The 119,392-nt window shown below is 46.3% G+C and overlaps 3 protein-coding genes across 5 annotated transcripts in view; 1 reads left to right on the forward strand and 2 right to left on the reverse strand.

Annotated features, from left to right (window-relative positions):
- The window catches only part of ddx59 (DEAD (Asp-Glu-Ala-Asp) box polypeptide 59), a 20,830-nt gene extending 10,375 nt beyond the window's left edge, over positions 1 to 10,455 (reverse strand). The window contains exon 1 of the mRNA XM_078532124.1: positions 9,778 to 10,455. Within this exon, the coding sequence (XP_078388250.1) occupies positions 9,778 to 10,449 (672 nt within the window). The 5' untranslated portion in view covers positions 10,450 to 10,455. The remainder of the gene's footprint in view (positions 1 to 9,777) is intronic.
- An 11,877-nt stretch (positions 10,456 to 22,332) lies between these two features.
- fam234b (family with sequence similarity 234 member B) lies at positions 22,333 to 84,156 on the forward strand. 3 transcript variants are annotated; one of them, XM_078532120.1, is made up of 13 exons: positions 22,333 to 23,467; positions 26,831 to 27,241; positions 37,610 to 37,726; positions 39,560 to 39,748; positions 42,600 to 42,730; positions 44,846 to 45,005; positions 49,005 to 49,146; positions 59,011 to 59,157; positions 59,478 to 59,559; positions 64,525 to 64,695; positions 74,137 to 74,254; positions 78,343 to 78,563; positions 82,093 to 84,156. In XM_078532120.1, exons 1-12 carry the CDS (start codon positions 23,359 to 23,361, stop codon positions 78,558 to 78,560), a joined length of 1,995 nt encoding a protein of 664 aa, XP_078388246.1. In that variant the 5' UTR covers positions 22,333 to 23,358; the 3' UTR covers positions 78,561 to 78,563; positions 82,093 to 84,156. The 3 variants fall into 3 exon arrangements, with proteins under 3 accessions (XP_078388246.1, XP_078388247.1, XP_078388248.1); XM_078532121.1 differs by lacking the exon at positions 64,525 to 64,695; XM_078532122.1 differs by lacking the exon at positions 39,560 to 39,748.
- Positions 84,157 to 88,395: 4,239 nt separating this feature from the next.
- LOC144669487 (germ cell-specific gene 1-like protein) lies at positions 88,396 to 108,579 on the reverse strand. The gene is made up of 5 exons (XM_078531957.1): positions 108,288 to 108,579; positions 91,812 to 91,859; positions 90,699 to 90,851; positions 88,904 to 89,015; positions 88,396 to 88,801 (listed from the first exon to the last, which is right to left on the reverse strand). The coding sequence occupies exons 1-5, from the start codon at positions 108,571 to 108,573 to the stop codon at positions 88,522 to 88,524; spliced, it is 879 nt and encodes a 292-aa protein (XP_078388083.1). The 5' UTR covers positions 108,574 to 108,579; the 3' UTR covers positions 88,396 to 88,521.
- Positions 108,580 to 119,392: the final 10,813 nt, after the last annotated feature.

Raw genomic sequence — 119,392 nt, forward strand, 5'->3', positions numbered from 1 at the left:
GAAATTATTCCCATTGGCAGAAGAGTCAAAACCAGAGGGGACAGATATAAAGCGATTAGCAAAACAAACAAAAGAAAAACTTTTTTTTTAAAACGCAAAGCGTGGCTACGATCTGGAATGCACTACCTGAAAGGATAGCGGAGGCAGAATCGATCATGGCTCTCAAAATGAATTGCAGAAGCACCTGAAGGAAAATAAATGCAGGCCTATAGAGAAAGGGATGGGGAGTGTGACTTTTTAAAAATTAGTTCATGGGATGTAGGCATCTCTGGCGAGGTCAGCATTTATTGCCCATCCCTAATTGCCCTTAAGGTGATGTTGTGCTGCCTTCTTGAATTGCTGCAGTCCATGTGGTGTAGGTACACCCACAGTGTTGTTAGGGAGGGAGTTCCAGGATTTTGCCCCGGCGACATAGTTCCAAGTCAGGATGGTGAGTGACTTTGAGGGGAACTTGCAGGTGGTGGTGTTCCCATGCATCTGCTGCCCTTGTCCTTTTAGGTGGTAGTAGTCATGGGTTGGAAGGCGCTGTCGAAAGAGCCTTTTGAGTTGCAGTCGTGAATTTTGTAGATGGTACACACGGCTGCCGCTGTGCATTGGTGGTCAAGGGAGTGAACTTTTTTTTTTAAGGTAGTGGATGGGGTGTCAATTAAGCGGAACCCATCTTTGTCCTGGTTTTCCTAGATGGTGTCGAGCTTCTTGAACGTTGTTGAAGCTGCACTCATCTAGGCAAGTGGAGTGTAGTCTATCCTGACTTGTGCCTTGTAGATGGTGGACAGGCTTTGGGGAGTCAGAAGGTGAGTTACGCTCCACAGAATTTCCATCCTCTGACCTGGTTTTGTAGCCACAGTATTTATATGGCTGGTCCAGTTCAGTTTCTGGTCAATGGTAACCCCCAGGATATTGATTTTGGGGATTCAGCAATGTTAATGCCATTGAATGTCAAGGGGAGATGCTTAGATTCTCTCTTTTTGGAGATGGTCATTGCCTGGCACTTGTGTGGCGTGAATGTTACTTGCCACTTGTCAGCCCAAGTCTGAATATTGTCCAGGTCTTGCTGCATATGGACACGGACTGCTTCAGTATCTGGGAAGTCATGGATGCACAATTTTCAGCACCAATCATCAGCAAACATCCCGACTTCTGACCTTATAATGGAAGGAAGGTCATTGATGAAGCAGCTGAAGATGGTTGGGCCCAGGACACCACCCTGAGGAACTCCTGCAGTGATGTCCTGGAACTGAGATGATTGACCTCCAACAACCACAACCATCTTCCTTTGTGCTTGTTCTGACTCCGACCAATGGAGAGTAATCTCCACCCCCCAACCAACCCCCCCTCACCCCCAACCCCCCACCACCCACCCACATTCCCATTGACTCCAGCTTTGCTAGGGCTCCTTGGTGCCACACTCAGTCAAATGCTGCCTTAATATCAAGGGCAGTCACTCTCACCTCACCTCTGGAGTTCAGCTCTTTTGTCCATGTTTGGACCAAGGCTGTAATGAGGTCAGGAGCTGAGTGGTCCTGGTGGAACCCAAACTGAGTGTCAGTGAGCAGGTTATTGCTGAGTAAGTGCCACTTGATAGCACTGTCACCAACACTTCCCATCACTTTGCTGATGGTTGAGAGTAGACTGAATGGGTGGGGGGGGGGGGGGGGGGAAATTGGCTGGGTTGGATTTGTCTTGCTTTTTGTGGACAGGACTTCCTGGGCAATTTTCTACATTGCCGGTTAGATGCCAGTGTTGTAGCTGTACTGGAACAGCTTGGCTAGGGCCAAGGCTAGTTCTGGAGCACAAGTCTACTATTGCCGGAATGTTGTCAGGGTCCATAGCCTTTGCAGTATCCAGTACCTTCAACCATTTCTTGATATTGTGTGGAGTGAACTGAATTGGCTGAACTTAGGTACCTGTGATGCTGGGGAACTTAGGAGGAGGCAGAGATGGATCATATACTCGGCAATTCTGGTTGAAGATGGCTCCAAATGCTTCAGCCTTGTCTTTTGCACTGATGTGCTGTGTTGCCCCATCATTGCGGATGGGGATATTTGCGGAACTTCCTCCTCCAGTTAGCTGTTTAATTGTCCACCTCTGTTGTGGCAGGACTGCAGAGCTTAGATCTGACCCGTTAGTTGTGGGATCACTTACGTCTGTCTATCGATGCTGTTTCTGCTGTTTGGCATGCAAGTAGCCCTGTGTTGTAGCTTCACCAGGTTGATCCCTTATTTTTAGGTATGCATGGTGCTGCTCCTGGCATGCCCTCCTGCACTCTTCGTTGAACCAGTGTTGATCCCCTGTCTTGATGGTAATGGTAGTGTGGGGGATATGCCAGGCCATGAGGTTACAGATTGTGGTTGTATTACAATCCTGCTGCTGATGATGGCCCACAGCACCTCATGGTTGCCCAGTTTTGACTTGCTAGATCTGTTTGAAATCTATCCCATTTAGCACAGTGGTAGTGCCACACATGATGGAGGGTATCTTTGTCTCCACGGGAACTGTACGGTGGGTCACTCCAACAATACTGTAATGGACAGATGCATCTGTAGATTAGTAAGGACCAGGTCAAGTAGGTTTTTCCTGCTTGTTGGTTCCCCTACTACCTGCCGAAAACCCAGTCTAGTAGCTACTAGAGGACTCCTTTAGGATTTGGCTAGCTCATTCAGTAGTGGTGCTACCACACCACTCTTGGTGGTGCACATTAAAGTATTGAAGTCCCCTGCCCAGAGTACATTCTGTGCTTTTGCCACCCTCAGTGCTCCCCCCAAGTGGTGTTCAACATGGAGTAGTACTGATTCATCAGCTGAGGGGGGACAGTAGTTGGTAACCAGCAGGAGGTTTCCTTTCTCAGTTTTGGCCTGATGCCAAGAGACTTAATGGGGTCCAGAGTCAATGTTGAATACTCCATAAGACCATAACACGTAGGAGCAGAAGTAGGCCATTCGGCCCATCGAGTCAGCACTGCCATTCAATGAGACCACGGATGATCTGATAATCCTCAACTCTACTTTCCTGCCTTTTCCCCATAACCCTTAATTCCCTTACTGATTAAAAATCTGTCTATCTCATCCTTGAATATACTTAACAACCCAGCCTCTACAGCCCTCTGTGGTAAGGAATTCCAAAAATTGACTACTTTCTGAGAGAAGAAATTCCTCTTCATCACTGTTTTAAATGGACATCCCCTTACTCTGGGATTATGCCCTTTGGTCCTAGACTCTCCCACAAGGGAAAACAACCTCTCAGCATCTACCCTGTCAAGCCCCCTAAGAATCTTATATGTTTCAATAAGGTCGTCTCTCCTTCTAAATTCCAATGAGTACAGGCCCAACCTACTCAGCCTCTCCTCATAAAATCCCTCCATACCCGGGATCAACCTAGTGAACCTTCTCTGGACTGCCTCCAATGCCAGTATATCTTTTCCTTAGATAAGGGGACCAAAATTATTCACAGTATTCTAGATGTGGTTTAACTAGCACCTTGTATAGTTTTAGCAAGACTTCCCTATTTTTATACTCCATTCCCTTTGAAATAAAGGCCAACATTCCACTTGCCTTCCCTATTACCTGTTGAACTTGTATGCTAGCTTTTTGGGATTCATGCACAAGGACTCCCAAATCCCTCTGTACTGCAGCCTTCTGCAGTCTTTCTCCACTTAAATAATATACAGTTCCTCTATTCTTCCTGCCAAATTGCATAACCTCACATTTTCCCAAATTATGTTCCATCTGCCAAGTTTTTGCCCACTCACTTAACCTGTCTATATCCCTCTGTAGACTCATCGTATTATCCTCACCATTTGCTTGCCCACCTATTTGTGTGTCACCCGCAAACTTGGCGATAGTACATTCACGTCCCTCATCTAAGTCATTAATATATATTGTAGGGTTGGCAGACAGGAAACAAAGTGTAGGAATAAACAGGTCTTTTTCCGAATGGCAGGCAGTGACTAGTGGGGTACCGCAGAGATCGGTGCTGGGACCCCAGTTATTCACAATATATATTAATGATTTAGATGAGGGAACTAAATGTAATATCTCCAAATTTGCAGATGACACAAAGCTGGGTGGGAAGGTGAGCTGTGAGGAGGATGCAGAGATACTTCAGTGTGATTTTGACAAGCTGAGTGAATGGGCAAATGCATGGCTGATGCAGTATAATGTGGATAAATGTGAGGTTATCCACTTTGGTAGCAAAAACAGGAAGGCAGGTTATTATCTGACTGGCTATACATTGAGAGAGGGGAATGTGCAACGAGACTTGGATGTCCTCATACACCAGTCACTGAAGGTAAGCATGCAGGTGCAGCAGGCGGTAAAGAAGGCAAATGGTAAGTTGACCTTCATAGCAAGAGGATTCGAGTACAAGAACAGGGATGTCTTGCTGCATTTATACAGGGCCTTGGTGAGACCACACCTGGAATATTGTGTGCAGTTTCGGTATCCTTATCTGAGGAAGGATGTTCTTGCTATAGAGGGAGTGCAGCAAAGGTTTACCAGACTGATTCCTGGGATGGCGGGACTGACATATGAGGAGAGATTGAGTTGGTTAGAATTATATTCGCTGGAGTTCAGAAGAAAGAGGGAGATCTCATAGAAACCTATAAAATTCTAAACAGGACTAGACAAGGTAGATGCAGAAAGGATGTTCCCGATGGTGGGGGAGTCCAAAACCAGGGATCACAGTCTGAGGATACGGGGTAGACCATTTAAGACTGAGATGAGGAGAAATTTCTTCACCCAGAGAGTGGTGAGCCTGTGGAATTCGTTACCACAGAAAGTAGTGGAAGCCAAAACATAGTATGTTTTCAAGAAGGAGTTAGATATAGCTCTTGGGGTGAAAGGGATCAAAGGATGTGGGGAGAAAGCGGGAGCAGGCTATTGAATTGGATGATTAGCCATGATCATAATGAATGATGGAGCAGGGTCGAAGGGCCGAATGGCCTACTCCTGCTCCTATTTTCTATGATCTCTGTGGCTCTCCACTAGTTATAGGTTGCAATCCCGAAAATGACCCCCTTATCCCAACTCTCTGTCTTCTAGTAGTTAGTCAATCCTCTATCCATGCTAATATACTATCCCCAGTACCTTGGACTCATCTTATTAAGTAGTCTTATGTGCGGTACCTTATTGAACGCCATTTGGAAATCCAAATATATTACGTCTGCTAGTTCCCCTTTATCTATACTGCTTGTTACCTCCTCAAAGAATTCTATTAAATTTGTCAGGCATGATTTCCCCTTCATGAAGCTATGCTGACTCTGCTTGATTAGATTATGTATTTCTAAATGCTCTGCTATTACATCCTTTATAATAGACTTTAACATTTTCCCGATGACAGATGTTAAGCTATGTGACTATAGTTAACTGTTTTTTGTCTCCCTCCCTTTTTGAATAAGGGTGTTACATTGTTCTCCAATCCTCTGGGACTTCTCCAGAATCTAAGGATTCTTGGAAGATTACTACCAGTGCATCCACTATCTCTGTAGCTACTTCCTTTAATATCCCAAGATGCAACCCATCAACCTTTATCCCCATTAGTTTCCCTATTACATTTTCTCTAGTGATAGTTATTGTATTTATTTCCTCCCCCCACACTTTTGCCCCTAGATTATTTAGTATTTTTGGAATGCTATTAGTATCTTCTACAGTGAAGACTGAAGCAAAGTATTTATTCAACTCCTCTGCCATTTCCTGGTTCCCCATTATTATTTCCCCAGCTTCATTCTTGAAAGAGCCTATGTTCACTTTGGCATTTCTCTTCCTTTTTATATATTTAAAGATGCTCTTGCTGTCTGTTTTTATATTACTTGCTCATTTATCCTCAGTTTATTTTCTCCCTCTTATTTTTTGGTCATCTTTTGTTGGTTTTTAAAACTTTCAAAATCCTTTGGCTTACTACTAATCTTTGCCACATTGTATATTTTTTCTTTCAATTTGATACTATCCTTAACTTCCTTGGTTAACCATGGTTGGTTTATTCCCTTCCTTGAATCCTTCTTCCTCACTGGGATATATCTTTGCTGAGAGTCATGAACTATTTTCTTAAACGTCTACCATTGTTCATCAACTGTCTTTTCTGCTAAACTGCTTCCCCAGTCCACTCCAGCAAACTCTGTCCTCATTCCTTTGTAATTACCCTTATTTAAGTTTAGCACAGTTGTTTGCAACCCAAGTTTCTCACTCTCAAACCAAATGCTACATTCTACCATATAATGGTCACTGTTTCCTACTTTACTCTGAGATCATTTATTAAACAAAGAACAAAGAAAAATACAGCACAGGGACAGGCCCTTCGGCCCTCCAAGCCTGCGCCGATCACATTGCCTGTCAAACTAAAACATTTTGCACTTCTGGGGTCCGTATCCCTCTATTCCCATCCTATTTATGTATTTGTCAAGTTTCCTCTTAAACACCACTATTGTACCTGCTTTCACCGCCTCCTCTGACAACGAATTCCAGACACTCACTGCCCTCTGCATAAAAAACTTGCCCCACACATCTCCTCTAAAGTTTTCTCTTCTCACCTTAAACCTGTCTCATTACACATTACCAGATCCAAAATAGCCTGACCTCTGGTTGGATTCAGAACATATTGTTCTAAATACACTATGAATTCTTGCTTGTGTCTACCTCTGCCAATTTGATTTTCCCAATCTACATGAAGATTAAAGTCACCCATGGTTAATGTACTGCATTTTTTACATGCCCTCATTATCTCCTGATTTATTCTCTGTCCTACAGTATAGCTACTGTCAGGGGGCCTATAGACTACTCACACCAGTGTCTTCTTCCCCTTGTTATTTGTTACCTCCACCCATATGGATTCTACATCTTCTGATCCAAGATCCTTTCTTGCTATCATACTTATTCCATCTCGTACTAACAAAGCTACCCCACCACCCTTTGCTTCCTGCCCGTCCCTTTGAAAAGTCACATACCCCTGAATATTTAGTTCCCAGCTTTGATCTCCTTGTAACCACATCTCCATAGTAGCTAAAAGATCATACCCGTTTACCTCTATTTATGCCGTTAGTTCAGTTATTTTGTTCTGAATACCATGTGCATTTACTCCCAGGGCAACTCCACCCCGATTGTAAACCACTGTGCCGCCACCTCTGGTGGGCTGGTGATAGTGGAGTCTGGGACATTGTCTGCAGGCTATGATTCCGTGAGTATGACTATACCAGGCTGTTGCTTGATTAGTCTGTAGGACAGCTCTCCAAATTTTGGCACCCAGATGTCAGTAAGGAGGACTTTGCAGGGTCGACAGAGCTGGGTGTGCCATTGTCATTTCTGGTGACTAGGTTGATACTGGATGGTCTGTCTGGTTTTGTTCCTTTTAGACTTCATAGCGGCTCGATTTAACTGGGTGGCATGCTAGGCTATTTCAGAGGGCACTTAAGAGTCAACCACATTGCTGTGGGTCTGGAGTCACATGCAGGCCAGACCAGGTTAGGATGGCAGATTTCCTTACTAATGAGGGACATTAGTGAACCAGATGGGTTTTTACAACAATTGACAATGCTTTCATGGTCACCATTAAACTAGCTTTTAATCAAATTATTGATCGAATTTAAATTCCACCAGCTGCCATAGTGGGATTTGAACTCGTGCTTGGGCCTCTGAATAACGAGTCCAGTGGCATTACCAGTACTCAACTGCCTCTTGTAGGATCTTCTACGTACTGGCTTAAAAAGCTCTTCTGGATGCATTTTAATAATTCTGCTCCCTCTAAACCTATCACACTATGACTAACCCAGTTAATATTGGGGAAGTTGAAATTCCCCCACTATTACTACCCTATTATTTTTACACTTCTCTGAAATTTGCCTACATATCTGCTGTTCTATTTCTCTCTGACTGTTTGGGGGCCTATACTACACTCCCAGCAATGGGATTACTCCTGTATGCCTGTTGAACCACTTTCTCTACCTACCCTGTCCTTTTCAGTTCTACCCATATGGCTTCATTTGAGGAGCCTTCTAAGTTGTCATCCCTCCTTACTGCTGTAATTGATTCCTTGATCAATATTGCAATACCCCCTCCTCTTTTACCTCCTTCCCTGTCTCGCCTGAAGGCCATATATCCTGGAATATTGAGCTGCCAATCCTGCCCCTCTCTCAACCATGTCTCTGTGACAGCAATGACACCATACTTCCAGGTGTTAATTTGTGCCCTCAACTCATCTGCCTTAATCATCAGACTCCTTGCATTAAAATAAATACCATCCTACCTTGCCAAACTCCCTTATGCCTTAACTGGCCTATAACTTCTATGACTCACTTGCTCTCTCTTCTAATTTTGGCTGTACATCTCCCCCTGCTGAACCTCCTCTCAGGATCCCATCCCCCTGCCGAGTTAGTTTAAACCCTCCCCAACAGCACTAGCAAACCTCCCCGCAATGATGTTGGTCCCATTCTGGTTCAGGTGCAACCCATCCGCCTTGTACAGGTCCCACTGTCCCCAGAAACGGTCCCAATGTCCCAGAAATCTAAAGCCCTCCCTCCTGCATCATCTCTACAGCCATGCATTCATCTGGACTAACCTATTTCTATACTCACTGGCGCGTGGCACCAGAAGTAATCCTGAGATTACTACCTTTGAGGTCCTTTTTTAAATCTGCTTCCTAGCTCCCTAAATCCTGCTTGCAGGACCTCATCCCTCTTTCTAACAATGTCGTTGGTACCAATATGTAACACGGTCTCTGTCTGTTTGCCCTCCCCCTTTAGAATGCCCTGCAGCTGTTCAGTGACATCCTTGACCCTGGCACCAGGGAGGCAACATACCATCCTGGAGTCACGTCTACGGCCACAGAAACGCCTGTCTGTATCTCTTTTGTAATGCGGAGATCACATCGTGCTCCAAGTGTGGTCTAACCATGATTCTTTGCAAGTTTCATAGAATCATACATGAAACATAGAAAGAAGCTTTTCAGCCCATTGTCTTTGTGCTGGCTCTTTGAAAGCACTATGCTCACAGCCCTGCAATTTTTTTCCTTTATAAGTATTTATCCAATTCCTTTTGACAGTTACTATTGAGTTCACTTCTACTGCCCTTTCAGGCCAGTGTCCTAAATCACAACTGGCTCCATTAAAAACAAATCAGAATTTGGGCATCTCATTTATCAAGAAATGTGTACAAAATGTTTTAGCACTTCGTAGATGCTCTGCTTTTCTAATGTAGCGAGCACCTTTAGCCCCAGCCCTTCCCACCTTAAGCCCTGACCATTCCCCCTCCAGAACCACGACCCAACTCTTCCAGTTGGGCCCTTTTGCCTCCTCCCTTAGCACCACCCATTCCCTCCAGCCCTGCCACTTTGCCCCTTCCTCCAGCCCCGTCCCTTTGCCCCTTCCTCCAGCCCCGCCCCTTTGCCTTCCTCCAGCCCCGTCCCTTTGCCCCTTCCTCCAGCCCCAGACCTTCTCCCCCCTCCTCCAGTCGTGCCCCTCCTCCAGCCCCGCCCCTTCACCCCCCCCACCTCCAGCCCCGCCCCTTCACCCCCCCCACCTCCAGCCCCGCCCCTTCACCCCCCCACCTCCAGCCCCGCCCCTTCACCCCCCCACCTCCAGCCCCGCCCCTTCACCCCCCCCACCTCCAGCCCCGCCCTTTCACCCCCCACCTCCAGCCCCGCCCCTTCTCTCCCCTCCCCCCTCCTCCAGCCCCGCCCCTTCTCTCCCCTCCCCCCTCCTCCAGCCCCGCCCCTTCTCTCCCCTCCCCCCTCCTCCAGCTCCGCCCCTTCTCTCCCCCCCCCCCCCCCCCCCCCAACAGCCCGGGCCTTTACCTCCCGCAGCGCTGCCATGGTGATGGGGAGCAGGAAGGCGGCGGTTTTCCCTGAGCCGGTGTCGGCTGCCGCCAGGATGTCTTTCCCCGCCAGGCCCTGCGGCAGCATCTGCATCTGCACCGGGGTGGGGCTGAGGTAGCCCAGCCTCGCCAGGTTGGCGCCCAAGGTGTCGGGGAAGCCGCAGTGCTCGAACTCCACGACGGGCCGGACGGCGGGGCCCCGCACGGCGATGCCGAGCTGCTGCTGCAGGGCCTCCACCTGCCCGGCGCTCAGGCTGGAAACAAACGGATGCTGCAGGTAGTGGCCGGCCCGGACAGGCGGCTGCACGGGGGGCGGACTGTCCGAGACGCCCGGGGCCGGGGCCAGGGCCTGGGCCACCAGCCGCAGGTGCTCGGCCTTGCACTCCATGCTGCAGACGTCGGTGTCGGTCTGGTCGCAGATATACTCCCCATAGCGGCCGCACACCGAGCAGGCCGGCTCCCCCGGCTCCGGCCAACGCTGACCCTGGCTCAGCTGCTTCACCGGCTCCTCCAGCTCGGCCCCCTCCGGGCCTCCTTCAACCCCCCGCGGCTGCTCGGTGCCGCCGGCCCCGGGGTCGCCTTTACTCCTCTTGGCGGCCTGGCCCTCGCTTTCTTCGGCCCTCTTCACCTTCAGCGACCGGGGGACAAACATGTCTTTGTGGGTTGAGCCGGTGGGTCACCACATTCCGCCCCTGTGAAGCCTCTTGAATAAAAAAAAAACCCCCAAGGCCGCATCTGCAGAGAGAGAGAGAGAGAAACAGAGTTAATGTTTCGCTTCAATTCAGTGACCTTGCTCCAGAAAGGGCTCAATCGCCTGTCAACATCTCATGTTTTGTTAAAACTTCCAGATTTAATACTTTGGAAGTAAGAAAATAAAAAGTGGGTTGCAAGAAAAGGAAGACCTTTGGATAGTTTTGCCCAACTATCTCTCCTAGTCAGAGGGAACAAAACCCCAGCTACGAAGCCAGTTAGCTTCCATCTCCAAGGTTAAAAGCAAAAGGATGCTGGAAATCTGAAACAAAAACACCTGGGGGGAAAAACTCAACGGGTCTGACAGCATCTGCGGAGAGGAAAAAAACAAAAAAAAACTACTGCGGATGCTGGAAATCCAAAACGAAAACAGAATTAGCTGGAAAAACTCAGCAGGTCTGGCAGCGTCGGTGGAGAAGTCCTCACGACCCGAAAAGAGTCGACGTTTCAAGTCCTCACGACCCGAAAAGAGTCGACGTTTCAAGTCCTCACGACCCTTCAAGGGTCGTGAGGACTTGAAACGTCGACTCTTTTCGGGTCATGAGGACTCGAAACATCGACTCTTTTCTTCTCCACCGATGCTGCCAGACCTGCTGAGTTTTTCCAGGTAATTCTGTTTTTGTTCTGTGGAGAGGAATACAGTTAACGTTTCGAGTCCGAATGACTCTTCATCAGATTGAATTCTGGTGAAGAGTCATACAGACTCGAAAAGTTAACTGTGTTCCTCTCCGCAGATGCTGTCAGACCTGTTGAGTTTTTCCAGATATTTTTGTTTTAGCTTCTGTTTGGTTCAGTGGTAGCTCTCTTCCTCTGAGATAGAAGTATTTGAACTTGTGTCCCCAAAACATTAGTTAGGGCTTCTGGATTACCAATTCAGCAACATTACCTTGATTCTACCACCCCTGACCATGGGGTCAAAGTAAAGAGGGGGTGCAATAAGGTTGAAATTAGGGTTACAGTGCACGTATGCGAACGCACAAAGCTGGATGGCTGCAAATTCAGATGAACGCATGGGACTATAACATTGTGGCAATAATGAATACCTAACTCAAAAAAATTGCAGAGGGACTTTAATTATCTTAATATAGACTGGGATAGGAAGTGTAAAGGGCAAGAGCGGGAAGCGTTTTGAAGTGCGTTCTGGAGAATTTTCCTGATCTGTATCTTTCTGGCTCAGCTAGGAAGGTGGCGTTGCTGGATCTGGTTCTGGGAAATGAGATGGATCAAGTGACTCCATTGTCAGTAGGGGGTCATTTAGGGAAAGGTGATCATAATATCATAAAAGTTTAGGTTAGCAATGGAAAAGGACCAAGAGCAACCTAGAGTTAACATAATACTTATAGCATGACCAATGGGGTGAGAACAGATCTGGTCCAGGTAAATTGGAAACAAAGATTGACAGACAAAACTAATGGAACAATGGGCTGCATTTAAAGAGGGTTGTCTGTTTTGGTCAGCAGTGAGAGACGGAGGATGTGACCGTGTGAGTGAGGCAGGCAATGGACTAAGCAGCCAGTAGTGGAGGAGCCTCAGACTTTGCAATTGTCAAACGTAGGAACAGAAGGCAGCCATTCAGCCTGCTCCACCATTCAATACTATCATAGCTGATCGAACACTTCTATGCCTTTTACTTACACCATGCCCATAACCCTTTACGTTATTGTTAATCAGAAATCTGTCAATCTCTACTTTAAACATACTCAATGACTGAGCTTCCACGGCCCTCTGGGACAGAGAATTCCAAAGATTCACAACCCTGAGTAAAGAAATTTCTCCTCATCTCGGTCCTAAGTGGCTTTCCCCTTATTTTGAAATTGTGTCCCCTGGTTCTAGACTCCCCAACCAGGAGAAACATCTTACCTGTATCTACCCTGTCTATTCCTTTAAGTATTTTGTAGGTTTCAATGAGATCACCTCTCATTATTCAAAACTATAGAGAATACAGACCCAGTTTCCCCAATCTCTCCCCATAAGACAGTCCCGCCATCCCCTGAACAAGTCTGGGGAACCTTCGTTGCACTCCCTCTATGGCAATAATAACCTTTGAGGTAAGGGGACCAAAACTGCTCACAGTACTCCAGGCGCAGTCTAACCAAGCTTCTATACAATTGAAGACTTCATTACTCCTGTACTCAAATCCTTTTGCAATAAAGGCTAACATTCCATTAACCCTCCCAATTGCCTGCTGCACCTGCATGTTGGCTTTCAGTGACTTATGGACAAGGACACCCAGATCCCTTTGTACATCTACACTTTCCAATCTCTTATCATTTAGGAAATACTCCACACATCTGTTCTTTCTAACAAAGTGGATAACCTCACATTTTTCCACATATTCCACCTGCCATGTTCTCAGCCACTCACTAAGTCTGTCCAAATCCTCCTGTAGCAGCTTTACATCTTCCTCACAACACATTCCCGCCTGGCTTTGTATCATCCACAAACTTGGAAATATTACATTTGGTCCCCACATCCAAATCATTGATCTATATTGTGAACGGCTGGGGTCCAAGTACTGATCCTTGTGTTACCCCACTAGTCATAGCCTGACAACACGCGAATGACCCATTTATTCTTACTCTGGTTTCTCCCTGTTAGCTAATCCTTAATCCAGGCCAGTATATTGCCTCCTGTCCCATGTGCTTTTATTTTGCTAATCAATCTCCTGTGGGGCACTTTATCAAAAGCCTTCCGAAAATCCAAGTATACTACTTCCATCGACACTCTATCAATTTTGTTAGTAACATCCTCAAAAAACCCCAACAAGTCAAACATGATTTCCCATTTCCAAATCCATGCTGACTATGCCAAATCAGATCATAATTATCCAAGTATCCATTTATCACAGCCTTTATAATAGATTCTAACATTTTCCCTACTACTGATGTAAGGCTAACAGGTCTGTAGTTCCGTTTTCTCTCTCCCTCCCTTTTTAAATAGTGGGGTAACATTTGCTACCTTCCAATCTCCAGGAACCATTCCAGAATCTATAGAATTTTGGAAGATGATCACCAAGGCATCCACTATCTCTGTAGCAACCTCTTTCAACACACTGGGATGCAGAATATCAGGTCCTGGGGACTTATCAACTTTCAGTCCCGTTAATTTCTCCAATACCACTTTCTTATACTAATTTCCTTCAACTCCTCGTTCTCCCTAGTCCCTTGGATCTCTAAATCTGGGAGATTTCCTGTATCTTCCTCGGTGAAAACAGACACAAAAGTAATAATTTAGCTTCTCTGCCATTTCTCACTGAATTCTCCTGACTCTGCCTGTAATGGATCCACATTTGTTTTAGCCAAACAATTCCTTTTCACATACCTATAGCAGCTTTTACAGTCCGTTTTTATGTTTTTTGCTAGATTGCATTCACATTCGATTCTCCCTTTCTTCACCAGTTTCTTGGTCTTCCTTTGCTGTATTCTAAAAACCTCCCAATCCTCAGGTTTACTGCTACTTCTGGCAACTTCATAAGCCTTTGCTTTTAATCTTATACTATCCTTAACTTCCTTTGTCAGCCACGGTTGGCCGACTTTTTTGGGGTTTTTGCATATTGAAGGAATGTATAGGTGCTGTAAGCTATGTAAGAGTTCTTTGAAGACTATCCATTGCCTATGTACAGTCATACCTTTTAATGTATTTTCCCAATCCACCTCAGCCAGTTTGTCCCTTATGCCTTCAAAATTTCCTTTATTCAACTTTAAAACCCTTGCTTCAGAGTGAACTATCTCACTTTCAAACATAATGTAAAATGTTATATTGTGGTCACTTATCCATAAAGGTTCTTTTACAAGATTATCAATTAACCCTTTTTCATTACATAATACTACATCTAAAATAGCCTGTCCTAGTCAGCTCCTCAACATACTGCTCTAGAAAACCATCCTTAACATGCTCCAGAAACTTGTCTTCCACAGCGTTAGTGCTCAATTGGTTTACCCAGTCTGTATGAGATTGAAGTCACCCATGATTACTGAATTGCCCATGCTACATGCTTCTCTCATCTCCTGATTGTCATGCCCCATATTACCGCTATCACTGTTTGGTGGCCTATAAACAACTCAAACCAATGTTTCTTAGCTGTTTTTTGCTGTCCTTTGCTGTTTCTTAGCTCCACCCACACAGATTCCACATGTTGTTCTTCTGATCTGAGATCCTCCCTAACTAATGCACTGATCCCATCCCCTAATATCAGCGCAACTCCACCTCATTTCCTTTCTTGTCTGTCCTTCCTTAAAGTCAAATATCCTTGAATATTCAGTTCCCTGTCTTGGTCACCATGCAGCCATGTTTCCGTAATGGCAATTATATCATTCCCATTTACCTCTATTTGTGCTTTTTGATCATCTACCTTATTGTAAATGCTGCGTGCATTCAGGCAGAGTGCCCTTAACTTTGTCTTTTTGACATCATTCCACATTCAAAGCATACTCAACGCTCTGCTTTGTTCCTCCTGCCTTCTAGTCTCACTACTATTTCCTGTTATCAACGTTACTTTCTTCCCATTTGGGCCACCCCTTAGGTTCCCACCCCCCTGAAGGACAGACAAGAAGGTTTGAGGTGCTCACAACCTGTGTGGACAAAAGCAAGGTCTGCAAGGTGGATGAGCAGGGTGGCTATGGCACCATGGTACAGGAAACCATTCAAGCAGGGGGAGCAAACAGGAATGTAGTGCTATTAAGGGACAGTATAGTAAGGGGGATTGACACTGTTCTCTGCAGCAAAGAGCGAGAATCCAGAAGGCTGTGTTGCCTGCCCGGTGCCAGGGTTCAGGACACTCTGCTCAGGGCTGGAGAAGGACTTGCAGTGGGAGGGGGAGGATCCAGTTGTTGTAGTCCATGTACGTACCAACAACATAGGCAGGACAAGGAAGGAGGTTCTGCATAGGCAGTATGAGAAACTAGGTACCAAATTAAGAAGCAGAACCTCAAAAGTAATAATCTCTGGATTATTACCTGAGCCACCTGCAAACTGGCATAGGGCAAGTAAGATTAGAGAGATGAATGTGTGGCTCAAAGGTGTGGGAGAAGTGGGTTCTGGCTTGTGGGGCTCTGGCACCAGTAATGGGGAAAGTGGGGGCGATACTGTTGGGACAGTCTACACCTGAACCATGCTGGGACAAGTGTTCTTGTGAATCGCATAACTAGGGAAGTAGAGAGGGTTTTAAACTAAACAAGGGGAGGTGAGGGATTAAGCTTGGGTAGATGTGGCAAATCAAGAGGTAGATTCAAGACAGGAGACCATAATAGTAATATGGGAAATAAGGGCCATAGATTAGCAGCAAGAGGCAGAGAGATAAAACCTGAGAATACACCAGTAGTCAAGACTAAAAGTTACAAGGATAACAAAAAGATAGAATTAAAGACGCTGTATATGAATGCGCGTAGCATTCATAACAAGTAAATGAATTGATGGTGCGCATTGAAGTAAATAGATATGATCTGACAGCCATTAAAGGAGATATGGCTGCAGGATGACAAGGATTGGATCCTGAATATTGAGGGGTATATGACATTCACAAAGAATAGGAAGCTAGATAAAGGTGGAGGGGTAGCACTGTTGATCAAGGATGGCATTTGTCCAATAGTTAGAGATGACCTTGGTTCAGGAGATCAGGATGTAGAATCGATTTGAATAGTACAGGAAAGAAGTCACTAGTGGGAGTGGTCTACAGGCCCTCTAACAGTAACCACAATGTAGGACAAAATATACAAGAAGAAATATTGGGTGCTTGTGATAAAGAGACAGCAATAATCATGGGTGATTTTAATCCTCATATAAATTGGAATAATCAGTTTGGCAGTAGCAGGCTGGATGAAGTATTCATAGAATGCTTTTGAGATAGTTTCTTAGAGCAGCATGTTCTGGAACTAACCAGAGAGCAAGTTATATTAGATTTGGGATTGTGTAATGTGACAGGATTAATTAATGACCTCAGACTGAAGGCACCTCTAGGTAGCAGCAACCACAATATGATTGAATTTTACATCCAGTTTGAAAGGGAGAAGAGTTGGTCTAAGACTCATATTTTAAAGTTAAATAAAGGCAACTATGTGGGCATGAAAGCTGAGCTAGCTGAAGTGAACTGAGAGACTAGGCTGGAGGAAAGATCAATAGAGAAGCAGTGGCAGATATTTAAGGGGATATTTCAGATTACTCAGAATAAGTATATTCCTACTATAAAGAAAAATTCTAAAGGGAGGACCCACCATCCGTGGTTGACTAAAGAAGTTAAGGAAAGCATCAAACTTGAGGAAAAAGCATATGACTGCGTAAAGGTGAGTGGCAGGTCAGATGATTGATCAGAATATAAAGAACAGCAGAGAATAACTAAAAGGTTAATTAGGAGTAAGAAATTAGTTTATGAGAGGAAGCCAGCTAGAAATGTAAAAATGGATAACAAGAGTATCTACAGAAATTTAAACAGGAAAAGAGTAAACAAAGTGAGTGTTGATCCTCTAGAGAGTGACAATGGGAGTTAATAGTAGATAATAAGGAAATGGCTGAAGAAATGAACAAATATTTTGCTTCTGCCTTCACTTAAGAGGATACAAAAAACTTTCCAGTAATAGCTGTAAATCAGGAGGTGGAAGAGAGAAGGGGAACCTGGTGAAATTACAATCACCAGAGGGAAGTGGTACTGAGCAAACTGATGCTGTGGGCTGACAAGTCTCTGGGTCCTGATGGACTTCATCCTAGGGTCTCAAAAGAGGTGGCTGATGAGGTAGTAAATGAGTCTGTGTTAATTTTCCAAAATTCCTTAGATTATGGAAAAGTTCCTTCAAACTGGAAAGTAGCAAATATAACCACTCTATTCAAGAAGGGAGGGAGGCAGAAAACAGGAAACTATAGGCCAGTTAGCTTGACGTCTGTTTGAAGGTGTTAGAATTGATCATTAAGGAGGTTATAGCTGGGCACTTAGTAAAACTCAAGATAATTGGGAAGAGTCAGCATGGTTTTGAGAAAGGGAAAAAATGTTTAACGAATTTATTTAAGTTTTTTGAAGGAGTAACATGTGTCATGGATAAAGGAGAGTCCGTAGATGTGCTGTACTTGGATTTCCAGAAGGTGTTTGATAAGGTGCCAGATCAAAGGTTATTGCAGAAAATAAAAGCTCCTGGTGTAGGGGGTAACGTATTAGCACGGAGAGAAGATTGGCTGGCTGGCAGGAAACAGAGTATGCATAAATGGGTCTTCTTCTGATTGGCAGGGTGTGACAAGTGGAGTCTCACAGGGGTTTGTGCTGAGGCCTCAACTTTTTACAATTTATATCCATGACTTAGACGGCATGATAGCTAAATTGCAGATGGCACAAAGATAGGTGGGAAAGTATGTTTATGAAGGGAGCATAAGGAGGTTGCAGATGGATATAGATAGGTTGAGTGAGTGGACAAAAATACGGCAGATGGAATATAATATGGGAAAATGTGAAGTTGGTCACTTTGGCAAGAAGAATAAAAAAGCAGAGTATTACTTAAATGGAGAATGGCTGCAGAATTCCGAGCTGCCGAGGGATCTAGGTGTTCTAGCACAGGAGTCACAAATAGTATGCAGGTACAGCAAGTAATTAAGAAGCTAATGAAATGCTATCTTTTATTATGAGAAGAATTGAACATCAAAGTAAGGATGTTATGCTTCAGTTTACAGGGCATTGGTGAGACAACATCTCGGATAGTGTGTGCTATTTTGGTCTCCTTATTTAAGGAACATGTAATTGCGTTGGAGGTGGTTCAGAGGAGGTTTACTAGATTGATATCTGGAATGAGCAGGTTGTCTTATGAGGAAAGGTTAGGCAGGCTGGGCTTGTTTCCACTGGACTGTAGAAGAGGGAGGGTGACTTGATTGAAGTATATAAGATCCTGAACAGTATTGAAAAGGTGGATGTGGAAAGGATATTTCCTCTCGTGGGTGAGTCCGGAACTAGGGGGCACCGTTTTAAAATTAAGGGGTTGCCCTTTTAGGACAGAGATGAGGAGAAATTTTTTCTCTGAGGGTTTTGCGACTTTGGAACTCTCTGCCTCAGAAGACATTGAAGGTGGGGGTCATTGAATATTTTTAAGGCAGAGGTAGATAGATTCTTGTTAGGCAAGGGAATCAAAGGTTATCAGGGGTTGATGGGAATGCGGAATTCAAAATGCAAACATCAGCCATGATCTTAGTGAATGGCAAAGCAGGCTCGAGGGGCCGAATGGCCTACTTCTGCTCCTATTTCAGGAATAGTAAAGGTATATTACTATGCGGGGAAAGGTAGGGCAAACTTTGCATCTGTCTTCATCAAAGGAGATACAGAAAATCTCTTAGAAATGCCAGGTGGCCAAGGGGCTTGTGAAACTGAAGAACTAAAATAAATTAGTATTAGTAAAGGAGTAGTACTTGAAAATTTAACTGGATTGAAGGTTGATAAATCCCCTAGACCAGATGAGCTTCATCCTAGAGTGTTGAAAGAAGTGGCTGGAGAAATAGTGGATGCACTGATGGCTATCTTTCAAAATTCTATAGATTCTGGAAAGGTTCCAGCAGACTGGAAAGTAGCAAATGTAACCCCACTATTTAAGAAGGGAGGAAGAGGGAGAGTGGAGAACTACAGGCCTATTAGCTTGATGTCAGTAGTAGGGAGGGTCTATTATAAAGGATGTGATAACTGGATATTTAGAAAAGAATGGTAAAATTGGGCAGAGTTGACATGGATTTATGTAAGGGAAATCATGTTTAACAAACTTGGAGTTTTTTGAGGATATTTCTTATAGCAGTGATAAAAGAGAACCAGCGTATGTGGTGTATTTGGAGTTTCAGAAGGCTTTTGATGAGGTCCCACACAGGAGTGAATAAAATTAGAGTGCATGGGATTGGGGAAATACACTATTCTGGATTGAGAATTGGTTAACAGACAGAAAGCAAAGAGTCAGAATAAATGGATCATTCTCAGGATGGCAGGCTGTTATTAGTGGGGTACCGCAAGGATCAATGTCAGGTCCACAGCTGTTCACAATCTGTATAAATAATATGGATGTGGGGACCAATTGTAATATTTCCAAATTTGCTGATGACACCAAACTGGGTGGGAACGGATTGCAAGGAGGCTTCAAGAGGACTTGGACAGGCTAGAACATGGCAGATGGAATATAGTGTGAATAATTGTTAAGTTATTCACTTTGGCAGAAAAAACAGAAAGGCAGAATATTTCGTAAATGGTGAGAGGTTGGAAATTGGGATGTTCTTGAACATGCTGAATGATTGAGATTCCATAGCTCTCTGGGGTAGATAATTCCAAAGATTCAGCACCCTCTGAGTGAAGAAATTCCTTCTCATCCCAGTCTGGGTGTTTTTGTTCATGAGGCACTAAAAATGCAGATACAGCAAGCAATTAGGAAGGCAAATGGTATGTTGGCCTTCATTACAAGGAGAATTGAGTGCAGGAGTAAAGATGTCTTGTTGCAGTTGTATAGAACCTTGGTGAGACCTCACCTGGAGTATTGTGTACAGTTTTGGTCCCCTTATCTAAGGAGGGATATACTTGCCATTGAGGGAGTGCAACGGAGGTTCACCAGGTTAGGTGGGATGGCAGGATTGTCTTATGAGGAGAGATTGGGGTGACTGGGTCTGTATACCCTACAGTTTCAAAGAATGAGGGGTGACCTCATTGAAACTTTAAAAATTCTTACAGGATGTGGAATGGTTGATGTAGATATGACGTTTCGCCTGGCTGGTGAGTCGAAAACCAGGGGACATAATCTTAGATTGAGGGGTAGGCCAATTAAAACTGAGATGAGGAGAATTTCTTCACACAGAGGGTGGTGAATCTTTGGAAGCTCAATCATTGAGCATGTTCAAAACAGAAATTGATTGATTTCTGGAGATGAATGACTTCAAGGGATATGGAGATAGCATGGGAAAGCGGTGTTGAGGTAGATGATCAGCCATGATCTAATTGAATAGCAGAAGAGCCTCGATGGGCTGAATGGCCTACTCCTGTTCCTAAACAAAGCCTGAGCACCTTGGTTGATGAAAGAGAGTAAGATGAAGCAGGAAAAAAAGATATGTATGACAGACATTAGGTTGATAATACAAGTGAGAACCAGGCTGAATAAAAAAAGTTCAAAGGGGAAGTGAAAAATAAATGAAAGGCAAAGAGAGAGTATGATAGAGACTGGCAGCTAACATAACAGGGAAACCAAAGATCTTCTATAGGCATATAAGTAGCCGAAGAGCAGTAAGAGGAGGGGTGGGGCCAAATAGGGACCAAAAAAGGGAGACAGAGGACATGGCTGAGGAACTAAATGTCTATTTTGCATCTGTCTTTACCTAGGAAGAAGATGGTGCCGCAATCAGTGAAAAAGGAGGTAGTTGAGACACTGGTTGGACTGAAAATTGATAAAGGAGGTATTAGAGAGGCTAACCATACTTAAAGTTGATAAGTCACCAGGACTGGATGAAGTGCATCCGACAATATGGTGGGGGAGTGAAGTAAGAGAGACAATTGCAGAAGTACTAGCCATAGTCTTCCAAACTTCCTTATCTAGAGGCATGGTACCAGAGGACTAGAGAATTGTAAATAGTTGCTTGGTAGTACAGAATTTGAGTATTGTTGATAGAGAGACATGCTATTGAAGCTTTTCATCTTGCACTCATCAGGACAGATGCAAGATTGCCAAATTTCAATGGTGCAACAATTCACACTGCATGAGAAAAGGATGCTGATTGGTTGGCAATTCTAATTGATCAAGGTGTTATCATGGAGAACGCACAGAGAACTATTGTCCCCCACACTTTTGTTTAATTCGAAAGAGAACGATCCTGAGTATGCTAAGAATTACACTAACAACCGATTTAAGACTATCAGTCGGGCTCACAATGTGGCCCACTTTTGCCTGCTAGAAGCTACATATATTCATATGCAGGGACCTGTCCTCTGCAGGCAAAAAGAACATGCCCAGGCATCGTGCCTCTCCATTCATTCTCCATGGCAATGCCTTGACCAGAGTTGACCTGCCAACCCTTCAGCACCCTTTTCTCATGCAGTGTGAATTGTTGCTCCTTTGAAATTTTGCATTCTTGCATCTGTCATAATGAGTGCAAGATGAAAAGCTTTGTCAGAATCACAAATGTTGCATCATTGTTCAAAAAAAGGTACAAGGATAAGCCCAGTAACTACAGGTCAGGCAGTTTAACCTTGGTGGTGGGAAACTATAATCCAGAATAAAAGCTAACAATCACTTGTACAAGTATGTATTAATTGTTGTTATTTTGTTCAAGGCAAACCATGTGTAACTAATTTGATTGAGTATTTTGATGAGGCAACAGAGAGGGTTGATGAGGTGTACATTGACTTTCAAAAGGAGTTTTAATAAAGTGCCATCAAAGCATAAAAGGGGACAGTGGAAGCATGGACACAAAGTTGGCTGAGCGGCAGAAAAAAAAGAGTTGTGGTTTTTCAGACTGAATGAAAATAGAAAGTGGTGTACCCCAGGGGTCAGTATGAGGAACACTGCTTTGCTTGATATATATTAACGACCTTGACTTGGTGTGCAGGGCACAACTTCAAAATGTGCAGCTGACACAAAAGTTGGAAGTATTGTGAACTGTGAGGAGAATACTTACAGACTTCAAGAGGACATAGGCAGGCTGGTTGGGTGGGCGAACTCGTAACAAATGACACTTAATGCAGAAGTATGAAGCGATACATTTTGGTAGGAAGAACAAGGAGATGCAATATAAAATAACAGTGCAATTCTAAAAGGGATGCCAAAACAGAGACTTGGGGGTATGCCCACAAATCATTGAAGGACAGAGCGGGTAGAGAAAGTGGTTCAACAGGCATACAGGATCCTGAGGTTTATAAAGTATAGAGTACAAAAACATTATGGTAAGCTGTAACATACACTGGTTTAGCCTCATTGGAGTATTGTATCCAAACTCTTTAGGAAAGCTGTAAAGGCTTTAGAGAGGGTGCAGAAAAGACTTATTGGAATGGCTGCAGGGATGAGGAACTTCAGTTACATGGATAAATTGGGGCTGTTGTCTTTAGAGGATAAAAGGTTGTAAGTGTTAAAATCATGAAGGGCAAATGGAGAGAAACTATCCCCACTGGTCGAAGGGTCGAGAACTGCGCTAAGGGCGAGTGGCAAAAGAACACGACATGAAGAAAACCTTTTCCAAACAGCGAGTGGCAGAGGATCTGGACTGCAACTGCCTGACAGAGTAGTGGAGCCGGTATGGACAGGACGGGTGGTCACAGGTGGTAGAATGAGGATTAAACCCGAGTCACAGCGGCCGGCCCGTGGCAGACAAAGCGGGCGGCCTCAAAAACAGAGCAACACCGGCATCTCCCTATCCAGAAGTGTCTCGGTCTGTAGTGGAACCCTCACCCTCACCCTCCACCTCCAGTCCCCACCCCGCCCCGGTTATTCTCGTTTCCAAGTAAACACTCACGCATTTGCCGCCTCCGGGCGCCTTCCACAACTTGGGAAAACCCTGGGGGGGTTGGGGGGGAACGTGCGGCGCCTCGATCCGTTTCGCACGGCACCAATTGCGTGTGACACTCCGCCAGGCAAAGGAGTGCAACAGGAAATCAGTCCGGGGGGGGGGGGCGGTTGGGGAGAGTGCGGGAAACTATCGGCATCGCAAGAGAGCGACTGATAGAAATATCGGTCCGGAAGACATTCGATGCCACACATATCCAATGGAAAGTTTGCAAACGAGTACACACTCCGGGCGACAATCCCATTTTTAAAAACAAAACAAAACAAAAGCCGTATAAACAAAGAGGGACTCACGTGGCTGTTTGAGTTTGCTTTCAGACCATGTTGGAGCGATGCAGGCGCTGGGGCTTCGAGTTTATTCCGAGGGGATCGGCAACTGCGCATGCGGAGTGAGCAGACGCAAGATGGCGGCCGCTCTATCCAGGGCGCTGAAGCTACCCGGTAAGTGGTGTCTCTGTGTGTGCGCGCGGCCCCCGGGCCTGTCAGCTCAGTCAGAACACAACCACCCAGCCTTCATCATGTAAATAATAGCATAGCCTTTCTGATGAATCAATTACATTGTATGTTTACCCCTCCTCCCTCTCCCCCCTCTCCTCCCTCTTCCTCTCCCCCCTCTCCTCCCTCTCCCTCTCCCCCCTCTCCTCCCTCCCCCTCTCCTCCCTCTCCCTCTCCTCATCCATTCTCCCCCCGGCACGCAGATTTACGTTTACACTCATTTGACCTGCCCTTATTGTCACGTGCCCCTGTTATAAGTTCTCATATCCACGTTGATAATTGAAGCTATGTAAACCTGTCACGCTGTAATCATATCCACGTTGATAATTGAAGCTATGTAAACCTGTCACGCTGTAATGGCACCCTCCAGCCATTGGGCGGCGCTCCCAGTCTTAACTGAAGGTCAAAGCTAAAAGCAAAATACTGCGGATGCTGGAAACCTGAAACAAAAACAGAAAATTCTGGGGGGAAAGAAAACTCAGCAGGTCTGACAGCATCTGTGGAGAGATAACCCCTAGAAGGGTCATACGGACTCGAAACGTTAACTTTTGTTTTTTCCACAGATGCTGTCAGACCTGCTGAGTTTTTCCAGCATTTTCTGTTTTTGTTTCTTATCTGAAGGTCCCCGGTTCTGAAGGTGACTCACCCTCAGCAATATGGTCACAGCCATTAGGCTCAGACCTTTACACACAAAGGAAGACCAGCTTGCTGCTTTTGATCCCAGTTGGAAAGTGTGTGTTTCTGGCCCCTGATGGAAATGTTGATAGGAAAATTTATGTGAATGGAAAAGTTGATGTAATTGTAGGCAGCTGGGAAATAGTTTGAAAAATGTTATAGACAGGTGCAAGAATCAGAAGCCTGGAATACTGCATTGTGATGCAATGGACCCTACTCATTCAAGGTCATCCTTGAATTAAAGTGTTAGCATTTACTCATATTGGAACCTCATTCCTTTATTGGACCCTTCGTCATATGAGACAGAGCACTCTGCTGTCAGATGAGTGAAGATAAAAGATCAGTGCCTCTTATAGGGCCATATTTCCTTTTTAGTGTTTCCAAGGTTAGCCACTTGATTATTTTCTCCAGTTGTGATTTGGATGCCAGGCTTAGAAAGTCCCTACGTAACAGTTTAATGAGTCATGGAACATGCTGAGCCAGTTTTAACTCTTGATTTGTACTGCCTTCTGTTGGTTCCTCCATGATTCACCATGGAATTTCAAACCTGGCCTTAGCACCTCAGGACTAGGATTGGTTTCCACTCTTAATCACTGGCTCAGGGCCTCCTGCTGCAGGGCATGTGTGAGGCTGGAGATATCTGGTGAATATCTGATCAGCTTAGCTGAACCTATATGTCTCATCAAAGACCCAGAATAAAAAATGAGAAGTTTAGAATGAGATGTTTCTTCGTGATCAGGTTAGGATTAGAGTATTTGAACTGGTGTGAGAGGGTTTTGAGGGGGCTACTTCCAGTGGCGCAATGGGTGTAAGGGAGAAGAGAACTCCTCTGGTGGGCCATTGGGTGGATGTAAGGGAGAAGAGAGCTCCCTTAGTGGGCCAATGAATGGATGTGAGGGACGAGAGAGATTCCCCTAGTGGGCCAATGAATTGACGCACGGGAAAAGAGAACTACCCTAGTGGGCCAATGAATGGGTGCAAGGGAGAAGAGAGCTCCCTTAGTGGGCCAATGAATGGGTGTGAGGGAGGAGAGAGATTCCCCTAGTGGGCCAATGAATAGACGCAAGGGAAAAGAGAGCTACCCTAGTGGGCCAGTGAATGGGTGCGAGGGAGGAGAGAGCTTTCCGTAGTGGGCCAATGAATGGGTGCCAGGGAGGAGGGAGTTCCCCTAGCGGGCCAATGAATGGGTGTGAGGGACGAGGGAGTTCCCCTAGTGGGCCAATGAATGGGTGCAAGGGAGGAGAGAGCTTTCCGTAGTGGGCCAATGAATGGGTCCCAGGGAGGAGGGAGTTCCCCTAGCGGGCCAATGAATGGGTGTGAGGGACGAGGGAGTTCCCCTAGCGGGCCAATGAATGGGTGTGAGGGACGAGGGAGTTCCCCTAGTGGGCCAATGAGTGGATGTGAGGGAGGAGAGAGCTCCCTGTAGTGGGCCAATGAATGGGTGCGAGGGAAAAGAGCGCTCCCTGTAGTGGGCCAATGAGTGTGTGCAGAAGAAGAGAGCCCCTCCCCTATCGCCGAATGGGGAAAGGCAATGCCTTCTGTTTTAATAAGCCATAAATGCCAGAAGATTCCAGGTCTGATTCTGGGCCTGTGCTGTATTGACTGTTTGTCAGTGAACCAATAGGGAGTCATAGTTGACCAGAGCACTGAACAGGGCAAAATCAGCCATGGTTCCTGCTCCTGACCACTATTCAGTGTGAACAGAATGGGGAACAACTGTGATGCCCTCCATCGTCAAATACCAGGTAACACACTAGAACCCCCACATGAGGATGACCAATTGAATCATAGAACATTCACAGAGTTCCTTGGACAAGGTACTGGAGAGGTCGCCAGGACTGCTGGAAGTAACTAGTGAGAACTGGTGCCTTCAGGAGAGAAGGAATAAAAATAAAATAATTGGGACATGTTGGTTGACCAGATGTTGGAGGTGACACCGCAGTGTATCCCAACTGCGATGCTTAATATGACATTTATAAAGCAGCTTTAACATAGAAAACATCCCAGGGCGCTTCACAGAGGAAGAAAAAGAACCAATGCCAACCCTTTATGGGGATCAAACAAACACTTGGTTGAAGAGATGAATGTAAGTAAAAAACGAGTATGTAACAATACAATGAAGGTGGTGCTAAATGGCCACTTTACACACAACTCTTCAGCACACAGCAATCGAAGAGTTATAAAGGAACCAGTGATTTCCTCTACGTGTTTTGTACCTTTCCTGACGTTTGAATACTGCATGATATGATGAGGAACTGTATACGTGCAAATCTTTTTTTTTAATAGCTTTAAGGTAGATAATCAGATTTAAGGCGATTGGGAGAAGAACCAGAGGCAACATGTGGCTAGCTTTTTATACCACAAGTGATAAGGATGTGGAGTTCACTGCCTGCTTGGGTGGTGGATGCTGCCTGATAGGGTGGGTTCAATAGTAGCATTCAAAAGGGAACAAGATAAATACTTGGAAGAGAAAAAGCTGCAAAGATATGAAGAAAGAGTTGGGGAATGAGACTAACTGGATTCAAAAGAGGTGAGACAGACTCGAGGAAACTGAAAGAACAGAAAATCATGTTTTTAAAAGGTAAAGAGAGGACCGTTCACGAGCATTACTTTCAACAACTCTTTATTTTCCAGGGAAAAAGATTCACGATCTGGGAGAGTACGACCCACTCCGGCAGGCTGACAGTGATGACAGCGAAGATGATGGCAATCTCAGCTACCAGAAAAATGGCAACCTCCAGACTGAGGCCAGCATTGAGGCCACGCTTGACGGAGATGCAAACACTGCAGTCGAAATGCACGCGCTGAAAGTGAAGCAGCGGCGGCTGGATGAAACAGACTCCGCGGAAGTCCGAGCGACAGAGGTGTCCGATGAGTTTACCATTAAAGCCAGAACGTCGCTCGTCCCTTGCCTGCGGACAGCTGCCTTCCTCCTCACCCTTGCTTTTGTCATGGTCCTCGTTCTCGTCTGTGCTTTCTTCATCCCGTGTCCAAGGAGCCAGCCGCTGATGACCTCATGGAACCGAAGCCTAGGCCAAGCAGCTGGTGAGCGGCGCTGAGAGGGTGGAAACACAATCGCCAGTTAAGGCATAAGGGAGTTTGGCACGGTTGGATGGTATTTATTTTAATGCAAGGAGTCTGACGAATAAGGCAGATGAGTTGAGGGCACAAATTAACACCTGGAAGTTGATGTCATTGCTGACACAGAGACATGGTTGAGAGAGGGGCAGGATTAGCAGCTCAATATTCCAGGATATAGGGTCTTCAGGTGAGACAGGGAAGGAGGTAAAAGAAGAGGGGGTATCGCAATATTGATCAAGGAATCAATTACAGCAGTAAGGAGGGATGACATCTTAGAAGGCACCGCAAATGAAGCCATATGAGTAGAACTGAAAAACAAAAAGGGAGCAATCACATTACTGGGAGTGTACTATAGGCCCCCAAACAGTCAGAGAGAAATAGAAGAGCAGATATTTAGGCAAATTTCGGAGAAATGTAAAAATAGTAGGGTAGTAATAGTGTGGGATTTCAACTTCCCCAACATGAGCTGGGCTAATCATAGTGTGATAGGTTTAGAGGGAGCGGAATTCTTAAATGCATCCAGGAGAGCTTTTTAAGCCAGTACGTAGAAGAACCTACAAGAGAGGGCACGGCCCTGGGTTTAATTTTAGGGAATGAAGCCGGGCAAGTGGTAGAGGTATCAGCGGGGGAGCATTTTGCAGATAGTGATCATAACTCCGTTAGATTCAAGGTTGTTATGGAAAAGGACAAGGATGGGCCAAAAATCAGAGTTCTAAATTGGGGGAATGCTGACTTTAATAAGATCAGATATGATTTGGCCAGAGTGGACTGGGAGCAGCTACTTTTAGGTAAATCTGCGTCAGAGCAGTGGGACTCATTTAAGAAGGAAATAGAGAGAGTACAGGGCCAACATATTCCAGTAAAGACAAAGGGTGGGACCTACAAATCCAGGGAACCCTGGATGTCAAAGGATATTCAGGATTGGATACAGAGAAAAAGGGAGGCTTATGGCAGATACTGAGGGCTCAAAACGGTGGAAGCCCTGGAGGAGTATAGAATGTGTAGGGGGGAACGTAAAAAGGAAATTAGGAGAACAAAAATGAAAAAACATTGGCAGGTAAAATAAAGGAAAATCCAAAGTTATTTTACAAGTATATTAACAGTAAGAGGATAACTAGGTAAAGAGTTGGTCCTATTAAGGGCCATGGTGGTAATTTGTGTGTGGAGCTGGAAGACGTAGGTAGGGTTCTAAATGAATACTTTGTGTCGGCGTTCACAAGTGAGAGGGACAATGTGGGTATGGAAACCAGGCAGAAGGACTGTGATTTAATTAAAGAAATTAGCTTTAAGTGGTCTGGCATGCTTAAAAGTGGATAAACCTCCAGGCCCAGATGAAATGTATCCCAGGTTGTTGAGTGAGGCAAGGGAGGAGATAGCAGCGGCGCTGGCAATAATTTTCAATACCTCTCTGGCCACAGGAGAGGTGCTGGAGGACAGCCAATGTGGTACCGTTATTCAAGAAGGGAGGAAGAGATAAACCGGGGAACTACAGGCCAGTTAGTCTAACCTCAGTGGTGGGGAAACTATTGGAAGCAATTCTGAGGGACAGAATTAATCTACACTTGGAGAGGCAGGAATTAGTCAAGGAAAGTCAGCATAGTTTTGTTAAAAGGAGGTCATGTCTGACCAATTTGATTGAATTTTTTGAAGAAGTGACCAGGTGTGTAGATGAGGGCAATGCATTTGACGTAGGACTTCAGCAAGGCTTTTGATAAGGTCCCGCATGGGAGACTGATGACGAAGGTAAGAGCCCATGGGATCCAAGGCAAGTTGGCAAATTGGATCCAGAATCGGCTGAGTGGCAGGAAGCAGAGGGTGATGGTCGAGGGGTGTTTTTGTGACTGAATGCCTGTGTTCAGTGGGGTTCTACAGGGATCAGTGTTGGGTCCCTTGCTGTTTGTGGTATATGTAAACGATTTAGACTGGAATGTAGGAGGGTTGATCAGTAAATTTGCGGATGACACGTAAATTGATGGGGTGGTAAATAGTGAGGAGGATAGCCTTAGATTACAGGAGGATATAGACGGGCTGGTCAGATGGGCTGATCAGTGGCAAATGGAATTTAATCTGGATAAGTGTGAGGTGATGCACTTGGGCAGGACAAACAAGGCACGGGAATACACGATGAATGGTAGGACCCTGGGAAGTACCGAGGATCAGAGGGACCTTGGTGTGCATGTCCACTGGTCCCTTAAGGTAGCGGGACAGGTAGATAAGGTGGTTAAGAAGGCAAATGGGCTACTTGCCTTTATTAGCCGAGGCGTAGGATGTGAGAGCAGGGAGGTTATACTGGAACTGTATAAAACGCTGGTTAGCCCATAGCTAGAGTATTGAGTGCAGTTCTGGAATCCGCATTATAGGAAGGATGTGATTACAATAGAGAGAGTGCAGAGGAGATTTACCAGGATATTCCCTGGGCTGGAGCGTTTTAGTTATGAGGAGAGATTGGATAGACTGGGGTTATTTTCCCTGAAGCAGAGGAGATTGAGGGGCACATGATTGAGGTGTACAAAATTATGAGGGGCATAGATAGGGTAGACAGGAAGGGACTTTTCCCCTTGGTGGAGGGATCAATAACCAGGGAGCATAGATTTAAGGTAAGGGGCAGGAGGTTTAGAGGGAATGTGAGGAAGAATTTTTTCACCCAGAGGGTGATGGGAATCTGGAACTCACTGCCTGAAAGGGTGGTAGAGGCAGAAACCCTCATAACATTTAAGAAGTGTTTGGATGTGCACTTGCGATGCCATGGCATACAAGGCTATGGGCCTAGTGCTGGAAAATGGGATTAGAATAGTTAGGTACTTGTTTGACTGGCGCAGCCTTGATGGGCCGAAAGGCCTTTTTCTGTGATGTAGACCTCTATGACAATGGCAGCCATACTTTGTGCATTAGAGTGACGTGAGTAGGACACACTGTGCTTCAGAGTGGCGAGTAAGGGCTGGTGATCCCCCCTCAGCTGAATTGCTGACCTTTGCCATGCCATATTTGGGCAGTGCTGAGCAGAGGGCAGGCATGTCTGCACACTCAGGAAGCTGAGCATCTCCTGCTGCGCTTCAGCACCACAGACGGTCTGTATAGTGGGGATGGTGTGTGGCCAGAATGAAAAATGTGCTGAAATTTTGGATGAATAGCACTTCTTCGTACTTTGCTTGATGTTTCCTTCCTTCTCTTCCCACTCACGGAGCCAGTGTTTTAATGGGATGCATACCACCCCCTCATCACATCCGCCAATGCCACTCTATGGGGAGGATGGGCTGGGAGTAGAAGGCACTGCAATTTATCAGTCCTCCCTATAATGAACCGTCCAGGACTCAACATGTCCTGGTGAGAACAGCTACGATAAGAAAGGTAGTGTTTTACAAGATTTATCGTGCAGTGCAAAGCTCCCCACCTTACTGTGAGCTCTCCCTCTCGGCAAAGCAGATGGTCAAACCCTTCATCACACAGGCCCTCACAATTCCCTAACTTTCGTACACTCCCTTATTCAGACCAGGTCACTCAGGCTATGAATTGCAAATCAGACTTATCAAAGTTGGAAATAAAAGCAGCAGAAATGAAAAGCAATGGATTCCTTTGGATTACAGACCTTTTAACTCGCACCTTATTGGCTGCAAAAAATAATACAATGTGCAACACTTTGCTAATTGAAAAACAGCTTACATTTATATAGCACCTTTGCATCCCTGTGTTAATCATACAAAAATTGATATTGAGTCACGTAAGGAGATATTAGGACAAGAAAGGGTAGGTTTTAAGGAGCGTCTGAAAGAAGAAGAGAGAGAAAGGTGGCGAGGCTTAAGGAGGGAATTCTAGATCTTGAGGCCTAGGCAGCTGAAAGCATGGCCACCAATGTTGGAGCAAAAGAAATCAGGGCCGCACAAGAGACCAGAATTGGAGGAGCACAAATATCTTGCAGGGTTGCAGGACTGGAGGAGGTTACAGATATGGGGAGGGATGAGGCCCTTGAAGGGTTTGAAAACAAAGCTGAGAATTTTAAAGTTGACCAGCATCCACAACCCAAACTTGTATGTGTTGCTCATTCTGTCCTCGCAGAGTCTTGAGTATCCACAGAGAAGCGCAATTGCCGGCTGATGTCACACGTACCTGCCATCCCCATTGAAGTTCAAATTGGTATTTTGCACCCTTCTGTTAATCATTCACAAGATTTAAAACACAGGAGTGGCCTGTTTTCATGGAACTGTACTATTTGGTGTCTCAGCACTCATCAAATAGGTGCTACACACAGTAACGTTTATCGTCTAGTGGCAATATCCCTTTTGACTGAAATGAAAATTCAGAGAACAGGGTGGAATAAGGCAAAAAGGGAAGCTTATGCTAGATATATAAGAACAGAAGAAATGTGGGCAGGACTACACTATTCGGCCCTTTGCGCCTGCTCTGCTATTTAAAACGATCGTAGCTGACTTTCTGCCTCAACTCCACTTTTCCATGTTATCTCCATATCCCTTAATTCCCTTAGTATCCAAAAATCTTTTGGTCTCTATCTCAAATATGTTCTGAGCATCCACAGCAGACTAGGGTAGGGAATTTCCAAGAGCCCACAACCCTTTGTGTGAAGAAATTTCTCCTCATCTCCGCCATAAATCACCAAATCTTAACCTGAGACAGTGACCCCGAGTTCTAGATTCCCCAGCCAGGGGAAACATCCTTCCAGCATCTACGCTCAATCCCCTTAAAAATTTGTGTGTGTCAGTGAGATCGCCTCTCATTCTTCTAAATCCCAGCAAATGTCATCCCAGTATACTCAAAGTCTCACATTGGACGAACCACTAATCCCAGGAATGAGTTTGTTGCACTCCTTCCAAGGTTAGTATATCCTTACTTAGTTAAGGAGAGCAAAACTCTACACTTGATGCCGAGGACACAGTAATGCAGAAAGCCTAGAAGGTTATAGAGAGTGCAAGAGGTGTAACTTAAAAAGACATTAAGAAAGCCAAGAGAGGGCATGAAAAAATATTGGCCAGTAAAATCAAGCAAAACCCAAAAATGCTTTGTAAATACATTTTTTTAATTCATTTACGGGATGTGGACGTTGCTGGCTGGGCCAGCATTTATTGCCATCCCTAAATTCTCTTGAGAAGGTGGTGGAGAGCTGCTTTCTTGAACTACTGCAGTTCATATGGTGTAGGTACACCCGCAGTGCTGTTAGGGAGGGATTTCCAGGATTTTGACCCAGTGACAGTGAAGGAACGGCGATATATTTCCAAGTCAGGATGGTGTGTGGCTTGGAAAGGAACTTCTGGTGGTGGTGTTCCCATGTGTTTGCTGCCCTTGTCCTTCTAGATGGTAGTGGTTGTGGGTTTTGAAGGAGCTGCCTAAGGAGCCTTGGTGAGTTTTTGCAGTGCATCTTGTAGATGGCACACACTGTTGCCACTGTTCTTTGGTGGTGGAGGGAGTAAATGTTTGTGAAAGGGGTGCCAATCAAGCCTTGTAGGTAGTGGACAGGCTTTGGGAAGTCAGGAAGTGAGTTACTTGCTATAGGGTTCCTAGCCTTTGACCTGCTCTTGTAGCCACAGTATTTATATGGCTAGTCCAGTTCAGTTTCTGGTCAATGGTAATCCCCAGGATATCAATAGTAGGGGGTTCATCGATGGTAATGCCATTGAATGTCAAGGAGCAATGGTTAGATTCTCTCTTGAATGAGATGATCATTGCCTGGCACCTGTGTGGTGCGAATGTTACTTGCTAATTATCAGCCGAAGCCTGGATATTGTCCAGGTCTTGCTGCATTTGGACATGGACTGCTTCAGTACCTGAGGAGTCGCGAATGGTGCAGAACATTGTGCAATCATCAGCAAACATCCTCATTTCTGACCTTATGATGGAAGAAAGGTCATTGATGAAGCAGCTGAAGATGGTTGGGCTGAGGACACTACCCTGTGGAACTCCCGCAGTGATGTCCTGGAACTGAGATGATTGACCTCCAACAACCTACCTGTGCTCGGTATGACTAACCAGCGGAGAGTTTCCCCCCGATTCCCATTGACTCCAGTTTTGCCAGGGCTCCTTGATGCCACACATGGTCAAATGCTGCCTTGATGTCAAGGTCAGTCACTCTTACCTCACCTCTGGAGGTCAGCTCTTCTGTCCATGTTTGAACCAAGGAGCTTAGTGGCCCTGGCAGAACCCAAACTGAGTGTCAGTGAGCAGGTTATTGCTGAGCAAGTGCCGCCTGATAGCACTGTTGATGACCCCTTCCACCACTTTACTGAGCATAAAAAGCAATAGAATAACTAAGGATAAAAATAGGGCCTATTAGAATCCAAAATGGTAACCTGAAAGTAGAGATGAAAGACAAGAGCAAGTTTCAGAATGAATAATTTGCAACAGGTGGCAGGAGGGTCACATCACAGATATTATCGTTAAAGAGGTGTGTGAAAGAGGAGGTGTGTGAAAGAGGAGGTGTGTGAAAGAGGAGGTGTGTGAAAGAGGAGGTGTGTGAAAGAGGAGGTGTGTGAAAGAGGAGGTGTGTGAAAGAGGAGGTGTGTGAAATATTGGACAGAATAAACATAGCGAGGGAGGAAATAATAAGAGATTGAACATCTTAGTGCATAAATCACCAGGTCAGGATGAAATGTATCCCAGGCTGTGAAGGAAGCAAGGGAGAATGTAGCAGAGGCTCTGACCATCATTTCCCAATCCTCTCTGGTTACAAGAAAAGTGCTGGAAGACAGGAGGACTGTTAGCATTGGACCATTGTTTAAAAGGGGGAAAGGGATAGATCAAGTAATTACAGGCCAATCAACCTAACCTCGGGTGGGAAAATTATTGGGAAGAAAGTTCTGAGGGACAGTATTTATCTCATTTAGGATCAAGGATGGTCAGATGGCTTTGTTAAGGGACGGTCATGTCTGACTAAGTTGATTGAAATTTTTGAGAAGGGAACAAGGAGGGTTGTTGAGGATAGCACATTTAATATTGTTGACATGGATTTTAGCAAGGCTTTTGACAAGGTCCCACATGGCAGACTGATCAGAAAAATAAAACACCTGGGTTCTAAGAGAAAGTGGCAAGTTGAATCCAAAGCTGACTCAGTGGCTGGTAGCAAAGGGTAATGGTTGCTCGGCTTTTTTGACTGGAAAGCTGTTTCCAGTGGAGTTCCAGAGTACTGGGTTTCTTGCTTTTCGTGGTATATTATCAATGATCTAGACTTAAATGTAGGGGACGTGATTAAGGAGTTTGCGGATGTTAAAAAAATTGGCTGTGTGTTTGATCATGAGGAAGAAAGCTGTAGTGCAGTCTACAGTGCAGTGGATTAGTGAGGTGGGTGGAAAAATGGCAAATGTATTCAACCCAGTGAAGTGTGAGGTAATGCATTTGGGGAAGACAATCGAGGCAAGGGAATCCACAATAAATGGTAGGTTACCAAGAAGTGTATAGGAATAGAGGGACCTTGGAGTGCATGTCCACGAATCCCTGGGAGTAAAGGAACCAGTAAGGTGGTTAAGAAGGCATGCAGGATACTTTATTAGCCACGGTGTAGGATATAAAAGCAGGGAGCTTATGCCAGAACCGGATAAAACACTAGTTAGGCCATAGCTAGAGTACTGCATATTTGTGGTCACCAAATTGCTGGAAGGATGTGATCTCACTAGAAAAAAAAGGAGATTTAAGAGGGTGTTGCCAGGGCGGAGAATTTTAGCTGTGATGAAAGATTGGATAGGTTCAAGTGGTTTTCTTTGGAACAGAGGAGTTTGAGGAGAGATTTAATTGAGGTGTATAAAATTATGAGGGGCCTAGATAGGATTGGATAAGTAGGACCTATTTCCATTAGCAGAGAAGTCAGTAACCAGGGGACATAGATTTAAAATGATTGATGGAAGGATTAGACGGGGGTCGGTGGTGTTTGAGTATTTTTTTCAACCATTGGTTATTGGGCGTCGGAACTCACTCCCTAAAAGGATTGTAGAGGCAGAAACCCTCATTGCATTTGGACATGCACTTGAAGTGTCATAACCTGCGAGGTTATGGAACAAGAGCTGAAAAGTTGGATCAGGCTGAAAGCTCTTTTTGTGCCTTTACAGACACAATAGACCAAATGGCCTCCTCTGCATCTCAAGTTTCCATGTTTCTAAGCATACAGCAGGCTGTTGTATCAAGTAGTTTGGTGAGGGATAAGGGACTACTATTATCTGGAGAAACTAGAGAAGCTAGGATTGTTCTCCTTAAAGCAAATAAAGTTAAGGGGTGGGGTGTGCAAAATTCTGAGGGGTTTTGACAGAGTAAATAAGGAGATCTATTTCCACTGGCAGGATGGTTGGTAACCAGAGGACTCAGATTTAACATAATTGGGAAAAGAACCAGAAAGGAGATGAGATTTTGTTTTTTATATTTGCAAGTTGTTATGATCTGCAAAGGCGGTGGAAGTGGATTCAATAGTAACTTTTGAAAGGAATTGGATAAATATTTTTGCAAAGGGGAAATCTGCAGTTCTATGGTTCAAGCGCAGGGAAGTGGGTCTTTTCCAAAGAGCTGGCACAGGCAAGCTAGGCTGAATGGCCTCCTTCTGTGCCATGTGATTCTTTGGCTTCTGACTGACTTGTAAATAAACTACATTTGTATAATCAGGTTGCTTTGACTTCTGACTAAGTGTGAAATACCCTGGATCTTGCCTGGTGATTGCACTAGCTGAAGAAACCAACGTTTTAAATCATCGGCAAAACCCGTGAAGGAATATGAAATATAGAAAGTACTGATTTTCATTTTGATGACCCCATATTTTTAGAAATAACCATCATCATCAGACCACTGGAGTGTTGCCTCTTGCAATTTTCTGGCAGACCTCAGTTTAGATGGCTAGCGCCAGGCGAGGACTGACTCAATCTCCGTAAATAAAAATCAAAGAATATTGCCCGATCCCTGACACCATCTTTGCCTGTAACTGTGTTATTACTCCAACGGGGCTTGAAGGTATCGGAGGCAGTGTTTAAGGGTGTTCATGTTGAGAAGCAGCAGTGACAAATATGGGCATGTGGGGCAAGAAGTTGTGAAGACAGTGGAAGACCCTGAGTGCAAGTACACACAGGAGGAGGTTCATTGAAGTGTCCTTTAGTGATGGCAGAGAGGCAGGGGAGCAAAGGATTGGTAATGCTGGGGCTAAAATAGGTGCTGGACTATACAGAGAGCAAGAGAGCCATGAATGGGGGGCTGACCTTGGCAGCCCTGGTAAGGTTATTAAATTCCTTCCTTCATCACTGCCAGGTCCTGGATACACTGCTGCAGCATTGACCTGGCCTGCCATCTCTCTCCTAAGTGCCAGCCACCCATCAGAGGGGATGAGACCTTCCTTCCTATTGTTCATGTGTTCTGTGAGCACCTCAGTAGCACCATTAGAAAATCTGTGGTGTCTTGGACAAAGTTATTTTGTCAGCAGTTTCAATTGTCACTAACTAGCAGTGACATGGAGGAAGGAGTGGAGGACCTGCCCTTAGATAGATCATTACTATAGGTATTGAAAATTGCACCTCCTCTTAAAGAACCCTGGATGCCTTCAGTTAGCTACAGCCCTATCTGAATTCCCACCCTCCCAACCGATGAGCTCCTTATCGAGAGCACAGTTATCATTGGCAGTTTGCTGATTACATTTTAATTTTTTAAAAAATTATTCACACTGGACGGTCTGGGCCTCGCTGGTAGAGCTGGCGTTTATTATATGTCCCTGGTTGCACTGATAAGGTGATATTTTGAATTACTGCTGGAAAATGCACTAGGCCTTCTGCCAGCCTCATTGGGAGGGTGGGGTCAATGAGAGATGCACCAGAGAGGGAACAGAGTCACTGAGAGATTGGGAGAAACCAGAGAGGGACCAGTATCACCGAGAGATTGGAGCGACACCAGGATGGGAACAGGCTGGAGGTGAAGCTCGGGAGAAATACCAGGGATTAAAGGAATATAGGACGAAGACAAGCACATGGAGTCAGCCATGATCTCATGGAATGGTGGAATATGCTGCAGAGGCTAAATGGCCTACTTCTGTTCCTAGGGAGACAGCAAAGTCACTGAGAAACTTGGAAAACACCAGGGAGAGAGTCTTCCTTTTGAATTGTAAAGGACAGCTCTCCCTATCTCTCCCAGCAGCATCCAGAAGAGACTGTATCTGTAGCAGGTGACTGAGAGATGGTCACCATTACATAAGAACAAGGGATTTGTAGGAACAGGCAGTAAAACCCAAAAAGTTTAACTATTTTTAAATAAATCAACCCCAGCTGCATGGGCCAAGAGGCCTTTACTCACTCGACATTGTTTCCTGTGTTGCTGTGTGTCTCTGACAATCCTTCCTGTTCATTCAGGGCTTCTTTTTCTTTCCAACAGGTTTCGCTCCTGTGATGACCCTTTGGGATGTCAATGATGACCAAGTTTCTGATGTTATTGTTTCGTTCAGTTCCACTGGGAAAACCCGGGACCAGAGAGGAGGCCTCCGATCACAAGGTAATTTAGGGCTGGATGGAGTATTTGCTGCATGTCTGGCAGTAACTGGACAGGATTCCAGAACACTCACCTTCACTCGATCAATTAAACTTACTTCATCCTAGACATGGTAATCTAGTGAAGCAGATAATTCCACACCAGGCAGGGGCCCAAAGTCAACACAATCCTATATTTTAATCCATTGCTTTCCTAATGAGTCACTCTTGCTGGGTTGCGGGTGTGAATGCTCTGGTTTCGGCTTTCCACAAGGACTTTCCCTGACGTGTCTTCCAGTACCTCAGTGACTCTGTTCTCCCCCGGTGTGTCTCCCAGTGATCTCCTAATAGTTTGCTCACAAAAGCAATATAACTCCAACTAAATACTAGGAAGACTGAACCATTGTCTTTGGTCCATGCCACAAACTCTTGTTCCCTGACCACCATTTCCGTCCTAGGCAACTGCCTGAAGCTGAGCCAGACCATTCGTTCCCTTGGTTTTTGTGCTTGACCATAAGATCGCCTACTTCCACCTCTGTAACATTGCCCAACTACCCTTGCCTCAGCCCAGCTGCTTCTGAAACCCTCATCCATGCGTTTGTTACCTCTGGACTTGACTACTTCAGCGCTCTCCTGGACAACTTTCCACCTTCCAACCTGCATAATCTTGCGTTCATCCAAAACTCTGGTGCCCATATTCTAACTGGCACCAAGTCTCATTTACTCATTGCCTCTAGGCTTGCTGACCTACTTTGGGTCTGACAACACCTCAATTTTAAAATCCTCAGCTCTGTTTACAAATCTCTCCATTCCCTTTTCTATAATCTCCTGCAGCCCAACAAGCCTTCAAGGCCTCTGCGCTCTTCCAGCTCTGGCCTCTTGCACATTCCCAATTTTAATTGCTCACATTGGTGGCCGTGCCTTCAGCTGCCTAGGCCCTAAACTCTGGAACTCCCTCCTTAACTTTCACCTCTCTACCCCCTCTCTCCTCCTTTCCCCTTAAAGCCCATCTCTTTGACAAAGCCTTTGGTCACCTATCCTGGTATCTCCCTCTGTGGCTATTTTTATTGATAGTGTTCTTGTGAAGTATCTCGGACGTCTTGCTACTTTAAAGGCACTATATAAGTGCAAGTTGTTGTTGTAAAAGCACATGCTACTGGGTTTGGTTTGGTGATTGTGAGTCATTTATTCTGGCCCATTGACCAGTGAAATCACATCTTCTGTAAAGTGAATGGACCGAACTGGGATTAGTAAGACGACAATAAAGAGTTTAAATACTGCAGTCGAAGGCAGCTGAAGGGTCCTTCGTTGATCTTGTGAGAAGGCTGGGTAAATTAGCAAAACGTACACATTGAAATTTTTGAGCACTGCTGTCTAGGCCAGCATTTATTGCCCATCCCTAATTGCCCTTGACAAGTCGGTGCTGAGATCCCCCTGGAGCCACTAATTGAAACAGCCTTCCAGAGAAGCTCTGACAGAGGCCTGACAGCTGGCTGGTAACAGGAGCTGAACAGGGATCTGTAGTGTGCAGTGAGACACCTGGCCTGAGCCCCAGGGAGGAGCAGACAGCCATCCATTGCTCCTGCTGCACACTCGTACTCATTAAAGAAGCAGATGGTGGAGGGGAAATGGGAGTGTGGCCCACCTGTGCCTCTCCCTGTGGTGGCACAACCTATTAGCACTTGTTATGCAGGCTGGCAACTGATCAATGGAGAGGGACAGGCGGTGAGGGTTGGCAGGAGGAATGGGAAGCTTGCAGAACGGTGGACCCTGTAAATGACGGAGGGGCTGGTGGCTGAGGAAGCTGATGATGTAGTGGAATGTCAGATTCATTGACCTTCCTTTGCTCTTTCTGCAGCCACGTTGAAACTTCATGTGTCAGTTGCAGTGTTATCTGGGGTTGACGGCAGCGTTCTGTGGACATCCCCGGCTCCGGAGCGACTGAAGTTCATCCAGTGCGGCATTGGCTACGTGGATGGAGGGCAGGGTTCTGTCTGCCTATTGGTTGGAATCAATCATATGTTGAAGGCTGTTAACAGCAGCTCAGGTACGCAGACCCTCAGCAGTGACACCCTCAAGACCTGTGCTCGGAACCATGCGATATCTCGGTATCTTGACCAGTTTCCATCTTAATGAGGCTGACTGTGTAATTAACCGGCCCACAGCCCAAGGAGTGCCAGGACATAGAGTTCATCATCACAGTTTGCTATGTCTCTCTGTGACAGGACCCTGTGTTGCAACACACTCTCTCTGACAGACCCTTGTTTGCAGAGCACTCTGTCTCTGACAGGACCCTGTGTTACAGCACACTGTGACAGGACCCTGCATTACAGAGCACTGACTCTGTGACAGGATCCTGTGTTACAAAGCACTCTCTCTGTGACAGGACCCTGTGTTACAGAGCACTCTCTCTGTGACAGGACCCTGTGTTACAGAACACTCTCTCTGTGACAGGACCCTGTCTAACAGAGCACTCTCTCTGTGACAGGACCCTGTGTTACAGAGCACTCTCTCTGTGACAGGACCCTGTGTTACAGAGCACTCTCTCTGTGACAGGACCCTGTGTTACAGAGCACTCTGTCTGTGACAGGACCCTGTGTTACAGAGCACTCTCTCTGAGACAGGACCCTGTGTTACAGAGCACGCTCTCTGTGACAGGACCCTGTGTTACAGAGCACTCTCTCTGTGACAGGACCCTGTGTTACAGAGCACTCTCTCTGTGACAGGACCCTGTGTTACAGAGCACTCTCTCTGTGACAGGACCCTGTGTTACAGAGCACTCTCTCTGTGACAGGACCCTGTGTTACAGAGCACTCTGTCTGTGACAGGACCCTGTGTTACAGAGCACTCTCTCTGTGACAGGACCCTGTGTTACAGAGCACTCTCTCTGTGACAGGACCCTGTGTTACAGAGCACTCTGTCTGTGACAGGACCCTGTGTTACAGAGCACTCTCTCTGTGACAGGACCCTGTGTTACAGAGCACTCTCTCTGTGACAGGACCCTGTGTTACAGAGCACTCTCTCTGTGACAGGACCCTGTGTTACAGAGCACTCTCTCTGTGACAGGACCCTGTGTTACAGAGCACTCTCTCTGTGACAGGACCCTGTGTTACAGAGCACTCTCTGTGTGACAGGACCCTGTGTTACAGAGCACTCTCTGTGTGACAGGACCCTGTGTTACAGAGCACTCTCTCTGTGACAGGACCCTGTGTTACAGAGCACTCTCTGTGTGACAGGACCCTGTGTTACAGAGCACTCTCTGTGTGACAGGACCCTGTGTTACAGAGCACTCTCTCTGTGACAGGACCCTGTGTTACAGAGCACTCTCTCTGTGACAGGACCCTGCGTTACAGAGCACTCTGTGACAGAGCACTCTCTCTGTGACAGGACCCTGCGTTACAGAGCACTCTCTCTGTGACAGGACCCTGTGTTACAGAGCACTCTCTCTGTGACAGGACCCTGTGTTACAAAGCACTCTCTCTGTGACAGGACCCTGCGTTACAGAGCACTCTCTCTGTGACAGGACCCTGCGTTACAGAGCACTCTCTCTGTGACAGGGCCCTGCGTTACAGAGCACTCTGTCTGTGACAGCACCCTGTGTTACAGAGCACTCTCTCTGTGACAGGACCCTGTGTTACAGAGCACTCTGTCTGTGACAGGACCCTGTGTTACAGAGCACTCTCTGTGTGACAGGACCCTGTGTTACAGAGCACTCTCTCTGTGACAGGACCCTGTGTTACAGAGCACGCTCTCTGTGACAGGACCCTGTGTTACAGAGCACTCTCTCTGTGACAGAGCACTCTCTGTGTGACAGGACCCTGTGTTACAGAGCACTCTCTGTGTGACAGGACCCTGTGTTACAGAGCACTCTCTCTGTGACAGGACCCTGTGTTACAGAGCACTCTCTCTGTGACAGGACCCTGTGTTACAGAGCACTCTCTGTGTGACAGGACCCTGTGTTACAGAGCACTCTCTCTGTGACAGGACCCTGCGTTACAGAGCACTCTCTCTGTGACAGGACCCTGTGTTACAGAGCACTCTCTCTGTGACAGGACCCTGCGTTACAGAGCACTCTGTGACAGAGCACTCTCTCTGTGACAGGACCCTGCGTTACAGAGCACTCTCTCTGTGACAGGACCCTGTGTTACAGAGCACTCTCTCTGTGACAGGACCCTGTGTTACAAAGCACTCTCTCTGTGACAGGACCCTGCGTTACAGAGCACTCTCTCTGTGACAGGACCCTGCGTTACAGAGCACTCTCTCTGTGACAGGGCCCTGCGTTACAGAGCACTCTGTCTGTGACAGCACCCTGTGTTACAGAGCACTCTCTCTGTGACAGGACCCTGTGTTACAGAGCACTCTGTCTGTGACAGGACCCTGTGTTACAGAGCACTCTCTGTGTGACAGGACCCTGTGTTACAGAGCACTCTCTCTGTGACAGGACCCTGTGTTACAGAGCACGCTCTCTGTGACAGGACCCTGTGTTACAGAGCACTCTCTCTGTGACAGAGCACTCTCTGTGTGACAGGACCCTGTGTTACAGAGCACTCTCTGTGTGACAGGACCCTGTGTTACAGAGCATTCTCTCTGTGACAGGACCCTGTGTTACAGAGCACTCTCTCTGTGACAGGACCCTGTGTTACAGAGCACTCTCTCTGTGACAGGACCCTGTGTTACAGAGCACTCTCTCTGTGACAGGACCCTGTGTTACAGAGCACTCTCTGTGTGACAGGACCCTGTGTTACAGAGCACTCTCTGTGTGACAGGACCCTGTGTTACAGAGCACTCTCTCTGTGACAGGACCCTGTGTTACAGAGCACTCTCTCTGTGACAGGACCCTGTGTTACAGAGCACTCTCTTGGTGGTTCTTAACCGCATTCTTCGCTATTGTTTTTCAGGAAGTAGCCTGTGGGAAATGAAGAGTGTGTACCGATCCCATCAGACTCCAGCCGCCCCGGCAGTGCTGCTTCCTGACATAGACGGTGATGGATTTGCAGACATACTGCTCGGGAGCAGACCTACTGTACCGGTACGGACCAACTCAACCTTCGGTTGGCACAACTGCAGAGCTCCCAGTGAAATAGCCACAGGATGGCACCTTCCACAGTTAGGGTGGCAATCACCCCTCATGCCTAGTAAGTGCTGGCTTGGTTCAGTGGTACTGCTCTTGCCTCTGAGTCAGAAGATTGTGGGATCAATCCCCATCCCAGCATTCGGACACGTGGGGTAAATTTTTGTGAGACGATCCTCCTACTGGTTTGCCTTCACCTGGAAGTTAGAGCGAATAAAGTGAAAAGCCTCAGTGGAAATTCACCCCTGGAGTCTTTGCTGACAGTCACGTGCAGCACTGAAGGGGTGCTTGATTGTCAGAGATGCCATGTTTTGGGTGGGACATTAAACTTGAGTTCTGGTGCACATAAAAGATCCTATGGTGAAACAGAGCAGAGAGTTCTCCCACTATCTGAGCCAGCATCCCTCCCTCAAATCAACACAAAGAAAATAATGGATTAGCTGGGCAGTCAGTCACCTTGTTTGTTTGTGGGATCTTGCTGTGCATATATGAGCTGCTGCAAATCCCGCATCATAACAGTGACTGCATTTCAAAATAACCTATTAGATGTTAAACACTTCTGACCACTCTGAGGAGGTACAGTGATGCTGTATCAATACAGCTTCTTTAGCTTATGGCCGTCCTTGTTATTAACCCCAATGTCACTTTCTCGGGTTGTGAACCCACCCGTCAGCCCTTAGTTAGTCACTTACACTTGTGTTTGTTGCTAGGTTGCAGTGAGGATAAAAACAATCATGTTTTCCCATCATCTCTGGGCCTTTGTTGATTGGAGCTCTGTACTCACTGTGCCTGTTCAGAGGCACATAGGCCCTGCCCTCAGCCAGTGCCGAGTATCCATGCATATTGTTAGTGCCCCAGAGTAACCCTGCCCGTTGCTGATGGAACGATTACAACAGATACTGGTTAGTTTGGCAATGTGTAGGCCATGTGTATTGGGTAGTCGGATTGATCAAAGAACTCCTGTAATAAGCTAGCAAAAGGTGCAGTTCCTCCTACACGCACACACACACGTACACACACACACACATGGCTCCAATTTCCTGTTTGTGAGCAGCAATGTGTGTGTGAAGTGGTGCAGATCAGGTCTTTAAGGTACATCTCCCATTCAGAAGGCCCTTTGGAGCACCACTGCTCTGTGTTATACTCTTGATAGCCAGTTGGTGAAGGAAGTCTTTACACAGGATAGTTTTATTCACAGAGTGAAACGTTATAGGTGTACATCTCCTGACTGCCCTCAACAGTTGGCGTTGGTGTCTCTTTGTTTGTGCTAAAGTAACCATCCCATCAATGCCCTCCCCCTGTATGTACTTAATTGATACAATTAACACTTTGAACCCCACTGCTCTGAACCCCACTGCTCTGATGCCCTGGGAATGCTGTAGCTTCACTGAAGCAGCTAGAGGATCTTAAGGTGCTCACTGTTTTTAATCGATACTCTCCCTTCTCCACAGACACTGACAATGTTCTGGGGCCTTTCTCCACTCAACATTCTTAACATATAGACTTTGACAGGGAGCCTGTTGAGTCTGAGAATGTGGATATTGTTGTCAAGGCTAACATTTATTACCCATCCTTAGTTGCACTGAGAAGGTGGTTCGGCCTTCTTTGCAGCAGTTTGATACAAGTGATTGCCTTGTTGGATAGCTTCAGAGGGCAATTAAGATTAAATCACACCTCACATTTTAGCCCGCGTAAGGACAGAGGTTCCTCTCCTGAAGGACATTATTGAACCAGTTAGGTCTTTCTGACAATCCGACAGCTTCACAGTCACTTTTACTGATGCCAACTTTTTAATTTCCAAATATTTAAATCTAAATTCAAATCTCAGACAGGGATTTGAAGTCATGTTCTTTAGATTATTAATACAGATTATTGGATTACTAGTTCAGTAATGTAACATCTAGCCCATGCTCCTAGAAAAGAACTGGCAGATGCCTGGGAGCTGGGTAGCTGTATGCCCTCACCTGGGGAATGGGTGATGAGGAGTTCACTCACAGTGAGAGAAGAAATGCGATCACAAATTAATATCCAAGTCTTTCTGCGTATTGTTCTAACGAATTGTTTCTATTCCAGACCAGTCGGATTCGTGATGTCTCCTTTGTGTTTGTGTCAGGAGCAACTGGGGCCCTGATTGGTCAGTCGGTTTCTTACAATGTCACTGGTGAAGGCAAACTGATTGGCCCAAAGGCATATGTGTCCGGCGGAGGGGTGCTGTATGTTCTGTTTGGCTATGGTAAGCAGGAGAGAACAATTCTTGTCTTCCTTGGTTCTGGTTCCTCAGTTCCTTCGTGCCCCTTCTATCCTGGCCCGAGGTTTTGGTAACTGTTTGTGCTGTTGCACATCTTGAAATGGTGCCATTTAGAGAGATATCAGCTTGCGGCACCATCCCCCTCTCAGGCTGGAATTTAACCTGTTGCTGTGCGAATATAACATCTAGGTAATGCTGAGTCGTCTGATCTCAGGCAGGTTGGAAGCATCATGACAGTTGACCTTTGGCTCTTCATCAATCAATACAAGTGTAAAATGCTGAGACCATGCCCTCTCTCACACAAAGTGCTGTGTGCCCATCTCTGCCAAACTCCAATAGCCACCTGCACTCAACAGTGGGGAGGAACTTCAAGGCCCTTGATATCTCATTCAGCTCCCATAACAGCCTCACTTCACCATATGCCAACTCATGTCCTCCAGCCATATGTCTCTATTACTCATGCTGCCAATGGGCCACATGCTCAGGATTACAAGCCACAGCTGATGGCGGAACCAGTGAATTTTTGGTGGTGATGACGGAACCTTGAGGGTCAGTGTCTGCTTAGAGGCAGAGGATCCTTCGAGAAGAGGACTTGTGTTTCCTTTAAGCACACATGAGGAAGGTAACTGGAAACCACCTCATGAACTCTTTTCCCTAGTCATATTGCTCATTGAAATTGAAAATGGGAGGCTCCTGTGAGCAACTGAAGAGGGAAGTGTAGAACTGTGAGGTGTGGGGAATTGACCGAGGCCCTGACCTTGGGCAGATCAGATCACTACTTGTTTTTTTATTCTTTCATGAGATGTGGGCAGTGCTGGCAAGCATTTGTTGCCCATCCCCAATTGCCATTTCATGAGGGCAGTTAAGAGTCAACAGCATTGCTGAGAGCCTGGAGTCACATGTATGCCAGACAGGGTAAAGATCGCAGATTTCTCTCCCTAAAGGACATTAGTGTACTAGATGGGTTTTTACAACAATCAATGATTGTTTCATGGTCACCATTACTGAGACTAGCTTTCAATTCCAGATCTTATTAATTGAATTTAAATTCCACCAGCTGCTGTCGTGGCATTTGAATCCATGTCCCCAGGGCATTAGCCTGGGCCTGTTGGTTATCAGTCCACTGACATTTCCACTATGCCACCATCTCCCCTAAATCAATGTATGCATCTCCTCAGAAATCCAGATTTATCATGAAAGTTCATCTCACTTAATTGTAGAGATACTAGAGAAGGTGCTGAGAAGATTTACAAGAAAAATAGCAGAAATGTGAGAGTATACATATCTGGAAAGGATTAACAGGTCACTTTTCTTCTAGAAGGCTGAGAGTTGACTTAAAAGAGATCTTTAAAATTACGTAAGGCTTTTATAGAGTGGATACAAAGATGGGTGTTTTCTCTGGCAGGGAAGGGCATAACTAGAGGCTACTGTCCTAAGCCCAACCAGCTTCATCGATGACCTTCCTTCCATCATAAGGTCAGAACTGCGATGTTTGCTGAAGTTTGCAAAATGTTCAGCACCATTCGCAACTCCTCAGATATTGAAGCAGTCCATTTCCAAATGCAGCAGGACCTGGACAATATCCAGGCTTGGGCTGACAAGTGGCATGTAACATTTGTGCCACACAAGTGCCAGGCAATGACCATCTCCAACAAGGGAGAATCTGACCATTCCCCCTTAATATTCAATGGCATTACCATCACTGAATCCCCCACTATCAACATCTTGAGGGTTACCATTGACCAGAAACTGAACTGGACTAGCCATATAAATACTGTGGCTACAAGAGCAGGTCAGAGGCTAGGAATCCTGTGGCGAGTAACTCACCTGACTGCCCAAATTCTGTCCACTATCTACAAGGCACAAGTCAGGAATGTGATGGAATGCTCTCCACTTGCCTGGAGACTGCAGCTCCAGCAACACTCAGGAAGCTTGACACCATCCAGGACAAAGCAGCCCACTTGATTGGCACCACATCCACAAACATTCACTCCCTCCACCGCTGACAAACAGTGGCAGTAGTGTGTACCATCTATAAAATGCACTGCAGAAACTCACCAAGGCTCCTTAGACACCTTCCAAACCCACAATCACTACCATCTAGAAGGACAAGGGCAGCAGATACATGAGAACACCACTAACTGTAAGTTCCCCTCCAAGCCACACACCATCCTGACTTAGAACTGTATTGCCATTCCTTCATTATCGCTAGGTCAAAATTCTGGAACTCCTTCCCTAACAGCATGTGGGTGTACCTACACCACATGAACTGCAGTGGTTCAAGAAGGCAGCTCACCACCACCATCTCAAGGGCAACCAGGGATGGGCAATAAATGCTGGCTTAGTCAGTGATGGCCACATCCCGTAAATGAATAAAAATATATAAGATAGCCAATAGGGAATTCAGAAGAAACTTCTTTACCCAAAGGTTGGTGAGAATGTGGAGCTTGCTATCACCGGGAGTGGTTAAAGTGAATAGTATTGATGTATTTAAAGGGAAGCTTGACAAGTGTATGAGGGAGAAGGGAATAGACGGCTATGATGATAGATTTTGATGAGAAGAGACAGGGCTTGAGGGGAGCACAAACACCAGGATGGACTGGCTGGCCTGAATGGCCTGTTTTTATGCTGTATATCCTACGTAATCCTATGTATTGAGTCTGCATCAACCGTTCTGTCAGGCAGTGTAATCCAAATCCTAATCACTCACGTAAATGTACTTTCTTTTCTCATTTCACCTCTTGCCAATCATGTTGAACCTGTGCCCTCTGGCTAGCAACCTTTCAGCTATTGTAGGCAGTTTCCCTTTATTAACCCCATCTAAAAACTTCATGATTTAAATACTTTTATCCCTCTTCTGTGCTCTAAGGGGAACAACCCCAACTTCTCCAGACAAGCTACATGATTATATTCCCTCATCGCTAGAATCACTCTAGTAAACCTCTTTTACTCTTTTTAAAAAACATTAATGGAATATCCATGTGCTTCAAATACAGAGCGAGAAAGCTCCTTGCAGCGAACGTGTGATGACAACAACTTGCATTAATATATTGCTTTCAATGTGAATATTCATTAATAAGGCAACACTTATTCACCAGATAATAACTTTTAAATACTCATTGTTTATGAACTAAAAGAACTCCATTCAGCCAGAGAGGTTCACAGTAAAACAGACTGACCTTTGGTTACATGATAAGAGGGTGACTGTTATTCTGCAGTTGCTAGCACCATCTCTTGGAGAATATGAGGTGGCACAGGAAATAGTGGAAGAGTTACATTTCGTAAAGCGGTGCTGCGGGTTTGATTATACTGAGAAAGACTGTGGCTACTGAGCAATACAACACTGAGGCTGAGAACAATGGGAGCAAAGGAGGTAACTTGGGAAACAGTGACCAGGTGACACCAGGCTTGGGTTTGAAAGACGTGCCTGGTTTAGTTAGAAAGAAAGACAGAGAGTTAAGGAGCTGCACAGTTGTGAGGGGACACACTGCATTAATACACAGTGTGAATTTTAACCTAACCAGCAGTTATTTATCCAGGAAAAAAAATCTGTTCTTCTGTTCTTATCATTTAACCTGTAATTGTAAGTGTAGGGAGGCACCTCAAGAATGTTATATGCGGTATTGAAAGAAATTGAACTAGATTGCATTTTATATAATGTCAAATTTGAACTATTATGCATTTTTACAGACTTTATAAATAAAATATGTTTTTGGAGAGAAAGTAGTGATTTAACCAGAAGCCTGCCCCAATTCCCATAGCAAATGCACTTTTACTTTTGAATTCTGGTCCCAGTTTGTAACTAATGATCCCCTAAATGACGGCCCTGGATCAGGGATCAGCTTTATAAACCAGTGAACTCCAGCTGAAAAAAAGACACAATGGGAGCACAAAGAAAGATTCCTAGTTACCAGAACAAGGAGCATCTATTGTTTGTAAAGAATCCTCCTACCCTTCACTGATACAAAATCTTTCCTTTTAAAGGGAACATCCAGGCTGTGTCCGTGAGGGACATTTACAAGCAGGCGAATGGCAAAGGCAGCTTGCCTCCATCTCTACAAAGCCAGGACTCTTTATGGGAATGGAAGAGAAAAGGAAACCTGTCTGAATTGTTGGAGGTGTACAGGTGACCATCATACATACAACATGCAGACTGGGAGGGAGTGTTTTGGTGGGACTTCTGATGGACTTATTTCGAGACAACTGTTTCTGAGAGCAGCAATTACCCTTGGTCATTGGTGTAGTGGGAGTTGGAGGAGCCGACTGCAACTCACTGCAGCCGGCAAGTGGAACTCAGCCGTTCCCAGTTTCAGGGTATTTCAAACACCTGGTCAAAAATAAAGAATAAAAGATTGAGATGAGAAATCAGTGCCAGCAGTTGTTTTACTGTAGATCGACGAGAGTGATCCTTAATTAAATTACTGGTCATTGAGAATGATCCTTAATTAAATTACTGGTAAGCAAGAGTGATCATTAATTAAATCGCTGGTCAGTGAGAGTGATCATTAATTAAATTACTGGTAAGCGAGAGTGATCATTAATTAAATCGCTGGTCAGTGAGAGTGATCATTAATTAAATCGCTGGTCAGTGAGAGTGATCATTAATTAAATTACTGGTAAGCGAGAGTGATCATTAATTAAATCACTGGTCAGTGAGAGTGATCATTAATTAAATTACTGGTAAGCGAGAGTGATCATTAATTAAATCGCTGGTCAGTGAGAGTGATCATTAATTAAATTACTGGTAAGCGAGAGTGATCATTAATTAAATTACTGGTAAGCGAGAGTGATCATTAATTAAATCGCTGGTCAGTGAGAGTGATCATTAATTAAATCGCTGGTCAGTGAGAGTGATCATTAATTAAATTACTGGTAAGCGAGAGTGATCATTAATTAAATCGCTGGTCAGTGAGAGTGATCATTAATTAAATTACTGGTAAGCGAGAGTGATCATTAATTAAATCGCTGGTCAGTGAGAGTGATCATTAATTAAATCGCTGGTCAGTGAGAGTGATCCTTAATTAGCTTGCAGGTCAGCAATATTGGTCCTTAATTAAATCATTGGTCAGGAATGTGGCCCAAGGCAGGTTCAGAAGACCCTTTACGTCTGTGCCACTTAGACTCTCATTTAACTGGAATTTGATGACTGGTTAGGGAATACTCAGTCCTCATAACATATGAGCTCAGATACCTGACTGTGGATTCCTATAGTGCCTTCCATGACCTTGGGACATCCCAAGGTGCTTTACAGCCATCGAAGTACTTTTAGTAGTGTAGCCACTATGGTAGGAAATGTGGCAGCCAATTTGCATGCTGTCAGCTCTCAATGTGATAATGACCAGGTAGTTTTTTTTTTAGTTGGCAGAGGGATAAATGTTGGCTCCATGACTTCGGGGAGAACTCTCCTGCTCGACTTCAAAATATTGCAGTGAAATCTTTTACTTCCACCTGAAAGGGCAGTCAGGGCTTCGACTACAGAGAGAAAATTCACAATCGATCCTTTTTTCTACTTGTTGTTGGGATGTGTGATGGCTGGCTTGGCCAGCGTTTATGGCCCATCCCTAATTGAGGAGCTAGTGGTGAGCTGCCTTCTTGAACTGCTGCTGTTCTATGTAGGTACACCCACGATGCTGTTAGCGAAAGACTCCCAAGATTTTGACCCAACGACAGTCAGTGGACGGTGATATATTCCCAAGTCAGGGAGATGTGCAGCCTGGAGGGGAATTTGCAGGTGGCAGTGTTCCAATGCAGCTGCTGTCCTTGACCACCTAAGTGGTAGAGGTCACGGGTTGGAAATTGATGTCGAAGGACCCTTGCCAAGTTGCTGCACTGCATCTTGTAGATGGTACACACTGCTGCATTGGTGGTGGAGGGAGTGAATCTTAAGGTGGTGGATGGGGTGCTGACCAAATGGGCTGCTGTGTCCTGGAGGGTGTCGAGTTTCTTGAGTGTTGTTGGACCTGCACTCATCCAGGCAAGTGGGACGTATTCCATCACACTCCTGACTTGTGTGTTGTAGATGGTGGACTGGCTTTGGGGAGTCAGGAAGTGAGTTACTCGCTGCAGAATTTCCAGTTTGACCTGCCCTTGTAACTACAGTATTTATATAGCTGATCCAGCTAAGTTTTTGGTCAATGGTAACCCCCAGGATGTTGATAGTGGGGGAATTCAGCAACGTTAATGCCGTTGAATGTCAAGGGGAGATGGTTAGATCCTCTCTTGTTAGAAATCATCATTTCCTAGCACTTGTGTGGCACAAATATTAATTGCCACTTATCAGATCAAGCCAGAATATTATCCAGTTTTTGCAGCATGCGGGCACATGCTTCTTCAGTCTAAGGAGTCGCAAATGGTACTGAATGCTGCGCAATCAGCAAACATCTGACCTGATTGTGGAGGGAAGGTTATTGTTGAAGGAGGTAAAAATAGTTGGGCTATAGAGGAACTCATGCAGCGATGTCCTGAGGCTGAGATGATTGGCCTTCAACAACCACAACCAACTTCCTTTGTACTAGGTAGAGAGAAAACTCTCCAACCAGTGACTCCCATTGACTTCAATTTTGTTAGGTCTCCTTTATGTGACACTCAATCAGATCCTGCCCTGATGTCACACTCCCCCAACCTCTTGAGCTCAGCTCTTTTGTTCACATTTGGCCCAAGGCTATAATGTGGTCAAGAGCTAGGTGGTCCTAGTGGAACCCAAACTGAGCATCGGTGAGCATGAGTTGTTGCTGAGTAAGTGTCACTTGTAGCACTGTTGGTAATTTGCTGGATTGAATTTGTCCTCTTTATGTCAATAGGACATGCTTGGACAATTTTCCACATTGTCAGGTAGATGCCACTGCTGTGGCTGTACTGGAATAGCTTGGCTATGGGTCCGGCTAGTCCTAGAACACAAGACTTCAGTACTACTGCTGGAGTGTTGTAAAGGACCATAGCCTTTGCTGTATCCAGTGCTTTCAGCTGTTTCTTGATATCACGGTGTGAATCGAATTGGCTGATGACTGGCATCTGTGTTGATGGGGACCTCAGGAGGAGGCCAAGATGGATCATCCACGAGGCACTTCTGGCTGAAGATGGTTGCAGACACTTAAGCCTTGTTTTTGGGGCTGATGTGCTGGGCTCAAGGATGGGAACATTTTTGGAGCTGCTTCTTTCTATTACTTAATTGTCCATTGCCAATAATGACTGGATGTGGCAGCACTGCAGAATTTTAATCTGATCCGCTGGTTGGGGTTCTGCCTATATCAGTTGTCAGTGTGAAATAAAGTCTTTCTAAATGTGACTTGTTGACTGGTGAACTTGAGATGGATAACTTGGTTTCATGGTTCAATTGAATTGAGCATGAGGGTAGTATTTGCCTTTGTGCTTGGTCTCTGAGGGTTTACATGTGACGTTGACTTTTTTCCAGGAGACTGCACTTAGTCACGTAGTGAGAGCAAAGCCAAATCAAGCTCATCATCCTGCAATCCAAAATAGCAATGAAGTGACCTGTTTCTGCAATCAGTCATGTGTTTGAACAAGCTGCCCTGGCACCTCTTTCTCACATGACTGCATTGTGCTGTCAACAACAGATTTTTAAAGACGACTTTGAGAGCTAAGGACACAGGGTTCGTTTAGGTGACTGAGCAAATATAGCGACATCCTCTGAATCATTCATTCATGGGGTAATGTTAAGTGCAGTGCTGCTGAGGTGGATGGGGTGAACATCCAGGAGGTTTGTCTCTACCCGGTGTCTTGGCAGTTGATAGACTGCAGAGAGGGTTTATTTACTATATTGCATGTACAGACCGTGCTCGCCCTCCCGGGCGCAGACCACGCTCACCCTCCCGGGCGCAGACCGCCCCCGCCCTCCCGGGCGCAGACCATGCTCACTCTCCCGGGCACAGACCGCACTCGCCCTCCCGAACACAGACCGCCCTCGCCCTCCCGGGCGCATACTGCGTTCGCCCTCCCGAACACAGACCGCCCTCGCCCTCCCGGGCGCAGACCGCACTCGCCCTCCCGAACACAGACCGCCCTCGCCCTCCCGGGCGCAGACCGCCCCCGCCCTCCCGGGCACAGACCGCCCTCGCCCTCCCGGGCACAGACCGCCCTTGCCCTCCCGAACACAGACCGCGCTCGCCCTCCCGAACACAGACCGCCCTCGCCCTCCTGAGCACAGACCGCCCTCGCCCTCCCGAACACAGACCATGCTCACCCTCCCGAACACAGACCGCCCTCGCCCTCCTGGGCGCAGACCGCACTCGCCCTCCCGAACACAGACCGCCCTCGCCCTCCCGGGCGCAGACCGCCCCCGCCCTCCCGGGCGCAGACCGCCCTCGCCCTCCCGGGCACAGACCGCCCTCGCCCTCCCGAACACAGACCGCCCTCGCCCTCCCGAACACAGACCGCCCTCGCCCTCCCGAACACAGACCGCCCTCGCCCTCCCGAACACAGACCGCGCTCGCCCTCCCGAACACAGACCGCCCTCGCCCTCCCGAGCACAGACCGCCCTCGCCCTCCCGAACACAGGCCGCCCTCGCCCTCCCGAACACAGACCACGCTCACCCTCCCGAACACAGACCGCCCTCGCCCTCCCGAACACAGACCGCCCTCGCCCTCCCGAACACAGACCGCCCTCGCCCTCCCGAACACAGACCGCCCTCGCCCTCCCGAACACAGACCGCGCTCGCCCTCCCGAACACAGACCGCGCTTGCCCTCCCGAACACAGACCGCCCTCGCCCTCCCGAACACAGACCGCCCTCGCCCTCCCGGGCGCATACCGCGCTCGTCCTCCCGAACACAGACTGCCCTCGCCCTCCCGAGCACAGATCGCCCTCGCCATCCCAAACACAGACCACGCTTGCCCTCCCGAACACAGACTGCCCTCGCCCTCCTGGGCGTAGACCGCGCTCGCCCTCCTGAACACAGACCGCCCTTGCCCTCCCGAACACAGACCATGCTCACCCTCCCGAACACAGACCCCCCTCGCCCTCCCGGGCACAGACCGTGTCAGACATCGAGTTGCCCCAGGCCACTGACTGGGTTGAGTGCTTTCGGACAGGAATGTGGTTGATGATGGTGGCATGGAGTTTTTGTTGTTGTGGTGCAGCATTTTCAGGACCCTAATTCACATAAGTTATTTGTGATTCTGAATGTTGCTGCAATGAGATTCTATCCCAGCACAACCTCATCTATTAATATGTTGGAGACCACCCTTCTAACTGGAACTGTGCAAGCACCTCCAGCCTCTCGCTTTGGGGATTTAGTGAGCTGATTAGTGCACAAACACAGGCGCTGCGCGGCTGTATTCATAGGCTGAGGAATTGCTACAAGATAAACAACAGCCCATGAATTTGATCACCAGGCTGTTGGGAAGCTGCCTGATGGAACAAACAACCATCAGTACAGGGAGGGCACATGACAAGACGAGACAGGGTGGGCCATTGATACAATCCCTTTCACCTGCACTGAACAGCCCGGGCCCCGGTAACCTGCCTGTCCCTTCCATTAGCGCAGTGTGTCTATGTAGGGTGAGGAAAGAAAGACCTGGAAAGAAGAAAAATTAGCAAGGAAAATAGAGTAAAAGACAAGAACAACTGTACTTCTCCATTGCCGTGACTCTCGCTGAATACGTGTAATGCAGAACTGTGAGAGACAGGACAGCAGGTGGATTAGGTGTCAATCTACAGGCTCATGGGGAACCTCAGCCCATCACCGATTTCCTTTCAGACTCTCTGGAACACGTTACCCCCTCCTAGTGCACTGCTGTCCAGATAGAAATGTTAGCTCCCTGACTGCAGGCCCAAGAATATTTGGACAGAGTTAAAGAATATCTTTTAACAAAGAATCTAACACACACACAGAGCTCTACAGCCTCATGGAAAATCTGTTCCACTTGCAGTTTCAATGTTTGAGCATTCAGAATCTGTTCATTCACTCTAGGGACAGATAGAGTTTCATTGGCGCATTGCCTTGTTCTCCCGCCCCACCCAGCCCCCTTGTTCTGTACCCAGCTCAAGAAGAGCTGTTTTTCCACACTGCAATTTAACACAGCTCAGTGACAGACCTGTGACTGACCATGGCATAATCTCACAGTCCACTGAGCCCCGGGTTAAGCCCATTGCTCACTAAACCTTCCCCCTGCCCCCGAGGGACTTTCCCTGCATCCTGGGGCCTGGTGCACACTTAGGGGACCTGGAGGGTACTGACTGTGGTTAGCTTTGCGTGGCAATGAGACAGACATCCAAAGGCAAAGGCATTAGATAACATGGAGTGAGAGTGCCAGTGGTCACAGTGAGGTGGTCAGTGTGCAGCCAGGTAGAGAACAATGCCCCCTGGTGCTCCCTACCTGCACTGTGTCTAGAGGAACAGCAGTCAGTTCTTTAATGGAATGGATAGAATTTACTAAAACAAAATTTTAATTGTTATGTAAAAATCTCATAACGCTTCAGCTGTCAGAGTGAAACTGGAGATAGAGCTGGTGTCTCACTGAATGTTTCCATCGTTGCTTGCATATATTCTGTTCCCATAGTCCTATCTGCTACTGGTTTTGCTTGCACCCAGCCCCTCCCAACCCATCACGCACACCCAGCCCCCCCAACCCCCCATCCCCCAACCCCCATTCGCCGCTCACGGTCCCCCACTCCATCCACCACCGCCTGCAGTATCCCTTCAGCTGCCCCTGACTGCTGCCGTCCCTAGCCCTCCCTATCCAACACCACCCCCAGCACCCCGTCTGCCGCCGAACTCAGCCCCACCCCGTCTGCCGCCGATCTCAGCCCCACCCCCGTCTGCCGCTGATCTCAGCCCCACCCCCGTCTGCCGCCGATCTCAGCCCCACCTCCGTCTGCCGCCGATCTCAGCCCCACCCCCGTCTGCCGCCGATCTCAGCCCCACCCCCGTCTGCCACCGATCTCATGAGATCACAAAGGGGTCAAGGACAATGTTTTTTTGGCTACAGCTAAAGAACAAAAAAGGTGTGATTACACTGCTCGGGGTAGCCTATAGGCCGCCAACTAGTGAGAATAATGTAGATGAACAAATTTGCAAGGAAATTACAGAGATACAAAAATTATAGGGTCGTTATAATGGGGGACTTTAATTACCCAAATACAGACAGGGATAGTTGTTGTGTAAAGGGCAGCAAGCAGCAAGAATTCCTAGAGTGTGTTTAGGAAAGTTTTCTACAGCAATATGTTTCCAGTTCAATGAGAAAGGAGGCAAGACCTGGTTCTTGGGAATGATGGCCAAGTAGATCAAGTGTCAGTTAGGAAAATGTTTAGGGGACAACGGTCATTGTATCATAAGATTTAGGCTGACTATGGAAAATTACAGAGAATAATCCAGAGTAAAAATAATTAACCGGGGGAAAGCCAACTTCAATGTGTTAAGAATGGATCTGGGCCAGTTAAACTAGAGTCAAAGGTTGGCAGAAAAAACAGTAGCTGAACAATGGGCTACCTTCAAATAAGAGATAATTCAGGCACATTCAAGGTATATTCACCCACAAGGAAAAGTTAGGACAAACAAATCCAGCACTTCCTGGATGACAAAAAGATAGAACTTAAAATAAGGAAGAAAAAGTATGCTTATGACAGATCAAATAGAAAATACAATTGAGAACCAGGCTGGATATAGAAGGTTCAGAGGGAAGGTGAAATAGGAAATAAGAGAATCAAAGAGAGAGTATGAAAAGAGACTGGCAGCTAACATAAGAGGGAATCCCAAAGTCTTCTATCGGCATATAAATAATAAAAGGGTGGTTGAAGGAGGAGTAGGGCCGATTAGGGACCTAAATGGGGGCAGAGGGCATAGCTGAGATGTTAAATTAATACTTTGCACCTGTCTTTACCAAGGAAGAAGATGCTATCCAGACCATGGTGAAAGAGGAGGTAATTTGACACGGGTTTAAAATTGATAGGAAGAGGTATTGGATAGGCTGTCTGTACTTAAAGTTGATAAGGCACCAGGATTGGCTCAAAGACTGGTGTGGGAGAAATGGGTTTTGTTTCTTGGGACACTGACACCAGCACTGGGGAAAGTGCTTCACCTGAAAATATTGGTAGGATTGGACAGAATCAATATGGATTTATGAAAGGGAAATCATGTTTAGCAAACCTGTTGGAGTTTTTTGAGGATGTAACTAGCAGAATAGATAAAGGATAACCAGTGGATATGGAATATTTAGACTGTCAGAAAGCTTTTGATAAGACTCCACACAAGCGGTTAGTGAACAAAATTAAAGCACATGGGATTGGGGGGGGAATATACTGGCATGGATTGAGTAGTTGTTAACGGACAGAAAACAGAGAATAGGAATAAATGGGTCATTTTCAGTTTGGCAGGCTGTGACTAGTGGGTTACCACAAGAATCAGTGCTTGGACCCCAGCTATTCACAATCTATATCAATGATCTGGATGTGGGGATTAAATGTAACATTTCCAGGTTTGCAGATGACCCAAAACTAGGTGGAAGTGTGAATTGTGAGGAGGATGCAAAGAAGCTTCAAGGGGGTTTGGAGAGGCTAAGCGAGTGGGCAGAAAATGGAATTACAATGTGGAGAAATGTGAAGTTATCCACTTCGGTAGGAAAAACAGAAAAACTGAGTATTTCTTAAACTGTGAGAGGCTGGGAAGTGTTGAACGTCAAAAGGACTTGGGTATCCTTGTTCATGAGTCACTGTAAGCTAACTTGCAGGTACAGCAAGCAATTAAGAAGGCCAATGGTATGTTGGACTTTATTGCTCCTCTACACATAGGAGTAAAGATGTCTTACTGCAATTATATAGAGCCTTCGTGAGACCGCATCTGTAGTTTTGTGTGCAATTTTGGACTCCTTACCTAAGGAAAGATATACTTGCCATAGAAGGAGTGCAACAAAAGTTCACCAAACTGATTCCTGGAATGGAAGGATTAGTCCATGAGGAAGAATTAAATAGACTGAGCCTTTATTCTCTGGAGTTTAGAAGAATGAGAGGTGATCTCATTCAAAAATACAAAATTCTTACAGGGCTGAACAGGGTAGATGCAGGAAGGATGTTTCACCTGGCTTGGTGTTCTAGAACCAGGGGAAAGGTCTCAAAATAAAGGGCAGGCTATTTAGGACTGAGATGAGGAAGAATTTTTTCACTCAGAGGGTGGTGAACCTTTGGAATTCTCTGCTGCTGAAGGCTGTGGAAATTCAGTCGTTGAATAATTTCAAGACAGATCGATAGATTTCTACATATTAAAAATATCAAGGGATACGGGGATAGTACAGGAAAGTGGTGTTGAAGTAGAAGATTGGCCATGATCTCATTGAATGGCGGAGAAAGCTTGATGGGCTGAATGGCCTGCTTCTGCCCCTACTATGTGTTTTTATGTTCCTTCACGTCGCTGGGTCAAAGTCCTGGAACTCCCTTCCTAACAGCAATGTGGGTTTACCTACTCCACATGGACTGCAACAGTTCAAGAAGGTAGCGCACCATCACTTTCTCAACAGTAATTAGGGATGGACAATAACTGCTGGCCTGGCCAGTGACGCCCACAACCCGTGAAGGAATTGAAAAAAAAAATTTCTGTGATTGTGTGTGTAAGAATGTGGATTGCATATATAATGAGAGAGTGTGTGGATTGTACACAGTGTGAGAGAGTGATGATTGTATATGATGTGTGAGCGTGGAAATAATATACAGTGTGTGGATTGTACACAGTGCGGGAGATTGTGGGATCGTACACAGTGCATGATAGGACAGGGATCGTACACGGTGTGAGAGAGTGGTGATTGTATGCAATGTGTGAGCATGGAAATCATACACGGTGTGTGTGAATGAGGACTGTACGTGATGTGTGAGAGTGTGTGAATTGTACACAATGTGTGAGAATGTGTGAATTGTACACAATGCGTGAGAGCGTAGGGCTCATACATGGTGCATGAGAGCGTGGGGATCATACACACTGTATAAGACTAGGGCTTTTTTTTTATCAGTTAATTTTGATGTGAACAGATCCGTTTTGTCCCAGCAGTAATGGCTCTGCGAGGGATCTGCAGACTCTGGAAAGGCGTGGAGAGAGTGGCAGTGACCTTCTGATCACTACGAAGGATAAGCTGCAGGTCCTGAATGGGCAGCACCTTCTGCAACTGTGGTCTGCAAATAGAAGCAGTATTGAAAGGTGAGTTTGGGGCGATGAGCTTAATCAGTGAGGGTGACCAGGGGAGATTGTTTTGTGCAGGAAGCTTCGTTGCCATTACGATATTGGCTGTGAATAATCACATGGTACAATAATCTATGTATAATTAACACACTATTTGATTGCTAGTGTTCTAGCCCAGAATTACTCTGGATGTCTCTCTAATGTCCGTAGTGCCCTCCCTCTTGGGGGAGGGGGCTGTGTGGTGGCACTGGGCTTAGGGATGGATGATCTGTCCTGAGTCAGGGAACACCCACTTTATTCCCTTTGTGTAACAGTAACAGGAGTGGTTTTCCTTCCAGTGCTCCTGTGACCGGCTTCTTCAACGAAGACAACATCCTGGATTTCCTGATCCAGATCAATAGTGGGAGCAACACGAGGAAGGTGTGAGCTATGGATTTGTTTTGTTGGGGTTCCATTTATCTCTGGCGTGCCACGTACCATTCCCTGCCAAGTGGCCTGGCACTCTCCCATGCTTCTGTTCTTCCAGAATCATTGTCCTTGCAGGTTTATTTGCTAGTGCCCTGGGGAGAGTTTAACCTAACTTAACAGGGGTGTGGGAACTAGGAGGTAATGTTAAGAGAGGAGAGCTGAGGTGCACGTGCTTTGGGAGAGATGGATAGTACTAGAACAGGGGTCGCCAACTTTTTATTTAATGAGAGCTACTTCTGATTAATGAAAAATATCCCAAGCTATTAAAACATATATTGAAAATATGTGGATTGATAAGGTTACGTATTAAGCCAGGGATCTCCAACCCTGCTCCTGGAGAGCCCCAGCCCAGCAGGTTTTACAGGTCACGATTAAATCGCCAATTTAAGACTTGGATCAATTTCATTGTGAACAAGTAAGCAGATGATTTGTTAAATCACACCGTCTGTAAATGTTGTCTTGATCTTGGTCAAATAATGAGCAACTTCAAAAGATAACTCTGTTGCTGCATTAGCTTTCTTGGTTGGTTTCGTGAAAAAAAGATTGCTGTCTCTGCACTGCAGCTTTTAGTTCACTTACTTTTCGTCACAGCAGGTTGCTTCCTGATGGAAAATCCCTCTCAAAATGCTTGTGTACTGTTGCAAAATGCCTCTCGACGTTGCTCTTTTTCCCCACTGGAACTCTGACACCGCAGATTAAACAGGCACATTTGTCTTTAATGCTTGAAAACAAAACATTGCTCTCCCACTCGTGATGGAAATAGTCTTTTGCCTTTTTTTGGATGACCTGCCTCTGCATCCATGATGTCAACAAGGGTGGATTATTTCTCCTGCCACACGCTAGCTAGCAGGGTTGGGCTAGTACAGATGGTCCTCGACTTATGTCGATCCTCACTTAACGGCGGTCGGACTACACTTAAGGCATGACACTGACTCAGGCGCTGGTGTTGTTTACATAAGTTGGCAAACTTGTTAGCTTGCAGCAGAAAAATAATTCTTTGACTTGAATCCTGTAATACTATTGGTTATTTTTCCAAATCTTAATGCAAGCTACTCATTGGCAGACGGTGCACAACCTGTCGCTTGTGATCAGTGTGTTGGCAACCCCTGCACTAGAATCTGAAATGGTAAAGTACTGGGCAGGGTCAGAGTGCGAGTGAAGGTCTAAATTAGGTTGATTTGCAAGTATGTGAAAGTGTAGTTAGCTGCGTCAGAATATAACGTCATGGCGATAATGGAGATCTGGCTCAAAAATGGGTAGGACTGGGTACTAATTATTCCTTGGATAGGTGGATCAGGAAAGATAGGGAAGGAATGAAAGGTGGAAGAATAGCAGTTTTGATTAAGGAGAATATTACAGTTTTGAAGGGAGAGGATGTCCTAGAGGGGTCAAGGACACAATGTATTTGGTTCGAGCTGAGAAACAATTCTGTACACTACTGGGTGTATTCTATAGGCCACTAGTGGAAGAAATATAGACAAACAAATTTGCAAGGAAATTATTGAGGTGCAAAAGTTATACAGTAGTTATAATGGGGGACTTTAATTATCCTAATATAGACTGGGATAGAAATAGTGCAAAGGGCAGAGGGAAGAGTTTATGAAGTGTGTTCAGGAGAATTTTCTACATCAGTATATATCTGGGTCAAAGGGGAAGGAAGCATTGGGAATGAGTTGGGTCAAGTGAATCATGAATCGATTGAGGAACATGTAGGGGGACTGTGATCATCATATCATAAGGTTTAGGTTAGCTATGGAAAAGCACACAGAACAATCAAGGTTAAAGTAATGAATTGGGTGAAGGCAGACTTCAATGAAGTGAGGACAGATCTGTCCCAGGTAAATTGGAATCAAAGATAGATAGGCAAAACTGTAACAGAACTATGTTACAAAAGCAGAATACTATGGATGTTGGAAATCTGAAATAAAAACAGAAAATGCTGGAAATACTCAGCAGGTCAGGCAGCATCTGTGGAGAGGGAAACAGTTAACAGTTTAGGCCGATGACCTTTCACTGGAACAAGAACAATGGATGGTCTTTAAAGAGGAGATAGTCCGGGTGCAGTGAAGGTATATTCCCATGAGCAGTAAAGGGAGGACAAACAAAGCCAGATTTCCCTGGATGACAAGAAGATAGAAAGTAAGATGAAGCAGAAAAAGGATGAATATGACAGGACCATGCCAGCATTTATCCTCCACAAATGCTTCTTCTCACCCCTCTTCACCTAACCCAGCAGTTCTCAAGTTGGGGTCCACAGACCTCAAACATCTTCCAGGGAGTTTACAATGCAGGGTTGGCCCACCAGTGGGTGAGATGAACACTGCCAAGGGTGCAGTGGTCAAGAGAAAGCGAGTGTGTGGCGGCAGGAGATATGTTTTCCATCCCCCCAACCCTGCACCCCGGTTGCTCCTGTTTCCCTCCCCCACCCTTGCTCCTCTAAGGCTCATGCTCCCCCCACCACTGCCCCCAGGTTCCCCTCTGCAGATCCCTGCCCGATAGACCATCACCGCAGTAAGAAGCAGGCACACCCATCTCCCTGTTATCTGTAAATAAATACCTGTTTTCCTAAAAGCATTATTCAAAACACTCTACACGCAGCACTCTCATATTATGGTATTGTTATACTACTAGAATTTATATCTGAAATCTGTCTGCTGGCCCCAGTTTACTGGTTCATTACCAATCTTTGGTGCCGACAGCTCAATACTGCTCACAGCAGAAGCCCAAGCTCTAGAAAGATGGGCAGAGCACTTTAACCTCATTCTCAATTGGCCTTCATCCATCAATGATGAAGTAATCCACAGGTTGCCATCAACTATTCTCTTGAAGACCCTCCAACACTGTTTGAAACAACGGAAGCTGTCAAACTCCTATCTAGAGGCAAAGCTGCAGGAGTTGATGCAATCCCAGCTGAGGCCAATAAGGCTGGAGGTAAATGCCTGGTCAAGAAGCTCACTGAACTCTTTCAGTCCATGTGGGAGCAAGGAACCATCCCGCAAGAATAAAAAGATGTCTCTGTTCACCTGTACAAGCGGAAAGGAACTCGCCAATCTTGCGACAATCATAGAGGAATCCCACTCCTCTCCATTGCCAGCAAAATCTTCTTCAGAATCCTTCTGAACCACTTAGTGCAACATCTGGCCAGGATCTGCTGCCAGCGCTGTGTAACAGCACTGTCAGTGTGGTTTCAGAAAAGGCCCAGGGATCACATACTTGCAGCTAGACAGCTCCAAGATAAATGCCAAATGGACTTCTACACCAAGTTTATTGACCTGATCAAGGCCTTCGATGCAGTCAGCCATGAGGGCCTTTGGAAGGTAATGGGAAACATGGCTGCCCTGAGAAATTCATCACAATGGTTTCACAGCTCCACAATGGCATGCTTGTGCATGACCCATTCCCTGTCGCTAATGGAGTTAAACAGAGCTGTGTGCTAGTGCCAACCCTCTTCATGTTTTTCTCTGCCATGCCTTCCAGTGTCTTCCATGATGGTGATCCTGGCATCGACCGGATATTGCATGGATGGAAAGCTGCTCAATCTGAGATGACTCTGGGCAAAAACCAAGGTCCTCAAGAACGTACTTTGTGATTCCCTGTTTGCCGATGACTGTGCACCGGCTGCTGATTCAGAACAATGTAGCATGGACTTGTTCTCCAATGCATGTGACAACTTCAGCTTTGCGATCAACACCAAGCCATGTAGAAGTCTGCTCTAGGAAAGCCCGACCTCAAGCCCAAGGTTTCAATCCATGACCAGCAGTGGTACGTTCACTTACCTTGGTAACACATTCCCTTGAGCTGTCTATATCAATGGTGAGACTTATGCAAGAATTGCTAAAGCGCATGTAGCCTTGGGCAGACTTTGAACATCGGTCTGGGAATAAAGAGGAGTAAGTCTGCCTACCAGACTGAAAATCTATAGAGCAATAGTCCTGCCCACTCTGCTCTACACGCGCGAGACTTGACTGTGTACCACCGTCATGCCAAGAAGCTCAACCACTTTCACTTGAGCTGCCTTTGGAAGCTTCTGAAGATCAGATGGCAGGACAAAATACCAGACACTAAGGTGCTCACCTAAGCTTGCAGGCCAAGCATCCGCACCACGTTGAGACAGTCAAGTTGGGCTAGTCATGATGCCAGAATGCCCGACATTCGCTTACCACAGTGAATCTTCTATGGAGAGCTTGAGCCTGGGGTGTACTCCCATGGTGGTCAAAGGAAGTGCTATAAGGACGCTCTGAGTTTTGATATCAACCCCAAGTCCTGGGAGAAGCTTGCCCTGGATCACTGCAATTGACGCAACCAAATAAGATTGTGATCTCCTTCGAAAGCAAGTGCATATCAGAAGCAGAGGAAATCCCAAGCCATCAGCTCGTCCAAAACTCAGTCGCCTGCGGTAACTTATCCTATTTTGCAGCAGAGCCTCCGGGCGCTGATCGGCCTTAACAGTCACCTAACTACCCACCGGAACCCTACCAATCACCCCAGATGATGAATATGGTTATAATCGCCTTGAAAAATAAACGTCATCAGCATGTAGATATTGCCCATGATTATTAATCCATTTTAAAGGGGTCCTTCAACCAAATCAGTTTGAGAATCACTGATCTAACCCCATCACTAGATCCTTCTGTTCTTTTCTCCCTCATGTGTTTATCAACCTTCACGTTAATATTTCTGTTCACTTTATTTTCACTTTTCTGATTAGTATGTACAACAGCTTGGAAACCCAACAGGATAGTGAGAGTGTTCGGATGGGTGGGACAAAGCTTACAGAAGTAGTTGTTATGCATTTATGTGTTTACCATGTCTTTAGTTAGCCACTGTTTCTGAAATAATGCCTGTGTTTGAACCTCATGCTGCTTGTTGGGCTGGAGAATCCCAACCTTCTTTATAAACATTTTATTCTGCTCCTAGAGTTTAATTATTGATGGGAGTTCAGGCGAGGAGCTATGGAAAGCAAAACTGGACTGCCGCATCCAGGGTTTGGAGGCAGCCTCGATACCACTATCTGATGGAAGATCTGCATTTCTTTTCTGGGCCAAAGAGTGTGGAGTGAATCCTTCCATGAGTGGAGAGGCCCCCTTGGTGAGTACAGTGAACCACTCGAGTGCAGAGTGAACCCCTAGTTTTTTTTTTAATTTATCCAATCTCAGGATGAGGGCATCGCTGGCAAGGGCAACATTTATTGCCCATTCCTAATTATTCTTCAGAAAGCAGTGGTGAGCCGCTGTCTTGAACCGCAGTAGCCCGTACAGTGCAGCTGCATCTACAGTGCTGTTAGAAAGGGAGTTCAGGGATTTTGACCCAGCAACGATAAGGAATACCGATACATTTACAAGTCGGGATGCTGTGTGACTTGGAGGACAACTTGTAGGAGGTTCCCATGCGTCTGCTGTTCTTGTCCTTCTAGGTGGTAGAGGTCCTGGTTTTGAGAGGTGTTAAGAAGCATTGGCTTAAGTGCATCTTGTAGTTGGTATACATTACAACCACAGTGTGCCAGTGGTGGAGGGAATGGCTCTGTCCTGAATAATGTTGAGCTTCTTGAGTGTTATTGGAGTTGCACTTATCCAGGGAAGTAGAGAATATTCCATTACGCTCTTGGCTTGTGCCTGTAGGTGATGGAAAGGCTTTGGGGAGTCAAGAGATGACTCATTCTCAACAGAACACCCAGCCTCTGACTTGCTTTGGTAGCCACAGAATGTATATGACTGGTCAGTTAAGTTTCTGGTCAGTGGTAACTCCTAGAATGTTGATGATGGGGGAAGCATGTCAATGAGAGACTCTCTCGATGCCACACACTTGTGTGGTGCACATGATGCCACTTATCAGCCCAAGCCTGAATACTGTCCAAGTCTTATCGCATGCAGGCACGGACTGACTCATTATCTGAGAGTCACAAATGGAACTGAAAACTGCAATCATTAGTGAGCATCCCCAACGTATGAGCTCGAGTGGGAGGGAAGGTCATTGATGAAGTAGCTGAAGATGGTTTGACCTAGGGCACTACCCTGAGGAACTCCTGCAGCAATGCCCTAGGGCTGAGGTGATTAGTCTCCAACAATCACAGCCATCTTCCTTTGTTCTAGGTATAACTCCAACCAGTGGAGCATTTTCCCCAGATTCTCATTGAGTTCAATTTTGCTAGAGCTCCTTGATGCCACACTCAGTCAAATACTGCCTTGATGTTAAGGGTGGTCACTCTCACCTCTGGAATTCAGCTTTTTTATCCATGTTTGGACCAAGGTTGTAACAAGACCATAATATCATAAGATATAGGGGCATGAGTAGGCCATTCGGCCCTTTGAGCCTGCTCCACCATTCAATAAGATCATGGCTGATCTGAACCCGACCTGAGCATTGATGAGCAGGTAATTGGTCAGTGAGTACCACTTGATAGCACGGTTGTAGGCACCTTCCATCACTTTGTTAATAATTTAGAGTAGGCTGATGGCGGGGATAATTGTCTGGATTGGTCCTGCTTTATGTAGACAGGATGTAACTGGGCAATTTTCCACTTTGTCGGGCTGCTGCCTGTATATTGGAACAGCTTAGCTGCAGTTGTGGCTCATTCTGGAAAACGTGTCTTCAGCACCACACTGGGATGTTATCAAGGCCCATAGCATTTGCTGTGTCGAATGTGCCTAGCCAGAGTGAATTATGGGGAAAGATGGTTGCATAGTGGTAATGTCACTGGACTAGTAATCCAGAGGCCCAGACTGATGCTCTGGGGACAAGGGTCAAATCCCATCACGGAAGCTGGTGGAACTTAAACTCAATTAAGAAAATCTGGAATTAAAAGCTAGTTTCAGTAATAGGACCATGAAACTATTGTCAGTTGTTGCAAAAACCATCTGGTTCACTAATGTCTTTTAGGGAAGGAAATCCACCACCCTTACCCAGTCTCGCCTGCATAGTAGCTTAATAGCCTTAATAGCCCTCTGTTCTGGAATGGCCTAGAAAGCCACTCAGTTCAATGGCAATTAGGGATGGGCAACAAATGCTGGACTTTCTAGTGACGCCCACACCCTGTGAAAGAATTTTAAAAATTGGCTAAAGGCTCGTTCTGGAACACTACACTTCACTTCAGCACTACAGTGGGAGATTATCAGGGCCCATTGCATTGGCTGTGTCGAGTGCGCTTAGCCAGAGTGAATTGTGGGGAAAGACAGTGGCATAGTGGTAATGTCACTGGTCTAGTAGCAGGACTCCTGAGCTTTGAACTGGTCGTTGGTTGTGGGGTTGCTTAGCTTTGCCTACAGCATGCTTCTTCTGCTGTTCAGCATGCATTTAGTCCTATTTTGTAACCTCATCAGGTTGGCACTTCATGTTTGAGCATGCTTGGTACTGCTCCTGGCATGCCCTCCTGCACTCTTCCTTGAACCAGGGCTGGTCCCCTGTCTTGACAGTAAAGGTAGAGTGAGGGATAAGGTTACAGATTATAGTTGAATACAATTCTGCTGCTACTGATGGCCCACAGCACCTCATGGATGTCCAATTTTGAGTTGCTAGATCTGTTTTAAATCTATCCCATTTACCACCCAACCCAACATGATGGAGGGTATCCTCAATGTGAACATACAATCATACAAATTAAAAGCAGAAGTAGGCCATTCGATCCCACGAGCCTCCTCCACCTTTCATTAAGATCACGGCTGATCTGATTGTAACCTCAACTCCACATTCCCGCCTATCCCTGATAACCTTTCACCCCCTTGCATATCAAGAATCTATCTACATCTACCTTAAAAATGTTCAATGACTCTGCTTCCTCCCCCTTTTTGAGGAAGAGAGTTCTAAGGCTCACAACCCTATGAGAGAAAAAAATTCTCCTCATCTGTCTTAAATGGGTGACCCCTTATTTTTAAACAGTGACCCCTAGTTCTAGATTTTCCCACAAGGGGAAACATCCTTTCCACATCAAGCCTGTCAAGATCATCAGGATCGTATATGTTTCAATCAAGTCACCTCTCACTCCACTAATTTCCAGCAGATACAAGCCTAGCCTGTCCTCATGAGACAACCTGCCCATTCCATGTATTGGTCTAGTAAACCTCCTCTGAACTGTTTCCAATGCGTTTACATCCTTCCTTAAATAAGAAGACCAATACTGTACACAGTACTCCAATGTGATCTCACCAATGCCCTGTATAACTGAACCTCCCTACTTTTGTATTCAATTCCCCTCGCAATAAATGAGGACATTCTATTAGCTTTCCTAATTACTTGCTGTACCTGCATAATAACCCTTTGCGATTCATGCACTAGGACACCCAGATCCCTCTGCATCTCAGAGATCTGCAATTTCTCACCGTTTAGATAATAGGCTGCTTTTTTATTCTTCCTGCCAAAATGGACAATTTCACATTTTCCCATATCATACTCCATTTGTCAGATCTTTGCCCACTCACTTAACCTATCTTTAAACCCTTTGTAGCCTGCTTATGTGCTTCTTACAACTTACTTTCCTACCTATCTTTGTGTCATCAGCAAATTTAGCAACCATACCTTCAGCCCCTGCATCCAAGTCATTTATATAAATTATAAAAAGGTTGAGGCCCCAGCACTGATCCCTATGGCACACCACTCGTTACATCTTGACCCATTTATGCCTACTGACTGTTTCCTATTAGCTAGTCAATCTTCTATCCATCCCAATATGTTACCCCCTACACCATGAGCTTTTATTTTCCACAATAACCTTTGATGTGGAACCTTATCAATACCTTCTGGAAATCTAAGTACAGTACATCCACCGGTTCCCCATTATCTGCAGCACATGCCACTTCCTCAAAGATCTCTAATAAATTTGTTAAACATGATTTCCCTTTCACAAAACCATGTTGACTCTGCCTGATTGCCTTGAATTTTTCTAAGTGCCCTGCTATAACATGTTTAATAATAGCTTCTAACATTTTCCCTATGCCAGATGTTAAGCTAACTAGCCTGTAGTTTGCTGCTTTCTATCCCTCTCCCTTTTTGAATAAAGGAGCTACATTAGCTGTTTTCCAATTTAATGGGACCTTCCTCGAATCTAGAAAATTTTGGAAAATTAAAACCAGCGCACCAACTATCTCACTAGTCTTTTTTTTTTGTAAAAATATACTTTATTCATAAAAATCTTCAATCACATTCAAAACCATTTCAAAAACAACATTACAAGGGTACAATCCAGGTTAAACTTTTACAAAATGTATCACCAGGTGCATCAGTACAAACAATATTACAGTCATTTACAGCCTTTCATTTTGATCTGTACAGCCCGAGGGGCTCTAAACAGTTCCCAGTCTCTCGGTGCGCTGTGGTAGAAAGGTCTTAGACAGCGACCCTTCCCCATTGCGCCTTTGCGGCAGCTGCCCCAAGCTTTAGTGCGTCCCTCAGCACGTAGTCCTGGACTTTGGATTGTGCCAGTCCGCAACAATCGGTCGGGGACAACTCTTTGTGCTGGAAGACCAACAAGTTTCGGGCAGACCAAAGCGCGTCTTTCACCGAGTTGATGATCCTCCAGCTGCAGTTGATGTTTGTCTCGGTGTGTGTCCCTGGGAACAGCCCGTAGAGCACAGAGTCCTGTGTCACAGAACTGCTCGGGATGAACCTCGACAGCAACCACTGCATCTCTCTCCAGACTTTCTTTGCAAAGGCACAATCCACAAGGAGGTGAACAACGGTCTCTTCCCCACCACAGCCACCTCGAGGGCATCGTGCAGAGAGGGTGAGACTCCTGGCGTGTAGGAAGGATCTGACGGGGAGGGCCTTTCTCACCACCAGCCAAGCTACGTCTTGGTGCTTGTTGGAAAGTTCTGGCGATGAGGCATTCTGCCAAATGACTTTGACAGTCTGCTCGGGGAACCATCCCACAGGGTCCACCCTCTCCTTATCCCTCAGGGCCTCTAGGACGTTACGTGCTGACCACTGCCTGATGGACTTGTGGTCAAAGGTGTTTTTCTGCATAAATTTTTCCACCAGGGACAGGTGGTACGGCACGGTCCAACTACTTGGAGCGTTCCGCGGCAGCGTGGCCAGACCCATCCTTCGCAACACCGGGGACAGGTAGAACCTCAGCACGTAGTGACACTTGGTGTTTGCGTACTGAGGGTCTACGCACCGCTTGATGCAGCCACACACAAAGGTGGCCATCAGTATGAGGGCGATGTTGGGCACGTTTTTTCCCCCTTTATCTAGAGGCTTGTACATCGCGTCCCTGCAGACACGATCCATTTTCGACCTCCAGATAAAGCGGAAGATGGCTCGAGTGATCGCCATCGCGCAGGAGTGGGGAATGGGCCAGACCTGCGCCACGTACAGCAACAGCGAGAGTACCTCACACCTGATGACCAGGTTCTTACCCGCAATGGAGAGGGAGCGTCGCTCCCACATGCCCAGTTTCCTTTTCACCATAGCCACTCGCTCCTTCCAGTTTCTAACGCATGCCCCGGTCCCTCCGAACCATATCCCCAGCACCTTCAGGCCGTCAGCCCTGACAGTGAAGGGGACAAAGGATCGGTCAGCCCAGTTCCCAAAGAACATGGCCTCGCTCTTCCCACGATTTACCTTGGCTCCCGAGGCCAGTTCGAACTGGTCGCAGACGTGCATCAGTCTGCGCACCGACAGCGGATCCGAGCAGAAGACGGCGACGTCGTCCATGTACAGGGAGGCTTTTACCTGAGTGCCTCCACTGCCTGGGATCGTCACTCCTCTTATGCCCGGATCCTTCCTGATGGACTCGGCAAAGGGTTCTATGCAGCACACAAAAAGGACAGGCGAGAGAGGGCAGCCCTGCCTGACTCCAGATTTAATTGGAAAGCTATCTGTTTCCCACCCATTGATTGAGACTGCGCTACTGATGTTAGTGTAGAGCAGTTGGATCCAATTTCGAATTCCCTCCCCAAACCCCATTTTGGAGAGCACATCCCCCATGTAGGTGTGCGATATTCTGTCAAAGGCCTTCTCCTGATCCAAGCTGATGAGGCAGGTATCCACACCCCTGTCCTGTACATAGGCAATCGTATCCCTGAGCAGCGCCAGGCTGTCAGAGATCTTCCTGCCTGGCACAGAGCAGGTCTGGTCAGGGTGAATCACCAATTCCAGAGCGGATTTGACCCGGTTGGCGATGACCTTGGACAGAATCTTATAGTCCACATTCAACAGTGAAATGGGTCGCCAATTTCTAATTTCCTCCCTTTCCCCCTTGTGCTTGTAGATGAGGGTGATGATGCCTTTCCTCATGGATTCTGACATGCTGCCGGCCAGGAGCATACTCTCGTACACTTCTAGCAGGTCTGGGCCGATCAAGTCCCACAGAGCCGAATACAACTCCGCCGGCAGGCCGTCGCTTCCGGGGGTTTTACTCTTCTCGAAGGACTCGAGGGCCTTAGTCAGTTCGTCAGGAGTTAGCGGTTTGTCTAGGCTCTCCCGCGTACTGTGGTCTAAGACCTCCGTGATAGAGGACAGGAAGGACTGGGAGGCCGTGCTGTCCGTGGGCTTCACGTCATACAGACCGGCATAAAAGGATTTGCTGATCCTCAGAATGTCGGACCGTGATGACTTTACTGAGCCGTCTTCTTCCTTCAGGCTGCTGATCACAGAGCGCTCTCTGTGTACCTTTTGGAAGAAGAAACGTGAGCACGTCTCATCCTGCTCCACGGAGCGGACTCTGGAACGGAAGATGATCTTGGAGGCCTCCGAGGCAAAGTGCGAGGCTTGCTGGCCCTTCACCTCTTGGAGCTCCTCCTTGACATCGACCCCCATCGACCGCAGCCGGAGCAGATTCTGCATCTTTTCCTGGAGTCGGGACATTTCCCTCTGTTCCTTTCTAGCTTTCTGGGTGCCTTTGCGGATGAAAAACCTCTTGATGCTTCCCTTGATCACTTCCCACCAGTGTGTCAGGGACTCAAAGAGGGGTTTCACGGTTCTCCAACCTTTGTACTCCCTCTTGAGCTCCTCAATGTTCTCTGGGGTCAGCAGTTGCACATTTAGCTTCCATGCCCCCCTGCCCACCCTCAGGTATCTCACTAGTCACTTATAAGAAGCCAAGATAAAGTCCATCAGGACCCAGGGATTTGTCAGCCCACAGCTCCAACAATTTGCTCAGCACCACTTTTCTGGTGATTGTAGTTTTCTTGAGTTCCTCCCTCTCTTCTATTTCCTGATTTACAGCTATTTCTGGGATGTTACTTGTATCCTCCATAATGAAGCCCAATGCAAAATACCTGTTTAATTCACCTACCATCTCCTTATTTTCCAGTATTAATTCCCCAAACTCAATTTCTATAGGATCAAAGCTCACTTTGTTAACTCTTTTCTTTTTAAAATATCTATAGAAACTCCTGATCTGCCACCCGTCTTTGTGCAATTAATGCTTTTTTTTTAAGTTTGATACTATCTATTACTTTTTTAGTTAACCACGGATGGCGGGTTCTCGCCTTGAAATTTTTCTTCTTTGTTGGAACGTATCTCTTATGTGTATTCTGAAATATCCCCTTAAATGTCTGTCACTGCATCTCTATTGACCTATCCCTTAATCTGATTTGCCAATTCACTTTATCTAGCTTTACTTTCATGCCTTCATAATCGTCCTTATTTATGTTTAAAATACTAGTCTTAGACCCACTCTTCTCTCCCTCAAACTGAATGTAAAATTCAATAATGATTGCAGCTACCTGAAGGGGTGCCTTCATTCTGAGGTCATTAATTAATCCTAACTCGTTACACAGTACCAGGTCTAGTATAGCCTGCCCCAGAACGTGCTGTTCCAAGAAACTATTCTGAAAACATTCTATGAATTCCTCATCCAGGCTACCTTTGCCCACCTGATTTTTCTAGTCTATACGTAGATTAAAATCCCCCATGATTATCGCCATTTTTTTTCTGACAAGGTCCCATTATTCTTTCTTTATACCCCGGCCTACCCTGTGGTTACTGTTAGGGGGACTGTACACCACTCCCACAAGTGACTTCTTGCCTTTGTAATTTCTCATCTCTATCCAAACTGCTTCTACATCCTGGTTTCCAGAATTTAGGATATCCTTCTATAATACCATCATTAATTGACAGAACCACCCTTCCACCTTTTCCTAGCTTCCTGTCCTTCTTAAATGTCATGTCCCCTTCAATATTCAGGTCCCAATCTGCCATGGTGCACCCATGCCTCTGTAATGACTATATAATCATGCTTATTTATTTTTACTTGCGCTATCAGTTCATCTGTTTTGTTTCGAATGCTACAGGCATTCAAATGCAGAGCGTTTAGTTTTGTCCTTATATTATTTTTGTAACCTCTAGCCTTATGTGCTGATTTACTCTTAGATTTGTACTCTCTGTCCCTTCCTGTCACGGTTTGTTTATCCTTTCCCATATTAATACCTTTCTTTCTTGCCTTGTCTCTACTCTTTGATTTACCATATCTTCTCAAGTTTGATCCCTTGCCCCACTATTTAGTTTAAAACCTTCTCTACCTCCCTAGTTATGCGGCTCACTAGAACACTGGTCCCAGGACAGTTTAGGTGTAGACTGTCCCAATGGTATAGCCCCCACTTTCTGATGCCATGCCCCACAAACCGGAACCCACTTCTCCCATGCCAGCCTTTGAGCCACACATTCACCCCTCTAATTTTATTTACCCTATGCCAATTTACCTGTGGCTCAGGTAATAATCCAGGGATTACCTTTGAAGTTCTGCTTTTAATTTAGTACCTAGCTGCTCATGTTTTCTATGCAAAACCTCTTTCTGAGTCTTACCTATGTCGTTGGTACCTACATGGACCATGACCAGTGGATCCTCCCCCTCCCACTGCAAATTCCTCTCCAGCCCTGAGCCCTGGTACCAGGCAGGCAACACAGCCATCTGGACTCACACTCTCAACTGCAAAGAACAGTATCTATCCCCCTGACTATGCTGTCTTCTATTACTACCACATTCCTCTTTGCTCCCCCCACTTGAATGGCATCCTTCACCATAGTGCTGTGGTCAACCCACTCATCCACCTTGGAGTCCTTCTCCACATCCACACAGGTAGCAAGCAACTTGTACCTGTTGGACAAAGTGGAGATGAAGCTCTTCCATCACTACATGCTGGTTCCCCTTACCTGCCTGACTCCCTGACTCGCAGTCACATCCTCCTGTCCCTGCAGCAACTCACCAAGGCTTCTTTGACAGCACCTTCTAAACCCACAACTACTACCACCTAGAAGGACAAGGACAACAAATGCTTGGGACATCACCTGCAAGGTTCCCCCCCCCCGCCTGCCCCCAAGCTACACACCATCCTGACTTGGAATCATATCGCTGTTCCTTCACCGTCGCTGGGCCAAAATCCTGGAATTCCCTTCCTAACAGCACTGTGGGTGCACCTACACCACATAGACTGCAGCAGTTCAAGAAGGCAGCTCATCACCACCTTCTCAAGGGCAATTGAGGAAGGGCAGTAAACGCTGGCCTAGCCAGCAACGCCTACATCCCATGAACAAATAATAACAAAAAAAAATGCAAAGGTTGTAGTGTTGATTGTTCACTGTTCTGTTTAATCACAGGCTCAGAGGACAGACTCCAACTCACAGAGCCAGTACCACCTCTACCTCCTGCATCCGTTGTACCCCAGTGTCCTGCTGGAGCTGGCCAACAGCACAGAGGTCGTGGCAGCATCAGCCAGTGAGTACAATCAAAACGTCCAGGCTTCAAGGGGTAACTGTGAGAGATGGAGCTGTTGGGATGGGACAGGAAGTTCAGATTGGGACACAGCATCATTACTCCACCCTGCAAACCCCATCACTCCGAATACCCTCACTCATATCAGATGCACCCGATTAGAGTCACCAATTCCAATGTCAGCACCTACTGCATCAGGGGCCAGTGTAATTCGGCGCAGCCTAGCTACATGGTGACCATTGTCCCAGCAGCACAGCGTCAATAAAACCTTATTTTTAAAAGAAACAAATAATTACTTTTAAAAACCTTTAATTCAGATTGTTTTAATCACCTTGCCATTCTCACATGGGGAGGCGGTGGCATCGTGGTAATGTCGCTGCATTTGTAATCCAGAGGCCCAGGCTAATGACCTGGGGGCATGGGTTCAAATCCCACCATGGCAGCTGGTGGAATTTAAATTCAATTAATAATCTAGAATTAAAAAGTAATGGTAGCAACGATGATTGTCGTAAAAAACTTATCTGGTTCACTCATGCCCTTTAGGGAGGAAATCTTACCCGGTCTGGCCTACATGTGATTCAAGACAGCATTGTGGTTGATTCTGAACTGCCCTCTGAAATGGTGAGGCAAGCCAATCAGTTCAAGGGCAATTAGGAATGGGGAGTAAATGCTGGCCTTGACAGCGATGCCCACAACCCATAAACTAATTCTTAAAAAATCTGACTCAGTGGAGAAATGATCAGTGTGGCAGTAAACCATACTAAAGCCCCATTTTGTGATGAGTTAGATGCCCTCTGCCCAGGTCAAGGTGGGTTGTCATGTTTCTCATAGCCTGTCAACTTGCAGTTCCCACCGCCCTAATAGAGGAACATTGAGTGGAGATCGGGGAGGAGAGTGGAGAGTTATCCCAGTGTGAGTCATCAATTTAAGGAGAGTGTCAGGGGCGAGAATCAAGCGGGAGATACAGGAGGATTATAAATAATCCAGGCAGTTTCAATTCCTGGAGATTTCAAAATACAAATTGAGACCACTAACCTTGCTGCTTCAGCGCATCCATGTGCAGACTGCTCAATGTCCTGGTTTACGTACTGTCTGGAGAGAAGAATATCACACGTAAAATGGCCACAACTCCTATTTATACAAAGTATTTAAGGTAGGAAAAGGCCCCGAGCCACTTCACAGGATGGTCATCAAACAAATTTTAACACCAAGCCAGATAAGGAAATAAAAATAAGTGAGCAAAAGTATGGTCAGAGAGGAGGAGAGGGAGGCAGAGAAATTTATTAAGGGAATTCCAAGATCAAGGTCTCAGCAGCTGAATGCATGACCACCGATGGCAGAATGATTAAAATCAGGGATGTACAAGGGACCTGAACTGAAGGAACATAGTGACCTCAGAGGCTGAAGATGACAGGATATGGAGAGGAAAGGTCATGGTGGGGTTTCAACACAAGAATGAGGATTTTAAAATCACAGCGTTGCCTGACTAGGAGCCAATGTAGGTCAGCAAGAATATGTAGGTGATTGTTGGTTAAATAGGACTTGGTATGAGTTAGGATAAGGGCAGCAGTGTTTTGGATGAAATAAAAACAGAAAATGCTGGAAAAACTCAGCACGCCTGACAGCATCTGTGGAGAGGGAAACAGAGTTAACATTTCAAGTCCGTATCTTCAGAAGCATCATATGGACTCAAAACGTTAACTCTGTTTCTCTCTCAACAGATGCTGTCAGACCTGCTGAGCTTTTCCAGCATTTTCTGCTTTTATTTCAGATTACCAGCATCCACGGTATTTTGCTTTCATCTCAGTGTTTTGGATGAGCTCAAGTTTATGGAGATAGAAGGTGGGAGGCCAGCCAGGAGAACATTGGAATATTCGAGTCTGGAGGTAACAAAGTATGTGAATTTTCTCCATGCGATCGCAAACGGTGTTGAAGGAAAACATGCAGGGCCCCAGATATCGGTTGTTGCAGTCCACAGCTCTCCGCTGGGCCAGGTACATCACACCGACGTTCCTGCAGGGACCCCCGACACAGCAGACATTGTGTTCCACACAGAATTTGATCATTTCACTCTCTTCTCATCTTTACGACCTTCATCTGTACAATAAGTAACCATTCATCCAGCTCATTTTGAAAGGAGCTAATCGCCTCGGCCTTTCTCTGGGAGAAAAGGAAGTTCCCTGACCTCATCACGGTGGAAATTAATACTCGTGTCTTCGGGTCTTCAGAACAATCATTTAAAAAGGTTAAATATTGTAAGAAACTCTTTCATCATATTTAATGAGTTGTGTGTTTCGAGGCCTGGTCACAGATTTGTGCAGTATGATCCCAAGTTAAACTGCTAGCTTTGTATTACGCTCTGCCCTGGGACAGCAGAGGTCTGTGCACTGTAACCTGACAGCAGGCTTGAGTATTAATGTTAGGAGAGAGCCCATTCAGTGGGTACTAATCCCCTAAGGGATCTAAGTGAGTTTCATTGTGATGTCCACAACTCTTAAGGCCATTAATTCATACCAAAATGCGAGTGATCCTAGTATTTGCCAAAGAAGCCCCCCTACATAGACTTGCCACCTGCCCACTGTAGTAACCTGTCCTGCTTCCCTATCCCCAGCGCTCACTGACCTACATTGGCTCCCAGTCTGGCAATGTCTCAGATTTAAATTCATCATCATTCTTTTCAAATCTCTCCATGGCCTTAACCCTCCATATCTCCATAATGTCCATAGTCCCACAACCCTCCAAGATCTCTGTGTTCCTCTGGCCTGGCCTCTTGTGCAACTTCAATTTGCATCGCTGCACTTTTGGTAGCCATGTCTTTGGCTGTCTAGACCCTAAACTCAGAAATCCCCTCCCTAAGCCTCTCCTACTCTCCACCTCTCCTCCTTTAACCCACCCCACCTCTTTAAAGCCCACCTACTTTGGTCACCTGTCCTTGTATCCCACTGTTGGCTTGGTGTTAATTTCTTCTATTTGTTAATGTTCCTATGAGGCACTTTGGGAGGCTTTACTGCATTAAAGGTGCTATATAAATGCAATTTGTGGTTATTAAATGGAGTGGGTGAGGAATGCTGATGAGTAATTTCACCCTCTCCCCTCTTATCCTGAAGGTGCTCAGGAGGTAGGAGGTCTGCCAGACTGGTACGAGGGATGAGGGACTTCAGTTATGTGGAGATACTGGAGAAGTTGGATTGTTCTCCTTTTGGCAGGGGAGGTTTAATATAGATGTTAAGGGTTTTGATAGAGTAAGTAAGGAGAAACTGTTTCTACTGGGAGGAGAGTCAGGAACCAGGGGACATGGATTGGAAAATAATTGGCAAAAGAACCGAAAGTGAGACAAGAATTGTTTTTACACAGCAAGTTGTTATGATCTGGAAGTACAGTGAAAGCAGATTCAACGGTAACTTTCAAAAGAGAATTGGATAAACACATGATAAAGAAAGAAATGCAGGGCTATAGATAAAGAGCAGGGTCTAATTTGTTAGCTGATTCAGAGATCTGCCACAGGCATGATGGAACGAATGGTCTCCGTCGTTGCTGTATAATTCTATGAAAAGGTCTTGGCTCCTGGCAAAGATGGACTGGAGAATACAATCTGGTTATGTCAGTAGCTCCTTGGCAATGGAAGGCTTCGCAACTGAGTCTGATCCTGTTGTCGGTCGACCATCTCACTCACATCCCCCCCCCCACCCCTGCTGGGGGCCATTGGGTTGTGATCGAGAGCTGATTTCCCCTGTACCCCCATTTAGGGGGGGCACTGAGGCCAATTGTAACATTCCGACCACCATGCAGTCCAGCTCAATCCGGAGTGTTGGTACTCAGTCCTAGGGGAATGGGGCTCAGTCCCACGTTGTGGGGTGGGGGGGTGGTGGGGGGTGATGGGGCTTGGTCTTTGGGAGATGGGGCCCGGTCCCATGCATTATCCATTGAACACTCAGGGTATCAAGAGTTTGGAGCAGCTTATCCCTGCAGGGCTGGTGCATGCTTCCTGGAGGGATACCAATCAAAACAGCCCATTCAGAAGTTTGCTGACTCTCCCCGTTGTTTTTATGACGTAACCATAGAACATTTTGGAATTTCTTTTCATTCTATAGCTGGAATACTGGAGCAACAGAAGGACGCATTTTACGTTACCATGATGACAGGCTCCACACACAGGTCTCACGAAAGCCGTACCAAGCCTCTGTTAGTGAAAGGCCTGGGCCTGAATTGGGCGATTTCCCACAGCAGGGTGGTGACCTTGGAGGAGGAAGCCATCAGCACCATCAGGAAGTTCTTCTCCAAGATCCGGTTCTCTGCTGTCCAACACTGATTGGTAAATAGACAAGAAAATAGAGCACCTTCTGCACCTCCTAAATTGCTTCACAGCCAATGAGTGCTTCATCTGAGCCAGAAGGCCAAGAAGCCCCACTCTGGAAACTTGAGCACAAAATCTGGACTGACACCACAGTGTGGTACTGAGGGAGTGCTGCATTGTCAGAGGTGTGCTGTTTGTCTGATAAGATGTTAAACTGAAAAGCATCTGCTCTCAGTTAAAACAGCTTATCTGGCAATTATCATATTGCTATTTGTGGGAGCTTGCTGTACCCAAATTGGCTGCCCCATTTGCTACACTACAACAATGACTGTACTACAAGAAGTACTTCAGTGGCTGTGAAGCGACTTGGTGCGAACTGATGTTGTGAAAGGCATTATATAAATACAAATCTTATCGCCCTAAGTCTGGAACTTCCTGGAACTACAGCTGCAGATTTAGACATTGAAGTAAGAGCTTCCTGGGTTCAGACAGCCATAACAACCACACAGGAGCCTCATACTATCCCAACTGAGAGTTTTGTTTTAACCTGAAATCAGTGATCCTTGAAAGAATAAAGAGTTGGTGCCTCAGCTAGATGGTCCTTGTCTGCTTAAACTGGGGCTCCTATACTTTATGACTTACAGTACAGATGGAGGCCACTCAGCCCCTCATCCCTGTGCTGGTTGTTTGAAAGATCAGTCACACTTAGTCCTTCTGCTTTTTGTCCATGACCTTGTAAGTTCTTTACCCTTGAGTACATGTCCAATTCTCTTTTCAAATTATTTATTCAATCAGCTTCCACCGCCATTTTAGGCTTTCAAGATCCCAATTCTTTAAGTGAAAAAAAAATCTCCTCATCTCTCCTTTCAACCTTTCAGCAAATGATTTCAAATCAACTGCTTACAGCTAACCTAAGCCCGTCCAGGCCGGCATCCCGCCCAGGTTATCCAAGGCAATATCTCCTCATTCCAGGGCACTAACCCATCCTAGTCACTGTTCCAGTCCACTTAACTGAAGAACTGTTGGTGATGGTCAATCTCCCCTGCATGGACTTTGAAAAGCGCCAGTTGTACCAGTCCCCCTGTGCCTTTTATTGATGCTGCAAAACCTGCTGTCTGTGCAAATGGCAGGGAGGTGGTTTGATGAGTTGTGAGCGATGAATCTCTGGGATTTGGAGCAAGCAGGTCCTACTGACTGTTCCCTCTGTTTGTGGGATATAAGGAGATGTTGAATGGATCACAGTTATACCAGTGCATTGCTGTAGTGCCTGCTTGTGTCACAGGATTCTCTTCTTGTTATTATCCAACTTGTGAGCAGCACAACTGGTCTATGCAGTGGGTATGGGCTCAAAGTCCTCCCCCAGTCTATGGCTGTCAGAGCAAGCTGCCTTTGTCACGCTGCTTTTTCATTTCTTCCCGACACTTTCTGGGGTAAAGGTTTGAAGTCACTGCCATCCTTGGCACCTCACCCACAGAAATAGACAATAGGTGTCAAGAGGATATGTAAATAGTCATTTGGTGGTACAGAACTTGAGCATTGCTGAGAAAAGAGACATGTCGAAGCTTTTCATCTTGCACTCATCAGGACACCACAAGAATACAAATATAAGGGGGAAACAACAATTTGTACTATATGTGAAGAGAGTGCTGATTGGTTGGTAAGTGGACTCTGATTGGTAGAGGCATTGCCATGTAGAACGTACCAGTGATGGTGACTGACGGTTAACTGCAAATTTAATTTAAACGAGGCAGCTTGACACGGATTGGACAAGGCATTGCCCTGAGGAATAAGTCAGCGAATGGCTGTCACTTATTTTGTTTAGCTGAAACAGGCACAATGTGTGTACATGTTCTTTCTGCCTGCAAAGGACAGTGCCCTGTGTATTAATATATGTAGCTTCCATTGTACGCAAATGCACCAAACTGCAAGCCCAACTGACAATCTTAAATTGGTTGTCAGTGTAATTCTTAGCACACTGAGGATTATTTAGCAAACGTTGTCCAATTGGGGAATCGCATCTAACGTTGGACATTTATTTTGAGTTTTGCAAGCACAGGCTGATTGGGTATGGCTTGTCCCATGCCCATTGCGAACAGAGGCTGGGTCATGCTGTTTGATACGACCTACCAGTCTTTGGGACGTGCAGCCTACATACTTAGCATCACATTGGCATGAAATTCATATACCACATTACTCATTTGTGTGATAGGCAGAATGGCTATTGTGGCTTGACAGCAGCATCCTGTTATTGGAGAATACCACTTATGTTGCTACTGCATAATAGCGGCGTGAAACAGCTAGCTTCAGCTGTTGTCAAATTTTTGAGATACCTTGCCCTTCCAGGGTAATCTGAGGTAGACAGCACTTTTCAAGGCCGAAAGTGACGGCCTTAGGCCCGTTCGTGAGTTTGTGTGATATACAGTGCAAGGATCCTGCAGGATGCCTTTGATGTGCCCTATTTCAGCATCAAGCTTGCATGGTGAGCAAATGGATTGGGCTATTTACAATGTTGCCAATAAGACCAGTCTTATAGCGTATGGAACTGTAAGAATCCCAATACAAATATTGACCAGTGAAGGTAGGCTTGCAGTAGACCGTAGTAAGGAACCCCATGCGGATTTCTCAACTAGTATATCAAGGAAGGGGAGTCCATTTGACTGCTCCATTTCAAAGATAAATTTAAGTACAGGCTGGAGCCCATTAAGACATGTAAGGAAACTATTACATGCAGCTATGGATTTAAATATAGCAAATGTATCACCCACATATCAGAAATATGCAAGGGGTAGGAGGTTAGGTGTCAATGCTTGGCAGTTAGCTGTCAGTCACCATCACTGGTGCATTCTCCATGACAATGCCTCTACAATCAGAGTCCACTTACCAACCAATCAGCACTCTCTTCTCATGCAGTATAAATTGTTGTTTGGTATTGGTATTCTTGTGGTGTCCTGATGAGTGTAAGGTGAAAAGCTTCGACTTGTCTCTTTTTCTCAGCAACACCCAGGATATGCAAACCGGAAGAGCAAGAGCCAGGTCCTCTCCGGCCCTCTTCAGACACCCACACATAGGCACTGGGGGTTGCTGATTTGATCTTTGACTGATTTGTTCCCCTACAATTTCCCCTTCTCCCAGGAACACAGAAGAGCGTTTCACTCCCCAGTTGCTCTCTGAGCTTTGGGATCAAACTTTGCTGGTCTATGTGGTTCAGTATCAACTGGGCTACATAGAATGTTTTCTTGATGGAGCAATTCCACCTCTGGCCGCAGTATTCCAAGCTCTGTGTTTCTGCCTATCCTTTGATCTTCAGTAATAGGACCTGCATCTTGAATATAGCCAGTGACTGAGCATCCAGAGCTCTCCGGACTGGAGAATTCTAAATAATAGCAACTTCCTGAGGTGAGGAGAGATATGGGAGAAACCCTCGAGTTTAAGACCATTAGACAGATGATTCCTTTTGTAACTCCTTTCCTTTTATTAACGTTATCATTTTCCCAGCGGTAAAGCAGCTCTATCATTGTCAGCTGATCATTTTGTTATCTCTCTGCAGGGACTGACCTGAAATAATGCTCGGAACTGAGGCTCATCCACCGCTGTCTGCAGGAATGTTGTACCCCAATCACAGTATCCCCTCCCAGCAACCCGGCTCCCTGTCTGTCCCGTCTCCCAGCCCCTCCCTGCCCCCTCACCCCCGGCCTCCCTGCAAACCGCATCCCCCCCAACCACTGCTCACCCAGCCTCCTTGCTCCACCCTGCTCTCCTGGCCTCCCTTCCCCCTCACCCCCAGCCCCCCGCCCCCACCCCCAACCTCCCCGACCCTGCCGACCTCCCTCTCCCTGACCCACCACCCACCCCTGGCCTCCCTACACCCCACTCTCTTACCAGCCTTCCTGCACCCCACCCCCCCACACCTTCCTGGCCTACCCACACCACCACCACCTGCCCCCTTCCCAGCCTCCTCGGCCCCCCCCTCCTGGCCTCCGTCCCCACCGCCCCTCCCAGCCTCCCTGCCCCTTCCCCCCCACTCTCGGCTTCCCTGCTGCCCCCTCCCAGCCAGTGCACCCTGTGTCATCCCATCCCCATTCAGCCACTGAGTGCAGCATCCTGTTCTCTCCCAGTCACTGCCTACCAGCCAGCTATCCGCATGGGAGCACCTCGTTTGAGCTGTTCGTAACTTGAAAATGATCGCCAAGGCAGCAGTCATGGCCACAGCTTTCCTGCTAATTACTGGTTAAGTCAGAACAGCATTTTGAAAGGAATAGAACTTCTGTTGCTGCAACCATCTGCCAGGTCACCTCCAACCCGCTGTTGCATGGAGCCGGCCATCTCTACATGAGGATCCCAATTTGTCTGTTGTCCACAAGAAGCCACTTTTAGAAGGATGTATATGGGGGTGTCATCCCCACCGAGTTTTATTTAAGGCACACAACTTTACAAGTGGTCTTGCCTTGGAACTGCACTTTAGAATAGAGCAATCTTGTGTCTTATTGTAGCTACAATCTAAATAGAGCCATCTTTAGGAGGGCACCCTATTATAGTTTATTATAGTCTTCACTGAACCAATCAAAAAACTTGAATGTGAACTTACATTGATGAAAATACAAGAAATAATTGTTGTTACATAGATTATATGTATATAAGATCATAAAAATTAGGAGCAGTGATCCTAGATAGATAAATTATTAGTAAATATACCCTAAACCAGTATATATAAGCAGTTTAAACAAATTTAATATATAATGTTTGTGTTTATGGTATTTATTTTGGCAACAATCTGCTGCCTGCTCTGGGACACGAGCAACGATTGGAGGTTACCTAGTTGTGTGCCTGTCTCAGGGTTCAGAGGGCACCAGGACATATTAGTCCCAAGATGATGATGCTACTTTGCCTCTGTAATATGTGTTGATAGCTACTGTCACTCCAAATTAATTCATCTTTAATCCTTTACCGTAGGAATTTTGGATTATGGATCAGTTTACGGGGGGGACCTTGCTTTCAGTGTCAACATTTACATCTGTCACACAAAAACAGGTCAAAAATTTGAGTCAGTTTCCCCCCCACCAAGTCAAAATCAACTCTGTATATAACACGGGACTGATCTCTGTTCCAATGACAGTTAAGAGATTGGGAAATCTTTACCGTTATGCCAGAGTGTTCACAGGACATGGGGGCTTGCTCTGTTCAGACCCCAAACCTGTTCTCTACGTTACTAATCTGTACCAATCTTCCTCATTTCTCGGGCTGTATATATATTTCTCTTGTACATTCCAATATTTTCTGAAAACTTTGTAACCACGCTGGGATTATCCCCCTGTCGCTCCAGTTGTGTGGTTACTCTTATAATCTTACAATCATTATTACTTCAGTTCGTGCACAAGCAGACATTTGCTTTAACAATTTGAAACGGGGGAGAGGGAGCTGTCCAGATAATCACTGGTGTGTGGGGAACGCTCTCTGTTTGTGAGCTTTGTAAATATCTGCGGTTTTACCCAACTATCTGTGTAAGAATGGTATGTAAACTCAGAATTACACCTGTCACCTCCATTCTCGCTGTGTGAGGTTTGACAAAAAAGTAATCAATTATATAAGTAAAGTGCCAGTAGGCGCACTGGTATGTTGTGTGCTGCTTTTTTATTTCTTAGTGTTAATAACATCAGTTTGTTTTTGTTAACAGGGTTAAGTCTATAACACCCTGGTGGTTTAAGGTATGTAGACTGATTTGATTACTAGTGGCTCTTCTAAGGTGCTGCGTGTGGGGGAGTTGCAAACAAATGTAGTCTTCAGCTGGCGCGTGTTAGAAGCCGAAGATATGCACCATCATAATTCAATCCCCAGTTTTAAAACCTTACATTCTAAATATTAACACAGTAATTTAGGATGAGGAAATTAGCACAAAAGCATAACTGAAATATGGCAACAGGAAGAGTGGGCATTTACAACGTAGGTGTAAACACAAGAACGTAAGAAATAGGAACAGGAGTAGACCATTCGGCCCCTCGAGCCTGCTCTGCCATTCAATTAGATCATGGCTGATCTTCTTGTGCTTCGATTTCCACATTCCCATCTATCCCCGATATCCTTTGATTCCCTTGCCCAGCAAGAATCTATCTACCTCTACCTTAAAAATATTCAATGACCCCCACCTCCACCACCTTCTGAGGCAGAGAGTTCCAAAGTCGCACAACCCTCTGAGAGAAAAAATTTCTCCTCATCTCTGTCCAAAAAAGGGCGACCCCTAATTTTAAAACAGTGCCCCCTAGTTCTGGACTCACCCACAAGAGGAAACATCCTTTCCACGTCCACCTTGTCAATTACAATAATTATATTACAATCCTCACTCCCTCTCTGAGCCCAATCCCCACTCAGTCCAATTCCCACTCCCTCTCTGACTCAATTCGCACTCACTCAGTCCAATCTCCACTCCCTCACTCAGTCCAATCTCCACTCCTTCACTCACTCAGTCCAATCTCCACTCATTCACTCAGTCCAATCTCCACTCCCTCACTCAGTCCAAACTCCACTCCTTCACTCACTCAGTCCAATCTCCACTCCTTCACTCAGTCCCATCTCCGCTCCCTCACTCAGTCCAATCCCACCCATTCACTCAGTCCAATCTCTGCTCCCTCACTCAGTCCAATCCTCAATCACTCAGCCCAATCTCCACTCCCTCACTCAGTCCAATCTCCACTTATTCGCTCAGCCCAATCTCCACTCAGCCCAATCTCGACTCCCTCACTCAGTCCAATCCCACTCACTGAATCAACCCAATCTCCACTCCCTCACTCAGTCAAATCCCACTCACTCACTCAGTCCAATCTCCACTCCTTCACTCACTCAGTCCCATCTCTGCTCCCTCACTCAGTCCAATCCCACCCATTCACTCAGTCCAATCTCTGCTCCCTCACTCAGTCCAATCCCCACTCACTCAATCACTCAGCCCAATCTCCACTCCCTCACTAAGTCCAATCTCCACTTATTCACTCAGTCCAATCTCCACTCAGCCCAATCTCCACTCCCTCACTCAGTCAAATCCCACTCACTCACTCAGTCCAATCCCCGTTCCCTCACTCAGTTCAATCCCACTCACTGAATCAACCCAATCTCCACTCCCTCGCTCAGTCAAATCCCACTCACTCACTCACTCAGTCCAATCTCTGCTCCCTCACTCAGTCCAATCCCCACTCACTCAATCACTCAGTCCAATCTCCACTCCCTCACTCAGTCCAATCTCCACTCCCTCACTCAGTCCAATCCCACTCCCTCACTCAGTCCAATCCCCACTCCCTCACTCAATCCAATCCCCACTCCCTCACTCAGTCCAATCCCCACTCCCTCACTCAGTCTAATCTCCACTCCTCCACTCACTCAGTCTAATCTCCACTCCTTCACTCACTCAGTCCAATCTCCACTCCCTCACTCAGTCCAATCTCCACTCCCTCACTAAGTGCAATCTCCACTCCTTCACTCACTCAGTTCAATCTCCGCTCCCTCACTCAGTCCAATCTCCACTCCCTCACTCAGTCCAATCCCACCCATTCACTCAGTCCAATCTCTGCTCACTCACTCAGTCCAATCCCACTCACTCAGTCCAGTCCCCACTCACTCACTCACTCAGCCCAATCTCCACTCCCTCACTCAGTCCAATCCCACTCACTGAATCAGCCCAATCTCCACTCCCTCAGTCAGTCCAATCCCCGCTCCCTCACTCAGTCCAATCCCCACTCACTCTGTCCAATTCATCTGTCTCCATGCCCTTTGACATGGAATTATAGAAACGTACAGCACAGAAGAAGGCCATTTGGCCATCATACCTGTGATAGCTGTTTGAGCAGTCTTAATACAAGAAATACGAGCAGGAGTAGGCCATTCGGTCCCTCAAGCCTGCCCCGCCATTCAATAAAATCATAGCTGATCTGTCCCAGGCCTCAACTCCTGTTTCATGCCAGCTCCTCATAGCCCCCAACTCCCCAATATTTCAAAAATCTATCTACCTCCTCTTTAAATACTTTGTGATCTAGCCTCCACAACTCTCTGGGGTAGAGAATTCCAGACATTCACTACCCTCTGAGAGAAGAAATTCCTTCACATCTCAGCCTTAAATGAGTGTCCCCTTATTCTGTAACTATGTCCCCTAGTTCGAGATTTCCCCCACTAGTGGAAACATCTCAATACCTAGCCTGTCAAGCCTCCTCAGAACCTTGTATGTTTCAGTAAGATCACCTGTCATTCTTCTAAACTCTAATGAATAAAGGCCTAACCTGTTTAGCCGTTCCTGATAAGTCAATCCCTTCATCCCAGGAATCAGCCCAGTGAATCTCTTTTGAGCTGCCTCTAATGCCAGTATATCCTTTCTTGTTTAGTTCCCACACCCCTGGTTTTTGTTCATTACTCTGTTAGTTCCTCACTCAGTCACTATGGTCCCAATACCTGTCCCTGTGTCATTTAACTATCCTCCCTGCCCCTCTTTGTTTTGATCAGTCCCAAGTGGTGTTTACATCTCTTGCTTTCTATTGCGAGTTTCGAGCTGAAACATTAACTGTTCCATTCAGAAGCTGACTGGGCTCCTTTTCTGCTTTGTCTTGATGTTTGTTGTGCTATCTGATTGGCAGTCTCCAGTGTACAGGCTGCTTTGAGACACCCAACTAATTGAATTCAGCTTGATCTGTTACACAGCTGTTCCCAGGACTCATCCATCTTCCTATATCCATTTAAATCCTGTAAATGCAACCTTCATCCGTCTGCCTGGGGAGTGGATTTAATTGTTATCGAATCCTCTCCATCAATAAGGACCCGTGAGAAGGCTCCTTGATGGTACAAGGGGCAAAGTGGTAATGGCGAGGTCATCAGGGTTTCCTATTTCAGGCAACAAGACGCCCTCTGTTTCAAACAGACCTCTTTGTTACTGAGCATACTCACTGGGGACCTAGCCTCTTTCCTACTGATCTAATAAAACTGCTGATTTCGCCAACAGTCAGTCAACTGCTAAACCTCAAAGAGAACAGCACAAGAGCAAAGAATTAAATGACTCTTACATTTACTCTGAATCTTGTGTACTTCACTCTATTCATTTCTCATTTACTGCTTCCCTCCGTCACTCACTTACTCTGTCATTATTTCCCTATCCCTCTCTCTCGTTCTCTATATCCCTCTCTTAACCAGCCTGACTTTTTTTGATCATTCTCTCACTCATTCCAGCATTTTACCTCTCTCTAGCTCTTGTTCTCATGTTATGTCTCACTCTCTCTTGGCTTCTCTCTTTTGATCTCTTTTTCTTTCTTTCCTCAATGTCCCACATTCCATACATTTTTGAATTTTAAGAGGCTGTTAGAGTAAATATTATCCTGGAACAAGAGAAATAAGTGAACCTATCCTCCACACTAGGCTCAGTCCCCTCCCTCGCACTCTCTACTTGTTTAATTCCTTCTCTCGCAGCCTCTATTCATCTTCTCCCCTCACACCTGATACGCTGCCCTCCCTAGTGCTGACAACGTCTCCATCCATATTCCCTGTAGAATCCATTTTAACATTTATTTGACCAACGCTAACTGATTTTCCCAGAGTCTAGCTCACAAAACTGAACTAGTTGTTACTTTGGTAATAAGTTCGGTGACCAGAGGGCCATCAGAAAGGCTCAAAGAGTTCTGAAGGTTCGGTAAAACCTCACTCCTATACTGTGGGCGCCCTGGGGCAGCAGCCTACCTCTTACCGATTCCCTATCAATCAATACATCAAAATCAATGATCCAGTCAACCACATCCAGCCGACTACTGCTGCTGCTGCTGAGTCACACTCAGTGATTGAGCCTTTCACTGACTCTGACGAAATGGAGCTCAACACCAAACTCCAGGAGGGATCACTGTGCCCACAGCTCAGGTTGTTTATTGGAAAATGGTTTTACATTGACATTGTTTCGAGGGAAACTACATCACATCAAAAAAAGAAATCAGCCTGGATAAGGGGTTGCAGACTCCAAGCTGCATTAGCAGTGTTCATCCCCCAGGGACTCGGCAATGTCAGGCTCGTCTGCAGCTGATCTGCTGCTTATCAGGAGGTTCGGAGCCGGATTGGAAAAGACTTCAACAGAGCTGGAAATTGACTGGCTGGAACACCCTGGAAAATAATACAGCTCCTCGGGCCTCCGCTTCAAACTGTGTTTGCAGATTTTCTGTGATTGGTGGAATTCAAGGACTGTCTTGGTGTAGATGTTCAGAGCAGTGACTGAGGAAGCCATGCAGAATGTGAAGGAGATCCAAGCCAAGCTGCAAAACAGCAGGAGGTTATCGACAGTACAGTAGGTGAGGTCACAAACAAACAATGAAAAATTCCCTCCACTTCCCTTCCCTGTAAGCTGATGTACTCACTAGAAGGACCAGCCAAAGTCCCAGTGATGGGGTCTCCAGTCCTCTGGCCCTTGACTCGCTGTCACTTGGAAAACTTGCGTGTACATCATATGGGCGACCATTCCCAGCAGGCCTGAGAATAAATGAATAACATCACACTGACACACCCACACTGCACCCTCCCACACTGACACACACATTAACATTTTCACACACCGACACACCCACACTGCACCCTCCCACACTGACACACACATTAACATTTTCACACACCGACACACCCACACTGCACCCTCCCACACTGACACACACATTAACATTTTCACACACCGACACACCCACACTGCACCCTCCCACAATGACATTCTCACTCATCAACACAGCCATACGGCACTCTGGCATTGACACATGCTCACACTGACATTCCCTCGCACTGCACTCTCTCTGTCACGGACACACACATTGACATTCTCACAGTCCAAGACACCCACACTGCACCCTCCCACACTGACACACATTGACATTCTCATACACTGACAGCCACACTGCACCCTCCCATACCGACACAATGACTTCTCACACACCGAGACACCCACACTGACACACATTGACATTCTCATACACTGACAGCCACACTAAACCCTCCCACATTGACATTCTCATACACTGACAGCCACACTAAACCCTCCCATACTGACACAATGACTTCTCACACACCGAGACACCCACACTGACACACACGTTGACATTCTCACACACTGACACAGCCATACCGCACCCTCCCACACTGACACACACAGTGACTTGCCACACACCGAGACACCCACACTGCACTCTCGCAGTGACACGCTCACACTGACATTCTCACGCACTGACACAGCTACACTGCTGCCTCCCACACTGACACACAGAATTTCAGTCTCTCACACCAGCACGTTCACTGCACTCTCTCACTAACATTCTCACACACCAACACACTCACACTGCACTCTCACATTGACACACGCTCACACTGACATTCTCACACTGACACACTCATGCTGCACTCTCTCACACTGACACACACATTGACATTCTCTCACACACATTGCACTCTCTCACAGTGACACACACATACACACTAACATTCTCACACACCGACACACTGTGCACTCTCCCGCTAATATATTCATGCCGACATTCTTGCGTACTGACACACACATTGACATTCTTACACAAATTGATACTCAAACTGATATTCTCATACAAAAACTGACTTAAACTGACACACTAACACATATATTGATACGCAAACTGACACTTGTATGCAAAAATCACTCACACTGACACACACAGACTCACTAACACACATAATTGCACGTACACACACACATACAGTGACATTCACAAAGGCATAGATTGACCGAGTCTCACACTGACAGTCACACACAGACATGCACAGAGTCACGCACATGCAAACACAGCACACAGTCTTACACAAATAAACACAGATGCACGCTCAACCTCTCAGACACAGTCACCAACATGCAAGCTGTCACACACAATATTTATGTAGGAGTTCTATCACTATTGACAGGAGTGTATCTGTATTTACAGGGAGTGTGTTATTATTTACTGGGGGTCGTCACTGGGTGGGAGTCGGGTGTCAGTACTTACAGGGAGTTCCCAGGTGTATTTGATGGGACAGTGTAGAGGAAGCTTTACTCTGTATCTAATCCAATGCTGTACCTGCCCTGGCAGTGTTCGATGGGGACAGTGTAGAGGGAACTTTACCCTTTACCACCAGACAGTCTGGTGGTTTTAGACGCTCACTTACCTGATAGGACGGAGAAAATGGCTGCAAATGCATTGAGTTTGAGTCCACAGGTGGGGTTTCCAGAGAAGCACAAATCTAACCCCATGAGCAAGAAACTAATGGAGAGCAAGACGATGTAGAGAACTTCAGAGACCACCGAGAGCCATAGGATACCTGCGCCACAGGAGAGAAGGTAAGAATTAGTGGGGTATGGGCACTCAGTAACCACCTGTCTCAATGTGTGGCAAGTGCAGCTTCATTAAGTCCAGTAAGGGAATATAGATTATGGAGGAGAATAATAAATAAAGAAGAGTGACACAGACAGGGTAAGGGACTGAAGGAAGAGAGTGCAGAGAACAAGAAGAGATAGAATGATTTGGAGCTAGAGAGAAACAGGACAAGAGGCACAAAAACGGAGAGAGGGAAGAAAAACTGAGGCGTGGAAAAGGAGATGAGCTGAAGAGCAGCAGCTGACAGAGAACGTGAGAAACAGATATATACAACAAGCCAGAGAGAAACAGAGCTATATCGAAAAATAGAGAAACAGAAAGAGAGAATGGGAGACAAGTCATGAGACAGGTGCAAACCTCAGATTAATATTGAATGACTCACAAATGACAAGGACAGTGAACGAGGAGAGAGAGAGTGAGTGAGATATAGGCCAGATGGTAGAAACCAGGCAGAGACAGAGACAGAGTCAGTGAGCGCAGGCCCACTGGTATCTTCTTTATAACAAGATAGAAACGTGTATTAAGTTTTGTGTCACCTCCCAAGGAGACAGATCAGGAACTGAGCAGAGATTCCTTCATTTCAGTGGGATTTATGTTTTTACAAATGCGTTCATTCCCAAAGTGAATCTTCACAGCTTTTTTTATTGAACACTTGATTTAAAACAAGATCCATCACCAAGAATTCTCCAATCCCCATCCCCAACCCCTCACCTTCCCTCCTCATCCACCTCGCAGCTCACACACCCTCCTCCCCATCCTCATCCCCACTATCCTCCCTCCATCCTGCCTATCCCCACTACTCCCCTCACCCCCAACCTCACTATCCCCTCCACACCCATGCCCCACTATCCCTCCTCCGTTGCTCCAGTCCATATCTCGCCCTGATGAACAAGTGCCCTCTCACCTTGCTGTGTGATGGGGGTCAAATCGATAAAACTCCGACACTTCTCCCCTGAAAAATAGACAGACAGTTATTCAATTTAAATGTGAATCTGCATGCCCCTCTCTCTCCTGCAACCAGCCAGCACAGTTGCTGTACTGGAGCCTTTGTAGCCCAGGATCTTATGTCACTATGATACACCCAGCAGGCAAAAAACCCAAGCTCACCAACTGTCTTCCTGAACTGCTGCAGTCCTTGTGGTGTAGGTGCACCCACAGTGCTGTCAAAGGAGTTCCAGGATTTTGACCCAGCAACCATGAAGAAACAGCAATATAATTCCAAGACAAGATGGTGTTAGACTTTGAGCTTACAGGCAATAGCATTCCCCTGTGCCTGTTGCCCTTTTACTTGCTGGAGAGATTGCGGGTTTTTGAAGGAGCCTTGGCGAGTTGCTGCAGTGCATATTATTGATGGTAACACACTTGTTGCCAATGTGCGCCATGGGGATCTCCAAAGGTAATGGTGCAGGAGAAGCCATTGCAGGTCATTCTCTGGCTATGACTAGAGAGATAAGACTGCAACCGGGTGCGTGCAGTCCCGTGCAGCTGGACAATGGAAAAGAGGAGTGGGAGGTGAATATTGTGGCCAGCTATGTAAAAGACTGCTAACAGGCCGAGACGAATGAGGAGCAGTAGTTTACTAGGTTGCAGTCACATAGGATATCATTTGTGATTTTAACGAGGGCCGTTTCAGTACCTATGGCAGGGGCAAAAACCTGATTTGACAAATTCAAACATGGAGTTCTGGGCACATTTGGGAGGCTAATGCCCTTTAGAAAAGGAAATCTGCCATCCTTACCTGGTCTGACCTACATGTGACTCCAGACCCACAGCAATGTGGTCGACCCTTAAATGCCCTCAGAACAAGGGCAATTAGGGATGGACAATAAATGCTGTGCTAGCCAGCGACATCCACATCCCATGAATGAATTAAAAAATCAACTAACAAGGGGTGGCCAGCATTTTAGTGGGAATATGATCAAGGGAGCAGGAGGTGGGTCTCATGGATAAGATGAGCCCAGAGAATGCAGGAGGAGAGAAACCAGAGAAAGCTGCAAGTTCAGGGCTAGGTCAGATGGGGAGCGGGGAGCGCTAGAGGAAGTTTGGCCCGGTGGTCTAAAGGAAAGGGAGCAGCTGACCAGATGGTTTGAATCTTAGTGACAAAAATCCATGAGCTCCTTGTAATTGTTGGAGGTGAAATTGAATGTGAGGCAGGGGAGAGGGGTATAAAAAGAAGTTATTAGTGGCAGAGTTGGCTATATCTGCGATTGACACAATAGGAAAGGCCAGGTGAGGTGGCAAGGTCATCAATGTGACCATAAATGTAGCAGCCATGTTCATTTGGAGGGAAAGATTAAGGAAGGACAAGAGGTCAGTGAACTGAGTGGAGAGAGAACATAATGAGCTGAGATGGACATTGAAATCACCAAGGATGAAAAGTAACTTGGTACAGAGGCTGCGGGAGGAAGGCAGTGACAAAATCTCATGAGAAATTTGGCGTGGTACTTGGTGGATGATAGAGAAGGAAGGTTTGAAAGGAGGGGCGAGGGAATGGAAGAAGGAAAGATGTTCAAAGGAACAAAATTTGTCAATAGGGAGATGGCCCAAGGTGTGGTTTGGTAATAAGAGCTTCATCGCCATCACAACAGTTTGGATGAGGCAAGCAGATATATCCAGGTGGGGAGGCTTCACTTAGGAGGAAGACGTCATCATCCACCAGCCAGGTTTCTGTCAAGGCCATGACGCTGAAGCAATCATCCACAACAGGATGGCAAATGTCTTGATCACAAGTGAGCAGATGTTCTGGAGGGAGATGCTGAGAGGGCCAGTGAGAGCTGATCCATCGGAAGAGTCCACAGGATGAGCATTTGGAAGAGTGAATAGGACAAGAGGGAGGTTGCAAAGATTAGCCTCCAGGGGCCACGTTGGGCTGGGAAGGTCAGTGAGAGAGTAGGATGGGAACTTGGGATCTCTGCTCATGAGGCAGCAACAAGTGCCTTGATGGACCCTGTAGAGGATGCCAAAAGAGGCACATAGGAAGCTGTAGATTTATCTAAGAGGGAGTCAAACCTGGGACAATGGCAGGTGAGAAAGATGGTCAAGGAGCAGTAAATTAGGTAGGGATTTGAGGGGGCTGAGCACTCGAAGTTGGAATGACAACACGAGAGAGGGGGCTAAGAGGGATAGGAGAAAAGAAGTAAAAATGGAAATAAAAGCATTGGGCTGGGGTTTGGAGCAGCAACTGTACTACATATGTGAAAGGACAGGGAAACAGAAGTTCCTTCAGTTGAAAGGATTGTCTTGGACAGGCTGGGCCTATATCCATTGGAGTTTAGAAGAATGAGAGGTGATCTTATTGAAACATATAAGATCCTGAGGGGACTTGATAGGGTGGATGCTGAAAGGATGTTTCCCCTTGTGGGAGAGACTAGAACTAGGGGGTCACAGTTTAAGAAGAAGGGGGTCTACCATTGAAGAGTCAGGAGGTTTGCAAAATCAATCGTGGAGCAGAGTAATGGTGGCACAATTGGAGGTCACCCTAAGATCCAGAGGTGATGTAGACTGAAGCTGAAAGGCTAGTCACAGGGTCAGCAGGTAACAGCAGCAATGGGGAATGGCTGGACACAGTTACCTTAAAGCTTAGACAATATGTACAGCTATACAAAGCCCTGGTGAGATGCCATCTGGAACACTGTGTACAATTCTGAGCATGGCATCATAGAAAAAGTGCCAAACAGGTTCACAAGAATGTTATCAGGCCTCCCAGGGTTAATTATGGAGAGATTATGTAAACAGGGCAGATCAGCCACGATCTCATTGAATAGTGGGACAGGCTCGAGGGGCTGAATGGCTGGAATTCTAGAGTTTTTTTCCTCTACCAGATGCAGGGGACTAACTCAGCACAGACTGCATTTGGCCTCTTTCTGCCTCCAACAGCTCAGCTTCTCCCTAGATAGACACAGTGAACCACTGAGGAGGCCGCCTTAGGTTTTTCTCTTCTTCCTCCTCTCCTGCAGCTCAATAAGCATTGTGTGATGATGATTGTTTTTTTGGCTTGTACCAATATAGCAGGCAGGGCATGTCCAGCTCAGAATGAGCACACGCTTCCTGCCCATATGGCGCATGATAAATGGGTGTGGTTCCATTGAATTTCTGTGATGTTCATTTAGACTTTCAAAAGGCTTTGACAAGATACCAGTCAATAGGTGCCTGACTGAGACAGCATCGCGAGGGATTAAAGAAAGGATGTGCGGTAAATTAAGACTTGAGGGCAGAGTCTGTCATTTGTGATCACAGCTCTGTTACTGGGGGCATCCCACAGTCATGGGGCTGTTACTCCGTATCATTTACATCAATGATTGGGACTAGGTGTTGCCAGCCTCGGTTGGAAGTATTTCTGGAGACTACGTCTCATGTCCTTCTGCCTCCAACTACCCCACCCCCACACTCTCCCCATTGCTCATCCAATATGTCCACACTCGTATTGCCCCAACCTTCCCAGAGCCAATAGGAAAGTCAGTAGAGGCACTATCTGATTGGATGACTCCTGCCTGTCAGTCAGACTGCCTTTGCCGATATTCCTGATATTTTTATACCTAAGAAACAAAAACAATGAAAATCAAAAAAACACACTTTGTTTTCTCACCCCAATCTTTTCCCGGGGTTTCATAGTATCATTAGAACAAGTCAACATGATTTTGCAAAAGGAAATTTATTAGAGTTTTTTGAGGATGTAATAAGTAGGGTAGATAAGGAGAACCAGCAAATGTAGTTTACTAAAACTCTGTTTTTCTCTCCTCAGATGCTGTTAGACCTGCTGAGTCTTTCCAGCATTTTCTGTTTCTGTTTCAGTAAATGTAGTATATTTGGATTTCCAAAAGGCATTCAATAAAGTGCCACACAAAAGGTTAATACGCAAGATAAGGGCTCATGGAGTTGGGGAATGTTTATTAGCATGGGTAGAGGATTAGTAACAAAAAGGAAGCAAAGAGTAGGGTTAAGTGAGGCATTTTCAAGTTAGCAGGCTATGACTGATAGAGTGCCACAAGGATCAGTGCTAGGGGCTCAGCTATCTATAATCTATATTAATGACTTAGACATAGAGCATAATATCTCAAAGTTTGCTAATGATACAAAGCTAGGTGGGAATAAGAATAAAAAAGGCTGCAATGAGATATAGACAGGTTAAGTGAAAGAGCAACAAGGTGGCAGATGGAGTACAATGTGGGGAAGTGTGAGGTTATTCACTTTGGTCATTAGAATAGGAAAGAAAAGCAAACTTTTTTTAAAAGGCACGAAACTTGTAAATGGTGATTTTTCAGAGAGACTTGTGTCTACTCGTACAAGGAACATGAAAAGTTAGCACGAAGGTACAGTAAGCAATTAGGAAAGTAAATGACATGTTGGCCTTTGTTGCAAGGTGATTGAAGTTCAAGAATAAAGAAGCCTGCGATTATGCCAGGCTTTGGTGAGACAATACCGAGAACACCATGTGCAATTTTGGCTTCTATATTTAAGGAAGCATATACTTATATTGGAGTTGGGGGAGGTGGTGGCATAGTGCCATAGTGATAGTGTCACTGGGCTAGTATTCCAGAGACCCGGGGTAATGCTCTGGTGACCTGAGTTCGAATCTCACCACAGCAGATGCTGAAATTTGAATTCAATAAAAATCAGGAATTAAAAATCTGACGATGACCATAAAACCATTGACGATTGTTATAAAACCCACCTGGTTCACTAATGTCCTTTAGGGAAGGAAATCCGCTGTCCTTACCCGGTCTGGCCTACATGTGGGATTGACTCTTTAATGCCCTCTGAACAAGGGCAGTTAGGGACGGGCAATAAGTGCTGGCCTAACCAGCGACACCCACATCCCATGAGTGAATTTTTAAAAATACATTTTTAAAAAGTACAGCGACGGTTCACTAGATTGGCTCCTGGGATGAGCAAATTGTCCTAAGATGAGAGGCCGAGTTAATTGGGTCTATATTCTCTGAACTTTAGGACCATGAGAGATGACCACATTGAAACATTCAAGATTACGAAGGGGCTTGATGGGGTAAATACTGAGAGGTTGTTTCCCCCTGGCTGGGGAATCTAGAACAAGAGAGCACAGCCTCGGGATAAGGCGCCGATCATTTAGGACTGAGATTAGGAGAAATTTCTTCACTCCAAGTATTGTGAATCTTTGGAATTTTCTACCCCCAGAGGGTTGTGGATGTACCATCAATGAAAATATTTAAGGCTGGAATTGACAGATTTTTGGTTTCCCAGGGAATCAAGGAATATTGGGGATAAAAGCAAAATACTGCAGATACTGGAAATCCAAAACAAAAACAAAAATTCCTGAAAAAACTCAGCAGGTCTGACAGCATCTGCGGAGAGGAATACAGTTAACATTTCGAGTCCAAATGACTCTTCATCTGAACTAAGAAATATAGAAATGAGGTGGAATATAAGCTGGTTGAAGTGGGGTGGGACGGGTAAAGCTGGGTAGAGGGAGGCAAAGAAGATATTGCCAAAGATGTCATAGACAAAAGGACAAAGGGGTGTTGACGGTGGTGATACTTGCTGAGGAATGTGCTAATGATGACATTAAGGGTAGAAAGCAGGACGAGCAAGATGGCCCTAGTGGGGGTGGGGTGGGGGGAAGGGATCGAAATTGGCTAAAAGGTAGAGTTAAAACAATGGATGGAAATACATTAAAAAATAATGGAAATAGGTGGGGAAAGAAAAATAAGGGAGTTGGCAGCAAAGTGGAGTTGAAGCATAAGGTCAGCCATGATCATACAGCAGAATAAGCCCGAGAAGCCTCCTCCTTCTACTCCTTCTCCTATTTCTTATGTTCCAAGAGGATTACAATGGGGTGTAAAACTGAATTTTATAGAGATCAGAAGGAGCTGGAGTCATACCTAGCATAAAAGTTGATGGTTTTGATTGTTGGAGATCAATCATCTCAGTCCCAGGACATCGCTGTAGGAGTTCCTCAGTGGAGTGAGGAAGTGGAGTGAGGAAGAGGTAGTGTCCTAGGCTCAACCATCTTCGGCTGCTTCATCAATGACCTTCCCTCCATCACAAGGTCAGAAGTGTGGTAAATCATTTCACTGAGATTGCATGGTTTCAGTTCCATTCACAATTCTTTAAAAAATGAATTCCTTAGATAATGCGAGCATGCAGAAAGACCTGGACAATATTCAGGATTGGGATGAGTAACATTTACGCCACACAAGTGCCAGGCAATGACCATCTCTAACAAGAGAGAATCCAACCATCTCCCCTTGACATTCAATAGCATTACCATTGCTGAATTCCTCACTATCAACATCCTGTGGGGTTACCATTGACCAGAAACTGAACAGCATAGCCATATAAATACTGTGGTTGCAAGAGCAGGTCAAAAGCTGGGAATTCTGCAGCGAGTAACTCAGCTCCTGACTTCCTAAAATCTGTCCACCATCTCGAAGGCACAAGTCAGGAGTGTGAAGGAATACTCTCCACTTGCAGGATAAGTGCAGCTCCAACAACACTGGAGAAGATTAACACCATCCTGATGTGGAACTATATCACCGTTCCTTCACTGCCATTGGATCAAACTCCTGGAACTCCCTCCCTAACAGCACTATGGTGTACCTACACCACATGGACTGCAGCAGTTCAAGAAGGCAGCTCACCACCACCTTCTCAAGGGCAATTAGGGATGGGCAACAAGTGTTGGCCTAGCTAGAAACACCCATACCCCATGAAAGAATTTTAAAAAGGACAAAGCAGCCGCTTCATCGGCACCTCATACACCACTTTAAACATTCACTCCTTCCACCACTGACAGCAGTGTGTACCATTGACAAGACGCATTGCAGCAACTCACCAAGGCTCCTTCAACAGCACCTTCAAAACCTGTGACCTCTACCACCTAGAAGCACAAGGCAGGAGACGTTTGGAAATACCACCATTTCCACATTCCCCTCCATACACCTCCCTGACTTGGAACTATAATCATGGTTTTATCATTGTCACTGGCCAAAACCCTGGAACGATCCTGGGTCAGTTGGTTGGGAAGTGTGGGGGGGGTCAGAGGGTCAGTGAGGGAGTGAGGGCCAGGTGGTCAGTGAGGGAATGGGGATCAGGTGGTCATGAGGGTTCGATCAGGGGGGTCAGTTAGTCGGGGGGGGTCAGTTGGGAGGGGTTTGGTTGGTCAGTGGTGGGGGGTTGGGTGGTCGGGTGGTCAGTAGGGGGGTGGGGGGTCGGTAGGGCCGTGTTGTCAGCGGGGAGGGTGGTCAGTTGCTGGGCGGGGTCAGTCAGGAGGGCAGTCAGTGGTCAGAGGCATTGGGTGGTCAGTTGCGGGAGGGTGGTCAGTACTGTAGTCACCCAGGAGTTCAAAGTGGTTTTAGTTCTTCTAACTTTTCCTGGGTAACTATCCTGGGAAGACAGTTGGAACCATCTGAAGATTGCGATTTAAATCTGAGTTTCAGATGGTTCCCAGTGCAGGGCAATTGCCCAGTGAAAGTTTGAACTTCTGAGGCAATTGCTGTGCAATCCTTACCTGGGGACTTCCAGGGGGTGGGAGGGGGTGGTTTCCCAGAGCTTTTTTGGGGTACGCCCCAGTTATGACACTCTGGAACCCGGAAGTTGCAGGTCTTGATCTTTCATGTTATGTGATGAGGAAGTACCGGGGGAGGTGCTCGCAGAGTGGTGTTGTCACTAGTAATCCAGGGACGCAGGTTTGAAACCAGCCACAGCGGATGGTGGAATTTGAATTCAATGAAAACCTGGAATTAAAGTCTAATGATGACCACAAAACCATTGTTGGTTTTTTGTAAAAACCCATCTGGTTCTCTAATGTCTTTCAGGGAAGGAAATCTGTCGTCCTTACCTGGTCTGGCCTACATGTGACTCCAGACCCACAGAATTGTGGTTGACTCTTACAGGCCCTCTGAAATGGCCTAGCAAGCCTCTCAGTTGTAACAAACCGCTACTAAGTCTCAAAAAAGAAATGAAACCGGACGGACCACCCAGCATCGACCTAGGCACCAGAAACGACAATGGCAATCTCAGTCCTGTCGACCCTGCAAAGTCCTCCTTACTAACATCTGGGGACTAGTGCCAAAACTGGGAGAGCTGTCTCACAGACTAGTCAAGCGACAGCCTGACGTAGCCATCCTCACAGAATCATACCTTACAGGTAATGTCCTAGACACCACTGTCCCACTGACAGGACAGGCCCAGCAGAGATGGTAGCACAGTGGTATACAGTCAGGAGGGAGTTGCTCTGGGAATCCTCAACATCAACTCCAGACCCCATGAAGTCTCATGGCACCAGGTCAAACATGGGCAAGGAAACCTCCTGCTGATTACCATGTACCACCCTCCCTCAGCTGATGAATCAGTGCTCCTCCATGTTGAACACCACTTGGAGGGAGCACTGAGGGTGGCAAAGGTGGAGAATGTACTCTGGTTGGGAGACTTCAATGTCCATCTCCAAGAGTGGCCCAGTAGCACCACTACTGACCGAGCTGGCCGAGTCCTAAAGGACATAGCTGCTAGACTGGGTCTGCAGCAGATGGTGAGGGAACTGACAAGAGGGAAAAACATACTTGACCTCATCCTCACCAACCTGCCTGCCGCAGATGCATCTGTCCATGACAGCATCAGTAGGAGTGACCACCGCACAGTTGTGGAGACGAAGTCCCACCTTCACATTGAGGATACCCTTCATCATGTTGTGTGGCACTACCACCAAGTTAAATGGGATAGATTTCGATCAGATCTAGCAATTCATGACTGGGCATCCATGAGGCGCTGTGGGCCATCAGCACCAGCAAAATTGTACTTGAACACAATCTGTAACCTCATGGCCTGGCATATCCCCCACTCTACCATTACTATCAAGCCAGGGGGTCAACCCTTGTTCAATGAAGAGTGCAGGAGGGCATGCCAGGAGCAGCATCAGGTATACCTAAAAATGAGGTGTCAACCTGGTGAAGCAGTAACACAGAACTACTTGCATACCAAACAGCATAAGCAGCAAGTGATAGGGCTAAGCGATCCCACAACTAACGGATTAGATATAAGCTCTGCAGTCCTGCCACATTTAGTCATGAATGGTGGTGGACAATTAAACAACTCACTGGAGGAGGAGGCTCCACAAATATCCCCATCCTCAATGATGGAGGAGCCCAGCACATCAATGCAAAAGATAAGGCTGAAGCATTTGCAACAATCTTCAGCCAGAAGTGCCAAGTGGATGATCCATCTTGGCCTCCTCCAGAGGTCCCCAGCATCACAGGTCAGCCAAGTCGTTTCACTCCATGTGATATCAAGAAACGGCTGAAGGCACTGGATACTGCAAAGGCTATGGGCCCTTACAATATTCCGGCAATAGTGCTGAAGACATGTGCTCCAGAACTTACCGCGCTCCTAGCCAAGCTGTTCCAGTGCAGCTACAACACTGGCATCTACCCGGCAATGTGAAAAATTGCCCAGGTATGTCCTGTACACAAAAAGCAGGACAAATCCAACCCGGCCAATTACCGCCCCATCAGTCTACTCTCGATCATCAGGAAAGTGATGGAAGGGGTCATCAACAGTGCTATCAAGTGGCACTTGCTTAGCAATAACCTGCTCACTGATGCCAAGTTTGGGTTCCGCCAGGGCCACTCAGCTCCTGACCTCTTTACAGCCTTGGTTCGAACATGCACAAAAGAGCTGAGCTTCCCGAGGTGAGGTGAGAGTGACTGCCCTTGACATCAAAGCAGCATTTGACCGAGTGTGGCATCAAGAAGCCCTATCAAAACTGGAGTCAATGGGAATCAGAGGGGAAACTCTCCGCTGGTTGGACTCATACCGAGCACAAAGGAAGATGGTTGTGGTTGTTGAGGTCAGTCATCTCAGTTCCAGGACATCACTGCAGGAGTTCCTCAGGGTAGTGTCCTCAGCCCAACTGTCTTCAGCTGCTTCATCAATGACCTTCCTTCCATCATAAGGTCAGAAATGAGGATGTTCACTGATGATCGCACAATGTTCAGCACCATTCACGACTCCTCAGATACTGAAGCAGTTCATGTCCAAATGCAGCAAGACCTGGACAATATCCAGGCTTGGGCTGACAAATGGCAAGCAACATTGGCACCATGCAAGTGTCAGGCAATGACCATCTCCAACAAGAGAGAATCTAACCATCACCCCTTGATGGTCATTGGCATTATCATCACTAAATCCCCATTATCAACATCCTGGGGGTTACCATTGACCAGAAACTGAACTGGACCAGCCATATAAATACTGTGGCTACAAGAGCAGGTCAGAGGCTAGGAATCCTGTGACAAGTAACTCACCTCCTGACTCCCCAAAGCCTGCCCACCATCTACAAGGCATAAGTCAGGAGTGTGATGGAATACTCCCCACCTGCCTGGATGAGTTGCAGATCCAACAACACTCAAGAAGTTTGACACCATCCAGGACAAAGCAGCCCACTTGATTGGCACCAAACATTCACTCCCTCCACCACTGACGCACAGTGGCAGCAGTGTGTACCATCTACAAGATGCACTGCAGGAATTCCCCTGCTCCTTGACAGCACCTTCCAAACCCATGACCACTACCATCTAGAAGGACATGGGCAACAGATAGATGGGAACACCACCACCTGGAAGCTCCCCTCCAAGTCACTCACCACCCTGACTTGGAAATATGTCACTGTTCCTTCACTGTCACTGGGTCAGAAACCTGGAACTTCCTTCCTAACAGCACTGTGGATGTACCTACATCACATGAACTGCAGCGGTTCAAGAAGGCAGCTCACCACCACCTTCTCAAGGGCAACCAGGGACGGGCAATAAATGCTGGCCCAGCCAGCAAAGCCCACATCCCATGAATGAATAAAAAAAAATCTGACAGAATATTTAATAGGTGGAGCTAACATCAGGTATGTATATGCCGTCTTAGTTACAGTTTTGAATATTAGGGGCATTAAGGGGTATGGAGAGAAAGTGGGAATATGGCTTTGAGATAGAGGATCAGCCATGACCATAATGAATGGCGGAGCAGGCTCAAAGGGCCGAATGGCCTACTCCTGCTCCTAGTTTCTATGTTTCTATGGTTCTGATTCACTGATAATACCCAGGCGTTCTAGTGCATCCACCGTGAGTATCAAGCGGGTACACTGAAGGAAAGTATGGTTATTAGGATAGTCTGGTATAAAACACACATCAACAAAGTGACCTTGGATGAGGCCTTGGTTAGGCCCCATCCACAATAGTGTCCAATTTTTAGTTCCTTTATGCAGTGGGAGATGCAGAATTGAGGCTTTGGAAAAGGTTCAGAGGAGGGCCACCAGATCCATACCTCGCTTAAAAATCTTTATTTACCACGTCGACAGGCTCAGGGATGCCTCTGAGCCATTCTCTTGCTCCTTTCTCATACCCACCCCCTACGCTTTGTGTCTTCCTTTGGTGACACCTCTCCTTTGCCTCACTGGGATCGTCCAGCACCTTTTACCACTTTCCAGCTTTTCCGCCAAACCTATTTGCTGGACATTCTGTCTACGATGCCTTCTGCGACAGGCGCCTTCCAAACCCATGACCACTACCATCTAGAAGGACATGGGCGACAGATAGATGGGAACACCACCACCTGGAAGCTCCCCTCCAAGTCACTCACCATCCTGACTTGGAAATATGTCGCCGTTCCTTCACTGTCAATGGGTCAGAAACCTGGAACTCCCTCCCTAACAGCACTGTGGATGTACCTACACCACACGGACTTGAGTCTCCTCATCCACCAGCATTTGTTCCATTCGACCTGTTCATCGGCCGGAGTTCACTGGGAGATTAAAATCTCGATTTTCTTCACAGAACCTCTCAGACCTGATACGAATTTCCAACATTTTCTAATTTTATTTCAGGTATTTTTTTTAAAGCTCAAGCTGTGTGACCCAGTTATTAATCTTCTCATTTCGTAGAAGCTTTTTCCATTCTTCATGAAAGATAAAATCGGTTAATCGCATAAACACTGACTTAACGTGGAAAACCTGCAGCTATTGCTACCAAATGGAGAAATAGCCTAGATGCATTTAAGGGGAGGCTAGATAAACAAATTATGGAGAAATGAACAGAATGATATGTTGACGTGATGAGAAGAGAGGGAGGTGGGAAAAGATTCAGGTGGAGCATTAACACTGGCATGGTTCTATTGGGCTGAATGGCCTGTTGCTGTATGTTCTATAAATTTCTACGCAATCAAACTTTTCATTCAATTAAAAAAAAACCTTAATTTGCAGATAGACCAGAGGAAACTGGGCCAGATTCTGATAATAGTTTCTAGGATGAACTTGGGTTAGCCTCACCATTGTGTTCACCTGGTGACCAGCAGACATCCTGAGTAACATGGCTAATATGTTTCAACACTAACTGAATGCACATTCAAGGTTTAGGAAACGCCCTCAGATTGCAGCACCGTCAATAGCTCATCCGTCTGACCTGGAGTTTCTCTTCCTGTACCCACATCATTACCTCTGGTGTCAACCCCAACTCCGCCCCCTAGGACCTAACCTCACCCCCCCTCTTATTTCTTCTATACATAGAATCATAGAATGGTTACAGCACAGGAGGAGGCCATTCAGCCCGACGTGTCTCTGCTGGCTCTCTGCAAGAGCATCTCAGCTAGTCCCACTTGCCCGCCTTTTCTCTGGAGCTCTGCAAATGTTTCTTTTCAGATAATACCCAATTCATTTTTTGAATGCTTCGATTGACCCTGCCTCCACCACACTCTCAGGCAGCGTATTCCAGGTCATAAGAATATAAGAACTAGGAGCAGGAGTAGGCAATTCAGCCCCTCGAGTCTGCCCCGCCATTCAATACGATCATGGCTGATCTCATTTTGGCCTCAACTCCAATTTCCTGCCCTCTCCCCATATCCTTTCAACCCATTACTAATTAAAAATCTGTCTATCTCCTCCTTAAATTTATTCAGCGTCCCGGCATCCACTGCACTCTGAGGTAGTGAATTCCACAGATTCACGACCCTTTGAGAAAAGTAATTCCTCCTCATCTCTGATTTAAATCTACCACCCCTTAGCCTAAAGCTATGGCCTCTCGTTCTAGAATGCCCCACAAGGGGAAACATCCGCTCCACATCTACTTTGTCTATCCTCTTTAGCGTCTTTTATACCTCAACTAGATCTCCTCTCATCCTTCTAAACTCTAGCAAGTATAGGCCTAAACTGCTCAATTTCTCCTCATAAGACAAGCCCCTCATCTCTGGAATCAATCTAGTGAACCTCCTCTGAACCGCCTCCAATGCAACTACATCCTTCCTCAAGTAAGGGGACAAAAACTATGCACAGTACTCAAGGTGCGGTCTCACCAATGCCTCGTACAGTTGCAACAACACTTCCCTATGTTTATACTCTATTCCTTTAGCAATAAATGCCAAAATTCCTTTTGCCTTCCTTATTAACTGCTGTATACTGCATGCTAACTGCATCCTAACCACATGCTGCGTTAAAAAAAAAGTTTTTCCTCATGTCGTCTCTGGTTCTTTTGCCATTCATCTTAAATTGATGTCCTCTAGTTCTCGACCCTTCCACCAGTGGGAACCGTTTCTCCCTATCTGCCTTGTCCAGGCACTTCACTTCATGATATTGAACATCTCTACAAAATCTTTCAACCTTTTCTTTAAGGGAGATAGTCCCAGCTTCTCCAATCTGTCCATTTAACTAAAAACCCCTCAGCCCTGGAACAATTCTCATAAATCTTTTCTGCACCATGTCCAGTGCCTTCACATCCTGCCTCTCGATGACATTATCCAAAAACTCGGCATCAGCTTCCCACATGTTCGACACCAGCTCTATCTCACCACTGCATCTCTCTCAACTGCTCCACTGTCCCTAAATTGTCCAACTGCTTGTCCGACATCCAGTAGTGGATGAGCAGAAAGTTCCTCCAACTAAATATTGGAGAAACTAAAGCCAATGACTTTGGCCCCCATCGCAAACTCCATTTCCTTGCCACTGAATCCATCTGTCATGGACAGAATTTATGTGTTCCTTTTTATTTCCTGTGATTAATATGTTAGTATGTGAAAGGAGAGGTGTGTGTTTCCTTACCCTCAGAGTGATTGTCCCAATTTAAATCATTTCCAGCAGCAAGCTTTTTATCAGTTTAAAAACAAAGGAGGTTATTTATTATCACAAACTTGCCCAAGAACTTAAAACACAATGTCTCACTCACTCGAGACACACACACTATCTCACACACAGTGATTAGATACAGATGAAGGTAAAAAAATACAATTGAAATTCATGATTGTCTCGGCCTCTTTCATGGAGACCTGTAGTTTCTTAGATTAGTTGACGCTTTAGTTGCAGTGAATGTCTTGTGAAGAAAAGGATTCTCAGTAAGCTGAGAGGCTTCTTATAGTTGAATTTCCAGGAGGCTGATTCCCAGGTGAACTCGAAGTTGGAACAGCTTGGGGGTAGTCCTTCTCTCACTTTCAAGGTATTGCTGTTTATTACCTTGGCTGCTTGGGAGACTTGCAGCTAGATCGCTGGCTTTCTGATGGAACTCAGTCCAAAAAACATCGCCCAACTCCGCCCCTACTTCAATTCACCTGCTGCTGAAATTATCATTTGTGCCTTTGCTACTACAGCACTTGACTGTTCCAATGCATTCCTGGCTGGTTTCCCACATTCTACCTTTCATAAGCATGAGCTGATCAAAAACCCTGCTGCCTGTGCCCTATGCCACACCAAAACCCCATTCACCTATCATCCCTGTGCTCACTGACCTACATATTTTCCCATTTAAGCATGCCACAATTTTAAAAAGTCTGATCCAAGCTTTCAAATCCTTCCATGGCCTCGCCCCTCCCTATCCTTGTAACCTCATCCAGCCCCACAACCTTCAAGATCTCTGCACTCATCTAATTCTAGCCTCTTGAGCATCACCAGTTTCCATCGCTCCAACATTGGTGGCTGTCCCTTCAGCTGCCTGGACACTAAGCTCCAGAATTCTCTGTCCGCTCTACCTCTTGACCTGTCTTTCCTCCCTTAAGGTGCCCCTTAAAACCTCTCCCTTTTGGTCATTTGTCCTAATATCTCCTTATGTAGCTGAGGGTCAAATTTTGTTTTGGAATGCCCCCATGAAGTGCTTTGGGATGTTTTGCTATGTCAAAAGTGCTTTATGAACACAAATTGCTGGTGATGCTTTTCGTTGGAGTTCAGATCCCAGCCTTTAATGACCTTTCACTCTATCTCGGAGATATCACTGAGGGGGAAGACAGGAAGAACTTGCATTTTTATAGCAACAGTCACATCTTAGGGCACAAAGTTCTTTAAAGGTGTAGTCACTGTTGTAATGTAGAAACCTTAGCAGCTAGAGGGAAGACAGTGGCCTAGTGGTTACGTCACTAGCACTTACCCAGAGATCCGGACTGCTATTCTGGGGGCATTAGTTCAAATCCCACCATAGCAGCTGCTGGAGTTTAGATTCCATTAATAAAATCTGGAATTAATTTATTCTTTTGTGGGTATGACAAAGCGTTTGCCCATCCCTCACTGCCCTTGAACCAAGTGGCTTAAATACCCATTTCAAAGGATATTTCAGTGTCAACCACGTTGCTGTGGATCTGAAGCTACATGTAGGCCAGACCAGGTAAGGATGGCAGATTTCCTTCCCTAAAGGGGCATTAGTGAACCAGATGGTTTTTTACAACAATCAGTGATAGTTTCATGGTCACTGAGATTAGCTTTATAATTCCAGCAATGTAATTATCTCTTAAATACCCACTGTAATGGCCCAGCAAGCCACTCAGTTCAAGGGAAATTAGGGATGGGCAATAAATGCTGGCTTTGCCAGTGATGCCCACATCCCATGAAAGAATAAAAACAATTTGCACACAGCAAGATCCCACAAGCAGCAACGCGATAATGACCAGACCCTTTCTTTAAGTGATGTTGGTTGAAGGTTAAATATAGACCAAGACATCAGAAATGTCCCTGCACTACTTCCCATAGGCAGTACTGAATGTTGCAATGTTGGAGGGCCAACTGAGAGAGAGCAGATGAGGGCCTTGGCTTCGCAGCTTACCTGAAAGATGGCACCTCCGACAGTGCAAACCTTCCTCAGTACAGTACTGGGACTATCAGCCAGGGCTGTGGGCTCAAGTTAAGTGTCGGACTGTCAACCAGCCCAGAATGATCCAGCCAGTGTCGGAGATTGGGAGGAGTTGGACATCGGTGGTGATGGGTGAGGGGGTGGGAGAAGGAGAGACAGGGGAATGGGGGGGTGGGTGTGTGATCTAGTGTCACATGGTCGAATGCCATGTGGTCAGAATGTCACATGATCAAACCTCCTCCAGGCAGGGCTGGCAATTCCTTAGCTCTATTGCAATGTCGGATACAATCAATATGATGTAAAAAAAAAAATAACCTAAATGTTCAGACCTGTGCCCGTGATGTTCTCCTCACAGGATATCCAGATTCCTGTATGGAACGATCGGAATGTGAAGCGGTCATCGCCCATTTCCCAGCTGTACTCACTGTCTCCCCCGCTGCTGTTGGCACCAGCCTCCACGTTCAGTGGGATGGTGCAGTCTGTCGTCCTGATCTGAGTACAGATGGGTTTCGGCACTTTCTGTGTCCCCACGCACCAGTAGGGGCTGATCAGAGCTGTGGCCGAGAGACTCACAGCGAAAAAGTTCAGCACAAGGGAGATTGTGTCCCGGTTCATGGACAAACTGCCCATCACAAACCCCCCGAATCCCTGAAACACAAACAGCTGGGGTAAGGAGTGTCAATTCACGTCGCTCCTTTAAAGTAACATAGTACAACCATTTATAGAGGTTTCCTTAATTCAGTATGTGGCAAGGTTTCATATTTCAGGTCAATGGCCCTTCATCAAATGTACTGTCGGAGGGGCAGCACTGAGGGTGTGCTGCATTGTCGGAGGGCAATACTGAGGGAACACTGCACTGTCAGAGGGTAATACTGAGGGAATGCTGCACTGTTAGAGGGGCAGTAGTGAGGGAGCACTGCATTGTCAGGGGGAAGTGCTGAGGGAGCACTAAACTGTTGTGGGGGGGCAATAGTGAGGGAGCACTTGGCTATTGGTGGAATAGTACAGAGGGAATGCCACACTGTCGGAGAGGCAGTGCTGAGGGAGCGTTGCATTGTTGCAGGGCCTGTACTAATGGAGCACGGCACTGTCGTAGGGGCAGTACTGAGGGACTGCTGCACTGTGAGAGGGTCAGTAGTGAGGGAGAGCAGCATTGTCAGAGGGTCAGTAGTGAGGGAGTGCAGCACTGTCAGAGAGTCAGTAGTGAGGGAATGCAGCACTGTCAGAGGGGCAGTACTGAGGGACTGCTGCACTATGAGAGGAACAGTACTGAGGGAGTAATGCACTATCAGAGGGTCAGTAGTGAGGGAATGCAGCACTGTCAGAGGGGCAGTACTGAGGGACTGCTGCACTATGAGAGGAACAGTACTGAGGGAGTAATGCACTATCAGAGGGTCAGTAGTGAGGGAATGCTGCACTGTCAGAGGGGCAGTACTGAGGGACTGCTGCACTGTGAGAGAGACAGTACTGAGGGAGTGCTGCACTGTCAAATGGGCAGTACTGAGGGAGTGCTGCACTGTCAGAGGGGCAGTACTGAGGGACTGCTGCACTGTGAGAGGGACAGTACTGAGGGAGTGCTGCACTGTCAGAGGGGCAGTACTGAGGGAGCGCTGCACTGTCAGAGGGGCAGTACTGAGGGAGTGCTGCACTGTCAGAGGGGCAGTACTGAGGGAGTGCTGCACTGTCAGAGGGGCAGTACTGAGGGACTGCTGCACTGTGGGAGGGACAGTACTAAGGGAGTGCCGCAAAGTCAGAGGAGCAGTGGAGAAGGAGTGTTCACTGTCAAGTGTGCCTTTTTCTGATGAGACGTTAAACCCAGGCCCCAGCTGCCAACTCAGGTCGCTGTTAAAGATACAATGACATTGTTTCCAACAAGTACTGGGAAGTTCTCTTTGGTGTCCTGTCAAATATTTATCCCTCACCCAACATCAGAAAAGCTGATTATCTGGCCGTTATCTCATTGTTGTTTGTGGGAGCTTGCTGTATATAAATTGGTTGCCACGTTGCCTATATTACAGCTGCAAAAAATACTTCATTGGCTCGACAACACTTTGGGACGTCTGAAGATTGTGAAAGACGCAATGTAAATTTTTGTAGTGCTGTATTTTACAGATTGTCCACAATGGACACAGTTTCTTTAATCCCTCACTGAAAACCGTCAGCGGCAGAGTTATCCAGGTTTACAGATGGTAATTAAAGATTTTAAAGGCCTTACAATCAACTCTTGAAATCCCAAAATGCAGTTTAATTTCAAAGTTCTGCCTTACCTGATTGAGGAAGAAGATGTTCAGTGTTTGCAGCTCCTCTGTCAAATGACAGAATTCCTCTAGTATCAGGACTGGCTGATCTGTAACAAGAGTTAATCCCATAGTTTGCCTTCAATTTGATTCTAATCCTTTGCCCTGACACATCAATCCCTTCCCAAGCCCTGATCACTCGCTGATTAAAAACAGCTTTTTTTGTAAAATTGATTCTTGGATGTGGATAATGCTGGCAAGACCAGCATTCATTTTTTAATTCTTATTCTTTCTTGACATGTGGGCATCACCAGCGTTTATTACCCATCCCTAATTGCCCTTGAGAAGGTGGTGGTGAGCTGCCTTCTTGAGCCGCTGCAGTCCATGTGGTGTAGGTACACCCACAGTGCTGTTAGGGAGGGAGTTCCAGGATTTTTGACCCAGTGACAGTGAAGGAGCGGCCGATATATTTCCATGTCAGGATGGTGAGTGACTTGGAGGGGAACTTTCAGGTGATGCTGTTCCCATGTGTCTGCTGCCCTTGTCCTTCTAAACTTTTTTTTGGTTTTTTTTGAAAAATATACTTTATTCATAAAATATCTGGAAGAACATTCCAAAACATTTCTAAATGGCCATCACAAAAAGTGCAAACAGATTCAACTTTTACACATGGATCACAAGGTGCTCCAATACAATCAATGAATATTACAATCATTTCAATATGGTCATTACAGACAATCAGACAATGGGATCGGAGTTATCAACATACATCATGTTGCACTCTGAGGTGCTTCAATACATTTATAATACACTTAGTATTCACTGCAGACATTCATTTTGAGCTGTACAGCCTGAGGAGCTCTCAACAGTTCCCAGCCCCTGGGTGGACTGTGGCTCCTGTATACCCATAGTGTTCACAAATTGTCTCATTTTGGATGGGCTGAGGAAACTGTCCTGAACCCCCTCCCCCATTGGAGATGTTCCGCTCAGGTGGCATCTGGGGGGTTCGTGCAAGGAACGAGCTTTGAAATGTCCTCTGTTGGAGAAGTCTCTCCGATCCTCTCCCCCTCTGGGGCGTTGCTGCTCCCGGCTTCCCGGAGCTGGGGTGCGCTGAGCGCTTGTCCTTGTCCTTCTAAATGGTAGAGATCACAGAATTGGAAAGTGCTGCTCAAAGGAGGCTTTGCATTTGCCACTGATTGGGACACTTCACAGAGACGGTTAGAATCACCCTCATGGGGTTATATATAGACCAGACTGTGTGAGGACAGCCAAGAGGTAACCATGTAGTCCTGCTCCACCATTCAGCCGAATCATGGCTATTTTTTCTTTCCTTATTCTTTCACGGGATGTGGGCATTGCTGGCAGGGCCAGCATTTATTACCCATCCCAATTAATTCAAATTGCTTGCATGGCCATTTCAGAGGGCAGCTAAAGACTCAACCACTTTGGGTTCGAGGAATCACAAACCAGGCAAAGTGAACATACTTCCCTTCCTACCAAATGGTTTTTAGTGACAATTGATGGTTTCATGGTCTCCGTTAATGAGATTAGCTTTATATTCTAAACTTATTAACCAAATTTAAATTCCACCAGTTGTCATGGTGGGATTTGTACCCACATCCTCAAGAGTACTAGCCAGGCCTCAGGATTACTATTCCAACAAACTTACCACTACCCCATCATCTTCTCCCTTATGTACACTGCATAGGTCAGTTCCAATTCGCCAGCTTTGCTCCATACTCCACAATCCCCTTACCCAATAAAAATCTATCGACCTCCGTCATGAATCAAAATTTTCCCTCCAGCCTTTTTAGTGAGAGTTCCAGATTTTTACTTTGTCTGAAGACCTGCTTTCAGATTTCACTGCCTGAATGGCCCAGCTTTCATTTTAAGATTATCCCCCCTTGTTCTGGATTCCCCCCCCAACAGGGCAAGTAATGTCTCTGTGTCCAGCCTGTCGAATAAATTTAACATTGGTGTTAACTCGTGGATGTGTTTTGAGTTAAAATCTTGCCCCATGACCCATAGCTCTAGACAACCCAGCCAGGGGAAAGGATCTCTCAACATCCAGACTGTCGAGACATCGAAGAATTTTCTATGTTTCAATCAGATCATTTCTAAGTCTTCTAAACTCCAAAGAACATAGGCCCATTCAATTCAACCTCAAACATAGGCCCATTCAATTCAACCTCAAACATAGGCCCATTCAATTCAACCTCGAAATAGGCCCATTCAATTCAACCTCTCCTCATAGGGCAACACTCTCTCCCAGAAATCAATAGTAAACCTTTGTTGCACCACCTATGGTAATTATATCCTTCCTTAGGTAAGGAGACCAAAACTTTACACGGTACTCCGGGTGTGGCCTTACCAAAGCCCTATATTATTTCCTTACTCTACATTAGAACCCCTTTGCAATGAAAGCCAACACACAATTAGAATTCCTAATTGCTTATCTGTGTGTTAATTCCTATCATTCGTATACAAGGACATCCAAATCCCCCTGAATCCCAACGTTTCTGAGTCTCCCGTCTTTTGAAAATAATTTCGCTTTACAATTTACTTTCCCACCTCGCTTTGTACCATCAGCAAAGCTCGGATATATGGCGCACAGTTCCCTCATCTAAGTCATTAATATAGATTGTAAATAGCTGAGACCCAAGCGCTGATCCTTGTGGCTCTCCACAAGGCACACCCTGCCAACTTGTCCTGTTTATTCCTCCTCTGTTTTCTGTCCATTAATCCTTAGTCCACGGTGATATATAACCCCATGAGGTCCAATATTGTGTAACAACCTATTGTGTTTCTTTTCTTTATTCTTTCATGGGATGTGGGTGTCACTGGCAAGGCCAGCATTTGTTGCCCATCCCTAATTTCCCTGCTACACCATTTCAGAGGGCAATTAAGAGTCAACCACATTGCCGTGGGCCTGGAGTCACATGTAGGCCAGACCGGGTAAGAAAGACAGATTTACTTCCCTACAGGGAATTAATGAACCAGATGGGTTTATGTGACAGTGGTTTCATGGTCACCGTTACTGAGACTAGCTTTTCAATTCCAGATTATTAATTGAATTTAAATTCCACCAGCTGCCATAATGGGATTTGAACCCTTGTATTAGGACAGGAGGGTGATTAATTTAAACAGCCCTGGTTTCTCCACTCACTACCCGTAAGTAAACAGAAAGATGTTTTTGATTTCTAATTTCTCCCTTTATAAATGGTGGCATAGTCTCCCCAACCCTTCAGTTTGGTGTGATCCAATCCTCTATTATTAATCCCACAGCAAACTCAAGATAAGGTAAAATAGGGGGGTTGGTTTATTTTTACAGGCACAAAAAATGGGGGAAGGAGTTTTGCAATGTTTGCCCCTTTTGCATTCATACAAAAGGGATAAGGGAAAGAAGGGGGTACAGGGCAAAGACCACAACAAAAAGAAGAGCTACGGCTTCACATTGAGTCCAGAGTCCAAAATCAAAAGTCCAATGGTGTATTCCTTCAGAGGTTAGCTGGCTGAAACTGTTGTAGGGTGATCCGTCTTTTCAGAGACAAGGACTTCCCTGATGGAAGAGGGCAGGTAGAGATGGATTAGTCTTATAGATGCAGATACAGGAGTTTCGATGTTCCAGTAGCTCACAGTGTAAATTAGGGCCAGGCAATTTACCTGGACAGCTTTAAAATGATTTGCAAATCTGGTCTTCTCCCCTCAATGATGCTGGTAATATTGGAGGATGAATTGTGCTACCTGTTAGATGGTTAAATGGTAGACTGCCTGGGTTCAGTTCCACATGGCAATATTACAGGTTCTAGCAGCTTGGAAGAGGACATGTGACATACCCTGCACTTCTTCTCCTGGGTTTTGGATAAAGGATGTATTTTCCCAGGTCTGGAATCTGGAGAGGTTTAATAGAGGAGCCAGGGTTCCTTTTGGCCTTGCAGACATACAGTCTCGATTGGCCAGAGCCCTGCCTTAGAAATGTAAAGGGCGTTGGTGCATTTCTTTGGAATTTAATTTTTTGCCATCCCAGGGGGCACTAGCACTTCTTAAATGAGGTCCCTGCTGGTTCCTGAAGGTTAGAAATTCCTCTGCTATGAGTCATGAGGCATGTCAGGATAAAGTCTTTGTACATTTTCAAAATAAAATAATAATTTTATAAAATAGATAGGTTGTCATAGATACATATTTTCCTTCCTGTCTTCTGGATGAGTCACTTGTCTCCAGAACGTTAGCCTCTGGATTACTAGGCCATTGACATTATCTTTACATCACCATCGCCCCCTCCTCTGAAATCCAATGCTTCCCCTTAATTACTCTGCTAGTTACATCCTCAGTGAGTTCCAGTGGACTTGTCAAACATGATTTTCCTTTTGTAAGACCATGTTGACTCTACCTAATCATATTGTGAAGGGCAATAGTGAACTAGTTGGGTTTTTACTACAATTCAACAGTTTAAGGGTCACTTTTACTGACACCAACTTTCCATTTTCATATTTATAAAAGTGAGTTGAAATTCTCAAATTGCCACGGTGCCATTTGAACTCACATTCTCGGGCTGACTCACCCAGTAACAAAATCGCTTCACTTGACCCACTGACTAGGGCTCACTGACTACTCACATTTACAGAAGGTTGATGTGAACAATACCAATGTGATGTGCTCAACAAAGAATGAGAGATTCATCCCATGATTGTTGCAAAGCAGCTCCTCCCAAACAAAACTCCCTGAGCGGAACTTGGGAAAATTACGCAGCCTGAAAAAGAACAGGAAATAAGCAAGGGAGAGAAAAAGTCAGGCCTGGTGGAGGCCAAGTTTGAACTCAGTCCATGTTAAGGGGAAGGGTCTCTGCTGTTTGATAATGCCCTCCTTGCCCTGTTGAGTAGTTTGTTCTCTGCTCAAAGGCAGGTCCTTGGCTCATTGTCTGTCGATGCCATTGTCATCCTGAGCTGTGCCCTTGGCAGTGTTATTTTTATCAGTGGTGGTTTGCTATTGCCTTCCACTCTCAAGAGCAGGACAGGGATGCTAGCTGAGCCAGAGTGGGAATCAAGCCCATGCTGTTGGCATTATTCTGAACCACACGCCAGCCATCTAGCCAACTAAGCTAACTGGATTTTTTTTTTACCCTTTTAACAGATTCAAAGAGCTCAAGACAGTAAAATCTGATAGAAACGTAGGACTTAGGAGCAGGAGTAGGCCATTCAGCCCTTTGAGCCTGCTCCACCATTCAATAAATTTACCAGCAGTTAGGGCAAGGAGCCTTGTTTAAGAGTGTAGTATAAGGGCCTATCACATACAGAGTTAATGTAGAACCACCCACGCAGCGATGTAATAAGGTACATGACCCACACCTAGGGTCAGTGTGGTGTTGAGCAGTGTGGTGTATAGGCCGAAGCATGGAGACAGCACCTAGCCTGTTTTACTGTATATGTGTAGTAGTTAATAAAGTGTTACAGTTAATCTACAGAGGACTGCAGAGCCTCCTTTAAGGCATACCGATCTGTAACCAACACCCTCCCAACAAAGGGTAGTTTTGGAATAAACAATTACAACTGTTTGTATGAATAGTTTGTCTTCAAAGGACTTGGGAATAGGTACAACCTGAAGTCTTAACTGTGATCTACATCTGTAATTTAGGTAAAATGTGTTGTATAAAGGTGTCTGGTGATAGGCAACTCTTCAAAGGGCTCAGAAGATAGGACAAACGCCACTCTCTAATTCATCCTCTCAAGCTGTGCGTCAATAGAGTTGGTTCCACATAAAATATTTTTTTTTTTTTGTAAAAATATACTTTATTCATAAAAAATCTTCAATCACATTCAAAACCATTTCAAAAACAACATTACAAGGGTACAATCCAGGTTAAACTTTTACAAAATGTATCACCAGGTGCATCAGTACAAACAATATTACAATCATTTACAGCCTTTCATTTTGATCTGTACAGCCCGAGGGGCTCTAAACAGTTCCCAGTCTCTCGGTGCGCTGTGGTAGAAGGGTCTTAGACAGCGACCCTTCCCCATTGCGCCTTTGCGGCAGCTGCCCCAAGCTTTAGTGCGTCCCTCAGCACGTAGTCCTGGACTTTGGATTGTGCCAGTCCGCAACAATCGGTCGGGGACAACTCTTTGTGCTGGAAGACCAACAAGTTTCGGGCAGACCAAAGCGCGTCTTTCACCGAGTTGATGATCCTCCAGCTGCAGTCGATGTTTGTCTCGGTGTGTGTCCCTGGGAACAGCCCGTAGAGCACAGAGTCCTGTGTCACAGGACTGCTCGGGATGAACCTCGACAGCAACCACTGCATCTCTCTCCAGACTTTCTTTGCAAAGGCACAATCCACAAGGAGGTGAACAACGGTCTCTTCCCCACCACAGCCACCTCGAGGGCAACGTGCAGAGGGGGTGAGACTCCTGGCGTGCAGGAAGGATCTGACGGGGAGGGCCTTTCTCACCACCAGCCAAGCTACGTCTTGGTGCTTGTTGGAAAGTTCTGGCGATGAGGCATTCTGCCAAATGACTTTGACAGTCTGCTCGGGGAACCATCCCACAGGGTCCACCCTCTCCTTTTCCCTCAGGGCCTCTAGGACGTTACGTGCTGACCACTGCCTGATGGACTTGTGGTCAAAGGTGTTTTTCTGCATAAATTTTTCCACCAGGGACAGGTGGTACGGCACGGTCCAACTACTTGGAGCGTTCCGCGGCAGCGTGGCCAGACCCATCCTTCGCAACACCGGGGACAGGTAGAACCTCAGCACGTAGTGACACTTGGTGTTTGCGTACTGAGGGTCTACGCACCGCTTGATGCAGCCACACACAAAGGTGGCCATCAGTATGAGGGCGATGTTGGGCACGTTTTTTCCCCCTTTATCTAGAGGCTTGTACATCGCGTCCCTGCAGACACGATCCATTTTCGACCTCCAGATAAAGCGGAAGATGGCTCGAGTGATCGCCATCGCGCAGGAGTGTGGAATGGGCCAGACCTGCGCCACGTACAGCAACAGCGAGAGTACCTCACACCTGATGACCAGGTTCTTACCCGCAATGGAGAGGGAGCGTCGCTCCCACATGCCCAGTTTCCTTTTCACCATAGCCACTCGCTCCTTCCAGTTTCTAACGCATGCCCCGGTCCCTCCGAACCATATCCCCAGCACCTTCAGGCCGTCAGCCCTGACAGTGAAGGGGACAAAGGATCGGTCAGCCCAGTTCCCAAAGAACATGGCCTCGCTCTTCCCACGATTTACCTTGGCTCCCGAGGCCATTTCGAACTGGTCGTAGACGTGCATCAGTCTGCGCACCGACAGCGGATCCGAGCAGAAGACGGCGACGTCGTCCATGTACAGGGAGGCTTTTACCTGAGTGCCTCCACTGCCTGGGATCGTCACTCCTCTTATGCCCGGATCCTTCCTGATGGACTCGGCAAAGGGTTCTATGCAGCACACGAAAAGGACAGGCGAGAGAGGGCAGCCCTGCCTGACTCCAGATTTAATCGGAAAGCTATCTGTTTCCCACCCATTGATTGAGACTGCGCTACTGATGTTAGTGTAGAGCAGTTGGATCCAATTTCGAATTCCCTCCCCAAAGCCCATTTTGGAGAGCACATCCCCCATGTAGGTGTGCGATATTCTGTCAAAGGCCTTCTCCTGATCCAAGCTGATGAGGCAGGTATCCACACCCCTGTCCTGTACATAGGCAATCGTATCCCTGAGCAGCGCCAGGCTGTCAGAGATCTTCCTGCCCGGCACAGAGCAGGTCTGGTCAGGGTGAATCACCAATTCCAGAGCGGATTTGACCCGGTTGGCGATGACCTTGGACAGAATCTTATAGTCCACATTCAACAGTGAAATGGGTCGCCAATTTCTAATTTCCTCCCTTTCCCCCTTGTGCTTGTAGATGAGGGTGATGATGCCTTTCCTCATGGATTCTGACATGCTGCCGGCCAGGAGCATACTCTCGTACACTTCTAGCAGGTCTGGGCCGATCAAGTCCCACAGAGCCGAATACAACTCCGCCGGCAGGCCGTCGCTTCCGGGGGTTTTACTCTTCTCGAAGGACTCGAGGGCCTTAGTCAGTTCGTCAGGAGTTAGCGGTTTGTCTAGGCTCTCCCGCGTACTGTGGTCTAAGACCTCCGTGATAGAGGACAGGAAGGACTGGGAGGCCGTGCTGTCCGTGGGCTTCACGTCATACAGTCCGGCATAAAAGGATTTGCTGATCCTCAGAATGTCGGACCGTGATGACTTTACTGAGCCGTCTTCTTCCTTCAGGCTGCTGATCACAGAGCGCTCTCTGTGTACCTTTTGGAAGAAGAAACGTGAGCACGTCTCATCCTGCTCCACGGAGCGGACTCTGGAACGGAAGATGATCTTGGAGGCCTCCGAGGCAAAGTGCGAGGCTTGCTGGCCCTTCACCTCTTGGAGCTCCTCCTTGACATCGACCCCCATCGACTGCAGCCGGAGCAGATTCTGCATCTTTTCCTGGAGTCGGGACATTTCCCTCTGTTCCTTTCTAGCTTTCTGGGTGCCTTTGCGGATGAAAAACCTCTTGATGCTTACCTTGATCACTTCCCACCAGTGTGTCAGGGACTCAAAGAGGGGTTTCACGGTTCTCCAACCTTTGTAATCCCTCTTGAGCTCCTCAATGTTCTCTGGGGTCAGCAGTTGCACATTTAGCTTCCATGCCCCCCTGCCCACCCTCAGGTCTTCCTCCAAGTGGCAGTCCGCCAGTAGGAGGCAGTGGTCAGAGAAGAACACCGGCTTGACGTCGGTGGATCTGACTGTGAATGCACGGGACACAAACAGGAAGTCTATCCTGGAACGAATGGACCCGTCTGGCCGCGACCAGGTGTATCTACGCTGCGCTCCGTCTGCAGGGTTGCTGAAGACGTCGTGCAGCTTGGCATCCTTAACTGTTTCCATCAGGGATCTGGACGTAGCGTCCAATCTGCTTCCGGCCCTGCCGGATCGTCCAGCCGCATCGATGATGCAGTTGAAGTCCCCGCCCAGAATGACCGGCCTGGAGGTCGCCAGCAGCAGTGGGAGCTGCTGAAAAACCTCCAGCCGCTCAGCCCCTTGTGCCGGGCCATACACGTTAATTAACCGGAGTGGAGCGTTCTTGTACATTACGTCTGCTACGAGGAGTCGCCCGCCCACCACCTCCTTGACCTCGGAGACGGTGAAGTTGCCTCCCCGCAGCAGAATACCCAGGCCGGAG

This window comes from Cetorhinus maximus, chromosome 29 (assembly GCF_964194155.1).
Source record: "Cetorhinus maximus chromosome 29, sCetMax3.hap1.1, whole genome shotgun sequence".
NCBI lineage: Eukaryota > Metazoa > Chordata > Chondrichthyes > Lamniformes > Cetorhinidae > Cetorhinus > Cetorhinus maximus.

Excerpts from the sequence above, each read along its gene's own strand:
- fam234b (XM_078532120.1), top strand. The coding sequence starts at position 23,359 with ATGCAGGCGCTGGGGCTTCGAGTTTATTCCGAGGGGATCGGCAACTGC. Across the intron at positions 23,468-26,830 it reads CAGGGCGCTGAAGCTACCCG|GGAAAAAGATTCACGATCTG; the intron begins GTAAGTGGTGTC and ends TTTATTTTCCAG. Across the intron at positions 59,158-59,477 it reads AATAGAAGCAGTATTGAAAG|TGCTCCTGTGACCGGCTTCT; the intron begins GTGAGTTTGGGG and ends TTTTCCTTCCAG.
- LOC144669487 (XM_078531957.1), bottom strand. The coding sequence starts at position 108,573 with ATGAACCGGGACACAATCTCCCTTGTGCTGAACTTTTTCGCTGTGAGT. Across the intron at positions 91,860-108,287 it reads GGAGAACATCACGGGCACAG|GGGAGAAGTGTCGGAGTTTT; the intron begins GTCTGAACATTT and ends TCTATTTTTCAG. Across the intron at positions 89,016-90,698 it reads CATTTTCTCCGTCCTATCAG|GCCTGCTGGGAATGGTCGCC; the intron begins GTAAGTGAGCGT and ends ATTTATTCTCAG.